A 144179-nucleotide genomic window follows, 5' to 3' on the forward strand; every position below is an offset into this window, starting at 1 on the left:
GAAAGGATAAACACAATGAAGAATAAACATAATGTTTCATGTCCATTACCTAATTTAAATAATGGTAGAGCCGATAAAAGTCAAGATGAAAATGCATGTGAAATTTTAAGTCCAAAATATTCTATTCAAGTCAATTCCAGAAAAGTAATTTTACTCAAGTTTTTCTTCAAATACACCTATAATTTTCAGACAGCCTAATGTTATCCTATTTCAGTGTTTTCAGGGTAACTGAAGAAAAATATAACTGAAGAAAAAATGCAGGATTAAAAAAGAATAATGATCATTTAGGGGAAATTTATTTTTCTCTCCCTTAGAAATAGAAGGTTCAGCCCAACAGACCATCGAGCTGAGGATCATACAGGCTCCTACAGCTCACTGGAGCATTAACAGCAGCAGCTTCAAACAGTCTGGCACTAATACAGCATTTTTAAGATGACACAGTTTAGGGAGGGAAGACAACTTTGTAAATGTGCTATATTTTGAGAAAAATGCCATTGTTTTCCAGAGATATCAATGTTTGCAAGTTGTCAAAATACAGTTTTTATGAGAAAATTATTTTTTTGATGCTTTTCCAGCCAGGTTCCCACAAGTTGGTTTGAACTGGTCATTTCCAGAAAGCCACTATAGACTTTGCCCCTGCAGTCACAAACACAGGCTTTTAATTCAGTAGGCACACAGAGAAAAAAAAGAAATACAGTGTGAAAAGATTTCTTTCAGACACCTTGCATTTTTTCCTTTTATTGTGCATTAATATTATCATTAAATATCAATCACTTGGGTTGACCTGTACAGTGCAGGAGGTTAACCTGTACTTGAAATGTCAGTCAGCAAATCACAGGGACAAAGCCCCCAAAACATTGCCAACAGCTCACTGCAAAGCTCCTTCTTTCATTTGCTCTTAAGTGATGCATTTCCACAACCCCCAAGCGCTCCAAGGTTACCAGATCTGAATTAAGGGAATCCACACATTTCACCTTCCCAACAGGAGCAGCCCTGGCGTGTGGATGAGGATGAGCAGCCCCAGAAACACCCAGCACAGACACAGACCATGAACCCCATCTCTGCTACCAGCTCAGGATAATCCTGACTAAATGTATTCCCTCTCTTCCCTATCTGCACCAGGACTGAAGATGACTCCTGAGGGAAGCTTGGCAGCTGAAGGACCAGGTGCTCACTGCTCAGATAATTATTTTGTAGCTGTCACAACTGGCTGTTAACACTTCTCTCCTGGCCTTCCAGCCCTGTGCACAGTTGACTGCACTGTTTTATTCTCTTAGATGTAATTTTTCTCTCTTTTTCTTTTTTTTTTATTTTATTTTCAGTTGATTCCTGGTGTACAGCTCTCCATGGTGGGAAATACCAGCTCTTGGAGGGCTGTATATACGATGCTCTTTTAAGATTCAGAAAGCCTTCCCTGATGGCTGCATGATATTTGAAGATTGTATGAAAATACATATAAGATGAAAAACAGAATACATCTTTTCTGTGCATTCAGTTTACCTCAAGGTCAGGGAAATTTTGCAGGAGAATCTTTTCATCAGCTCACATGTCTAAACAGGAGACCTAAACCATTTGGCCCCACAACATCCAACTTTATTCTCTGTGCCATCAGGACCATTGGTAATACCAAAGCAATCATTGTGTGTTTAATACTGTACTCAGGGTTAATTTTTTGTGAGGTAGCAGACTGAAATTAAGTGGTAGTTATCAGCCAGTTGAAAAAATGAAACATGGATGTGGGGAAAAAAAAAAGGAAAAGACCAGATACAAAAAGAATATTTAGACAACTTGTGATTCTGAACAAAATTAATTCCACCCAATCCTTAAAATATAGAATATTTTCTTTGCTCTTTTTTCCAGAGTTTTCCACATAGACTTGCATGAATAAGTCAAACTGGTAGCTGCAATGTGTATTGCAGAAAGGAGGTCATCAGCTTCTGATAGATCCACTTGTAATCAACAGGTTTTTTTATATATATATTTTTTTTATATGAAGAAATATTGGCTCAATTTACTTTTCAATATAACTCAAGTTTCCTCCAGTTTGGTAGCATAAAAAGGTTTAGCAAATTCAACACTCAGGCAGTGATGGTTTCTCCAATGCCCCAACATAATGTCATTAAGTGCTCAACAATGACTTTAAATAAGTAGCTTTTGGAAGTTATATGTCTTTGAAGTTTCATTAATTAGTCATATCATCGGGAATGTATGGCTAAAGTAAATTACACTGTTTAAAATATCTACTCTTTCAATGTGAAAAATGAAAGGATCCAGCTACCTTGTCTTTATACTAATGAAGATATTATTAATTGGTTTAGCAAAAACATAGATCTAACCATAATGTGCAACAGTTATTAAAGATAATTAACTACAGATCATTGGTTTGAAACATCTAGTCCAAAATGATTTCTGAAGGGCACATTATTCTATGAGATAAAATAATTAAATTTCTAACAGCTGCATAAGACAACTGTGGCATATCTAGTGTTTTAATTTCTTTTGTTCTATCCTCATGGTATTCCTCTGTTTTAGATTTTGAAAATGCTACGAGTGTTTCACCGTGAGCAGCCTGTGCAGCGTGGTAGACTGAAATATTTCATGTCTGAGGAAAAATGATGATTGAAAGAAAAGGATTAAAAATGACAGCGCAGCTAATAATACACACCCGCACGTGTGCACGTGCACACACAGAAAGGCAGCTACTCCTCCTCGAAGGAGAAAAGGAGATGATGGGAAAAACGATGAAACAGAGGGTTAAAAATGTTTCCATTCTAACATTAGCTACACAAGTCCTGCTCAAACTAAAACAGCACATTTGCAAATTAAAGAAAACCTCGACGATGAAGCAATGCCAAATACTTGTAGATTAATTAATAATGGAAGCGTACACAGGCACATAAAATTAAGCAAGAACAGTTTAAAAAAAAAAAAAAAAGGGAAAAAAAAGCAACTGAGGAGCTGGAACAGAAGTCTGTTTATTAAAACCCATATGTTCCAGGTCCAGAATTTCTGAGCTCACATCTGCTCCGGTACCATTCCCAAAAATGTTTGCGGTCAGTATTTATCCTACATGCCAGTAGTGGGTTCAGAATCAGTCTCTTGATCTCTATTTTTGATAACCGTAACCTACAGATGCTTTCAATAGCCTGGATCTGCATTAATTAGAGTGCTGTTTGCTTACAGCATTAGATCTCTCCCCATGTTTTGTAAGAAAATTCGTGTCCCAAAATATTCCTCATTTGCAGCAAATTTAGCTGCTTCAGCAGAGAGTGAGATTTAGACAGGAAAGGCAGGGAGGCAGGAAATAACATAGTTCAGTCAAGATTAGGTGCATTGCTAGCTAATGTTGATTTAGCAAAAGAAAGACTGAAAAAAGGCATTACCCAGTGCCCCAGAATCCAAAAAGTGCAAACAACAGTATGACTTTGTTTTGATGTTCCATATTTGACTTTTATTGTAAGAATTTTATTTATTGGGACCAGCTAGTTCCTCTGTGGATTGAGAGGGTGGGGAAAAAAGTTAAGAGGACCTTGTAGGCTTTAAAAATATTTTTAAAGCCTCTAAAAGAGTGGACAAACAGTGGTGTCATTTACTTCAGCTCCTGTACATTACCCTAATCAGGCATAGGAGCTGCAATACATCTATAAATATAATTCGGGGTAAAAGAGGCTTAGAAAGGTCACCAGTGACACAAAAATAATCAGTGTTGCATTTTTAAATAGCGAAATTTGGAGTCATTTTGGGTGTTCACTGCCATGAGGAAAAATTCTATCCTGCAAATGCTTAAGGAGGAATGAAACACATGCAATTTTTAGCAATTTTGGGGGTTTCTACCAGGTACTATCCACACTGCAGAAATAAGAAACAAGGGAATGATGTCTGGAGCCAGTGCCCTCCTGCCTTCCATCCCTTGTCAGCGCTAGGACCATGCAGATGCTGCAAAGTGCTCCCAAATCAGCACGGCAGCAAAGGTGAAAGGGAAAACACAGGAAAATGGGGGGGGAAGCCCCTCTTCTCATGATGGTTAGACCAGGTACACTGCAAGTGGGGAACACAGGATGCAGGAGAGCAGAAAACCCTCGAGTGGAAGAAACCTGTCCACGCTGCCCATGGTTGCATGGTTGCATGGTTCCTGCTTCCACCCCAGAAATACACTTTCCCTGAATATCTTTCTTTTTTTTTCTTTTTTTTTTTTAATTAAAGATTCCCAGGCTAACACATTTTCCAGTGATCTTAGTCAAAAAGCCTGCAGAGGATTTTAGAAGAAAATGTTACTGTGAAAAGGAAGACTTTCCTTGGCAGAGTCGCCCTCACTCTCCTCACGGCGCTGTTGTGCGAGGCGTGCGTTTGCAATCTTAGCTGACCTATTTGTTGATGTATTTCAGGTAGCCAGATGTCCTGGTACTTTAGGAATTCAGGAGAAAATGATATTCAACTGTTTGTCCTGGTTTCGATGCGCTCAGCCAGCTGGCTATCCGCTGCTCCCTTTCAGTCCTCCCTCCCCCACCCAAAGCCTCCAGGTCACTTGCTGACCCTCAGCACATCCCTCCCTACCTTCCAAGATGAACCTGGGGTCCAGCTACATCTGTGCTGAGGCCTCTCGTTGTGTGTCTGGCACACAAAGAATGTGAGGCTCTCCAAATGTCAGAGCATGCCAGCTGATGCACATTGAGATTTAGAGCATCACAGATTTCATTGCACAAACAAATGCTCAAGAACTTGACAGGGGAGTTGCTGTCTTTGCAAGGGAAGGAAAACTTGCCAAGGGTGATTTAGCTACAGGTTAGGAAAGCACTGAGGAGAGGAGTAATGAGGAAGGCTGGCTGTGGGTGTTGGGGAAACAGAAACACTATCAATCAGCCTCCAGCCAGGTGGATCTCTTGTTTTACCCTCCAGGGGCTCTAGCTTGCTTGAATTTGTGCTCCCAGAGGAAGAAATGTCCCAGTCCTGCTGCCAGAATGTTCTTCCACCAATGCAAGTTCACCTAGCCAGTGATGCACTGTGCCTTGCAAGCACAAGTGTTTCCTCTGAACCTGAGTGTGATGGCAAAACTCAAAGGATCTTCCTTGAGAATTATTTCCTTCACCAGGGAAAACATTTGCTCAGGCTGAATGATTCACATGCCCAAGTAAGCCACCAGCACGACCCATCCCAACTAAATTCATGCTCCTCTCTGCTCCCTCTACACCCTCCAGCCTACTGTCCTTCATACTGTCCTTCATACTGTCCTGTTCATCACTGTCCTTCATACCACTACTCCCAGTCCACACATCCCCTGCCCCTCACACATGGTTTGGCTGTTGACACCTGGAATTTCAGGCAGCAATATCATCCCAGAGCCTCTGCTTGCCATGGGAGCATCTCTGGATGTCTGGGGTGGAACAAAGAGGGGAACACAGCCATGGCTTTCTCGAAGGCTTGTGGCCTCCCAGCTCCTGTTCCTGTGAGCAGAGCACAGGATTTGGCAGCCCCATTCTGCTGCAAGACACCACTTTTGGAGACCAGAGGGAAGCAGCAACAAGGATGGGAGGATGCTTGGTGAAACAGTCTGGGCTTCAAGCAGGGATTAGCCCCTCTTGGCCCTCACAGCTTCCTCTGTCAGGGGTTAAATTAAAGAAAGTATGGCCTGGGAAGAGCAAAGTCTTGTTTTCTACAAAGGAAAGGAACAGCTGCTGGATACCTGGGACAGCAAATGTCAACGGGGCTCCATTAGTGTTCATTCTGCTAAAGGGCTGGATTTCCCTTCCCCTCAGTTTTATAACTCTAATTTCACTGACTACAGTGATTCCACCAGTCTAATTAGGCCCCCAGATAATAGTCAAAGTACTTATTATGTTATCTTTTCACTGATTTTATATTATACACATTTGTCTGTTAAATATAATGATTCGATTTTGCAGATTTACAAACTTCATTCAGCAACCCACTTAAACATCACAAGCTACCTGCCACTGGTCTGGTATGTTCTCTATTTACTGCAGGCCCAAATGTTTGCTTTATGCTGTCAACGAAGAGAAACTGTTTGGGGGAGGAAAAAAAAAAATAATTGAACATCAGCCACTGAACCAGCAGGAACGCAAAATATTTCCATGAAAGGGAATCCAACAGGACCAGCGATCTGTAGGGTAACTATTCTCAGTGTGAGGAGGAAGAGTGAGCCAAGTGCAGAAGCCAGGCTTATTTCCTCCTTCTCCATAACGTGTCCTATCCCAGCACTTTCTGGAAGCAGGGTACACCAAGTTCCTAGGAACGGCCACACTATTCCACCCCCTGCCGGGAAGCTATTTATTTTAACAGCCGCAGAATCTTTTCATTGTGTTTCTGCTCTAAACAGTGGGCTGTGCAGGCAGAGAGGTACAGCTGCTCCTTTGCTGGGAGAGGAGGTGTCAGGAAGGAGCAGAGTGCCCTGGCTCTGCCCTCCTCCCCTCCGCCAACCACGCATAAACAAAGTCACTAAAACAAAGGAACAACAGCGAGTTCCTAGGTTGAAAATAGCCCTACACTCATTCAGGAAAAATTCCCGCTGGGATTGCTGATGGATGGCACTGCTGTTGCTGGGGAGGTTGTTCCTCCCCAGGGCAGCTGAGCATCTCCCCCTGACCTGGAGCCCCATGGCTCTCCCACATTTGGTGCCTAAACCTTCTCTCCAGTCAGTTTCTGATGTCCATGGTCTCTGCACTGTTGCTGGAGGATTGTCCAGCAATACACTGTGTTATAGGGTGTCTAAGTTGCAGTGTTTTGAGAATTTAGGAGAAAAATTAACAAAAATAGCAGCAGTGAAAATGGGAAAATCGACACTTCCTCTCTCCTTATCCAGGAGTTCTGCCTTGCCTGCCAACAGACTTACAGGTATCATTACACCTTCCAGATTAAAGAAAGGATACCACTGTCCTGTTGTCCAAAATTTAAATTTAGTTTGTGAGTTTTACACTGGCTGGGGCTGAAGAAAAAAATACATTGCCTTACTAATATTTCAAATATGCTGTTTTTTCCCTTGGACTTGAAACAGGTCAGGTGGATAAGCTCTCTTTTGCCCATATCTGTCTTTCAGAGGCTTATTGTCAGGTGGAATTTTAATAAATGTTTGTCATTTATTCAGAGTCACAGTGACACCCTTGTTTCTAAAACTGCACCCTACGCCTCTTATTGGGCGCTTTTCCTAATTCAGGTGGGTTTAGTTCCCAGAAATAAACAGGGCTTGGAGAGCCCAGTTACAAGGAGTGTCTGCTTCCCATGGCATCAGCCTGTCCCCAAGGCCATCCCTGTCCCCTCTGAGCACAACCCCAGGGATAAAGAGTGAGCTCAGGGACCTAATTCAGCCAAGGAGTCTCCCACTGGTCAGAGGAGAGGAGAAAGAGATGTTTGCATCTGTGTTGCATGAGCTCAGACTGCCATAAAAGATGTTACTTAAAAACCTGAGAGATATTATTTATTTTAAATTGAAAGCAAACAAAGCAAACATTACTTAACTGTGCTGTTTTCCCAGTATCCCCCTAGACTCGCTGAAGGACTCTGGAACTATGGCAGGCATTTTATCTTTCCCTCTTCTAAATAGCAAGTTAAAAATTAACTGCTTCATCTTCACATTGCTCACTCCTTGAGTAGTTTAAACTTACTTTTAACTGTTACATGCCAACAAAACAGGTTGCTTAATTGATTTGACCTTTCACAGTATTTTTTAATTTTCAATCTTAGTTTCATTGTTCCATCTGGCACTTTAAAACGGCATCTGGTTAACTGTACTTAACCAGCTGATCACTGTACAGTTATTTTTAAATGTAATGTATGCTTAAACAGATGTTATTTTTATAGATGTAGATCTAAACTGCACTTGTATACGTGCTATGTCTGCATAAGCTCTTTCTGCAATTCAAATGTTGACACCAAAAATTACAAGCCAGAATGCTTATGAACTTCACTATTATGTTACTGCACTTTTTTGCAGCTTGTTAGGTAAACATCAATTCAGTTCTTTTTTCTCTGTTCATTGCACATAAATAAAACATTAGCGTTTAGTTTATAAAGTGATGAACATTTTGCTGTGTTGGATTTAGCTTTATAAATACAACTGCTGTCAGCAAGAAAAAAAAAAGGATTTATTGAATAAATAATAAGAAAGCTAGAGGAAAATAAAAGTATATGTATTACGCAAAACACCGTGTCTGTCCACAGGTCATATAAGGGTCTTACAGAATCATAGACATCCCATGTGAGAATATTTAATAATGGTGCATTTTTGCAAGATACACTGTTTCCTGAAGCAAGAGCAGATTGGTGAAACACAGTCCAACACTGATGGCTGTAATTGTCAGCAACAATTGGGGGCTCCATTTTTATGTTTTTATTATCATGGAAAGCCCAAATTCAAAGGCCCTCTGAAGTCAGGAGTTTTACAGAAGTGATAAAAATGAAGAGTGAGATATGGCTAGTCTAATCAAACTAGCACTGGCAATCTATTAAATAAATACAGCTATGTAAAAATTACTAAATTTTACTGAATATTGCCTGATTTTGTATTTGCAAGTAAATTCATCATTATTCACTAAGTTTAAGACCTCATTTTTCCAAACACCCTACTGAAATCAGTGTTAATTACCAGGGCTTGAACATAGGTTAGCCAGAATACATATTTTTTCCATTCATTTAACATTTATAATTTGCTTACTAAATGCCAGTTTTTGAATCCACGAATTCCTTAGACATGTCTGAGAAGCACAAAACAGAGTATACAAGCACCCAGTCTTGAAAACTCAGCTTGATTTTAAGATCAGCAAAAAGTTTTTCAGTCAGGCCACCGATTTTTTTTTCCAGGGAATAATTAGTTCTACACTATCTAATATATTTCCTCGGAAAGAACTTAAAATGCAATATCAAAAAGAATTTGGGCAATAGGCAAGGGCGTGAGTTACTGTGCACAAAGGAAGTGGTCGTGGCACTGAGTGTTTCACAGAGAACTTTTAAGTATCATTCTCAAGGTTAAAAATTGCTGTTATACATAATACCTCAGTAATTGATAGACATTTTCTCTCTCCAGAGCCCATTTTCTGTGAAAAACACCACATAACATCTGTTCATAAACAGTCCTTCTGTGAGAACACTGACACAGGTCTTGAGCTTCTACTGGCTCAATTCCCCTGCCATACACAGATGGCACGAGGTATTTATACAGCTGAATTCTTTGTAATACAAGCTCAACTATATCTTCAGGTAAGACTATGGGCAAACATGTGCTTATACTATGCTGCTGACTTACCTCTAGTCATTTAAACATTTCCCTCTGACACAAAGACAAATTGTATCGTACCGTTCTGCGAGTGTTTTGTCTCAAAATCACCTTCAGCAATCAGCACAGAGCTCTGCAGAGATAAGGACATTTTGGGACGTAGAAAACCCGCTGAGTTTCGTGTTAATGAGCTAACAGTTATATTAAGATTCAAGACTCAGGGCTATTCTCCTTGATTTTGATGTATCTGTTCTCCTTCCATAGAAAATATTTGTTTTGATGGTATAATACCTTGTTCTTTCGCATGCAAAATGTTAAATAAAGAGACAAACTCTGGCATTCAACTTTCACATACACAGCAAGGCAGCGTGCAGGTTACCCACAGCTTTTTATCTGCTGTGCTAGTCATTCCTTCTAAGCAGTTCTTAGTGAATAACACTTTATAATGCATTCAGAAATTGCTTTCCTATTTATCTCCATGAAATGATGGAAGGCTTCAGTTGACTTCTGAAGAAATCTAGGTGCCATGGCACCATCTGCCAGACGACATCCTAGTCCTACGCACACATATGCCCAAGCTTTGGCTGTGGTCTGTGTACACTTGAGAAATAAAGCACATACGTAGAGATTTGCAAGGTGAGAGCCTTGAGAACGAGACGCTCCAAAAGCAAGGACAGCCTGTTGGTGTTTTGAAACGGGAGGGGAGGAGGGGTAAAGTAAACTTTGCCCAAAATTTCAAACGTACGTTGAAATCTCCTTCAATTGTTCTTTTCATACCTTGACCTTTATCACTGAAGTTACTGAAGCCCATGGTGTTTAAAGAGATGATCATCTACATAAAGGCATGGGGAAAAAAACCTGAATTCTTGACAAGAGAACCTTTCAATGAGGATACATCCTGATAAAACTTTGGGGGCAAAAAAGATATTTCAGGTCATTCTTTCAAGCAGGAGTAGTATATACCTGCAGGGGTCTAGCAACCAACAGCTTCAACCATACATGAATTCTGATTTTACCTATGGAGCATTTAATAAAAAGGTTTTTCTGGAGCTAGTCATCCTACAGCATAAATTAGAAGGTACTTTCCAGGGTCAGGGGAAGTATGGGATGTGTTTCAAGACCCCTGTGTCCCTGCTGGCTGGGTGACCCCACCATGGTGTGATCCATCACGCTCAAGAAGGGTAAAGCAACAGTCCTAGTGGAGAAGAGCAAAATTCCTGTTATGTGCAGTGGGACTGGGGAACCCTCAACAGGAACAGCTCAACTCTGCTATTCTCCACTCACATCTCCCTCAGCATTTTCAAATATGAAGGAGTTTGGATTTGTCTATTGGCACTCACAGCTGCAGCGACTCGATGGATAGATGGGTTTAACAGGGCAAGTGGCGTCCCTTAGCAGGGGACCAAAACCAGTTAAAAAATTTAAGAGTGGCAGTTAAAACAGTAAAAGAAATGTGGTTCTGTTTTCAGACCCCCCGCAGGGTGCAGGCATGTCGCTGCATTGCTTTGGTCTCTGCAAATGAGAATATTACTGATGCCTCCTGGTCTCAGGAAGATGTGAAATAAGCCCATTTCTGTTTGTGATGTGCTTAAACACTATAGCCATCAAAAAGCCAATAAATAGCATGTCCTCACTAAATGTCTTTGTAATACCCTTTTTAAATTTGGTGGCTTCTCGGTTATATTTGCTTTTTTTAAGCTGACGGGGAAAATACAGTCAAATACAGATAAGTTTGAAGAGAGATTATGTGGAAATGGATGCTACTTGCTTTTTTTATACTTTATTATATAAGAATTAACTCGGAACGATATTGGTATCATTCAATTTAAATATAGTGCTTGCTTATGGCCTGTAAGATGATCCGACACATTGTAAGCAATGCCTTGACACAGCGTATGTGATGAATACAACTCAGTGTATCAAACACCAACTGCACTAAATCCACAGTAATGCTGCCTTTTTGTAAGTTCTTTATGCTCCAGTAGTTTTCATTTTTATGATAAGTATGAACCAGACCAGCTCAGAATACGTTCCACCAAGCGCTTGCTCTTTTGCAAGAATCAGTCACCTAATATTTATCAATTAAGGCTTGTAGAATAAATAATGCAGGGAATAATTTTATAACAGAGATGTTAAGAAAACATAATTCTTCAAATATAATTTGGTCTGCTTCTCTTAACACTGAATGATTTTAATTTTTCCTTCTCTATGATTTCTCCTCCCCGTTACCCAGCATTATTTTACTCAAATGGTGTTTCAACTGCACTTAATGCACATTATAATGATCATGTCTTTAGCTTTTTTCTTTTGAAGTTCTGTTTAATTACAAAATAATATCCTGTTTGAAGAACACTGCTTTGATATGTCCCTCTGCATTTAGTAATTATAAACTTGTTCTCATTATCAATACGTTTTGCATGTTGTTATTTTGTTGTGTTTGCCTATTTTTTGTTTTTAAAACCAGGAAATATAACTTGGGTGACACGAGGTTTTGATTGTGGATTACATGGGAAGTAGAAGTCCATTTCAGAGTCCTGATGTCCACAGCCAGGACTCAGTAGTCCATGACTGTCATCAGGATAAAATTCCTGGATCAGAAAAGTGAGAAACGGATCAGTGGCTGGGATGTGACTGTGGGGGTCAAGAAATCCAGCAGGGTCCATCAGCCCCACTGCATCGATCTGTTGATGGAACTACATTATAGCTAGCAGGATAAAAACCCAGCAAGAGGCATATCCAAAGCTACACCAAAAAATAATCTGAAAGAGGGATTTACATTCCTCTCTCATCAGCATCTGAAAAGGGATTGGCAATCTCTAAGATTCACGTGTCCAAAATGGAGAGATTTGAGTTATTCACATTTGTTAGCATTTTTGAGACTTCTGAAAAAAGATGTTTCACAAATGAGAGCTATTACAACATCCAACACCACAGAACAAAACCATACATTTATAGGCAATGCAAGATTAACAGAGCTGCCACACTCGTAATGAAATCTGCTGAATAATTTTGCTGGGAAGTGAAGCTATCTGCTGATATCTCTGGATGATTTTACTGCAGAGAACAAGATGCCAGCTCCTGCCCTGATATATCTCAGCAGCACAGCCAGAAATGCTGGGGATGCTCTGCAAGACCTCCTTGATATATTAGAAGCAAACACTCAAACACAGAAGGGTTAAACGAGTGAGGTCCTAGGGAGATCTGGGCAAAACTTTAGCTTGGATTTAGACCAGAATTTGCCATTTGAGTAACCCTAACATACACATGACAGAGTATAATGTATGTCCTTTTTCTGAGCTGGTTTACATAACTGCCTCTATAGACTCTGGTCCAACAGTGGTGCCTTTCGGGAATTTCACTGTGGTCAGTAAGATCTTTGTTTTAATAAAGCTGCATAACAAAATATAGCTTTTGCTGGCTGTAAAATATTAAGTGGGAAATACAGTGCAGGGAAATAAGAGGCACCTAGTGAAAAGGGGTGGTGTTTTTTTTTAATAAAACTTCCATACAATCATAAGGCACTGAAGGAGCTTGATCCTTTCCCCTTTATGCATTCACATTCTCTGTGATGCAGAGGGGAAACGTTAAGTTTAATTAGTGCTTCGGACCCTGCAGGAATGCCTTGTACATGAGAAAAAAAATTACCTAAATATGTGAGCTAGAAAGATTTCATGCACATATAGCTGGTCATATAGTTAAGTGATTGCAGGATCACCCTGGAGATTGAAGCCACTCCAGAACAAGGACCTCATCCTCCCCCTGTTGTCTAATGCACCTCCCTGCTGTTAGTGCTACAATAAATAATAATAATCTGTTAGCATTAGGTGAGCAGCTCTTGCATGATCAATTTCCTGCTGTTGCAGGAGGGTGAATGTTGGTGGACTTTGATCCTCCCAAGATTTTATGTTTCTATCATATGAGAATCATAGCACATAAGCACATTTTTTACTAATGCAGTAAGTAAGGTGACAATATATATTGCACTGACATTAAATGAATATTAAAAGGAATTGAAACCATTTCCACATCATGAGGGGGAAAAAACCTCCAAGAATTAGATATACAGTAGCTATTCAACAAAGATACCACTTTTAACCTTCTTCATAGACTAAAAAGTCAAATCCATTAGAAAAAGAAAACCTAGTGTTAAAGGTATCTTAAAATACCATTGCTGATTTTAAGTCTGTTTTGCCCACTGATAAACCTCCCCTTTGCCTCTCATACACAAACACCCTGCACACCACTCCCAGCACTTCCCTGCTCCCCACTCTCATCTCATTGTAACATCTCAATAATGCATTACAGTGCAAATCCTACATGCACAAGGACTTAGTTTGAAGAAAAAAGTGAGATACAGCACTTCTGTGTATAAATAATACAGGCAGATGTTTCAAAGAGGGATATGCATGGCAAAACATCTTATTTGTTGGAGGGTATCAATTCTGTGTACATTACACACTTGTAATTTACATTACTTTCTTATTTTTGTAACATCTCTGCACAGCCATATATTAAATTAGAGATTTCAAACCAGACTGAACAGTCCTCTTTTTACCCCTATTTTGTTGCATCTTGCCAATTCGATGTTTTATTATGTTTTCTGTCATAATATTACTCTTGTCCTTAGAAAACATGTATTTATTCCCACTTGGAATATAGTGTAACTACTGTGAAGCACTGCTCAAAAGATGACTACAAATTCTGTCTGAGAATAGAAAGCTTGAACTCTTCTATTATCCAAATATTTTTCAAAGATTTCGCCTTTGTATGCACGTCTGTTGCTGACACACATAATGAGATCATGGGAAAAACCACACAGCTGACCTGAACTTCTGGGTATAGAAGTATAAAACTATGAGATCTAATAAACCCAGAGCATGACCCCGTGCAGCTTTTGGACTTAAAGAACTAAATGCTATTGTGAGAGGAATGAGAGCCTACATATTTTTTCCTGTAGCATGGCAGAGTTCAGCTGTATCATATTTACAGTTGTCAATAAATGTAACGACATAACATGAAGCATATAGACATCTCTGGTCTCCAGCCTCACCAAGAGAATATCCCGACACCTTCTTGTCACACACAAGGCAGATATTATTTTTATGCACCAAACAGTAGGCAGGATGCAGCAACAGACTGACTCTGTGCTACCACAGTGTGTCTGAGAGGCTGTCAGCACATACTTTGCCTACTTAACGTTGCTCTTTCAAATAATATAAAAATACTTTGGGCTCCGAGTTTCAACCTCGCTTTTGCTATGCCTGACTAGTAAACAGGGAGCCAAAGTTTGGTGCAGCAGCTGAGAAATACCTTTATATATAGAAAGGGTGCTCTAGGAGATGGAGGTTACATATCTCAGCTGTTGAGCTCTGCATACAAGAGTGGTTATTAAATTTAAGGGAAAATTTAAGATCTCCTAAAGATTATAAACTACCCTTAATTAACCCCCACGGATCCCATCGACTCTGGAATGAACATGGCTAAGTGAAAGGCATCACTGTATATAATCTGGAAGCTGTGGAAACCAGAACTTTAGCATATAAGTATATAGGACTAACTCTGTCCTCTGAGACCCAAGGATTATTTTGGTTTTTAGGATTTAGGTGAGCACTTCAGAAGAGCACTAAATTCTGATGGAAATGCAGAAGTCTGATACTGCTGGAAAACTAGATTCTTTCAAACACACATAGACAGAAAAATCCTTTTCCCCAATGGTACAAGTGCTATTAACTCAGAAAGAAAGCATTCTCAGTGTAAGAATAAAATCAAGCACCAAAACTTAGTATAAAGGGCAACAATCTAAAGCATGACTGTTCCAGTAAGACTAAAAAAGATTTTTTTTTATGTTAGCTCTTGAAGATGTTAAAATGTTTTTGTTCATCGTTCACTTTTTATATTCCATTAGCTTCCCATTTAACTATAAATAAAGGATGAGTGAATGGTTGGTAACACAAACATTTTACAGTATAATCAAAGTGTTTATTTCTTTTAAAGTCTTACCCCTGTATACCTGGCTTTGGTTAAATAAACGTCAGGGTGTGAAATAACAAAACATAAATACCTGCCTAAATTACAAGTTATATATCCATTTTAAATAATGGAAAATTCTCCTCAGCCCTGTGTTAGCTGGTAGCTGCACTCAGTGTTGGAACATTGTTTATTCTTTACTAACTAATCATCCTTCATGGTCTTTCAAAAGTTCCTGGCATTTCACTAGTTTACACATTGATTGAATACTGTTCCCAGAACTGCTTGTGGCACTGTGCCAAATGCTGTGATAATCAGCTGGAAGATTTATTCCAGTTGAGGAGTGTTATAAACATAAGGATTCATAAGGCTCAGCATCAAAAATGAATACTGATGCTTTCTTTGAGAAGGCTGAAAACTTTCTGTGAGCCTTCAGTGAGACACACTAATAGTCTTTGCAGTCTCCTTCAATATACAGGCTTTGATTTCAAAAACATAGTCATTTAACTTGATTTGATTCAAATATTAATAACTATCAGAGGTTTTAACAAATTAAAATATAATTTTACAGTGGCATGTGCAGAGCAAATTGTACATGAAAAAACCTAAAGGAAATTCACGGATTAACTACTGTGCAGAGGATCAGACACATTTGCTGCAACAGGATATATTATTATACTGGGAGATGGGTGGAGAAAGAATACAAAGGAAACTGAAAAAATTCAAAGGGAAGCAGCTGGCAGGTAAATGCACTGAGCTAGAAAGAAATAATGAGAGAGGCAGTGAGTGGAAACGGAAAGGATAGTAATTTCTTAAATAAAGCAACAAGAAGTAGAGAGAAATGTAAGCTACAGATGAGAACCCTGAATAAAATACAGAATAGCAAACATTCCCAGTTAGAAAGATGGAATTACAGTTTGATTTCTGGCCTAACTGTAACAGTAAATTAATATTACAGAGACTGAAAAGGTGATACTGAGAGGCTATCAGCTTAATTAGGAGCCAGTGAAACCACAGAGCATGGCTGACTGGCATGTCCAATGTCTACAAGGCTAAGAAGTGCTTACACAGAAATTAAAAGTAGTAAAATGGATGAAGCAACTTCATTGCTTCGTATGGCTGCTGCAGCAGTGAAATGATGATGGTATCAGCTTAGGGCACTGTAAATACCAAAGCCATGATATTCAAAACTTGCAATTGTGGGTGTGGAGCTTGATGGATCTGATAGGTGCCTTATGGTCTTCTATATTTCTTTGTCAAATATAGAAATTACATTTTTTAGTGCATGCAGTCCTGGTAAACAACCTCTTGCTGAGCAGTTCCTCAACACCACCTTCAAAACTCATTTGAGAAGCTCAGTCTTGAGCACTGAGGTGTCCCCCTGCACCTTATGGAAACACTCCTGCTGCACTTGTGCTCTCAGTCCCCCACACACCCCACACTCAAATCACAGTGTTTAAACCTCAAATCACTGAATAAAACCTCCAAGCAGCCATCATGCCTGCTGCACTACAGGCATCTGTGTGAAATATGGCAAATGCAATAGATGAAACTCCACAAATATTACGCTTCATTAAAAAAAAAAAAAAAAAACACAGAGTTTTCTGAAACTTTTTTGTGCCTTGTCTTTTTCACAGGCAACAATTAAGTGTTTCATAGATTGGCAGAATGCAGATGTCACTAATATCTGAAACTACCAAAAGCACTACCACAACACAATCTTGACTTCCAAAACTCTCCATATATTGTACATCTCCCCCTGGATGAGAGCAAGGTGCAATATTAATGATGAAAGGGAGCAAGGGAACTTGTGGTTCCCTCTTTGTTGCACGAGAGATGTTTACTCAACAAGGCAATTTTGGGGAGCCAGTGACTCTTTATAGCAATGCCTGAGCAGGGATCAGACGTTAAGTGCTTGTTCCTGTGGATAAAGATGATGTTTTTTCACAATAACAGAAGAAAACATTTTAAGAGCTGCCAAAATATCACACAGCTCTAGGAAAAAACAGTAAATACTCAATAAAGGATCTCAGTATTTTAATGAGCGCACATTTTGAATCATTTGAAGAAATAAGACATAAGCAAAGACTTGCATGTTCTGACAAGGAATGTCTAGATGTTTGCAGCAAGAAGAGAAATTGAAGAGGGAATGAAGAGATGTGAATTACGATGTTTATAAGAAAATAGTTTCTTGGCAATGTTTCATCTTCTTCTAACATGATTGCTGCAAGAATGAATTAGTGTTTTGCTATTCAAAGAAGAAAAAAACCCCATATTTAACAACAAAAACAAAGCCTCCTCAGTCCATTTTTCAAAAGAGCTTTGATTCAGACCTCTTACTGACCAGTTCTGAGCCATGAGATTCTTATGACAAAGGTTCTGATGAGAGCAGGAAATGCCAATCAACAATCCACTCATTAACAATGACTCAAAGGGTAAAGAAATAGTGATAACATTGCTGATTTTCCTAAGAGCCTAAAACTGTGATTTTGTGGATTTTGTCCAATGTCAAAGGAAGGTTTCTTGGTATTGGTAGAATTCAAGAGTGAGAATGTGAGCCAAGCATCATTTCTCATGCCTCTGCCTGGAACCTCATGGGCATTCCCCATCCTCTTTGAGGTGTGGATCCCAGAATAGAGTGTGCTGCTCAGTTTGTGGACTTGACCTTGCACATGAAGCAAGACCTCTACCTTTCTACCATTTCTTATACCTCTTTTTCTAATTTGCATTGCTGCTTTTTTCTCCCCCATTGTCTTTGGAGCCCTTTGTGGAAAATACTACCGAAGACCTGCTCCTGGATTGGTAATATATGTGCTAAAATAGAGGTGTGCATCTGATTTCTGTTCTTTCAGAACACAAATGAGGTACTCTGGATGTGGGTCTGGCTGGGGAGGAAATGTCTACAACGCCCAGTTTGCATTTAGTTTCATATTTAAAATATTGATCATACCAAGGAGAGAGGAGCTGTCAATGTCAACAAGAGTGTTCAGCAAATGAGATAACCAGAAGGGAACAATACAAACAGATTTATGACTTTTGATGCCAGGAAGGGGTTATCAGATTCTATTTGCTTTGCTCATACTGCTTATGAAGCTAATTCTGCTGGACTACTGCACTTTGCATTTATTATTGTTATTCAGTGCTTTATTAGGAAACAGATCAGAAACTATTTGAAGATTCTTAGGAAACATTATAGGTCATTATACTTGAAGATGACAAATATTTTTAAAATACTCTTTACTTGCAGCGTGGTAAACTCCACATGCCAAGGTTACCAAAATGCCTTTAGTTTAAAAGGTAAGGTGGGATAAAGTTCCCTGTGAAGAATGTGCCACAGATTAAATAAAATAAAAAAAAAAATACTCCTGATCTTCCTCTGCAATTGGACTTGAAGGCAGATGAAATACTTATCAGCTTCGTAAAATCCAATTTTCCCCCATTATCAAATTGTTTAATACAGATTATAGAAAAGCTTTCTTGCTATCATTTACAAATTCATGAAATACAACATTCTAAATTAAAGACTAAGACTGGCCTGTTTCTGAATGAGAGATTGCAAATAGCCATCAGGATGGCTCCCAGCCCATAGGTAAAGCTGTAGGGGGTGGCTCCTTGACCCTTATTCCATCAGACAGCACATTGTGACCTCAGAACTTCATTTTGCCTCTTCTGCAGCTGGAAAGGTCAATTTTTTTACTTCTCAACCCTCCCCTCTTCTCCACATTTATGCAGAGATTGCCACACGAGGGGAACATTCTGATTTCTGTGGTTTTTTCAGTCTTTTGCCCAATTTATATTTTGGGAAAAATAGCATGTATATGCTAAAATGGAGTTGGATGAGAAAAGACAAGTTCATATTTAGATAAAAGTGGAGGGAATTTTTGGTTTTGTTTTAAGCAAACCAAGGCTATTTGGCAGGTACTCTTGATGTCTGAACAGTAACTGTTCCTGTTCCAAAAGCATCCCTGACAGGATGAAATAGGCTGTTATTTAGCTATCTATAGTCAAAGTACAGATTAGTGAAAATTTTTGCTTGGCAGCATTTTGAAAGAGAAGAGCTGGGACTTCCATCAAAACTAAATCCACAGCGATGCAGAGGACAATGCTGGTCATATCCAAAAGGTGCTGTCCTTCCCCTCTGCTAATACTCCTGTATTTTCCAAGCTGACATTTATCTAAATAATCCTGCCCATGCACTGAGAGCAGCAGTTTCCACAGGAGGTGAAGGACATGTATTGCTGAGAGCAATCATGAGTTGCTCCCCTACAAGGGCTGTGCATCTGACAATCAATCCATAAACATGGCAAAGCGAGAGCAAAAGAGACCCTTTAAGTTATTTCCCCACATTTCAAATCTACTTGACAACAAATCTGAAAGTCAACTGTAATTTTAATCATCCAGTAATGTTTTATGTTAGCCAATTACAGGGCTCCAAGAGATTAGCTGAATGTTTCATGTCTGAAAAATATGTGACTGGGACTAATTCACTGGACCCTTCTCTAACCTGAGGTAGGTATAAATGAGTAGAGCTTCACTAAAATCAATCGAGCTCTATCCAGTTATACTGTCACAGAAATTGGTGCTTTAGACTTAGGATAATTTTCCTAATAAAAATAAATTTTAACCAGTGGATTTTTTTGACTCATACTTGTAATCTAATATTTCAGGCAATATACAGACCTACTAAATCATCCGCTTTCCCTGCATGCATTCCAGATGAGCTTTGCTTTTTACATGCCTACCTACTAGAAAGAATGCTCATGAAACAACCCATAATTCAATTATAAGTACCTCCAGGAACCTTCTAATTATATGTTAGGCAGGTCAGAAATGAAATAGCCATGCTACCCTTTAGTCTTGGATAACAGACTTGAAACGGTGAAAAGAAAAGTTCATCTGTTCATTAAGAGGCCAATTGTAATACAGTTAAGGGCTCCGGCGAGCTGTTTTGTTGAGATCTGAATATCCGTGAAACAAGCCCCTCCAAAGCTGGAAGTTCAGCCAGCCTTTGCCTTTCAGCAAAGAATGGGGAGCTGCTCTGGAGAGGAGGTGCTGTTCATTAGTCATTTGCTTTCTCTTACGCTAAATTCGGTTGTAGGAGCTCACGGGACCGGAATGAAAAACAACCACAGGTACTTAAAGGTGCTATTATTTTCGTGGAGATTTCCTCACTTGGTCTTAATTAAAATCTCCCATAGGATTGCAGGGCTTTAAAAAAAAAAATTAGTACAAAACAAGAACGTGTCCATCAGGCAGGTTTTTCTAAGCTCTGACAGCTCTAAATGCAGGCAGCTGCAATACAAGCTTGTCCTCAAATCCTTGACAATGACCTCAACCTCAGGGTGAAAGATAATGTAGTTGCTATACTCATTCTGTGTGGAGTGTCTACTGATCAGAGGCTTGTGGCAAAATATGTATATTTTTTTTCTTATGATATAGACTATTGTTCACTGGCAACTCAAGTGATACCACAACATTATCTCTCTGACAGTTTATTTTTTTATTTTTAAATGGGGAGGAATGGCACAAATTCAGGCAGACTTCAACTTCAACAGTTATAGAAAAATGACTTTGTAATGCCTTCCAAATTAACCCCTCCACAGCCACAAGGCTGAAGGTGAAAAGCAAAATTAAGCAAACAAACAATCGAATCCTAGGTACTTTATAAGGGACTTCACACAGACACCTATACCAGTAACAGGGAGATTTCCCAGTAGGGAGGTTCCTGTTACATTTAGCAGGGCATTATTTAGGAGCAGTATCCTCCAGTGGTGGAAATTGTCACTTAACTGATTTCCTTGGAGTAATGACAATCTACATCCTAAGGATCTTCCTCTAAGTGAGCACTGCCCCTCAGTATTTAAGGGCAGATAAATTTTGGGCTCAGAAGAGAGCCAGCCATGTAGGAACACTGTAAGAACCCTAAACGACAAAGGAAAATTCCTATAATAAGACTTCAATATCAACATTTTTTTAAAATAGTTCTTAATTTGTCATTGATATTTCAATAATAAATTAAATAAATTTAGGAGCAGCTATGGGAATATATTCTGATTTAATTTTGGGGTGCAGCTGCCCCAGAGCTGGGAGGGGATGGATGGGTTCAGCTCGGTGCCTGTGCTCCACAAGGACAGAACATATGGAAATCTGAGCTGCTAAATATCAAAGTCTTCGTCGCTCAAGTGCAAACTGCAATTTCTGTCAGTGTCTAACCTGGCTGGATTTTGAAGGTTTTCACAATAAAAGGCATGTTATGACACAAAGGCTGTCCCCTCACCAACCTTCAAGTCCCTGTTCTGAAGCCTGGGCAGAGCAGACCTGTTCAAAAAGAGCAGCACGATTGCACCACTTGCAAATATTTCTCACAGGAGCATACAAAAATAGTAATTTCAAGTGACACTTGTTAAGCACGGTATTTCTCACAAAGAGGAAAATCTTTCTTTCAAAGGCATTCTGAACAAAAATAGGAAGAGACATGGATAGGGCAGAATGCACTTACACTACACATACCTTTTGGTGGGTGTGCACTCTGTGAACATGTCTCTTCTTATTCAAAGAGCTGGGATTTTTTTACATTACATTAGTCAGCTAAGAAGTTAAGGGGGAAAAAAAATTCGTTTTCATGTGGGAGCCAAAACTAAATAATTTAATGCTTGAATGAAAGTGAAAAAAAAAGTTTCTTCTGGATTTATTCAAATATTTTACCAGAAAAAGGTTTGATTTGAACATGAAAGTCTTTAAAAATATTAATTTGAAAGTAAGCTAAATTTGACCTTGAAAAAATATGTAATTTTTAAAATGAAATATTCAAGAAATACTTTTTGTATGTCAAAAACTAGGATATTATTAAAATGGCCAAAAATCACGTAACAATTTTGACCCAGATAAGCATAGACATTTAATTGCTTTGTTACAGCTGAATACTTTTTCCAACATCAGTCCAACCTGCCTTTAGTACTGGTGAGATTGAGACAAACAATCATGATTTCACAATTTGATGCTAGCCTAGAAAATATTTGATCATAATCACTAACTCGAGCTTTATTTTACATATATTAAGTATTCAAAGATGTGGTAGTTTCTTTTCTTATGAGAAGACAGAGGTAGAGACACAGTTTGTGTGTGCGCAGGGAAACTTTGTGTAAAAGCATTAAGTTTTTTTAAAAATTGATCCAAAACCAATTTTTTTATGCACAGCTACAAGTGCTAATGTGTAATATTAACTGTTTTTATTTGTTCCCTTCTCTTGGTAACCAGTGCTACTGAAAAAAAGACTGTCCTTCCGACACAAATGGAAAAATTTGGAGATAAAGTCCTGGTCTTCATTCATTTTCTGCCCATGTTTATTTCAGGTGAAATGCATCAGACAGATCCATAATCCTCATCTGTGGGATGTCACCTGTAGATTAAAATAATCCTGCAGAAATCTACAGCTCCTCTTTTGTCAAGTGCTTCATGCTTTTTCATGCCATTTTTCCACTTCAAGTATGTGTTTCTGCTTTTTTCCAAAATGCTATTTACTTGTGATTGCTATTTGGTCCATTTTTAATGATGTTTTCAGAATATGTCTCACTAGATCCTGCCAAAATATTTCACTGCTCCATTAAACTCTCTTCCAAATATTCCAAGATTTTACTTTTTAGTTTTATGATTTTTTTTTCTATTAACTTTAAATCCCACAGTAAAATAGGAGGGAAAATAGAACAGAAAAACTACCAACTAAAAAGGTATATGAAGAACGTGTTAACATGATATTGTCAGACATTTATAAACTTCTTCCAATGAACTTTGAATTACCCTGATCCTTTCATATTTCCCAGTTAACATACATACATCTGCTCTGCCATGTAATCAACTGATTGTTACACAAGCATTTGCTGAAGCTATGACAAACCCAGATTTATGAGGTCAAGCAGTTCAAACTTAATCCATTCAATAGCTGCAATTTATCGTCTGATGATAATTGTATACACAAACATTGTAATGATTTAGATGACAAAGTGTAAAGATGAAATCCGTTTATTTTAAAAGGGTTTCTAACCCCTAAAATACGTTGCCATGAACACCTTTCTGGGTCCCCTTTTAACAACATCGTTATTATTGTTTTATTGATCAGGATTTTATTACTGATTTGACACTTATATTTCACACTAATCGAAAAAGGTGTAATTTTTCTGCACGTGTAAGACCGTAATTAATTATATCATTATTGTGTTTTCAATTCCTTCCATTTTAAGGGGCCCAGAAAAGAGTGCTTAATTTATCATACATGTATTATAAGGAATGTGTAAACCTCTTAAACAGACAGAGAGCATGATCCTTTTGGAGATGATGGGATATGACACAGGCACTATATTTATAGATTCTTACCTCTATAGTGACCTGATTTTAGAGTGACAACCATTGCGGAATGGGAGAGTAAATTAACAGCTTCGAAAGCTTGAGTATCTAAAACTATTGCTATTCATTACTTTTATAACACTTATTAGTGACCATTCTCTAATGCTTTCAACAGACAAGGAAATGACCACCAGGGAATGATATGGCAGAACAACAGTGTTACATATATTATATCACGTGTAATTTTGTATGTGCATTTATATATTTTCAGCTCACAGATTTAGCAAACAATTGCTACAAATGGGCAGCAGCTGTATTCATCTATTTCTTCTAAACATAAAACATGTTAGTGACTGTAAATTTCAGGGAAACTCTAAAACAAGTAGCTAAATGTGAAATTTAAATTGATCTTTGGTTTACTGCCATTGATTTTGTCAATTTTCTAAATGTAACAGTGTTCACCACTGGGAACAGAAACCTGTATATATATCAGCAAAATTTATGCTTTCAACCAACATAAACTTCACAGGAGGAATGACAGTCCTTGCAGCATAAAATAAAATGCATGTGAAGTGAAGGATTTTCTTCTCTAATTAGATACTGTATATTTTTTCACCATCATGTTAGTAAATTTGCCACATAAATTTAAATGCTATTAGCAATATTGCCTGCCCATATTCAGTTCAGTTTCCTTACCAGAGATTTCCACAAGTAATTTGTGATAATGGTACTAACCCATATGATTAATTCACACATACAAAAACCATTATGGGTACTCACAGAAAAATACCTCCAAAGTGTTTCATAAAAATGTCAACATAAGCACAGCCTACACTAGCTGATACTTGCACAACTCCAATATTACTTATTGTTTTCACAATTAAAGTACAGTGGATTTATATTTCATACTGTAGACTACAAGTCCCCAAACACTATTCCAGTGTGCAAAATTCCACTTGCAAGTGGGGGTTGTTAAAACTGATGTAAGAGAAGATATCCCACATTTTTCTGGCTGCTCCTCTGAGTGACAAGTGTGGGATTTTGCTCACTGATGAAGCTGAAATGCTGTTTCAGTTAGCATTAGGAACAAACCCAGCATGATCACTTGGGGAGAGCATCACAACTGTCTCAGAATGGGATCTCCAGTGTGTTTATTTCCTCAGGATTCAAACCAAACCACTTGCAAACTTGCATCACGGACATCAAATATGTGCTGCGGGAAGAAAACATACAACCTACTTTAAAATGCTAAGTGAAATAAAATCAATGGCTGAGCTCATTTGGTGCTAATAGTCTTCAAATGCCTTCATTGTTTCACTGTTCTTAAGCAACGCTCAAGACAGGCTCATGTGTAAGGTTTTGTATTATCAGTCTCAGAAAAGGAACTTTTTTTTTTGCTGGTATAATGTCTGATAAGGTATTAGTACACAAAAACATTTGCCTTAAAAGATAACATCACTTATCTTAGTATTGTAATTCACTGGGTGGTGAAAAGATCCCCCTCATATTAATCTAGCTGCTACATAAACACGTGCAGTCAGTTCACAGAAAGCACATTTGTTTCCTTGAAAAGTGGTTTTTAAATAGCATTACGAGGATAACCTGCAAAAGGAACTCAAGGGAGCAAAGCACCAGCCACACTTTCTGTTGTCCACGGGCACAATGAGCCCCCAGGGGTGGGCAGCAGCCAGGGACCCTGCTTGTCATTGCTGCACCTCCAAACTGCTCTGGGGACACTGACCCAGCACCTCACCTGGGGACACAGCAGTGCTCCCCTCCGGACCTTCACCTGGAGCAACACCAGCTCCTCCTGAGGATGGAGCAGAATTCATTCCCTAAAAATGTGAGACAAGGTGAAGGGATGCTGGTGGTGCCTCCCTGCACCGGAGGTGACACTCGGGAAGGACGTCCCAGCACTGCCCAGGTGTGACTTTTCCCACATGTCCCTTGGCTCTCCCAGCCAGCACACCAAGGACCTGACAAGCTGCAGGAGAGGATGGCTGGGGTGCAGTTCCCCCAGGCAAAGGAGACATTTCCTGGGTGTAGCTCATTAGCACAGAGGGGTTTTGCCAGTGCCAGCTTGTGCTGTGACTCACTGCTCTGCTCTCCTGCTAACCGAAGCACTGACGCTGTAAAATGATTTGCAAACAAATGCTCACAGGTAGGATGATAAATACGATAAATGAAGTGCAATTCTAAACTATCCCTAGCAAAGAAAGACTTTTCTGGCTGTGCCACAGACAGTGCTTGTCCTGTCCTTGTGGCATTCACCCAGGAGCACACATGGGAATTGTTGGGTGCACCAAGGTTAGGTCAGCTCTTGGTATCTGCAGAGGCAAAACTGGCTCTTCAGAGCACCCAGCTCTCTGTGCCTCCTGCATTAGGCAGAAGGGGAGTATTATTTTTAGGTTATAAGGCTTTACACTCCTGCTTCCATTGCCTGTAAGTACTCTAGTCCATTACTGGATGCAACTCGTAGATTTCCCTGATTATGCTGCTTTCCCCACCTGTGGCTATGCAAGGGCAAACAGCTCAGCTCCCTCCAGCCCAGCCTTTGGGTGAGGGCTGCTTTGAAAACAGAATTTTGTTTTCATTGCTTTCAAAATTCTCCAAGTAGGACCTGCCTCGTGGTGCTGCTGGGTACAAAATGTTCCTCTGGTCCTTCAAAGGGGCAGGGAAGAATCTCCCAGATAAAGACACTTGTGCTTGGACAGACGAACAGACAACACCATTAGCTCTGACTCCTCCTGGGTGGGCCACTGCCACCTCTCCTACACTTCTGGGTGCACACATTTCCCTGGAACACAAACCCAGCCCCTCCTGGGTGTTCCAGGGCAGCTGCAAAGCCCGTCTGGCTGAGGTCTGTGTTTCAGAAGGGACGGTTACAAGGCAGCCAGAAAATAAACAACCTCTAATATCTTGTTTTTGCCACTGAACTCCCGTTATCAGCCCTGACTGACATTTGGTGGGAGCTCTCATTTTTGTACACTCAAGTGCTATTGTGCATTTTCTGATAAGAAACCTCAGTAACAGAAATGTACATCTGAGAGTGACAGAAAAGCCTCCTACTTTCATGGCAGTCTGACTGCATTTCCACTTCCACCAGTACTGCAGCAGTTTAGGAGTTCCTTCCAGTTTGCACTGGAAAATGGGAGGATCAGAGTCACACAGTATCTAAAAAAAAATTCAGTTGAGGAATCTGGCAGAAACATTAGTGATAAAGTTTTCATTTTGCTAGAGCAAAATGATTTTTTTTTACTTATTTTCTAAATATAAGTGTATCTGTTTGGATACAATCTCTTCTCACCTGCTCTGCAGCACACGTGGTCACCTTTGGCTTCCAAAGCACCACACTCATCCTAACAGCAAAATTCTGATTTCCAGTTTTAAATATATATGACAAATCCCTCTGCTCTGAGTAAGCATGAGGCCATGGGACCATGGTCCTGATTTTACAGCAGCAGAACCAAGGTGGGAATCAAACCTTCCATGGAGCCTGCACCCCTTCTGTTTCCTTTTATTTCACTCTCCAACATTTTCAGGATCTTGTTTTGTAAAGTTTTTCCTGTCTAAGTACTGTCTCACTACCCAGATGCCACATTGCTGTGGGTATTTTCACCTCTCCTACTGTGGAAAGTTTAGGGTCTTAGGAAGAGCATCAGCCATCTACCACCAAAATACCAGCCCAGATAATGCCATGAGGCATCCTGGAGCTTCATCAGCCTGGAGAAAGCAGTAAAGAGGTCAGGACAGAATGGATGAGGGATTTGAGATGGCAGCAAGGCTGAGTCATTCCTGATACATGCCAGGGCAGGCAGGGTGCTGAGCTCAGCTCTCTGTTGTTCTCAGGTACAAATCACAGCTGCTTGGCCCTTTTTTCCATCCTCTCCTCCCTACAGGATGGAGGGAGGGAGTTTAAGCTGTGCTTACTTGGAACTCAGGTCAGCAGAAGGGAAAATGCCAATTACTTATATTTCAAAATAGGCTGAGAGAACACCCTTTCCCTGGTTTGGTTTGGTTTTGTTTTTTTTCTTTTCATTGCTGATTGCCTGGTGGTACTGGCTGAGAGAAAAAATCTAAACACCATCACTGATTCATCCAACATTCTAGGCTTGTTTGTGTTTGGTATTGATCTGGAGGTGGACTGAGATGCTACCTGGTGACAAAGGGATTGCACACCCTACCACACCCCAGGCACTGGGCACGCTGCTCCCTCCCAACAGCAGGAATTACAAAAGCACCAGGTGCAGTTTAACAAATGTTACCACTTTACTAGAAAGTTCCATATGCTCTGCACACAGATTTCCCATGTCAATGAGGATTGGAGCCCTTAGTGCAGAGAACAGGAATGAAAAGGAGCCCACAGCAGCACAGCTGCATATTGCACAGCTCTGCATGGTGAGGTGACCTTCACTTTGCACAGAGACCAAAACGCCCTAAAGCTGCTTCACACAACACACAAGTGACCCTGCCATTGGCTACAGGTGAGCAAACAGGGAGAATTCAGAAACATCCAACAATTCACCTCAAAGTTTGGCTTTGATGAGAGAAGAATCCTTCGCTCACATGAAGGATGTCACATCTGCCTGGGGAACAGGAGCCCAGAGAACACCACTGAGCTCCTTGGCTCATAATCAATGGCAGCTCTTTGGACTTCAAACACTTCAGCCATTAGAAATGGGTGCCTCTGAGATAAATCTAGCTCCCTTTTCATTTTGTTTCATCTTTTGAAGCACATTTGAATAGCTCAGTTTCGCAGCAGTCGGGGAGGAGTGCTAGGACAGAGCCATGCTTGCCATCTCCATGCCTTCAGATATGTTTTAGGGGTAACAGGAGTTTTAGGAAGGAATTCATAAACTATATGAAAGAAGGACTTATGGGCTTTTCAGCCTCTGTGTGTAGGTTATTAAAATATGCTTTGTTATCTTCACACATGGTAGAAGCTTTATAAATTATTTTTATGGAGATGACTCCTTGTTTTAATGACTGGAAAGTCCTGAAGTTAGATGAAACTTTGATTGCTACTTTCACTAGGTAAGTAGCAGCAATACTTCTGCTTCCTAGGAAAATGAATATTCCCATTTTTTTCCCCAAACCAATCACTGCAGATATGTAGACAACACCAGAATTTCTCTTTGTTTCTCAAAAGGTCTTCAGAGAGTAACCCACCAAGTACACCAATACACCAAACTGCCAGAGAGCTACTGTTCAAAGATGGTGAATGGAACTGTACAGAAGACCCAAAATATAAGTTCTTTATGATATTAAAATACCTTCTGGATATGGTTGTGCCTGTACCCAGTCTGCTCAGGCTATAGAATAAGAGAAAGCGAAAATCAATGCATCTTCTGACTCAGGTCAAAGCTCTATTAATAAGGACTAAACTGGCATTTTGCAACATTTCTTGAGACTTAAGGACTATCTGCAGCGCTCCTGAGCCAGCCATGGAAGATAGAACAACTTGGTACCGAAAAGTAAAGCATTTGGAGAAAACTGGAAGTATCTCAGTATCTGTAGGAAATTCTGAAGGATATATTCTGCCAAAAATCAGGTGTAAGATTTTGAACATACAAACATGATGGTGCATTTTTAACGCACAGAAAATGTTTCCTTAACGTAACAGGAATGAATTACTGTGCAGTGCATAAAGTTATTAGTTAAAAAAGGGTTTGTAAAATGGCTTACATGGATGTCTTTTCATCAGCTCTCAACAGGACATTAGTAAAATCAAACTTATTTTTCCAGAAACTGGTAGGGCAAGAGTAAATTTAAACAAAAAGTTATTCTCAATGCACTATGGAGTGCCTCAGCACCGGACAGGGCTGGCAGATGCAAGTGTACACTGGATGATTTTAAGAGATAAAAGCACATATCTGGGGGTTTAGTTTGAGGCATACTTTCCACGGGATGAGATCTCTGATACCCATTATTTGTTTTGCTCTTGCCAAGTAAGGGAAGTTTCAAGCACAATAACAACTGCTTAATGTGTTAAAAACATTAACTTAATATTAGCAATACAGAGTGCCACTGAAGGCTGATTGTAATGCAAAAATACTATGATATTTCCTATAAGAATTATATAAGTTTCATTAGGCTCTATACACACAAAAATATATAATAAAGGAAGTTATTTAGCTGGTCATCTCTGCATCAATATCACTAATAAAGAATTTTATTGAAGTTCAATATACACCAGGACCACAGCAGGTTGGGTCTTAGCTGAATCCTATGGCTTTCCACTGCAAAATTGGTCACTGAAACCATACATGGACAGTTCAGTATCCACTGGAATCAACCTGATGTTGTCTGTCACAGCCTTTTCTGTCATGATATATAAGGATCCACTGAGCAACCTCAAATTACAGGATGGTGGGGCTGTTGTGTGGTGGTTTTTTGTGGTTTTGTTTGGTGGTTCACTGGGTTTTTATTCAGATTTTTATCAACTAGCTGCCTTTTAAAAAACTTATCTATAGATTTTATAGGGTATATTTATCCAAGTTGTTATGGCAATGGTACATTAGAAATCAAATGAAGTATTTGTTGGCATGACAAAATTAATTGTTGCCTAGGGTCTGGAACAAACAAGAGTAGAGATAACATTCCACTAATACAGCTTGTTTGAAGTGACAGTACTGTATCAATTAAATTGGGGCGATGGTACACAGCCTGCCTAAGCTATTTAGCTGATGCTTGGGGATGTGAAACTTATATTCTGTGTCAGGGAAAAAAGGATAGATTTACTGTGCTAATGAGGAGCTGGAATTTCCCATTTTCTGAAATACACACTTTCTTGTCCAGTGCTTTGTGCTCTTGTTTCCTTCCTCAAGTGGGAACAGGAACAATATTTCTGTTCCTCCCACAGAAACAACATTATGGAAGTCTATTTTTCTGTCAGGTGTATATTGGACTAAATTAAATTTTGGTTCAACTTAAGATAAGCTTAAGTCACAGTGTTCTAACACCCAGGCATCAAACTCACAGGAAAGGCTAGAGCTGCATGGTTTCAGACCATTGCCTAAAGCCCTTTAGGATTCCTGATCATGTCTCCAGTTTGGTAGTGCTTAGAATCAAAAATTTGTGGCAGGGTGATCTTCTGACTAAGGGATACAGAATCACTGAAGTTCTACTCTGGAAAGAGAAAACAAAGGCCAGGACAGCCCTCTTTTGGAGGGATTTAGTCTGTGTATTAGCACAGAGCTTCGGAGAAGAATTCATTTCATCTACAGAATGGGACATAAATCTCTCTGTAAGGAACATCACTAACACCACTTGTAGATGCTGTGGAAGCTTTTAACCCTTCACACCCAACACAGTCAATGGACAAACTTGAGTACCAAAGCCTGTGAGATGAATTGTGCTCATCAGGTGAAGCGTCCAGGGTCTGGCAGTATGAGCCACATCTGCAGGAGAGAACATTTCAGCCCCACTTTTCCTGAGTTTTAACCCTTGGTTCTTTGGAGTGAAGGCATATTTGTGACCCAGGTACTTGTTACAGGTTGCTGTCTTAGCTGACACTGACAGATGTTGACATGAGATGCATTTTGATATGAAAACGCCAAGGCTCTTATCTGCTGCCCAGAGAAAATACCTTTTACTTGTAAAATGCATTTTTTTCTTTTATTTGCCATACCAGGGTGCAGATGAGCCTTGGGAAGTAATGACCTTTCAAACCATATACATTCAAACCTAGAAATTGTCTGTTAGAAAGACCAGCACATAGAACACAATATAAAATATTTGGCCCACAAGCGGGGCCAAAAAAAACAATTACCAAAAAAAAGCAGAATTGCTGTACACAGTTCTATTTCATCCTGTCCTAGGAAAATGTAGGTTTCACCTTGATTCTGTTACATGCAGCCAATTTTCCATACAGCTGTACTTACAGCATAATGGAGTCACTGAATGCAGCTATGATACCTTATAGGAACCTTTAATAAGACATCCTAACTTTTGTGTCCATCCACCAGGAATGTGCTGCCAGGAGATATCATATTTACAATATAAAAGGGGACGTATTTTAGATTTGTCCCAATTAACCTTGTAACAAGATGTATTGGAGTGCTTATTAATGACAGTAATGAGATGCAGACAAGACAATGTATAAAACATCATTGGCATATAAATTGAATTCATATACACAGATACCTTTATGCACTGGACAAGGAGGGAAATTAAGAAGAGGAAATTTTGTAGGGAAAAAAGGCTAATTAGAAAAAAATTCAATACTTTTCCTAGCTTGTATCCATCAACGTTGGAAAACCTGTTTGCCCATCGACTGAGGAATTGTTTCCACTGCTTTTACTGTACAAGTCCCAAAGCTAATTTTGTGATGGTTCTCTTGGAAGTATTTACTACAAACAACAAATATCCATTAGCCTTGAACTATGTATTACTCTGTTTAATTTACTTTGGTATAGATACACGATTTAGAAATACAACATGTTCTCTCTCTTTGGAAAGCTACTCTAAATATAAGTTTATTTCTCATTGACAAAACTTTTAATGACTTCATTTACAAAAATCCCACAAGTCCAGATTTTGTAATGCAGCATAAGAGCCTTAGCTCCCTGCCTTAAAAACTAATATTTCCAAGGTATGTGGGAAATGTCCACTTAAAATACATGGATCTACTCATGTGAGTAAAGTTATTCACACACTCAAGTATCCTGTTCTACCATCACATATCTTCATTAAAGTTATGGCTAAATCCCATCCAGCTTGGAAAAAATCTAAGGTGTGCCATTAACAAAAAGGAGATTTAAGAATGATTGTCAGGGCCAGCAATAACAACAAACTGATTACCATGCTGAGCTTCATAATAGCATTTCACTTTCTTTTCATTACTGGAATTATAATAAACAGATAAATTACATCCACACACACACAAACAACTAGGTAAGCATGGCTGAAAAAGTCAGAAAATCACTTTATCAGGAGAGTGATTGGATCTCAAACGATACCAGAAATTATGTACAGTAAAAGTAATAGCTCATGCATGACTTATAGTGATCAGGAGAGGCAGGAGGCAACAGAATAAAGCTTCAGATACCTCAGAGTTGTTCATATTATTACAATCGTATCCTGCCGTGTTACTTATTGCTTCTTTAAAACACTAAATGAAGGGAAAGTATGTTTTTTTCAGTGTTGTTTAACTCTGAAAACCAGCACACCTCCCCAGTAACTTTAATCCCTCTTTTTTCTTTTTTAATTAGTCAGAAGAGGAGGAGGAATAAAGGAATGAAGAATAAGTGGGAAGAGGAAGGAAAGGCAGTAAGGGAAGGAACAAAGCTCTGCTGTCCAGGTGCCACCAATCCTGCCATCCCTCAGCCAGCACTGTGCAGGTCAGGCTTGCTCAGCACCCAAGAGTCAGACCCTAAAGGGGGTTTGCCCCAAGATCTGTACAATATTTAGCAGAATGGTCCCAGACATGGTGTGGAACAGCCCTTTCCCAAGGACAATATAATGCACATTGACAAACAATGGAAAAGGCCACCCTGGAGCCCCACAGAAGGGAAAAGGTCAACCCTTCTGGTCAGTGCACTATAATAAGCCAGCAATCTACACTTTCACCAGATGGATTTAAGCTAAACTCATGCAAAATCAGTGTTTTTTTCCCCTAATGCAACAGCTTCTGCTCAGCACAGGTTGGAAATCTGTGCTGTGAAGGCAGGGGAGTCCATTCCCAGGAACTCTTATCTCACACTGGTGCCTTTTTTCTAAACTGCCGTGGAGTTTTTAAAGTCTACAAAACTTAGCACGTGATCACGAAACGTTCAATATCACACCATGTGCTGCTTGTTTCAAGTTCATCCTCTGAGCTCCCACAGGCAGGTTTAGGGGAAGCTGTGTGGGTTTTACGCCCCTAGAAGATTTTACTGCTCCTTCACTTAGGGCTTTAAATATGAGCTGATGGCTACTGTGCACAGTGTCTTAACTTCTCCATTTTATTGTGCGATATTACACTGGTGAAGTGATAAAAGCAAAGCAAGGCATGACTGAGTGACCAAAGTAGTGGGTTGGGACTGCCCAAGCTGCCAGATCCAGGGGAGTGTATCAGCAGTGTCAAGCCAGCTCTTCTCCCCTAATTTAAATAAATTAAGCCCCATGTAAACTACTATATGGGGTCTTTCACACGTGTTTTTGGAAAGAACTTGTTCATATGGACAAATCTATTCCCCCACCCTTTTTTCCTTTTTTTTTTTTTTTGCAAGAGAAAAATTTATTTTAGTGCTCTTGCTTTGAGTGTCAGAGCCATATGTTATTTCATGGAAAGCTTTAGGTTTCCCTTTATCTGGTCTACTACAGACCTGGGCTTGGCACCTTGACATACAGCAGGCTCCATGCTGAGAATCAAGTGGGTACTAAGGTCTATTGATATTTTCTTAACTTTCTACTCAGGGTTTGTGGAAGTTTTGCTCAGTTTCTTCTCATTTAGCAGAACAGAAAGCTCTAACTAGCATCACTACCTCCCCTTAATATGCAGTTATGACTGCAAACAGGAGATCCAGAAAAACAATTAGCAAGCAGTCTAATTGCAATTGATACACTAAATGCCAGGAGATGAGTGGCATCAGGAATCAAAATATGTGTTTCATAAATTCTGGTTTTTAATTCAGGGATTTGTTTGTTCTTTGCTGATGAAAAAATCACAGCTGAGGGAACTAAGCACAAAAATCTTGCTACTGAACCACAAAAAAGCCAAATTAGCTATTGAGTACCCATTGCCAAGGGCAATACATTCAGCAGAGGATATGATAATGACAGATGAATCCTCACTAAACTCTCACTCTATAAAATAAATGTATAGTGTCTTAGATAGTTTCACTCCTGCTCGAGTCACCTTCCTTCCACAGCAGCTGCTTGCAGCTCTGTCAGTGAAAGCCAACAGAGGTATGGTTTCCTGTCATTGACAGAATCACTCCAGTTTTCAGCTGACAGCACTGGATTTTTATGGCTGTTCATGCCTTTTCCATCCCTGCTCCTCCTTTGTATTTATTTTTTTTCCCTGGGAACTTTATTCTCTTCCTTTCTCTGTTTCCTCTATTACTGTCCCTTGAGCCAACACAGATTCCTACACCTTCTACATCCCTTTTTCACCTTTCACAAAGCTTGTATTTTTTCCAGACAACAACAGAAACGAGGCAATGACAGCACAAGGTGACTTCATTCAGTCCAGCGTCTTTCAAACAGATCCAAAACACAATCTGGTGATGAGCAACACAATTTCAGCACTAAGTAACAAGAAAAGACTGGTCTGGTGTGGGTAAGACTCATTCCTGAGTATTCAAAAGACTAGCAGGAGGACAAGTTTGTGGGTTGTCCTGGAAGAGCTGATTTTCCACCAAGTGAGAAGCTCAGGTAATCCACAGCTGCCCCAACTGCACCCACCAGAAATGGACATTTCTGCTCTCAGTCCTTGTTGTCAGGGATCCAGCATCTATCAGCCACCGGCAGCCAAAAAATGTCATTCATTATGTACACTAAAAACCCATAAATTTAACCTGTCTCCATGTTTTTGCTGGGGATGTAAAAGCCCTGAAGCTGCTCATGGGCTTGGCATGGGGACTTGCTATAAAAACACAACATCAAGGTCACTTCTCACCCAGGCACAAACCTCGTTGCCTTTCTCACAAGCACAGCCCCAGCCATGCCTGCTTGGAACAATTAGTCACAATGCTCCAAGACTCAAAGCAAACTTCCCCTTTAAGCTAAGCAAGCACATTCTTAACAAAGCCATCAAACCCATCAACATGCTTGCTAATTATTAGGAAATAAACCATGGCCCATGCTCCCAGGATTCTGAAATTACCAGAGACCAGTAGGCAGTATCTAGCAGGAAGCACATGAAAGTACCTTTGTTAACGCTCTTTTTATTCCTTCATCAAATCCATTTTGTTTAGAAAGAATATTTCTCCTTATTTTCTTTTGCCAGATAAGCCCAGAACTGGGGAGCTTTTTTAACAAGGGCTAGCAAACAATGTAGAGCTTTGGAAAGAAACCATGTTTAGACAGGCAAACCACGGATAACAGCGATATTGTGTGTGTCAGGCAGGAGAAAGGAGGGACTACAAACCAATAATGACAGGGCTATTTATTACTGAATAACCAGCCTCTAATTTTAGAAACATAAGATCTCCTATTTTCTATTGTTCATTTTAATTAGTATTTTCCCTAAATAGTCTCCCTCTTCCTATATGCTATTTATACAATTGCAGAGAAAATATAAAGTACATGCAATGTTAGCAGAATGGCAACAAAACATGGTGTGAGTGGTATGGGAGCTGTGAATTGTCTGCAGTACGGACAATCTAGGGAATGATTTTGTCTTTTGCAGCAGGACATCCTTGTTCTCTTGTAGAAAAAATATTTGGCCTTTAGTACCCCACCATAGCACCCCATCCCACAGAGTTACAAGAAGCACTTGGAACACTGTAAATAGGGTAAAGTAGGTAAATATTGCTGTGAAGAACAGCCTGGAGCAGCTGGAGGAATCAGTCCTGAACTGGGCTCTCTCTCTTTAAAATTCTTTTAGTTTTTTTTTTCCTTACCAAGCTGACAAAATGCTTGGCAGTGGCTCAGAGGCTGGTGCACTGCAAGATATCCTGCCTTGCTGTTTCCTTGCGCTTCCCTCATCTGCTGTAACCACTTTTTTCTTGACATAAGTAGGTGAGAAACCTGTGATTTAATATGCAGGGGCCCTCAGCTTCGCCCTTCACTCACACAACAAAGGGCATTTGGGAAAGGGATATTTTCATCATGGGCAGACAGGTTTTGTTTACCCTCAGAGTACCTAAACACACTATTTGGAATGATGTTTGATTTCTTCTTCCTTTTCCTGTAAGATGGCACAAAATTTTCTTCCTGATGACAAAGTCAAACAACCACAAGGATGGCTGAATTGGGCAAAAGTCCTTCTCACCCTGGGTCTGCCTCCACCAAAACACAGAGACAGGTCAAGCTTAAGTAAAACTTCTTCCCTCAAATACTACTTAACTCTGTTTTTTACTTATGTGCAATTTCCTTGTTTTAATAGCAGCCTGCAGACTCCTCCTTCAAGAACTTGTCCAGTCTCCATCTGGACTCATGGAAGTCCTTTCTGCAAGGAGCTCCTCATATGCAAAAAAAACCTACAAAATTTTTGTGTTCTTGAGCTCAGCTCTGCTAAATTATTTTGATCTTCACCTACTATACACTTGCTTACAGGGACTTGAGAGCAGATTTTCTTTCGACTAGAGCACACATTTTCCAGGCACTCTCCAAAAGTTCCAATGCCCTCACTCTTAATAGCGCTAATTTAAAATCCAAAATAAAGGAAAGGAAAGGAAAGAGAAGTGGCAAATCTGAAGGTGAATACAAATAAATGCAAACTGGCTTCCTATGGGAAAGTGATGCTGCAGGGTTTAGGTGCCTCTTCTCATTTTTTCCATCTCCCCCCCACACACAGCATTTCCATAGGGAATGCATGTGTATTTGACATTATCAGCTCTTATGAATAGGTATGGGAAAGGTGCATTTGGTTCACAATGCAGGGGCTCTGAAAAAAAGGTTCCAGCTAGAACCAAATTATACAGAACAACGTAAAAAGCTACTTGTTTCTGAAAAGGATTCAAACTCAAATATTTAAATTTAGTGCATCTCCAAGTCTTATAAATGCATATCCCAGGAGAGGAAAACAAATAAATAAACAAAATCTCTAAAAGCAGTGTAGATCTCAGTACAAAAAACAGGGGGGAAAGGTTTTAAACTGAAAAAGGAAAAATTTAGATGGGATGTGGGAAGAGATTCCTCCCTGCAAGGGTGGTGAGGCCCTGGCACACATTGCCCAGAGAAGCTGTGGCTGCCCCTGGATCCCTGGCAGTGTCCAAGGCCAGGTTGGACAGGGCTTGGAGCACCCTGGGACACTGGAAGGTGTCTCTACCCATGGCAGGGGGTGGGATGAGACAATCTTTAAGGTCCCTTCCACCCCAAACCATTCTGTAGCTCTGTGATAGAATATTCTTCCCTGGGCTGCTGGACCCCCAGGACTCCCCAGCCTGCCTGCACTCCTGAGGGTTTCCAGGAGAGCATTTCCCTCCGCCAGGACCAACTGCAGTTGGCTGCTCCTGCTGCAGTGCCAGGAAAGCAGAGACAGGCAGTCCATGATGGGAAGTTTTGCCCTTGGGCAGCACTGAAGCTCTCAGGAGGACTCAGGCGTTTCCTTCATTGACAGACTCGCCTCAGCCGTCGCCAAAAGTGCAGTGCGAGAGCTGGCAAAAACCAGCTGAAATTCAGTTTCTCTTGTGTTGTGCCATGATCCTCCACGAACTGTTGGTGCCAAGTTTTAAGCAACTCCATGTGCAGCGTTTTGTAAATCACTTCCAGATATGCAAATAGCATCATTAAAACATTTGCATATAGCCGTAAGTTTCTGCTTCGGGTCCATATGCCCAGGCTGTAGGAGAGGGCAGAAAATAACACCTCATCATGGCATGAGGCAGGTATGTGTGGGGAGCAAAGGGAGCAGGGAGGTGCAGAACATCTCTGGCTGCCCTGTGAGAGCTGCTCCAGGAGCCCCAGGAGCTAAAATCTATTTTGCAAAGGAGAAAAATGCAAAACACACCCCCTCTTGCTCTAGGCAAGGAGCAACTGGCCCGAGTGAAGGGCTTTTTAACCACTCATCCCACTCACTTCGATATTGTCCCACTCTGCAAGACCTTGTAGCATCAAGGCTTCCTCAGCTAACAAAATGCAGCACTAAAACTTGAGAAATGTGTTTGGAAAAAGAAGCAAACCACCCATGTGCAATCTGGAGAGTCATTGCAGGGGTAGAGACCACAGGGACCTCCGAGGAAATGAGGGCTGGGGTGGCTTAGCTTTAAGGAGACAAGTCAGAAAGGGCATTGGAGGGCAGAGTCACACACATAAAAAGCTGCTGCAAAGAAGCAGGGAGGAATCTATTTGCCATGCCCATGGCAGAGAGGAGAGGCAGTAATAGGATTAAATTGAAGGAAGAAAGATTAAGGTTAAACATTAGGGAAAATTGCTGAACAATGAGACTAAGGAAGCACTAGAATAGATTGCTTGGGGAGGATGGAGAGGCTGACCCAGGAGGTCTTAAAAAATAGATTAGACAAGTGTCCATCAGATATGACAAGTACAGGTGGTCTTGCCTTAAGGTGGAGAGAGGGGGAAGGTGGGTCTGACACCCATCCTGCAGCCTGGAAAAACAGAAATCATATCTATCATACCCCAACCTGCAAAAAGATTTTAAATAACATTTAAAAACTACAGAAAACCAGTCAAAATTGTAGTCCTCCTGGGGAAAATAAAAAACCAACCCAAACATCAAGTGCATTTTTACTCATAATGCTCTTCTACTTGTATTACAGCCCTGATTTTAGTCTTTGCTGGTTTGGGTTTTTGTGTCATCAGTCATGCTCTGATGAAATCATCAGGATTTCTCAAAGCTATAAAAAGTTAATTTTGAAAGATTCCAGTTTATAAAGGGAATATTTTCATTAATATTTTTCCTGAAAGGAAAAGCATAGGAAAGAAATTGTTGCATTCACCAATTTTTTTTTCCATTTCATGTTTCCCCTTAATTATCTTCAATAAATGCCAATTACATACTTCATTCACTGAAGTAATAAAATAGAAAAACAAGCTGAAACTGCCAAATTATTTGTTGAAAAAACTATCTTTAAGCCCAGCTCTATAATGAAATGTATATACTCATCCTGTATACTCTTCAACACATGCCTGTGTCAAAATTACTACTATTATCTGGTCATAATGTCATATCCCCAAACTTTCTGTAACATGCATTTTTGACAAAATAAAGTGGGCAAACCCATTGTCCAGAAAAGGCAAACCAAACTGCACTTCATTTATTCACAGAAAAAAAATAAATAACTTTTTCAGCTTCTTATTCTTCCCAAATCCAGAGCTGTTGCAGAACTGAGTATTACTAGCCATATTTTTGAAGGATAAACCAAGCCTGTGCAGCTCACCCCGTCCCACACAAGGAAGCTGAGTCTGGAGAAGAAGCTGTCAGAGATTTTGGATGTGTTTAATTCAATGAGAATTTTCCATCCACTCCCATGAAGCCAAGTTTTCTCCCCAGATCTGCTGTTGCTCCAACAAGTGAGGCGTGCTGTCATGTGGCTTCCCTTACTCAGACATACAGACCTAACACAGAGGAGTCTATTTATGGATGATTAGAAATAAATCTACAGAACAGAGTCCTAGAAAAAAGTAGAGGAGAGATTTGCCAGTGCAAACAGGTGCAGAACGTCGTCTGGAGGAGACCTGTGCTGCAAAATGAAGCATTTTGCAGGATGGGATTTGAGATAAAAGTGTAAAACAGTTTACACTTGATGTGTAAATGACCAAAGAATCCTAAACACACTAGAGAGGCTAATTTGTGGCTTGGACATCCACATGGGAAAGACTATCAGGTTTAGTGCAATCCTCATTAAACAAGAGTAGTGACTGGTGTGGCTTCTGCAGAACACCACCCCTGCCTGTGCAGAAAGCACTGAGCATACATTGGTTTCTTTGCACAAAATCACATTTATTGTCCAGTTCTAACAACTGAACTAATAAGATAGAAAAAGACACAAAATTCCCACTGCCAATTTCATAAACAAATCTTTACCCTTGGCCACAAAACATCCCCAAAAGAAGCACTCCTGCCTGGCACCAACTCATTCACAGCAGCCTGGGGAAGAAAATCTTCCCACCACCTTGCAGTAAAGAACATCTGCTCCAAACCAAACCACTGCCTTCAGAATAATAAACCCACAACTGCCAAGGTGAAGATCCCAGCCCAGTGCCTCGTGGCAGGATTTCTGCCCAGGGGGCACATTCTGTAGACAGACACATTTTTCTTAAGAGTCCCAGACAATAGCAAGGTGCATAAGTGATAACATGCCAGGAAAGACAAGGCTGAATTCTGAAAGAGGGGATTTCAGGAAGCTGGGTGTCCTCCTTCTCTATCCCTGCAAGAACAGGGAAAAGTGCAGAGCCCCCCCAGCTGACCTGCCATATCTTTCCTCTTTAATCAGACCGAAATATTTAAATAAGGACAGAGCAAAAAGGCATCATTAAAAAAGCAGGGCACACTAATTCTTGAACAAAAATACATAATTCATAACGAAAGTTCCCAGTTTGTCAAAAACCTTAAATTCCTAATGCTCCAAATTCTTTGTGAGCCGTGTCCTATATGACAGGTTCAATATGACACATCCCTGCAGGCCAACACAACCTTCTGCCTGCACTAACAGGTCTGGTGGAGAGCAAAAGGGACTTAGGATTGGCCTTTTAAAAGAAAACACGACTCGGATTACTCATCTAAGAGCACTAGTTATGCAAGTTTCTGTGTCAAAAGAGTTTCTGGAGAAAGAGTGATCTGTGAAAACAACATTATAATTTGTTCTCCAATTAAAGTAACTGTAGGAGTAGGCATATTCTGTTAGAGCTTGGTTTTGGTAGGAAACATGGTCAAGCAGCAGAAGATTTGGCTGTGAAGTTCTGACCAAGAAATCCCAGAGCTGGTATAATGTGCAAATAGTCCAAGGGAAACTTTTAGACATATTCCTGACTGATAGCTTCACTGAGAAGTCAACATTCAGATCCTGAAGTCTTTGCTAGTGCTTGGCAGGGGGAAACATCAGTGTCATGCTGGTTTTTAAAAAATTGAGAGATTTTTGTTGTGTGCAGAACGGATCAACCACTGCTGCATCTCTGTGGTGTGACAGGGAGGGAGAAAAGCATGTGCCAGATATCCAATCAGGATATGGACCTTCTCGGGGGCTGAGCTTGCCTTTGACTGCAGAAAGAAACAACAAATGGGCCTTTGAGAGCAATAAAGTAAAAGGTGATAAAAATAAAACAAGATGAATCACTGAAGATCTCATAGAAAAAGAAACCAGAACAGGTGGCAATCCAAAGCAATGGAAAGATGATTTTCCAACATGGAAAAAAGTGCTAAAGGAAGCAAAACTACACCAGGAAAAACATTTTATTAGAAACAGATTTGTTTAAAAAAAAAAAACAAAAAACCAAGCTAATTTTAAAAAGCAGCTTTCAACACTGCTGCAAACATCTCAAAAGTTTAAAAGGATGATTCTTCTCATCCTCCATATATTATCATATCATTTAGCACAGAATAAAGACCCATCAGTTTAATTATACAGCTAAAGACAGGTGGTTGTTGTTGTTTGCTTTGATGGTGATGCACTGCAACAATAAACAGGTCTGTTATTTCTATATTAGCATATGGGTGCTTTCTTTGATGAGACAACACCTGTGGTTACAGTGTATGTTGAACCCGAGAAAATACCTCCTGGAAACATCTCCACAGACTTAAGATTTCAAATTTAGAACAACAAAAGCTCCGCTTGAGTCCCCCGTTGTTGGAAAGAACAGCAATTAATTATCAAAAAAGGAACCCAAACATTACCATCAATCCTGCTGACAAGAGGTGCTGGTGGCTGCAGTGGACAGGGACAATTATGCACATATCACAGGGCTACAGACAACTTCTGAATTGCAATTACACCAAGAAACTCACTGCAAATATCACAGATGAATACCACTGAGAAACATTATCAGGACTGGCTTGGAACATACGTTGCACTACTGCTGGGGGGAAATGAAATAAATGTGCACCAACTTTGGAAGGCATGCCTGTCCAGGCAAAATATATGTCTAAAAATTCCACATTTCTGCAGCCTGTGCAAAGAAAATAGCAAAAAAGTATTAAAAATAAAAATCTTGTGTGGCAATAACTATTTTTAGTTAAGATATTTAGTATCTATGTTACTAATATTACTAATATTTAGTAAGAAAAAGCTTCCAGTTAGAAATTTTCAACTTTAAGTAGGAGAAACACACCCTTGAAGGTTTTTCTGATGGAGGTAGTCATGACCATGCTGATGAATTCATCAAAAGAGGATGATCAAAGGGTCTTTGCAAGATGTGCTGCAACTTGAGCAGGCAGATGGACAGGCCAAGACAGCTCATCATCTACAGCAATCTCAGATTATCTCTTGCTGGCAACACCATTTGCAGAGGATTCTCTTCATAATAACTCCATTGCAAAAAATGGAGATGGAAGAAGAAGGAAAATGAATCAAAGAAGAGAAATTATAAACTAACTGGAAAAAAATAAAACCACCAGCATTCCTTTGAGGTGGACTCTGAAATAAAACACTGCATGATATTTTCATATCAGTATTTTAATACCAAGCAGAATAAATGTCCTAAATATTTGCTATAATGGGTTAAAGTGTCTTTAGGAAGAGGTAGAGGAGGTACCAAACTCCAACCAAGCACACCCTTAAGACCAACTGAAGTGACCTGGCCCTTCCTTGTGTGAAAAAACCTTGGGTGAACAGAAAAAATGACTAAAGCACAGTCTGTACACAGGAAATGGGGAAGAAATATAGAGGAATAAAATTGGAAGGCAATAATTAAAGAGATGTTAAGAAATCCTAAAAATATGGATTCCAAGATGGAAAATTCACCAAACCTCAATAGTTGGCATTTCTTATTCTCAGTCCAGGTTTCCTTCCATCAGTGGATCTCAAAGCAGTTTACAAATATTAGCTGATGAAATTTGTTCTTCTGCCAAGTTCCCATTGACAAAAATCACATCTGTTAATGCAACTAAGTGCTGGAATAGAGTTTTAGTCATGAAGATTTGAAAAGCTTTTGGATGTTCGGTTTCAAAACATCATCTCTAAAGTTTTTCAGAGTTGCTGACCTGAGAAAGGAAGGTTTGCAGGCTGCTCTTGAGATGTACAATGTCCATCAGCAGGGAGATTTTATCAATCCTCCAGTGTCCCAGAAAAAAATAAAAAGTACTGATCAGTGAGAATTACCACTTGAGATAGACCTAATGTGCCTTTAATTCAGTCCTTACTTGTTAGATATTAAATAGCTGAGCTTGGAATTACAGAATGCTTTAGGTTTGTTGCTCACATCCTCATCTGCTGTAAATTGGCATCCTCACTGATTTCAATAGTGTTCTAATACTTTATTCCTGTCAAATAACAGGACAAATACCACTTATGAATGTCCCCACTGTGGTCTCACAGCACACAAAATTTAAAAGTCACTCTATTTTAGATAGCCACTGTTAAAACAACAAAAAAAGACTCAAGATAGCCTAGAGTGGCATAATAGCATTCTGTGATTATGCTATCTTGACATCATTTACCACTTCTACTACAACCTCTCTTCTTTTTTTTTTTTTGCCATGTTCCCATTCTTCCAGAAAATAAAATCTATAATATGTAATAATTTAGAATTAATATCTTGATTCCCCAGATCCTTTAATGAATTCAAATGCACCTAGGGAATCCAACCAAAGACATCTGTTCATGAATAGTGAGAATTATTACCAGGTCCTGGTGGAGACGGCAAGATGCCATCTCTTCCTGAAGTACCTCCCAGCTGAGAAATCAACTGTCTCCTGGCTGAATTTCCTTGTGTCAAGGTTTTACCGTGTTATGTCTCTTGGGATTACTTACTAACAAGAGCTCCCTCCCAAACTTTCACAACCCCCAGAAAGAAGGAAGATGAGCCTGGCATTCTTTTTGTTGTCCAACTGCATGTGCATACTACCTTTACCATATAAAATAATGATGGCCTCAATTAATACTAATTACTACTCCAAAGTTTCACAAATCCCTTTTTAATCATCTTTGGGTTTAACTGATCTACCCTAAACCCCTCTGACTGCCAAAAAATTAACATTTCATTAGACAAATCATAACCTACTCCCTATTCTCCAAAATCCAACCCATCTGGAAATATTCTACCTCATCAAATGTCAGACTTGTACAGTATAATGGAAAGCTATTTTTATTTAAAAACCACACATTCATACACACAGCAAGTGTGATGCATCTATACTTATAGATGCAGCTCTAGAAATATCACCACACCCACTTCCCACCCACCACTCACTACATTCCAGAAGATGTCCACTGCCTTTACCAGTTACCATCTTACTTCTTCCTCACTCTTTGCAAATCTTCTCTCCCCCTTCCAAACATCCATCACAGATTAATTTACCTCCACTGTCAGAAATGTAAACCATCAGCAGCTTGTTATATTGAAGAGGTTAAATGAAACTTTTGACATGACTTGTGTTTAAAATCCATCTTTAGCTGATGGCATGTCATCAGCTAGAAAATGTGTAATCAGGAGAGCAGACCTGAAAGTCTGAAAAGTCAGAGAATGCAAAGTTCTGCTGGAGGCTTTTCTTTCCTCTCTCTCTCTCTTTTTTTTTTTCCCTTTAATTTAACAAGTTCTAAAATATATTTTCTATTTTTGGCTTCAAGTGTGGCTATGGTCTGAACAGTGACTGTGTAAAAATGGCACCTTCCTACTCAAAAGATCTGCTCCTTCTATGCATTCTGAGAAAAAAAAAAAATAAAGCAGCTTCAGAAAAACTATGGACCAAATCTCCAGATGGATAATCAAGGTGTGGGAATGCAACATCCCTTCAAGACCTGCCCTGTGGATTTCCTGCTTTGTAATTTGTTAGGCCCACATAAATAATATACATAGAGATGTATATGTTTTAATCTTTCTCTAAATTGCCATTTTGTCTTTTGTTGGTTTGTTTTTGTCTTTTTGCAAGTTCCTGTTTGCAGCTGTCTGATGGTGCAGGAAGGATGGGACAATCACAGCACGTTTTGTTCACACACTTCCAGCATTCCACAGCAGGCTGAGGAGCATCTCTCCTGCCTTCCAGCACCCAAGTGCTCAGACTCACACAACCATGGGGATTTCACCCAAATTCTGCTTGAAATCCTTCTATCTGACCATGCATTTATGTCCCAAACACCCGTCTCAGACAGTCTGATGGACAGCAGGTTGAGGAACAAATTGTAGTGAGCTTCTCCACCTTCAGGCCATGGTCCAGGCAGTGTATCTTCTCCCTCAGCATCAACGTCCCCCTGCATCCCTCATGCTCAGGAGATCAGGCATGAGGGAAGATGAACATCCAGGGCACTGCAGAGCCACAGAGCCACAGAGCCCAGGGTATCTGCTTTATGTGCAAAGTGTGCAAAGGCACTGATTTTAGCTCAGCCCACAGTGGGTGTTATGCAGACCCTGAGGCTCCTGTTGCACAGCCAGCAGTACGAGTCTGTGGGCTCACACAGGACACCAACTCTGCACATCTCCCCACTCCAGGAGCTCTCCCTGCATGATTTCTAATGAACCAGCGAGACACAGCAACCACAGAATCCCCAAAGATCTATTCCCATTGATTCCCAGACTACAGCCATCATTTAACTCCTGCACCAGCTCCTCCCTGACCCTGCTGGCTCACAGCCAAATCACCTCCAATTCATCCACTGACCTGTGAAGCACAAATTTGAGATGTTCAACCCCTGTTTGATATTATACATTTTCTGATCTGTTCAGTGGTTTTTTTTCATGCTTTCTGACTCACTTTTATCCATAGTACTTTCATTCCCCACTAAATTATCCCAATGCATTTCATTAAAATATCTCATCATCAGAGGTATTATTCTCCACTTTCTACCTCTTTTACCTCGTGTGGATTGATTAAATCAGCATGATGGTAGCTGAGTAGTGTTTAGGACTCAGTGTGACCACATCTGATTTGTTCATAAAGGATTTTCCTTTCTCTGGATGCCAGGGGGGTGCAACTTGATGTTCACTTATTAGTGCCTTTTCTATTTAGAAAATCAGTTACTGAAATTGGTCCAGGTTAGTTTGTTTAATCAAAAGAACCAGATAAAATTAACACAATATTGACAGGGAGAACTTTAAACTCTGCAACTGTGCCAGTATTAGCTGCTCCAAGGTAATTCTCACAGTCACGTTCTAACTTGTGGCAAACTTGGGATAATAACACCTTAATAATAATAATGCCTTAAATTTATACAGCAGTTGTTCTCCAGAACTATCCAAAGGCACTTTAGTGACTATATATAGTCATTACTTCACCTACCACCAAACTGCGGCTACCTTAGGGATGGAACAAAACACTCATTTCCAGCTCTCTGCATCTTTTAGAGTGGGATTGGAAAAGAAAAATAAATTCTCCATCATTTCAGGTAAGCAGTGAAGTACACAGAGGGCTGGTTTCCATGAGAACATTCACAGGAGAGCTCAAGCTGGGCCTGGGCAGTATTGCCACACTTGGTTAGATGTCCCAAGTGCCTGGGATATTTGTGTTTTCTATGTACATAAAATACCAGTGGTCTCTCTCAGTGGGGATGTCTCAACCTGCAGCAAACTCCTGAAGGCTAAATTACACCTAAAAGCCCTTAGAATGAATGTCTTTTCCATCTTGTCAGTCCACAAAGCCATAGCTTCCCGATATTTGAAATTCCAAATTTTCTGTTTGTTCAGTCATTTTCGTGGTAATTTGCACCAGAATTTGAGCCTTTCACCATGTGCTTGTCACTAACTGCCTTGCTGATAAAAGTGGGAAGATTTCATCTTGTTCCTAAGTCCCTGCTTGCAAAAATACCTCTTTCTCTGCATGCAAACAGCAGAATTTGTTGAGTGAGAAGCCTTATTTCTACATGTGCTCTTCTCCCTCTCTCTCTCCCGCCCGCCACAGTCCCTACATGGCTACTCGGTTTCTTGGCTACAGCAGCCACCAGCAAGTTAACAACATGTCCCCCTACATGCTTGGCGAGGCTCCACGACGTATCTGCTGGCCCATTCTCCTGCTTGAGAAATGCTAAAAAGCATTGCTGGCATTTACATGTCTCATTGCTGCTCTGCCATCGGCCCAAACACTCCTCCTTCCTTCCCTTCTCTTCCTTCCCACCGCGTACCCAAGCGGCGGGAGAGGCGAGGAGCATCCTGCCCTGGCTCCCTGTGGGAATTCCAGCCTCGAGATTGAAGGGCCAGGCTTGCTGGGAGAATGCTTGTGGATACAGGGATTTTCAGAGTAGAAGGGTGGCCTGTAGGGGAGAGACTCGTGGCAAAAATATGGGATGCACCCCTGATTTGCAGCGCCGGCAACTGGTGATCTGCCACGAGAAGCTGCTTCAGCCATATGGTCTCGCTCCAGAAATAAACTCATTACACCAGATAAATACTGTTTCTGGGCATAGTGGAAGCATTTATCCTCTCTGGAAAGATGCAACATGCCTCGGGACATGGCAGGAAGCCTGGGATCAGATGACCCTGCTGTTCCTACCAAGTGGTGTCACCCCGAGCTGGTTGGTCCTTGTAAAATCTCCAGTTCCTATTGTCTCCCCACAACCAGAAGGTCTTGCTGCCTAAGCCTTAATCCCATTTGGATGTGGGCAACCAATGGAGCTGGAGCAAGGCTGTATTTAGCCTTTTATGGTCAGGCTGAACCAGAGAACAGCCTACTTAAGGCATCTTTCCCCACAACTGAGGCACATGCAATTAGATGACGGCAACAGCATTACAGCATTGGGAAAATGCTCGATCAGAGCCCTCATACCTGTTGGAGCAAAGTCCCCATGGGATGTTTACAGATGGTTTGTCAAAGCAGAGCCCTAAGCACACACATGGTACCCTTTGGAGACACTGACAGCACCAGTTCAGGCGACGGCTGCATTTGTAATACACGATTTTCACACTTCATGTTGTGTGGAGTGTGTGAGGTGGCACCAGACACTGGTGGCATTCTGTCCCACGGAGGTGCTATGAACCTGTCGGGGCACCTGACGATGGCAGGGAGCTGTGAGTGTCACTGCAAGGCCAGCAGTGCCTCCAAACAGAGCGGGACCTGGATGATTAACTCTTAAAGGAAGGCTGCATTGTGCTCCAAGGTAATTTTACTCTGGCATTGATTTGAGGTGCAATTTGAAATTCATGACAATCTATGTAAATGTGCTTGTGACACTGAAGAGACACACAGTGCGGATTATGCGTGACATCTTAAGAGCACACAGATTTTATCATAAATACTTATACAGTGTCTGCCTTTTAGACATTCTGGACGTTCTCTGCTCTCGGGTTACATCCATCACATTTAAAATAACCCCCATGATTATATCAATACAAAAGAATTTAGTTTGGCTTCTAATTCTATCTGCAGATTTAATAATCTTCCCCGTGTAAATGTAGCAGAGAATAAGATATTTAAGGGTCACAGGTACTGATCGTCCATCTTTTAAAGTGGGAAATGTAAGAGGAAATGGAAATGGTGAGGAGGGGAGAGGAAATGCTGGAGAAAGGAAGAGAAAGCAGCATTCCTTCCCTCCCTTTATTTTTCCTACGCACTGACAAGCTTTCTTGACCACAAAGTGGACAGTGGTGATATTCTCCTGTTTCTTAACACAGGATGGCCTCCCAAATGTTAGTAAAACACCCATGAAGAGTTAGGGACAGACAGTGATGTCCTAAAGCAGACAGAGTGCTGACACTGTGGATAACCCTAAAGGGGTTAAATCCAAAACGAGTTACAGAAAGAGGCTCTTTCATGAGTGAGATAAATATGACTAACGCACTTTTACTAGAGACAGTTAAAAATAAAACCTTAAAGAAGAAAAACCCGCATTCATTTTACCCGACAGACACTATTATTTCTAGATATTTCAGATTCATTTGCAAGTTAGGAAAATTGCAGCTGGGGAAGAAAAAAAAAAACCTTAGCAATCCCATTTACAAGCAGAAATTCTACTGTGTTGAGTCATAAACTGCCCCCTTGCCTCAGCTGTATTCAGCTCCGGAGTTAAATCCATCCCTGCGCTCTTTCCTCACCTCATTTAGCAGTGGGGATATCTTTTGGATTAATTAGAGCAACCCTCTCACTCAATAGCAACCGATTGTTTTCCGTTCAACCATTCCTCGTAATTGTTTTCTTTGATCCACAGGGACGCGGGTTGTTTTTTACGCGCAATTACCGCGGGGCGCTGCGCGGGGCGCGGAGCATCTTCCCGGCTTTGCACCGATCGGCGACGCCGGCAGAGGGCAGCCAAGCAGGAATAATCCCAGCCGAGCAGGGATACTGGCTGCAGGTATTCCTCGGATCAAACAATTGGCCTCAAAACCCGTTTTTTCCTATCTCCCTCTCCGGTTTTTCCCTCCCGTGCCTCCCTTCCCGACGCGCGCATCCCTGGCTCGCTGCTTGCTCACTAAACTCTCTCCGCCTGAAGAAGAGGAACTGCACTGCCCAGATAAGTGGGGAGATTTTGGAGAGATATATTTATCTATCAGAGGAAAAAGAAACTTCTGTCTTGGAAAAATGACCACCAGAGTGGTAACTGGTGTTTGTGCAAATACAAAGCCTTACTGCCTGATCTCGTTCTAATGAACAGCAGGAATAAAGTCGTGCTTTTTATCTTCAGATTCTAGCAGCAAACAAAGGGAGATGTGGTTTTTTGCAGTGGAAGAACTGGTAGCTAAATCCTCGCTAAGGAGGGCTAAAGCCTAGGGCTCAATCTTGAAAACATTCGTTCATGGAAAGATTGAGCTTCTATGACTATCCTTCACGAAGTTACACATGGATATCTTCTATAGATATTTATTAATATCAACATGCATATAAAATATATGTAAACACAAAATTTCTCAAGCTTATTTCCTAAATAAAGATTACTAATGCCTTAAAATTTGTGTGTTCATAGATTTTTATAATTGCATTGATCCTTTTCAAGGAAATGTCTCCATTTTTAAGGAAAAATCATATTTGAAATAGGATTCCAGCCATCAGAAAAGAATGTGATGTACACAACAGCAAAATAACACTTAAACATCATCTACCACAGGGAAAAACATTCAGACAATTAGAAATTTACAGGGATTGAGCTGAAAGGCTCTCTCTAAACTACTGGGAATGTTCAGCATAGTTAGGAGTCAATGTGTATTCCAACCTATTTTGCTTTAGTGGGATGATTGCTTATGAAAATTTCTTACTCTTCCCTCCAGCTTGAAAAGAAAATAAGTAAAAAAGTATAAGAAAAACCTTGGTTTGAGCAACCAATTAATTAAGTGTGCAAACCTTGACCAATATGATCACTTTAAGTTGGATATTTTACTCTCTCCTGACCATGATTTCTTCCTGCTGACAAACCTGGAGAGCATGGGAATGACAGCAGGGATGCTGCTGGACCTCCTGTTCTCCAAGGCCAGATCCTGCTGCCCTTCCTCACCCTCACAGCCAGGGATGCAGAGCAGGGCCAGGATGTGTCCCATAAGGAGCTGTCCTGGCTCAGCTACAGCCTCAGCAAAAAAAATTCCACCTCTTCCGAAGCTTTCTCCTCCCCAGACTTCTGGCCCTGTGGTCCTGTCACATCCTTTTTCCTTTCATCAGTCAAGCCCAGTGCTTGGTCCTTCTTGGGCTGTGTTTGAAGGCACTGAGGGTTTTTTTGGGAGCAACAAGACAACATCACTTCTAACTGTGATTTAAAGTGTTACCCATAGGAATAGGTAAATTGAGGCACCCACAATCTCTCTGGGACCCAGTGGGCACAGGGAGAGACCCCCATACTGCTCCTGAATCCACAGGAGCAGAGATTGGCCATCATCACCCCTCAAACACCAGCCATGGATGTGGCCTTGGTCTTGCAACACCACAAAGTTATACCAAATCTTGGCTAATTTTGGAGAAAATATATACCTGTTTTAGATTATTTTACAGGGCCTTCACTAGGTGCATCCCTCTATGAACTCACAAAGAATGGTGGTTGTTTTCTCCTTTTTATAAGCAGCAGGCAAAGCTACTGTCAAAAGAATGTTTTTACAGTAGTGGAAATAATCAGTGCAAGGCTAGTTTTTAAAACCTGCTCCTAAAGTGCTTGGAACATTAAACAATTATTTATGAACACTTGAAACATTAGCAGTTCCACTTGAAACCATTGGCAGGGCTTTAATAACAGCCCAAGCAATGCTCTGGAAGCAACACCAAGGACTCTCGCTAGTCACAAACCCTTTATTTCATTTTTAAAGCCGCTGTTACTGCGCACCAAAATTAAAAGGTTTATCACTATGATTAAAACAAAATCTCATCACCAGCATGAGCATCTATTCCCTTCAATGCTCCGCTGAGACATTCCCTTCATTTTTTGATTGTTTGGCATGCCTTTGCTTTTCCTTTGCTTCTTCCTAAAACAGGTTATTCCTGGGGAAAGCTTGGCTGGGGCACTGCCTGCCCTCTCTCCCAGGATTTGGGTGTATTTTCACATCAAGGAGGCCAATTGACACCAGGTTAAATAGATTTTCTAATCAGGACTGCAAACTCTTTGATAATGCAAGTACCCTAAACTTTTACTAAAATAAAAACAAAACTCTTTCTGGTGAGGGAGGGAAAGGGGAATTCAATGACAGATTTCTCAATGACAGGAAAGACCACATTTACTGAAGTTTGCAGGTGTGCTTGTTCCTGCAGCCCATGTTGCCCAAGGAAACAAAAGCACTCAACCTTCTCAATTTAATTTATTAACATCAAGATGTTCCAACCCAAAGCAGAATCCCATTGCAGGGGATGCAGCACAAACCCATGGTCCCAGCCCTAGGATGGCACCTTTGAAGAGAACATAAAATAAGAGACTTTCCCATTTTGCAGTGAGGAAATCAAGGTGTAGAGACGCGAAACCCAGGTAGGGAGGTGGCTGCCTGTCCCCTGGAAGGGAAACCCAATCCTTCATCAGTCCATTTGTGCTACTGGATTTGGTACTTCCAAGCATTACACACCCCAAAATTAACCCTTTCAATATCCAGCATCCTAAACCTGCCCTACACAAAGACCCAAGGAGGGAGGCATTTCACAAGCCCCTTTCAAATTTAAACACATATGTCAGTTAAACAGTTTTTGCCCAGGATATGAGAAAGCTCTGGCCCTGCTCCTGGGAGAACACAACCTACATTACTCAGCTGTAGCCAGGTACCCAACAGGGCTCTTTTGTCATTCCTCATCTTGCGCTAATGATGTTGCTCACAATTAGATTAATTAATTATTTTTTTCACAGAGAAGGATGGGGGCAGAAAGGTGTTTCTCACCTTGGCAAAAAGCTGTTGGCTGTTCAGTGAAGGACTCAAGCAGTGGTCACTTGACCACGTGTGATAAACCCAAGCCTTACCAGAAAGGCCACATTCTACTGGATCAAAGGAAAAGCAGGCAGCATGGTGTTAAGAAATAACTGAGGCAGAAAAAGCAGCATAAAGAATCTGAAAGACATGAATGCCTGAGGAAATGCAGATTTTGGGGAATCTGTGAGTAAACAGGCATATGACTGACTGAGCCAAAATATATACAGGATTTCACAATATTTAAATCATGGATCTTTGTGTTCTTAAAAATAAATTAAAACTATACCAATGCTTGCACATGGGGATCTGACGCAGGCTGGGTGCTCCCAAACCTGCAGCCAAGGGCCTCATCCTGCAGCCTCACAGGAGCAGGGCTGGGAGCTGTGCACAGCCCCTGGGGAGCTCACACCAACACCATTGTGAGCACAGGCAAACCAGTGGTGAGTGGCTTTAATCTCCCACATGAGGAGCCCTAACAGCATTTGAGAGTCACACAACAGAACGTGCATTATCTGCCGTGGACCCTGTGCCCTCTTTTTAAGGTGGTTGTTAACTTGGGGAAGGTACTGTGCCAAAGGAGCGGAAAAACGATTTGATCACATTCAGTGATATTGCTGAGAGCAACAGGGAAAGACATTTGAAAAAGTGGCTTGCAGTCATTTATATACCTCTTTCCACATGTTAACCATTTTTACTTTCAATAACCATGCACCAGCGCTCTTGCTGCATTACCTTATAACTCCTTTTCTTCTTTATGGTCCTTTGTGGACACATTTTCACCTGTTTAAATCTCTGCATATCTACTAGGAAAAAAATGAGAGACATACACACAGGTACTCTGTCCTAAGTTATAAATATATTAGGGACATACAAATGTCATCACAGCCCTCAAATGCAGCTTCACTGGCTCCCACTACAGAGACACATCATTACTTGCTAGAAATGCACCAGCCAGAATCTGGGAATATTCCTAGGACTGGTGCTCTGCTCTCATCCAGGTAATTTCTTACTCAGAGTGTCTTGATCTTATTAAAAGAGCTATTCCTTCCTTTACAACTCTCTGCTGCTCTGCTAGTTTTCCCTAAAGAGATGTAAAGCCTGCTTTGCTCATATTGACAATGCAAGAGTAATTATAGTGCTGCAATTCCGGAGTGGAAATTTTGGACTTACACGACTGCTAACAGCTTCTGAAAATTTACCAGAAGTTTGGCCACCTAGATCAAGGACAGCATTCTCATAAACCATCAATTTGCAAACAAAAGACAGACATCTACCCATGTTTCTTCTCTCTTCTCAGCTTAGGTCCACTCACTCCTCTTCTCTAAACTCCTTTGTCATCTCCTGGAGTTGTTGGACTCAGCTCATCTTGCTCATCCCTGACACAATTATATAAATAACAGAAGTCTCTGCAAAAACCTCTCAGGCTGCCATTATTCTTGCTGATTTGGAAGAGGTTTTGGATCCTCCCTGAATTATATTTTCAGAAAGATGTTGACCCTTCTCTGGACACCTGTGATCACCATATGTTCAGGAGGGCTCAGCATCTGGAAATGCTGGCTCTTCAGGAGTGTGGCTGAAGCTGCCACTCCTGGAGATGCTGACTCTTGTGATGATCCCTACCCCAGCCTGAGACATGGAAAGGGAGGTGGATACATCTGAAAGAGATTCAGATTGAAAAGGCAGTTTGCAGCTTGTGCAGGACTCTTCCCAGGTGCCTCTGGGCTCCCTGGTGCTCATGTCTCACACAAGGTACCCCTGAGTTTAAAAATATTCCTTTTAGCATGGCAAACAGCACCACACTCCATTTTCATGATGTCTCCCTAGTCACACTCTCACATTAGGTAGAAGCATTGCTTCAGATTTCAGCAGGATTTTGGGGAAACACCCCTGTAAAAAGGGGATGGATTCTCTACCATTTTCTGTATCCTTTCTTATGCAACTCCTGCAAGCAGATGAAGCTGGGAAATCCTTGCACCTATGAGCAGTCCAGTAAGAAGAGCTGAGATCTATGCAGACATTGAAAATGCTGGGTAAAGCTTTGGTAAAGCATCTATAGCAGCCAGAACTACCTTCTGTCTACTCAAATTCCATGTCCTTAGCACTGCCTTCGGTAGAAGATTTTCCTAAAGGGATGGACTGAAAATGCATGGGAGTGGCTGTGCAGCAAAGAGCTTTATCAATGATTTCATTTGCAGTCCAGAAATACCAAAGAGCTTTGCAATTCAACGTGTTAACACACAATCTCAGACCCAGGGAATTTGCCTCTTAGAACTGAAAGTGTATGGCAAAGAAAAGGAATGAATAAGATGCTCAGGGTGAAGATGCAGAGAATAAATTTAAATTAATCTATCATATTTTAGGACCCTGAGCTCTAGCTATGGTTCATCTCTTTCCCAGTTATTGATCAAGTTGTAACTTACTAGTTCTTTATGAAGGAGACAAGACCATTATACTACTACGTATGTTTGAGAAATCAAAATATCACCAGCATATGAAGTAGTTGGATTTCCAGTTATGAAACACACGTTTGACTCCTAAGAATGCTGGAGGCTGAATAAAGGTTAAAAACTCAGAAATAATATTGTTCCTGCAACTTTTGCAAAAATCTTTGAGAGATGAATTTAGCAATATGTGGCTTTTAATGGTGTTACATTAAACAGCAGGATTTCCATATGGCGTGAATCTGCTGAATTGTATCGAAGATGGGGATTTTGTTCCAAATTTCTATGGCATTCTGTGATTGTGTCATTAGATACCCGCAAGCCTTTGCTACAATGAAGAGTACAGAATGTGCCAAGTAAAACAATCTTGAGTGTGCCTTCCAAGGGAAAATACTGAGACTAACGTTTAAAATTCCCCAGCCCCATTTTCTTTGAAACGCAGCGAGCTCTCTTTGTTAGAAAAGGGTTAAATGGAAATGTGTCATTTTCATAATAATAATGTGTTTTATATTGAAATTTGTTCTTTGCGTCTTTTCTTTTCAGTATAAGTGTTGGTGTGTATGAGTGATATGAGGATAAGTTTGTGAGGGCAATTACCCATTATTGTTGAGTAGCTGAGTAGTCCCCTGAGCAAACTCATGCATAATTTGTTTGTTCATAAGATACTGTAGAGCTGAGGCTGCAGTATCTTCTATGCCCTAGCTTATGGGAAAATGGAAGCTTTTTCCCACTACTCTGCATTTCTTACCCTATTGTTTGAACTCTGATCATCCTTCTTGCCCCTCTATTATGGGCACCTTCGCTGAATAGGAATCGCATATCAAGCGGGTGAAGGTCAGAAATACATCATATAAAAGGGGAAACAGTAAATTCCTTTTACAAGATTCATTATGATAATCATGTCCAAATACATTATTAGAAGCATTAAAGAAATCCTTTTCTAATTTATTTTTGTGCCTCTTACTATCTGCATATCCCTGTTATCTAGGAGAAACAGTGTGGTCTGCAAAGTTGAGGTTACAAACCTGCAGTGGTCTTGGGATAGGCAGGACTGGCTCGAGATACAACTTCAATGTTAAACAATTTTCCACATTTTAAAAAATTCTAATCTTTCCTTACATGGTTTTCTCCTCTTACAGCTCTCTCTTCCCTTATCTGTGGGAGGACTTGCCCTCTTCCTCAGGTAGCAACATCCCTATTACCTCTTTCCCTTGCACACTCTACGGCAGTGATTTCTTGCTTTACTGATCAGCCCTTGTGCAGCTTCACCCTGGAGAAGCTCCACAATTTAAATGTTGCTGTTTGCAGCCCTTCTTCTCTAAAGAGCTGCACACATTTAACATCAGGCTGTCTGGGCAATGTGTTTTGTTATTAAAATTGCTGTAATAGGAATGTGAGCTTTTCAAAGTGATTCATAAGTGCACTAAGACAACTGTGTGCCTTCATTTGCAAGGGTTCTCCACCCACCTTTTTTGTTTTTAAGCCAAGGCAGTTCTATCCTGTACCACAAGGAGTAAGGCAGGCTGATAAACAAGACATCTTAGTAGGAGATACAGGTATTTTTGTCAAGACATCACTTTCTTACAGGAGTTAACATTTACCCAAACCCCACTTATTTTTCCCCTGGGGTCACAAATTTTTTATCAGTAGTGGTTCAGAAATTGTAGACAGCACCAGAAGAAGAAACAGGGATGTACCAAAATGTGTGTCTATTTGGCATTGCTGCCATGTCATGTTTTGGAAACTTTTGGTTTAGGATATAGGCATTTAAAGGGTTTCTATCAATGCTGCTAAGACATGACATATAACAACCATACCTACAATTCTTTGAGTACATTTCACTAACTCTGTAACTGATTTGGGGGGAGATTTTCATGAGACTCGATTTACAGAACCAGCAGAAAAACCAACCTTATCTTTATCCTTCTTTAGGAAGAGTATTAGGCCAACACAAAGCACTAGAAAATCCCAGTGTTACATTTTCCTGTTTGGACAAAACATCATCATATACAATGAATTATATTAATGTTCCACCTGTACCAAGCACTTTTTTACCACGACAAAATGCTTCTTTCTGAAAGTAATGGTACAAATGGGAGAATTAATCATCAGTATCCAGATGTCAAAATTCTATATTTTGCAAATTATTTTAAATAAGACAACTGTTTGGAGAACCTCATTTCTTCTTCAGATGCTTTATGTACATTCCCTCCTGTTGGTAAAGAATCTAGTTGAAGCATAATCTCAGGATCTCTAATATAATTTGTATCAAAATGCTGGACCAACAATGTGCATCTCTCCCTTTGTAGCTCTCCTCGGGGAATTCCAGCAAAAGGCATTTGTCAAAGCAGCTCCCAAACCCACTCACACCTGAACAGAATGCACTGAAAATTGAACAACATAATTCCAAATAAGAAAAAAAAAACCAAAAAAACCCACAAAGTGCCTGAATTCAGTTATCAGCCTCTGCTTGTAACTTACAAAGATACACTAAGTATCCTCATTCTAGCTCCAGAGAAATTAAATACTCCAAGAAGTTCCAATGCAAGCCTCTCAGACTTTTTCCTGATGCAATTTCTGAATAAATACTTTGGGGTTCTGTAGTGATTTAAATGACAAAGCCAGTCATTCATTTTGGTACAAACTTTGGATGAGCCCTCCAAGACTTTATGACACCTTCCTTCACACATGGAACTCTGCCACCAGAGCTTTTATCTCCTCTTTTGCTCTGGCTGGTGTTATTAGCATCAGAAATGCTGTTTGGATGGAAAGAGGAAATGGAGGTATAGCTAATTTCTTGAAAGGTGGGGCCATTAATCCTATTAGAGGAAAATTTGGATTCCAAGGATGCAGATCCTCTCAGGCTGTTGGGTCTCAGTTATAGATGAGCCTGAGCACAGTCTCTGAAGCCACTTCCATCCCTGCACAGTCCTCAGGTGCAAGGCAAAAACACAGTCTTTGTGAAAAGGATTTAAAAAAAGATAAAATAGATTAAAAAAAAAAAAATCCTGGGAATACATGGCCCAGCCAGTACTGCTGTGAGAGCAGCCTAGACTAGACAAGACTTATCACCACAAATGGGGAGGGAAGTAGTTAAGAAAGCAGCAGATTGTAGAACCTGATATATTTGAAAAGAGGGTTCAGAGCTGTGATCCTCTGGGGTCAGTACAGCCTGTCTGTGGTCCAGAAAGAGCTGCCCCTCCTCAAGGTTTGCATCAGCCAACCATGAGCTGCCAATGTCAAATGTCAAAGTAGCTTTGGGCAGGAAAAGACTAATAAAACAAATTGGTTACAGATAACAAAGCAAGATAACAAGCTTTTGTGCTAAGAACTGAGAGATCCATTCAGATCATGAGCAAAGAACAGGGAAGAGGCCTTAAACAGAAAATTAACTACTGAGAAAATGTACATTTTTGTTCCCACCATCCTCTGGTGACCCTAAAAATGATTCTACAAAGGGACCTGATGTTTTCTTAAAAGGAGAGTCAGTCAAAGAGCTGTCTGCACTTTGTGTTTCCTACATCCAAGGCTCTCTAAGGGTTTGTGTTACTTGGGACAGCAAATTTACTGACAGAAGAACAGATCCTGAAGTTCATAAGACCTCCCCTGTCCATTCTCCTGTCAGCTTTTCTTTACACTCTCACAGAGTTTTAATTTAAATAAATTAAATACTCAACAGCCTGAAAACAGACATAGTACTAATTATGACCATCCTAAGGTCTCTGTAGGTGCTTTACACAGATCCCTCACCATGCAAATGGTTAAACAAGGGAGTGACTGTCTTTTCAAGGTCCTTAGCTGGTAGCTAGTACTTGCAATACCATATCTCAGCTCTAAATCATTATTAGTTACTTGAATTTTTTGTATATTTTAGTGTAATCTTTATCACCACAAGTCTCGAAAAGTGAAAAGAATGTGCTCCAAAAGATATGCTGTGAAGAACTGCTACTGGGCAAAAGAAAAATATTTTGATCACATCACTCAAAGCTATATCTGAGGACTGGAAATTTCTGTGCAAGGACTCTGGGGGCTGAACAGCAACCAGAACATCCTGACGTAGAGGATGTAGTGTCTGAAAACTTGAAAGTAGTTCTTGGTGTCCAAGACAGTTCTATTCCTCAGCAAGAACTCATAAGAGCTGAGAAGACACTGGGGAATCACTTGGAAAATATGACTTGCAGTTAAGCCCTTGATCAATCAGGGTAGTGAAAGGAGCAGTATCACTCTTCGGAAGTTAATTAGACACTAAGAGTAATACTCTAGAAAGCTTTGAGAGCAGATTGTGTAAAGACAGCTCCCCATATAAATCATTACTATACCTCAACTCTGAATTCCCATTAATTATTAAAGCTTTCTAGGCAAGCTAAGCAGATATTTCAAGCTGCATATCTCAGAAATTTCCACATGTTAAAAATTAAGTACTTCCAACCAAGCTGGGCCAGGCAATGAGAGCCTTTGGAGCTCCCCATCCCAATGTGGTCATGTCACTCATCCCATCTCTGAGGGATGGGTCAGGTCCACTGTGCCACTGTCCCATCCAAACAATGCCTTTGGGTTTCTTTTCTCTGTTATTTGTGCATATTTGAGGACGTTCAGAAGTGTTCCTGGGTTCTTCAGTGTGCTGTGGGTCAGTGGGGTTTTATATCATGGCACAAACTGAAGGGAACAAGGGTGAGGAATGAAGGATGAGGCAGAGAGTGACTGTGGAGAGCAGCTTGTGTGAAGAACCAAAGCCTGGATGGATGCTAGGAATGAGTATCATTCTTCATTCTTCAAATTTCACTGTGATATTTTCCTTGCTTTTGTGATCAGACAAGAAAAGAAAAGATCTGACCAAAGAAGTAATTTGAACAAACCCTCCTGGCATCCTCAAATATCGAGAGAACTCAGACTAAGCTGATCCTTGGCTTTATTTGGGAGTTTAAGTAGAAACAAAAGTCCACTAAAATGCTCTCATTGGGGATGATGACATTAAGTCCTCCCAAAGTCCAACATTCCAGAAAAATATTGGGAGCAGGGGTCTTCATGCTGTTTTTACTTAGATTTCCAGTATTTACAGCAAAGACTGAAAAATACAGCTTAACATATTCTGAAATAGATCTGCATCCTATGTAGGTATCTCTCTCACTCCTGAAGTTAAATAAATGAAGAAAATCAAGGGATTTTTAGTCATTGCAAATATGTGGGAATACAATCCCCCTATTCTATTTGGTGGCTAATTTTTTTTACATTAAATACAAGTTAATGCTATTTATAAATAAAAAGAAGGCTTGTCCTTTTCTTTTTTGAACAAACAAAATAGAAAAAGATTGGCAATGAAAATGTTCCAAGGATTTGGAGGGAATGGCAGGGTTTGGATTTGCATGCAAAGCTTTCAATGTGATGAAATGTACCCAAATAGAGTGTCGCAATTTTCGATTATTCAAATCAAGATACTGCAATATTTTTGGACACTCAAGGCTTTGAGCTGTTTATTTATTCATTTTCTTTCTTTACTGCCTTTTTCCCCTGAGAAACCTAACAACTGAAATACAGCAACAGTGCAGAATATTTATCGGAGAATATAGGCACTTAACAGGATTGCAAAATTCCAGGTTCTCAAGAAGGAAAAGCAGGAGGCATTAAAACAAAAGATGCTGATACTGTACAAGCTTTCACTCCTACAGATAAAAGACATCTTCTGCTTTCAAGAAGAAGACTAAGCATAGTTGGAAAAGTGTTAGAGTGCTTTTCATCCAAACTGCACAGCAGAAGGCAACCTTTGCAAAAATGTACAAATCCTATGTTTTACCACCCAGGTAATATTTGAAAATAGAGTCACTGCTGGATTAGCTAAGAACTGATGACTACTGGGGTAGCAAACCAGTTGTGAAAATAGAACAGCCATGGCGAGTGGTTTGATACACTGCAGGCAGTGACATCAACAGCATTTTCAATTGCAGTTTTGGCAAGAATAGATGGTGCTTTACAACAGATAAAGAGCTGCCTGGTCCCCAGAAGTCCATGGATACCTGTCTGGGCAGAAAGATGCTGCTTAATGTGAGAACCACAACTTAAAGAAATGTGGGGCTGTGGATACAGAGGCTGAGCTGCCTGGGCTACCCTTGGGTAAGACAGCAGAGGGTGAAGTGTTGTCCCCAAGAAGGGAGAGGATCTCCATGCCAGGACCTTACAGATAAGCAGTTCTCCTCAAAGATTTTATTCCCATTTGACAGATTTTTTTCAGAATGGCCACAGACCTCCTGCTTGCTCCTCACTCTTTCAGCCAAGCATGTGAAATATATTTGAAAAACTCTGAGAGTTCCTACAGCAGAACAAGTTGTCTTGCACAAATCCTTGTCTGAACCCAAGATATGACATGAAATAAGAATTAGCAACTTCAGTTACACGATCATCTTGTATATTAATGAATGAGGGAGTAGAAATAAGGTTGCCTGAGCAACCTCAGCTCTGGCATTGCTTAATATCAGAGTATTTGGCTAAGCAACAGGAATAATTTCCTTTTACTACCGAATGGGTTTCTTGGACAAATCTAGAGAGCACATTGCCTACTTACACTGCTGGGAGTAAGGATACAAACATAAACATCTCACTCCCACTACCTCAGCAGAAATGGGAAAGATCATCCCAGTTTAGGGTCTGAGGTTGTCCAGAGGGTAAAGCAGCACATCCAAGTGTTGCCTGAACTTTCACCCGGGCAAGCTGATCCCCAAAATAAAACACATTTCCACTCTTCTCTGCCCTTCCATGGCTTCTCTCACCAGGAGCCAACTAAACCTCCAACAACTAAGAAATTATTTTCAAGCTCAGAACGGAAAGCAATGCCATCCTCAAAAAAAAAAAAAAAAAAACCAACCAGGGAAAAAAGTGCCGGTTTCAAATACAAACATTAATTTAATACTACTTCCCCTGTTGCACACCTTCCTCCACCTTATTCAGCCACGTGGAACGTTGGAAAGATTTTGATACTTAAAAATACAATACCACAAATACAATACAACAAACACAGTACAATACAACCAATAACTAAAGTTTATGATTGTGTTTGAAGTATCATGGTACATTGAATCAGACAATTCTCCCCTTTCATCTACAGTCCAGGGATTTGCACTTCTTTCCTGAAATTCTGTAGGATTTGAAAAGAAATGGTCCCAGTTTAGAATGACAGTGCTCCAAACAGTTCTTGTGTTTTCCATTAATTTTCGGTTGTATTGGTATTCTGTTCCAATTAGCCTCTGTTAGTGCTTCAAAGCTCTATCTTATCTGCAGATAACATCAAAGATGAGAGCTTCCAGTTTTAAATTTGGTTTGTAGTTATTTTAAAGATACAAAGGCATCATTTGTGAATAGCTGATCAAATAGAATAAATATGTCTTTGTTTTGGCTCCAAAAGGGCCAGAAAACTACTTTTCTTTTTGAAGTTCAATTTCATTTAGACATCAGGGCTTATTTTCAGGGTGCTGAACCCCTGTAGCTCACGTTTTCTTCAGTTGCAGTTGCATGTGTTCAGGCAGGAAACATATTTCCTCTCACACAAAACTTTGACACTTCACAATTTTCAACATTCCATAAAATCATAGAATGGTTTGGGTCAAAAGGAATCTTAAAGTTCATCTGTTTCCAACCCCTCTTCCATGGCCAGGGACACCTTCTCCTAGACCAGGTTGCTCAGAACCTCTTCCAACTTGGCCTTGGACACCTCCAGGCCAACATTTCATTAGTCCAAATCACAGATTTTTACAGAATATCTCATAGAAACATTAGCAGAAGGGATCCCAGGTAACTCCCTTGACTACCAATTGGCTCCTTTAGAACAAGTTCTTAATCTCTCCTGCCAAACCTGTTTCCATCCAGCTGGAAGGAAACAATCACACAGAAGGAGCTTTACCTGGCGTTTCTTATATTCCAGGGAGAGCCTACCTAGGAGTTCATCAAGTTTCTGATTTTTCATTACTGCTGCCTTCTATCTAGCCTGATCGAGATTTAAATAACCCAAACAAACTTAGCAAAACCCAAAAAAATTCATTTCAGTAGTGGTTAGCTAAGAAATAATAGTGCTGACTTCGAGACAACTTCAATTTCCTTTGACACCTTCCTGAAATAATGTAGAGATCTAATTTTGTCTTTTTCTTATAAGAGCAATTCAGACAAAACCCCTCCTTCTGAGCTCTACTCAGCATCTCCGAGAAACGACCACATTTCAACCACTGTTGGGAAGCAGCTTATTTAAAAGCATGAGGGGAAAACACTCCAGTCAGTTTTCTCTCTGTTTAAAAAGCACAGTGATTTCACTGACATCTTTTCTGGGATAGTGCTGTTTAGGGAGCTGCTGTCGAGCTTTGCCAGTCAGCAAAGGAGTCCATAAGTGCTCAGGTTCCTCTTCATTAGCAAATACTTGCCACTAGCTTTTTACATTTGATGGAAGCTGTAACAAATCACTCTTGTGCCTACCTGGCTCACAAATAATGTTAAAGACAGTGTGATCTGCCTGTCAGTGCTCCCAGTGTGCACTTGCTGAAAACATGGGGGATTTTTCTCTATGTCCCACATGGGTCATACTGATGATCAAGAAGATGCCTCTGGGCTTTATCAGACCATGAAGAGCCTGAGATTAAAGATATTCATGGATTCCTGACAGGGAATAAAGTGTTGGGGCATGTGTGCAGTTTGGGAAGAATAGAGCTTCATTTCTGACCTACTCCAAGCATCTATATTGCAGAGGCAAGGGATTTCCACAGCAATTCTGCAAATGTCCACCAGATGATGGTGGGACAACAACAGGTCAGGGCTAACAAGGACTTTAGAAGGCAGGAGGAGAGTTCAAAATGACCTTCACAAACCACACTCATCCTCAACTTTATTTCAGGCTGGAGCTCCATCCTGTTTTCCTAGCAGTGTCCCAATCATCATTTTGTCACACAGGCACCAAGTAATATCCCTGCCCTTCTAGACAATGAAAGATGTGCAGTCTCTCTCTCTTTTTTCTTTACTGCTCAGTGGAAATATGGAACATTCTTAATCTCACAGGTTTGGGTTTTCTCCACGTTGTTAATGACCTCTGTGCTAACCTAACCTAAACATATTCCCAGACTTTCACTGACCTACAGTGGCACCGAGTGGAAAAGTGAAATAAAGCCTTGTGTCTCCTCTTGCAGGACACAGAATTACTGCAAAATTATCTGGAGTGTCTACAAGGCAGGGTGACAAGGAGTAAAATCCTGTCTTTGTACTGCTCTGGGTCTCTGCAGCATATAGATCATTTGTCAGTGCCAGTTTGAGGTAGTCTCTCCAAACAGCCTGTTTTGCATTTGAAGCACTCACAGGACATGATGGTTCGGCTAAAAAACCATGCATTTTACATGAAATCACCAGGATAATTTGGCTGTATATCGTGTTCCCACAACTTAATATTCTACCTACAGATGCATGATCAAGAAGAGATTCCTTAACTTTGACAGGGCACATCACATTATACTCACTTTATTATTGGAAATGATCACCCCAGGGTGCAAAAGGGAGAAAAGACATAGTTTCATCATACCTTTTTTTTTCTTTTATAAACCACATTTACTGCAGTGTGGGGTATTCCAAAGCTACAGAGCGCCACTTGCCAGTGGCCAAGTGGCTATATTTTACCTGGATTGTGCAAGAAAGAAGGAACTGCTTAATTTAATGCTGAGCTGCGTAAAATTCGCACCGGAAAATTCAACTTTTAGGCACACAGTTCATATCCTCCTGTAAAAAGTCATTTTAGGACATGAAATTTAATATTTTAAATGCTGTACCCATAAATGGGACCAAAATCTCTCCCCATTATGGATACACATCCTCCCTTTCACTCAGGACAAAATCCTGTACTGGAATTCTGACCTTAACATTAGAGAAACTTTAACAGTTTTGATGCTTGTTAGGACCAACAATGAGTTTTTTCCTCTGCTTTGATGATTATTACAATGAATTAAAGTTTCCTATTATCCAGCTCTGCAAAGACTTAACTGCACTCCCAGTTGAGCAGACCAAAAAAATATACTCTTGAATCTCAAAAAGCACTTGATACAGTACATTTATCTGGGAACTGATTGATACCACAGCTATTTTGGCATTACGATTTTTATTTTTAATCCTCCATTTAAATACCCTATTTCACAATCTAGAAGGAAAAGGAACAAGGGATGGCCCATAGATATTTAGTAGCTATAAAATAAAACCTATAAAATGAAAGTGAAATGAATTATCAAACCATAAACTAAAGTTCGGTGTTTAAAATGGGCCAGGGCTTTAAAAATTCAATTACGGCTTTAGCAGAAACAAGTTTACTCAATATTTTAATAACCTTCTCTCATAATGTTTTTTTTCTTCCATTGCAAAGCCTGGCATTACTGAGGATGTATGGCAAGGTTGCCTTTCCTCTAACTACTTTAAGATTGATTAGGAAACAGAAATATTGATGCATTTATCCAAAATAACTTAATTAAATGAAGCAAAAAATAGCACACAGGAACATGTCTCAGTAGAAAACTGGAGCTGATCAAGATTATGAAAGGTTACATTTAATATTCCTGGACTGAAAACATTAGGACCATTAATTGAATGTCAGTAATGGAGAATACAAAGAGCAGGAAAGTTATTCAGTGTTTTCTTAACTCACTGGTGGGTTATTTCACATTCAGTAACTTCTGTAGGTTTACAAGCTACCTTGGGATTCCTGCAGGGCATCTCAGGACAGCAGGTGAAGAGAACATCTGAAAGCACTAACCTGCATTGGTTGGAGCTCAATGTCAGCTGTATGGTCAAATACAAAGATATAAAACCCGATATAAAGGCAGGTTTGTGTTTGCTTGGTGTTAAATCAGCACTGCCATGATTTGGGGATACATTCAGCCCTGAGCTGCCTCTGTGCACCCCTGGCTGCTCACAGGCTCAACCTGGCTGAGTCCACGCTCACTCCTGGCTTCAAGGAGAGCTTAAGTGACAAAACCCCTGAAATACAAGATTTCAAGGGATGTTATCTCAGGCAACAGCAGCTTTCAGTGCTGTGGTTTTAGAAGGGCTTTCTCCTCATCTGTTTTACTTTCCTTGGGAGACATTAGGATTTTTACAAAACCTCGTGAAAACCAGTGAGGATGTGCCAGATGAACTAGAGAATTTTCACTCTAGCTTAGTTTGGAAATCACTCATATCTTCATTTTAAACAGTGGCTTCAGAAATGCAGAGCAGCACCAGGTCCAAGTTACAGAGAGGTTCAGACAGCTCTGTGTGGAGCACAGATGATTTTATTAGGACCCAGATGATTTTATTGGGACCCACCAGGAGCTCCATAGGCTGACAAATCCAGCTGAAGAACCAACACCACTGATAAATTCAAAACATTTCAGATGCAACAACATGGAAAAGTAGGTGTTTCTGGGAGAAAGAGGAACTGCAATTGAAAATACATCATTCTCAAAGCTGCATTCAAGGAGAATGGAGCAAAGATCTTAGAATGCTAGCCCTAGAGTTTTCCCCCCTGTGGTTGCAATTGTTTCCCAAGTACCCTGCTTAAAATAGGTTTTCAAACTATGCAAGACTAATCATTGCAATTTGGAGAGGTAAGTAGGCACTTAGAATGCAATTCACAATTAGCTAAAGATGGTAGAAGAATCTCAGTCATGTTGGCACAGGGGATTTTAAAAAAAAAGAAAGAAAACATTTTTTTTTTCTAGCAGGAATGACATATGATGAGAGAATAGAGGAAGATAATTGTCATAACAAAGGGAATGTGTTATTATTTATTGGCCACACTTAAGCACTGGAATCCTGGATTATAGTATCTGGTGACAAATGCTGCTTGAAATTTTGTAAATATCACTTAAAAAGTATGATGAGTAATATTGCATCTACTCCACAACCAACACTTTCAAAATTCAGTTCTGGGAAGCAGAGTGATTTTTTTTGTCCTCTGTAAGAAGATGAAATGTCTGAGGGCCCTAAAATCTTGTTCTCTTTAGGCTTCACCTTACTCCTATTACCATTAGAGCAATATTGCTGGTAACTATGGCAAGAGAACTTTCAAAACCAACTGACAATTTTGCAGTGCCTCCAAGGTGTGGCAGAGCCCAGGCTGTCTGTTGCCCACTGTGCTGCTGCCAAGCTGTCCCCAGCAGGGACCCTTCAGCCCCATGGCACTGGAGGTGAGTGAGGATGGATTTCACCCTCCCAAGCTGGGAAGGGTCACAGCACTCAGCTCCCCACAGCCTGAGACCTTTTCTGTGCCAAAGCGCCAGCTGTAAATAGATATTTCGTATATTAACTTATATTTAGCCAAAACCATGACACATTTATCTGATTTGTTGCTATTAATTTCCTGGTTCCCTTTCTATTTTCTTCCTCCTCTCACAGATTCAGTGGGTTATGAACTGCAGTAATAACATTTCCAAACCAATTTTTGCTGTTTGAAAAGCTTCTGATTTTTAAATTTTTTTTTATCATCACTCTACTAGTGCTGGGATGCTGCTCACCCTCCCCAGCTCTAGAATTGCACGCAAACAACAACGAGGGGGGGAAAGGAAAAAAAAAAAACCCCAAACCCTCAGCAGTAAGTTGGCTGATGCTGGCAGCAAGACAAATCTGGCACCACACAGCAGGCAGGCAGAGAGTGCACTGCTCATCCTTTCGCTTTGGCGGAGTGTGGGAATGCTGGACACCAGCAGCCAGCGAGGGATTCGGCCGAAAGCTGCTCTCCTCAACGCCTGAACCCTGCTGCTCTCTGCCCGGGTGGGAGATACAGGTAAAAACAGGGAAATGCTTGAGCTAGCTGCGTTCAGTGGCAATGTGAAGCAGTTAGGAGAAGCCCAGGCTGCCTGATGTTATTGCTAGCAGGCAGTGGATGTGAACCCCAGTGCAGGGGCTGTGCACAGAATGCCCTCAGGTACTGGGATTGTTTGGGATTCTTCGCATTACAGAGAATAAATTGGTGCAAGTGGCAGTGAAGATTTTTTTTTTTTTGGGTACACTTTGTTCAAGTTGCCTTTATAAATATTTATTGCTATTTATATAATTATACCTCTCTGACAGCAGGCTTTGCAGCAACCTTGAGCCACAATAAACAGGCAGCCTGGACGCCTCCTTCTCAGCCTGACCATATCTACTCTATGTGTTATATGTTTATCTATTACCACCATGCTTTGAGCTTATAATTCATTTCATTATGTAATTTATAGTTACATTACAAAAGCATCCCTCTACAAACAGCAACCATGTAATATTGATAAAGCATTTTAGGGACAGAACATAAATTCAGCTGCTCAGGTATTATATAGTATCAATAATCTGCAGGAAAAAAGAGTGTCTGTGTAAGTATGTTCAATTTATTATGGCAGGAGCCTAAACAGAGAACATCTTTCTCTGTCAAACTTTCTTTAAGAGAACTTGACATTCCAAATTCTTTTCTCTCCCACAGATGTCAGAGGACAAGACAGACAAGGTAAAAATCAAACCAGCTGAAAGTTTTGAACATGAGAAGCAAAATATTTCTTGGCTGAAAAAAGGTAAGTTGCATTGACTTATTAGTTACGGGTTTGTGTTCAGACATTTCTAATTTTTTACATTTTTTTCTAAAGAAAAATGCAGCAAAATACCTTATGGGCTAGAATATGGCCTAAAATTTCTTCCATGAAAATTCCATAGCTTGACTTCTCCGTAAAATGCAGATACAATTTCTTTTGGTACAGAAAGGCCTAAATCACTAAATTCTAAAGAAACCTGAAAGCTCAGTTTTCTATTGTCCTTGTATTCCTGCGAAAATTTTATTTGACCTGAACTGTAAGAAGTATGGAGGATCATCTTCATTCTGATGAAAAGCTTTTATTAACTGAAACTGTTACTGAATTGGATTCATATTAATTTTGTTTTCTCAAACATGAGTAAAGATCAGGCCTGAACCTTTGGATTTGGCAGTGTCTTGTCTTAGAATAAAGTAAAACCAGTTATCAGCGGTTTGTATGTACAGAAACATGGACTCTGAAAAGTAGAGAAGTCCTAAAAGACAAGGGGGACCTTTCAGGTTTTAAAAGCTAAAAAATAATAGGCATTAAATAACTCTAGTACTGGTATTTTAAATACCAGAATTTAAAATTCCACAGTCCATTAGTTAAAATACTTCTATTAAAAAAAAAAAGAAAATTGGAAAGATTTCCTTATTGTTTATACACATAAAGAGGGAACGTTCTTAGGATATATTTCTTGCTGAAAAAATTGATTTGCCAAGTTCGAACAGAGCTTTTTAAATGTTTATGTTTTTTGGTCATATAAGAACTGCTTTTTTTGCATTGCATACAGACAAATAGGATTTGACTTAAGCAGAATTTCCAAGAAGAGGCTTTCAATATGCGCAAAATAGAAATCAAATTTCCACGGTTAGGTGCAAATTATGATTTTTAATGGGAACGGTTTTATTCTAATCCTACAAAAAGTATTTTGGGAGGACCCAACAAGTGACCTCATATTTTGAAAATACCAACTATGGGGGTATCAGGGCAAAAGGCTCATTTATAGCTACTATTATTTCACTTCTAAGATGTGTGTCACTGTTTTAAGCTCGTGTGGTTAATTTCATATTAGATCTTTTAGTTGCAAAGGAGTTTGCAGCAAAATAGGCCTGAATTCATGTCCCTGCCTTACAGCCTTCCATGTTTATGTAGATTTGCACAGAATGGAAAACTCCCACTGGAGCAGTGCTCACTGACCAGCAGGGCTCACTGGCCAAAATGCAGACTTGACTTGGCTGGACACCCAAAATCCTCTCTTGCAAAGGGTCAGTTAACTTGAATAACAACTTCAAAAACTCTGCAAGCAGATTTTTTTTAGTTTGAGTGTCCAAGAGGGAGATGCAGCTGAATGAGCAAACAGCTAACACATAACTGAATTGAGTATTTATTCCATCAGGAGAGAGTAGAACACAAGCGATTTGCAACTTTACAAAGGGATGTAAAAGTTGAGAGGACTTGACCAAGTCTCTGAACAGGGTAAGACTGATGGTAGTACCCTCAGAGTCTCATATTGTTATTTATTCTCTGCTCCAAAGCTCCTCCAGGTACATCCCTCACAGCTGTACATTACCTGAACTCATTTCTCTTAGAGATTGTACTTCACAAGGTTTTATTTCTCCAGTTCCTGAGGAAAGACACCATGCAGAATTTCGGGATCGTTAACAACATTTTGATTGTTTTTCACTTGGAAGAGTGACAATCTCTCAGAAAGAGCCAAGTGTTGACTATTGGCATTTCCTCTTTCCAAAGTGCCACAGAGCAGAATTAGGCCTTGAAGATCTTCTACAGCAGTTGAGGCAATAACTGAATGTGTCTCATGAGAAAAGCAAATTTTCCTTGAAATAAGAATATGGAAATTATTTTATCTTAAATTGAAGTTTGTTTTTTAAAAAAAATATTGTTGTTGTTTCTTTGCTTTAAGCACTTCTGTGGTATGCACTGGGATTTTAGAATATGGTGAAACAAATTGTCTGGAGCAGAAGCTTAACTTCTATGTTTAAATGTTTTAAAAATACCTCATGTATAGATTTCAGGCATTCCAATAAACAAAGAATTGTGGAGAACAGACTTGTACTGTTTCCATCAGGCACAGTAAGAAGACTATATGTTCTTTTAGCATCCAGTGTTAAAGAATAGTTATTTTTATTCATGGTTTTGTATTGATTATTTGTTCCTTCTAAAAGAAACAATCATGAACCACATAGTATCAGAAATAAACAACTAGGCTGTGGTTTTAGTGTCTTTCCTAGACTTCATTTTTTCCTAATGCTTTGCAAAGTGAAAGCTCATGGACTGGTAGTACAGTGGGTCACCAGCAAAATAAGGTATCTATAGGTTTTTGTTGTATTTCAGCATTAGAAATTGTTTAATCAGAGCAATGGGGATTTTGATCTGTCTGTTAGTTATTTATCTTCTACTTTTCTTGGAAGAAGATAATTTACCACTGTCTTGAGCCCTCTAAGAGCAGAAATCAAAGCATTGTTCTGGGGAAAACTTTCCCAAAGCAAAACAGAAACCAAACCAACCTTGTTAAAAGTATTACAGAAAAACAGTAGGCTGGGCATTCTAGGGTTGAATCTTATCAGCAGGAAGAGCATAAACAGTTCAGCTCATGCCTCTGCCTCTCATTTTTACTCCCTGATATGTCCTCACAACCCTGCCATGAATGCAAGAGGACACTGATGATAGTTAAAGATGACACAGGAAAAAATGTTGCACAAGTCAGCACAGTCTGGGACAGAAATGTACATAATCATGGCCTTGGTCTGTATTTTTTTTAAAGGACAATGACACATTTATCCTTTCCTTTTATTTCTTGGTTGTACTACAAGCCTTTTTTTGGTGAAAAGTCCTCTACAGCACCTGCATATTGTGGAGCCATAGTGAAATAATAATCAAAATGTAAACAGGGAAGAAAAGTGTTAAATGTGTGCTCTAGGTTTGCTTAGACTTTCAAAAAGTCCTAAAACACCTCCATCTCTTGAGGCATTTAGCAATGATGTCTAGATGTGGGTAATATGAGAGACTACCAGGGTTGAAAGCGAGAACAAGGATGGTGAAATGATTGTAGTTCTATTCCAAGATGTCTCAGAGTAAAGAATATATACAACAGCCATGTTTGCTGATAGTATGGAATGTTCTTCAGGTCTATTATTTCTAAAGATCACACAACAGATGAGAAACCCTGCACCTGGAGGGTGTGCACCAGACCATCACACGAAAATCAACGAGAATCATTATGAATGAGCATGGAGAAAAGGCAGTTCTGCTTGTCTGGCGTTAGTGAACCAACCCAAGGAAAGCCTGGGATATAGCAGCAAAACCAGGCAGTGACTCCTATTTTGTGTAGGAGTGGAGACAGTTATTGGTGCTTTCTTCCTCCCTTGGGAAGAAGATGGGAGCTGCTGGAGATGGGAGTCAGTTTTGGATGGAGATATAGAGATCCCAATGTCAGGGCTTACAAAACCTCAGGGCAGAGTGAAACACAGGTTCATTAGCTAAGAAGCACTTGAAAAGTTATCTGCCAAGAAAAAATGGAGCAGGAATCCTGAGTGCATGTGTTATCCCCACTCATACACATTTTCCCCTGACATGCACAAAATAACATAAATGACAGTGCCTAGAATATGAATGTACATGTATAAATAAAGAACAGCCAATATAACTTGAAGAAATATTAGAGAAATGTCCTCTGCAAGGCCTTGCGTCCCCACCTGCTCCATGAATTCAAAAGAGAGTGACAGGAAAAGTGGGAAGTGTTTTAAAGTTTAAAAAAATGAGATAGTTAAATTTGGTGTTAGGAAGAAATTGCTCCCTGTGAGGGTGGTGAGGCACTGGCACAGGTTGCCCAGAGAAGCTGTGGCTGCCCCTGGATCCCTGGAAGTGTCCAAGGCCAGGCTGGACAGGGCTTGGAGCAGCCTGGGATGGTGGAAGGTGTCCCTGCTCATGGCAGGGGGTGGCACTGGATGACCTTGGAGGTCCCTTACAACCCAAACCACTTTATGATTCTATGAGTAACAAGCAGATCATCACATCCCAGACAAGCATCATCTCTGAGCCCCTAAACAAACAGTCATTAGAGGGTCCTGTAAAACCTGGAAGCTCCACAAGACACACCTTTAGAAAGGCAGTGCTCAAGGATGAGCAGCTCTCCCAGGAGCTGATTTTGGGATGGTCCCACCTTGCACAGCACAGCCATAGCCACTTTCCCCTGGGCCAGGGGCTCTTTGCACCATGGCAGTGATTTAGTGCCAGATTAGCAGCCATCTGGTGGGAAGGAGGGAGGTCAAAGCAGAGCTAAATTCACACCAGCCTCAGCATGTGGCTTTTGGAGCTCCTTACAAACAAATCTCTTGGTATCACCCGATGATTACAGCCATATGGATACGTGGGAGCAGGCGGGAGCTTATCTGACGGACATAAAGCTATAAAAGGTGACACTGATTTTGCACAGGGACAGCAGTGGTCTGTTCACTATTTCTGCATCCATTGCAAGGGGAAAAAATGTGTGAGGGCCTCACACTGCCCTCCCATGGTTTCATCCCAAACTGGCCACGGCAGCCCAGGAACGCAGATCCAAGTCGCACAGAAATGAAATTTCATTTCAGGATATTTTCACACAAAGCCCTCCTGTTTTATGCTGCCCAGCTGTGTACACAAATGCCCTCCATATATAACTTCCAGTGAAAAGTTAATGAAATGGCTTCCTTGCTCTCCTGCCAAAAATATAACTGAAAATCTAATCTCAAGACTTTCTCCAAAATAGCCCCTTTTTGCACTACAATTCCCATAAATCAGAAACATTTTTGACTAAAATAAGCCTGTTTTCATTGTCTTGCAAATAGTAAAATGTCTAGCCCAAATTTCTTTAATCCACTGCTCCAGCCAGCAGATTTTCGCTGTAGGGTGAAATTCAGCCCTGAACTGAGGGTCAGTGCAAGGTCAGCACTTAAACCATAAAATAGGGCTTAAGTGGTAAATAGAGCCTCTGTTCAGGATTATATTTCACCCCTTAAAAGGACTACATTTCATATGAAAAGAGAGATTTACTTATATCATAGACCTGGCTGTAGTGACATTATTCATTATTATTCCAGTATTAATCCCATTGGGTGAGACTGGACCACATTTCTTTGTGGTACATCCCAGAAATCCAACACGGGAGCAGACTATTCCTGACTTCACCAAAACTTCCCACAGCCTGGTCCTGGGATAAGAGGGAAACCTTTCTCTATGACAGCACCCAAAAATGCCTTTTTCCCAGAACACTACTCTCTCATTTACCTAGGGGCTTCAAGAGACTTTTACAAGCCTTAATAAAGTGGGAAGGACATAACACCAGACTGGTTTTGCAGAAAGAGAGTTGTCCTGGAGACACTCAGGGAATTTCCCAGTTTTTACAATCTTCTAGTTTTATCCCTGGTTTGGGAGGACTGGAGTAAAAGACTTGTGCATTTGCTGAGACTATTCTCAGCAGAGTGTTTTGATTTGACTTGCATCCCTTCATTCAGGGAGTTAAATGACGTTTTTAGAATTTCTTCCTAAAAATCTCACAAGTCAGTGAATGCAATTTTACATACAAGCTTGGACACTTGCTTCCTGAATTTTGCTGACTTGGGTCCAGAAGCTTTTTTCACTCTCTTCTTTCAGCCTGAATTAAGTCATTGCATTGAAAAGCTTTATAGAAGACTGATAGCAAAGAAAGACTTCTCAGTTTCATGTAACAGAAAATGCCAAATGCTTCTTAGATGAATGTTCTAATCCAAGCAGACTGTTTCCAGATAAGAACACCACACACACAGAAAAAGACTGCATTTAAAAACTGATGACAAGGATCCCAGGGGGCTCAAATTCCTGGAAGATGCCTTGTCAGCTTCAGGACTATGACCAAATGAATTAATGAAGACAACCCTTCCTTTAAGTTGTAAAGCAGCAGATTTAAAGACTCTTCCAATGGAGAGGGAGTACATGAAATCTGCAATGGCCCCAGCTCACCACTCCTAATTACAATGTTATAAACTGAGGGGTCCTTGATCTTTGAGCTGGAAGATCCTTGAAGATGGAAGACTTTGGATGTACAGTAAGGACAGGGGTTCTTTGGGTGATAAAGTTTTAAAGGTTCAAAGTCACACTCCTTTGTGTGGATATCCAGGATATTTAGTATAAAAATATATGTGAATGTTTATTTAGGTTTGATTGCCTTAAGTAAATTTGTTCTAAAAAGGAAAAGTTTATTTCATTCAATTACCAATTCTGGGGAAGACCTGAATGTATTATTTCATTCACTACTGGAAGTTTTCCAGACCAAGTCTATTCTTTGCTGTACTTGGGCAAAATATTCAGAATTTTGCCCGTAGTTGTGTCAGTAGAACAAAACATGAAATAACACTACAGACACTCATTAGTTGCTGAGTTTCTCAGGAACATAAACATTAAAGCAGAACCCACATGTCCAAAGGCCTCCACAGCACTTCCTACTTGAGATGGCAAACTGGTGCATGGAAAATCTTAGCCTAAGGGTCAGTGTCAAAGCTGTGAGTAATTCCATTAAACCAACAGAGCTGCACAGGCTTGAAAAAGATCTGATTTGTCCCAGTTTGTTTAAGAATAGACACCACTACCCACCTCAGGAACAAAGCCATGGCTCATTTTACCACCCCAGCTCATAGAGGGAAGGGTAAAATGCCAGACTGGTCTCCTAGATCTGAGGCAGTACAAGCCCATCACAATAAAAACTATACAGGCCTGATTTAGTCTGAGTTAGAAGGCAGAATAATCATGGATTATTCAGAGTCAATTTTCAGTAGGTGTTTTATTGGCCTGGGAGTTTACACACTGAGTAGAGCCAAACTGACAGTCACAGTCATACAGAGGTGTAGCAAAATCCTTATTATTGGAGCTGTTCAATGAAATATTTAGATTAAATATAATTAGATTATGAAAAAAAAATAGACCTCTCCTCATCTCATTGAAGATTTGCAATCATTCTCTAAAATAAAACTGCCTCCAAGTACTGAAGACAAAATGCTGTGGAAATGGGCTAAATGCTAGGCAGGCTGGTGGTCTATTGATTTTGAAAGATATTATAGGAAAAAAACCAGAAGTGAAATTAGTTTAAATATTTCTTGTTAACTGAGATTCAACAGAATTATTTTCCATCTATTTTTTAAATAAGTATGTAGAACTAAGTCCAAATGGAAAGAGACATTAAGAGTGACTGCTCTAAATGACCAGTAATAAAATCCTGGACACAAACCCCTCTCAGAACAGCTTGGAGATTAGATCTGTGACTTCAGATCTGGGCTCAGAGCACAAGAACATATGAGAGTACTCAAATTCACTCCTTCCACAACAAAACTCTCACCCCCAGCTATCAGATACTCTATGTAATACTGTAGTTGGGAGATTCCCAAGTGGCTCTGTCTGGACTGACCACTTAAAGCTCATTGCTCCAGAGAGAGAGGAGGACAGGAAGGGCAGGAGATGGGTTCAACTCCTGCCAGGGAGAGGATTCAGATCCAGTAAAAAGTGGAAAATCCTTGAGATGTGGTCTCAACACCCCATCCAAATTGAATTCCTTCTCTCCTCAGTTTGTTGGTGCCTGTTCCCTGACCCTCTCTGCATGCACTGGATAGAAGGTTGAACCTGGGGGTCTGTTGCCTGCTGGATAGAAAGAAGAGCACCTGCAAAAAAGAGGTGCTGAAGCCCTCAGTGTCAGCTGAGTTCCTTAATAATTCTTACTATTGCTGAGATTCATCTCTTTGAAGAGAATTGCACAAGGCCTCTTTACCACCTAAGCAATATTTCACGTTGCAGAGATCTTTGTTATCCCCCTAAACTAAATTAATTTTTATTTTATAGGAGTCAAACAGTCTCTTAGGGTCTCTTGATTATATAGTCTCTTTCTAATTTCAGTCTTTAATCTGAATAAACACATTAGAAAAACACAGACACAATTAACTTAATCATAAATTCAGATGGATTGTTTATTATCTGTCTGCTTAATGTGCTTATGATTGCAGCAGTTAAACATGATAATGTTGTCTTCTCTCACATATAAATGAATACACACAGCACAGAAATACACCCAGGAAGAAAAACTTCTGCTTGAATATGTCAGTGAGCTCCAGAGATAGAGAAGTAGGTGCACCACTCACTGCTGTGCTCTGCAGAAGAAAAAATATTGCCATGATATTGTTGAGACAGGAGAGAACTGATTACTGACAGATTATGTTCTTCTTGCTGAAATATGTCTATAAATGGCTTCGAAAGAAAGAAGATGCTGCTGCAACAGAGATGCAACTAGGAACACTCTGCTTATACCACTGCACCTGTAATTTAAAGGAAGTGTAGATTTTGGGTAAATAAGACCACTTGAGCTCTTCAGAGTAAAAGACAGGTCAAATCAGTATCTTCCAATGGAAGGAAACTCAGATATCAGATTTAGAGAAATTTCCTCTTTGTGATCTTTGTAAAGAGGGCTGTCTTAAAAAGAAGTCAAACCCTTTTAGCACCAAAAATTGTGTTTAGTTACACACCCATGGCAACTAAAACTTGAGCCAAAATGCTTTCATTTACCCACAAATGCTTGGATGCCAAAATTTAAGTTGGAATATGATTTTTCCTGTTCCTACAGCATATTGAATATGAATAACGATTTCAAGCATGCATCCAAGTTAAATTGGCGATTATTAGTCAGATAGGCTTCTCTGTAACTAGACTCATTTTTAATAACCACACAGTATATGATGAAGTTATATTTGCCTTCAGAACATTCTAATTTTAATTAAATTTAAAACACACTGCATTTTTTCCCCTCAAACAAGAACCACTGAAAAGTGTCCGCTATGAAAGTTCATGGGCAAAGGGGAAGAAAGGGGAAGATAAAATAATGGAAACTCAAAAGTCAATTCCAGTCTTTTCAGTTTCACTTCCTCAACAGTTTACCTCAGCTATAAATACTAAAACCCCAAATTTCCGTATTAAAAGAAAAATAAGTTGTAGGTTAATATAATTTGAAATCTCTGAAGTCCATGTTTATATTCCAGGAGTGGGCAAAACAATAGAAGAGATGATGAGATTAGGGGAAGAAAGCCAAGAAAATCATAGGAAAAAGCAATTATGGCACCTGGTAGTCATTCTGGCTAGATGACGTGGTGACCAAATTTATTGTCAGCAGATATTTTAAGTGCTTACTATTTAAAAAAATACTATTGCTATTATAAAACAAGACACATAAAATCTAGCATAAAATATTTGAAATAGATCCAATTCAGCTTCCAGCTAAGCAATTTTTTTTTCTTCCCTAGTTTATTTATGATTTAAATAAATAAATAACCCAGGAGCTTCAGCAAGATTATTCACTTCACTCACACTCCTGGTCCCCAGCTTTATGATCAACCCTGTTCCATCAGATGTGGTAATCACTGAGCAAAGAAATTCCAAACAACAGTGGAAGCTTCCCCAGCTCTGGCTTGGAGGGAATCACCAACATTTGTAGAAGGATAGTACAGTCCCCATGCCTTGAAATTTTTTCATGAAAAATAAATAAAATATAAAAACTAAGCAGTGGTTTTTACAGTATGACACAGCAGTATTACTTGCATTAGGCCAATTTACCACTTATGATAGCAGTAATAGCACTAAAAGCCAATAAAAGCGGTCTGTTCGTTCAGAGATTGGCTTTTATGGCTTATTCTAAATATTATCAAGTGAATCAAAAGCTGTCATTATAGTGTCTAAAAAGCCTTCGTACCTTGTAAGCAAACAGTGTGACTTTGACAAATAATCATTAATATGCCTGTGTGAGACCAGGGCTAAAAGAGAAAGAAACAGGAAAACCCAATATTTCACTTTACATAAATCATTAAGATCATTTCAGTTAAATTTCACACAGAATAAAACAGATTTATACGTAAAATGCCATAGTTTTCCCAAGTTGTGGGGTTTTTTAATCTCTGCACATTTTCATGAAACAAAAACTTGTCAGAACATTGAGCAATGGATGATTGGAGTATAATGATACATCCTCATCAGCTCTGGGAAAACAAATGGTGCACGTGCTTAGGTAGTGTTTTTTGGGCCACATCTAACCTCGTCTTCCCTTGACTCTCATCCTGCCTGCCAAAAATTTCTTCTCCATGTTCTCCTGCTGCACATCCTGACAATTTTTAAGGTGTGGTACTCAAGGTCACACCTCCCACAGCCTCATAGCCCTCCTGGCTGGCTCTGTAGTGCCCTCATTTCATAATGGATCCCCTCAGGTAGGCATTACCTGGGCTGGCTGGAGACAGGGAGGGAGATGGACAAGGTGGGAACACAGCAGGAGCTTCAGGACACCACATGGGATGGAACATGAGAACAACACCATGTAAGAGCACAGGCGCTGGAAGGGCTAGCCATGCATTATACAAGGGTTTGGCTATATTGTCAGGACTATTCTCAATTAAAGACTGTTAATACACCAACTAAAACAACAGTAAAACCTTAGCTGCACACACACCATGTGCCCTTTCTGCCCACAGGATGATTTGTCAGTGCAGTGTCAGCAGAGCATGTGGGGGCCCCAGTGGTTCTGAGCCCCTTCCAGGGAGCCTGGCCTCAGGTCTGCAGGGCACAGCACTTCCTAACCACTCCCCAGCCTCCAAGCCACCTCCAGTGACCTCTGAGCCACTCTGGCTGACATCCAGCCTCCAGGCACCTGACTGTGGCCAAACTAAGTGCTCAGGGCTAGGCATGGCCACCTGTCAAGTGGCCTTGACTACAGGGCTTGGGCAGCTGGCTCCAGCATTCCTGCTCCCCCAGGCAGTGCTGTGCCTCTGGGAGGCTTTTTTGTCCACTCTATTCAGAGTTTTGGGGGTCCCCAGGGATGGCCAGCTGGCATTGGCAGTGTTATGTGATCCACTGTCCAGCTGCACGGAGCACATGGACAGGCAGGAACATGTGGTGCTGCTCTGCCAGGGGAATTTCCCCCCAGCGTGGCCCTCCAACAGCCACGTGTGTTCCACAGGCAATTTATGGGAGCAGAAAACGAACAGACCTCCCTTTCCAAGCTTCTAATTTCTTTGGCTGGTTTGGTTTTTTTTCATAAAGAACTTTCCAGAAAGACTACATTAACAGTGAGTTAGAAAGATCCCAGGTAAAAGCTGATACACACTAAGGTCTCCTAAACCATGGTAGGAAACCTGTTAGGATTTACTACATGCTTGTGTTTATCCAAGAAGTTGTGTATTATATCTTTGAATCTACACCAAGTAGAGCTGCTTCACCAAAAAAACCCACCCACTGAATTATGGGGTTGATTATTTCAACCCAAAAAGCAAAAAAGGCAGGTAAGAGCTGCTGATCTGCTTAGAATCATAGAATACTTTGGGATGGAAGGGACCTTAAAAGACCATCTTGGATGAAAGGACTTTGGTCCATTTGAATCTCTTCTTTCAGGCAGAGTCCAGCAATTGCCAAGGTCCCTCTGAGACACAGAACACAAATTAAACATTTGCTTTCCTGTGCCCAGGCTTAGGTGGTTTAACAGAGAGTAAGCCATGAAGACCAAGAGAACAGAAGCTGCTCACTGAACTTAATAATGCCAATGCTCCTCTCCCATTCCCACCAACAGGATTTTGCAGTGCTGATTTTAGTCTCCAGCATTCCTATAAAAGGGGACAAAAAGATTTTGCCACTCAAGGATTTGCATGGTTTGGTCTGTTTCATTTTCAGGCCATGGGTCTGCAATGCATGATTCATCACAGAATTTTCCTGTATTATTTTCCCCAAGGATTCAATCCCCTCATACTTTAGCCCCACCTTCATTTCTGTCACACTCAAGTTCTCTATTACTGTTGAAGAGAATCAGAGCACAGGACACTGTGGGTTGCTGTGCAACCCAAAACAACCCATGCACATGCTGACTAAAGGAAAACATCAGATATGATCCTTCAGGCCAAGATTTCAAGAGCAAAGTCACCCAAATTCTTCATATGCCTGAAGTTAGGCTTGTGCTTAGGCCTGTTGCTGATAGAAGATGAAGAATGCCTTGGTTTTGATTAGAGGCCACATCTTGGCTGTACTGTTGCCCTGTTTCTAATTGTTGTTGTAGTCAAGAAACTCTATCCTTCCACTTGAGACCACCTGGAGAAACACATTCCCCACCCCACCCCTGTGAACTTCTCCCAAGAGCCCAAAACTTGGCTTTAATATAATACATATTTTCCATTTCTCCCCCCTCTAATGAGATGCATTGATATTTTTACCTGCTTGTACTGTATTTTGTTAATGGGAAAGGTTTCAAGCACTGTGTGGTAACGGGATATGGGATTATATATTTATTAATCTCAAGAGCACTGTGTAGACCCTACCAATAAGTTACAAGCAAACTGGCAGCACAGGGCTTGAGTTCTGGCAGGGGATTTCTTCCAAGCCTTGCCTTTTAGGCTGCATTTGGCTCTGCTTTAAAACTCTGTGCTGAGCTGGAGCTGCTTGGGTCAACTGTGCTACAAAGAGGCTGCACTGAGCCCTGGTCTGGGTCAGTTGTGTCACAGCCAGAGTGACCTGGTGGCCAAGGAGATTTGCTTTGAGCAGCTGATCCTTATGGTTTGTTGCAAGATATAGAAAATCTTCTTATATGCAGAGAAAACAGAAAATATGTTAATCGTGGTGTGTTTCCATTGACAGAAAAAAGCCCTTTCCAGCCATGGATATTGTTTATCTATGCAGTGATGTCTAAATCTGAGTGTCTGTGAGTTTACACCAGATGCTGCAGTCAGATCCACCCTCCACCTTCTCTCCTGCCCCAGTAGGTCAGCCCAGAGTTCTCAGTTTGGTGGCTTTTACGGAATTAAAGACATTTTTTGCACAACTGAAAGACAGTCACTTGAAGATGAAGCCTGATTCACCCCCCAAGGGAATATTGGAGAAAATTTCATGGACTTGCCCTTTGTAATATTCAAGTTTGTGTGCAGCATGAGGAGGAAATAAAAACTAATGGAAAGAGACATTTCCTCTAGGATCAAAGCTGAATTCTTCCAAGAATGCATTCCCAGACTTTACTCCAGAGAAACAGTTGTGAGGTCAAATGATTCACAAAGTCCAGCTCTGCTCAGGCACCTTATTTTCCCTTATCAGGTAAAAAAACCTGAAAATTTTTTACTTTTCATTTGAGGGTCTCAAATCTTTTGCAGCCATTAACCACAAAAGCAGCCTATTTGCTCCATGAAGGTGATTAATAGGAGTGGAGGTGAAGCAATTACTTAGAAGTGTGATTACTTTAGGTATGTATAATACTTAGATATTCTAAATATCCAGTTTTATGGGTAGCTGAGACCCTTGACTGCAGTTTCCAGTGCCCAGCACTTCTTAATGAAGATGAACTCTGAAGATGAACTCTGCATATAGCCAAGAAATAAACAGAAATAATTTGAGCACCCAAAATTAATAGCTCTAGAGGAGGTAAAAATCACAAAGGACTGACATTGATTTTAATGAGAGAAATGAGCCTTTAATAAAAATGCCAGCACTGAATTGTTAGAATCTGTGGGTTTCCCTGATTCTCAGTCTCATTTTCTCGTATTGGTTTCATCACTCTTAAAAAAAAAAACCAAAACAAAAAAAACAAAAACAAACAAAACCACCTGCTTTTCTGGCCTGTGATGACCTTGTTTGCACAAAGAATTGGTTTTAAAACTAAACTTTCCCTCCAGAAAATAAATATTTTTGAGGCAGATGCTCTCAGCCTTGTACATAAATTTTAAGAGGTCTCTCTCCAGGGCTGATCACTGTGACATCTTTCTCCCATCAGTGTCCCTACTGGAATGCAGGTTTTGTGCAAAATTAAATCCTGTGAGGTCTTCCAAAGCCTGGATTCCCTTGGACTGCCAGGGAAGAGACAGCAGTCACCATTAGCCACATGCAACAGCGTTGGCATGGATCTTGCCTTGGAATGAATGTAAATTTACACTACAGTTATTTAAGCAGCTGATTTTCAACTGTTTCCTTCACGTACATTGTCCATAAGGTACATTGTAAAATCCTTATTTTCACCATGGGGAAGACTGCCTAAACTCCAGCTGGATGAAGACTCTATTTGCTTTGTCTAAACAGTGCAAACTCTCCCATATTCAATGACTACTGGAATTATTGTGTGATCTTTTCAGCTTCTAATGCATATTAATTTGTAATATACAAAACCCTTCAATAAATAATTGTGCAGACTGAATAAAAAAGCAATTTAAACTTTTTCCCCCCCCGTAACTGGAGACACTTTTTACAAATAGTTCTTTTAAGTAGTCTTAATAGTATCTCTTTAATATTGCCATTAAAATTCACCAGAGTTCAAGAGCAGAGCAAATTTACATCTGTTAAAATAATGGAATTGACACTGATATTACATCATTGCTATTTTAAATAATCATTCTTCATAATTCTAACCTACTTGCTTTAAGTTGCAAATAAAGGGCTTGTTCCTACTTTCATCAAAGTCGATGGCAAAACTCCCTTTGGCTTTCAGGGAGCAGCACCTAGAGAGAGACAGGGTGATGTGTTGGGGTTTGACTGCATTCACTAATGCAGCAAAGAATAAATCCCTCTGCAAGAAAAATTACTGAGGAAGGTTCTGGGGGCTCCAGACAGGGAGGATAATTGTACTGGGCTAGCCTGTTCCCAAAAAAATCACAGAACTCTATAGACGACTCTGAATTCCAAAGTAATTACAGATCATTTGCTTATTTTCACAAGAAAGCAACATTGTATAGAGGTGTTTTTTGCCATTTTAGTGCAATTTTGTGGTTTTCCTTCCTTGAAATTTTTGGGGGGGATTGTTTGAAAAGAAGCATAATGACAACCCTCACAAATTCACCTTCTCTTGGGAGAACATTGGAACTTGCATTGAAATTACGTAAGTGTTCTATGAACAATTCAAACTGAACCCAAAGGAATTAAAAATATACACCATACACAGCTGGAAAGCCACCTAGAAGGTGGATCAACATAGTCCTTTCCCTGATGACAGCAGAAAATGAAGCAAGAATTTTTCAGGAATAAAGAGAAAAAAGGCTATAAGTGAGATTATTTAAAACTGGAGAAAAAAATAGACTTTTCATTATCCATTTAGCACTCAAATGAACACCGTTTTGTACCTGACTTTACCTGGGCTGCTTTTGTGGTCCTCAGAAAAAATAAATCCGTGTCCACATTGCAGCTTATCATCTGTGAAATCACCATAATTCAGCTGTCCACACAGACCTCAAGTTTTCAGGGACAGAAACGTTTCACCTGTATCTGCACTGAGCATTTAGTGTGACAGATTTCTGGCCATGGCAGAAATCACCAGTCACTCCAGCGACTTTGGGCTAATGCACCACTGAAATATGTTGAACATTCACAGGACAATAACCACCAGCTGAGTCTTAACCATAATTTTGCACTGCAGTAAAGGGCCTGTTACATGTTATCTGGGAAACAGAGAACTTTATTAGCACTGTCATAAAAGCTAAAGCAGAATCAACCCCTTGTCCTAGCACCACTGACGCTGCCCATTATAAATAAGATATCCATCAAGCATGCTTAGATCCTAACTGAAATGGCAATTGCCTTGGGTGTCTTTAAAGGTAATTTCATTTAAAAGGAAACCACATGAGAGAGCAAAATGTGACCCTTTACTGTGAAGAAAAGCATAAGTAAGCAGCACCACCATGACCAGGAGGAAACAAATTATTCCAGAAATATCAAGTTTTGAAGAATCTGCAATGCTGACTTCTTTAGTCCACTCGGAATTACTCACCCATTATATAACTTTCCACTCTCACAGTGGGACACCTGCCCTTATGCTTATTTGGGGAAAAGAATGAGACACAGCTTAAATGTTAGGGAAATATTTCCCAAGCAAGGATGATTAGGCAATGCTCTACCTTAGGAAGTGTTTCAGGCACTGTCACTTAATGATGTTAATGAGAAATGAGAGAGAAAACACCTAGGGGTTTAGCCCACAGAGATTTTCATGTCTTGCAAACTGGGACTAGCTGAACTAAGAGGTCCTTTGCAGCTGCATCACCTCTAATTCTTTCTGGTACCACTCCTCAGCTTTAAAATTTTCCATCTTCTCCCATGCCAGTGGCCCTAACACAACAGGATGTCTGGTGCAACCCAGCCTTCAGGATAGCCCTGAGTCAAACAGCAAACCATGAAAGGGCAAACTAAATATGTTACAGATATGGTTTTTGGAGTAAACTTACTTATTTTGTGGCTTTCCAACCAAACTAATAGGAGGAAACATATACCTGACATGGAAGACCAGCTGTTGCCACAATTCTTCATCACTAGAAGGAGAAAAATCCAAATATCCCTATCTAATTAAGCATATATTATACAGAATATTTTTGTATTATAAATGTACAGTCTAGATTCTTCGTTCCAACACTATTCTCTTCCAACACTAAAACCTGCTTATCTGAAGACTTCACGTAGCTGCAAAAATTTTCATTGGAAGAAATTTGTTCTCATGTCATCTATTTTTGGCTCTCCATGCTGTGACAACAGAGGCTGGCCTAGTGTTTCTATATCTGAACATTTCTCAGGTAGCAGAAGAGCTGCCACAGATTGCCTGGCACCTGCTCGGGGATGAGGTGAACAGAAAGCAAAGCAAAAGTATTTTTATTTCATCAAGAACGTTTTGGCCAAGCCACATTTGTAGAAGATAAAAACTGAGGAAAGTGTAAACCGATGAGGAATGTAATCTTTTAATATTTTGGGAGCATGAAATGGTGAAATCAGAGTTCAGAAGTAGAGCAGGTTTAAGATGGAGTGGAACAAAAGTGGCAGGTGCTGGGGAGAAATATCTTTTTCAAGATAAGTGTTTTCAAGACCTGGTAGTTACATTTTGGTAATTCTAATCCTCTCTAGACAAAATAATTCAGAAAAGACAATATAAAAATTATGGAACATGAATGCCAATACCTCTTGCAAGTATGAAACACCAGCAACAAACCTATGGCTGCTGAGTTAGGAAAAAAAACCCCAAATGTACTTAGATGCATTGTCTTTTACTAATACATTTCTTGAAGATCTGACTTTTTTTAATAGAGCAGCTATTAAGAGAAACTAATTATGATTTTATTTTTAAGGGCCTGGATTTTCTCTTACATGTATCATTCTAACTCAGGAGAAAGGCCATTCAAGCAAATGAGATGAGGTTGGTGTGAAGGAGTTTAAATGATCACACAAAGGCCCCAAGATATTTATGGATGGAATGAGTCATTCCTGTTCTGGTTGGATGATTGCATCAGTGGAGAATTAGTCTATCATCACGCAGGGCCTGAGCCTCCTTTCTCTTACATCACCATACATCAGGAAACTCTGTGAAGTTAATCAGTATTTTAGTAGCCTAAAACCAATGAGTTGGTAGAACTGAGCCCACAGCCCCAATTCACATAGTAGTTGTGCATTGACTCTAAATAACATCTAAATCAGCAGATCATCTGGTCTTTCTTCCTCATTCTATTTACCTAAAGTAACTTAAAGTTTAGTAAGACCTGTCTCTCATTTAAAATATGAAATAACTGTGGTCAAAAAACATTTTTTTTCTAGCAACACATTCAAAAAAGTAGCTTTTCTTCCATCAGTCTCCAGCAACATGCCTACAAACATTAAATAGATAACACAAGTTAGACTAGTCCAACTCCCTCTATACCAAATGCAGATCCGTATGAAACCTTCAGCAATCCAAGTATTGGAGTATTTTGCAATGATTTCTGGGTCAAAATAAAACAACTATGCCAGAACCAACAGGATTATTGCCTTTTTAGGCACACACCAGGTTTGGTGGTGCTAGAACAACATGTGATCCATCCATCCTAGCTCTAAGAATAAGCAATGCCAGCTATTCAAGAAGCCAGCTCAGGAAGTGTTGTGGTGGGCTGCTGTGACTATCTAGCATAGATTATGAGAGAAAGAAATGGCTGGAACACCTCCAGCAACTGTTGGAGTTCTCAAGAAGTTTTTTTCCTCACGGCAATGACTTCAAGGCTAATTAGAGGCAGAAAACCAAAATGGCAAAATCCCCAGACACCAGGTGTTTACCAGAAAAATCTGTTCCCAAGCCAGACACTGTTCTTGTTCTCAATGGTTTCCATGAGCCTCTCCCCTACCAGACAGGAGGTGTTCTGCCTCCCCAGTACGTCTGTGCACTTCTCACTTTGGAGAATTGGGAAGGCTTAAAATCACCTTCAAGGTGAAGAAAACCAAGTGTGGCTGTTTCTTGGATCCATCTCAGCAACCCCAGGAACTGTCTGAGAACCAGAGTGAGGTTTTTCATGCTGTAGGCAACCAGAGCATCGTGTCTTGCTGCTCTCCTGTGCCTGCCCAGCCAGTGAACATGAACCTGGAGAACACTGGATTTAAATCGTTCCCAAAGCTGTTTAACTTCCTACTATTCCACCTTTTTCTCAAGATATTTAAGCACCAAGCATTGCAAGTATCATGGTTTCATATTCACATTGTATCTTGCTAATACCATGTAGTGTTTATCTTCATTGTGCTGTTTTTTTTCTCTTTTCCCACAAGTAAGATGTCTGCACCATAACATATCCTATGGGCAGCTCTATTCATATCTCATATCGAGGATTTTTGGGAGAAAAAAAAAAGATTATGTATTTATTCAGAAATTAAATGAGATTAATAATTTTGAAAGCAATTTACAAATAGCAATCATCCACTGCAATGAAGGTCAAAAGAAAAAGGACACATTAGCAATTGAATCTCTTCCCTTCCTTTAAAGTTTTAATACCGCATACCTGTTAATAATGGGAAATATCCTTCTTCAAGAGTAGCATTTTCAAAAATGGGTAGGATCCTTTTGCTAATTCTAATCTTCTTTTAATAAAATAATTTGCTAAAAAGGATTATAAAAAAGCATGAAAATGAAATGCCAATAGAAATGTACTGCCTATACAATAAATAGTTAATGTATTTTCTAAATGAATGATTTAAAATAGCTATTAAAGTAAAGAGAATGAGCTTATGTTTCTAGTAATGACTTCTCTGCCTCAGAATGAAATCTGTAAATCCCTGATTGCAATTTCACATCCCAAAAGAACAAGCAGTCCTGGGACCGATGCTTATTGCCTTTATCATTAATACTAGCACACCACATACGTGATTTTTATATCGCTGGTTTGAATATTTAGATTTATGCTTGTGTATCTTTATATTTTAAATCCCACACAACCATTCTGTCACAAAAATAAAGCTCTCCTTCAACGAGGCTTTTTTGTACGTACATGCATACATGTATACACAGACTTCCAGTATAACTACAATTTTATTCATAAGAGTGCATAATGATTCAGGCTGTGATTGTTAATAAAAATGCATTTCTAACCATCAAATTTGAGTCTATTATTCTAAGTTAATTGCATTTGCCCTAAAGAGGCTTGCGACTGGCTGTCAGCCTATTTGTGTCAGTTCCATTTTATTCATCAGTCAATCTTGTCTCCTCTTTTTTCACATCCCATATATTGATCAAATAGATTTGTTAGCATGCCTCTGCAGCTTTAAAAAAGTTTTTGTTATTTGTCAGGTTTATTTGATTACTATATTAGTTGAGTGTTATCTTAATTGTTATTTCAATAGAAAATAAATGCCCCTTGATAGTCCCACAAGATTCCCATTAAATATAATCCATATAACAAGTTAGTGGATGGAGTGAATGTGGTAAGAAAATAAACACATTAAGGCTATTTTAAAAGGTGGTATTAATCTGCAGCTGTATTGTACTTGATCCAAAAGACAGGAATAGAAATAAGTACACTGTAAAACAATTTTGATAAACATCAGTGCCGTATCATTGCATATTATGCTGTGTATAAAATACCTTAAGAAAAAGATGTGTGATATAAAATAAACTGAGGTCATATCTGGAAGAGTGGGGTTTGTGGTTATGTGTGAAATTGAACTGTATTAAATATGGCTTTCGACAGTAAAAATTAGGATAGAGGCAGTAAGCAAAGGCAGATGGAAGCTCTGTGTTATGGGGCAAATTTTTGGTAGGGAGAGCAAAAAAGGAAACAAGCTTCCAGGAAAGAATTTATTGCAGGAAAAAATAAGCATGAATGCAGATAGCTCCTTCCTCCACAAAGCTATGATACACTGTTTAGTGAAATAAATAGTTTAGCTAGATTAATATTTTTAAACAGCATCTTGTCCATATCAGCCACTCACAATGAAGTCACAATACCAAAATTTTTACCTCAAGCTTATCAAAGGGGAAGGTGATGCAACCAGTTTTTCCATGTGAATGTCTCAGAAACCTGTCTCTCATATCTTCATTATCAGCAAGGCTACATAACCCTGGCACCTTGCCTAACCTTAAATCTGGGATCTGCCCAGCTGCTACCTGAACTTACATAGTGTCAGAAATACCATCTCGTTTTAAAAAAATATGAGAAGTCCATATGTTTTAAGATAGTTACTCAAGATATGAAGCATTGACATAATAAAAATTTTAGGAAACAAAATCTACTGCTTTACCTGTTTTGAAGTACATTGACTGAGCCCATTACTGCCTGAAACTGAGATGAAGAAACTTATGATAAGCTAAGTTCTCTCAATTCTTTGGCCAGGATAAGTCAACCATCTGAGCTCAGAGAAGTTTGGTTTCTGGTCTGGATAATTATCTGTAGCCAACTGCAGGGAGGAGGGATGGGAGTGTGGACAAAACCAGACTTCCAAAAAGCAACTTTTTCCTGGCTTAATATTCTCAGTCAAGGTGGAATGACTTGCCAGCAGGATGAGCTTGTCTTTCACTGATTTCTGTGGGAGTTTAGGCTGGGCTGAACACCTATCATACCTATCAGGTAGAGCTGGAAGGATGGACACACCCTAAGCTGGACATCTCTCATTAGAACAGGAGCATTTTTAAGTGCCTCTACCTGGCTGTGGATGCTTGAAAAGTCCAACTCCCAGACTGCTTTTCATCTGAAACCTCTTTATCAGTATTTCATACTAAACTACCATGCCAAATCTTTAGATGCCCTAAAAAAAAAACCCCTCAAATCTGCAGTCGTCCTAGAGCAGTTAGCAACACTCCTGTGATTCAGAAGCACACGGTGTGATGATAGTTTCAAGCTAAACTGTTATGACCAGCTAGTATGGAATATAAACAGGAACAGATGAGAAGAATACAGCCTCAACATTTGAGACAACAAAGAAAGAGTGAAATGATTGCTACATAAAAGACATTTCAAAGACCTCCCAGAAAAGCAGGCATAAAAATCCCCAATAAAAAGGCTCAGCAAGAAAACTGTCACACCCCCTAATCCTCAGCAGACTCTAACAAGATGTTCGCATGAGCCAGAGATTGTCTCCTTCCCCAGAAGACAAAAGACACAGAAATCAATACTGTCTAGCATAGGATTAGGAGGCAAGAGATAGATAAAAAGGATTCCTTAACCTTACAATTAGAAACCCCAACTCTCCAGCCAAAAAGATAATCAGAAACAGACTGCAAACCTGTGTCACAATAATTGCTGCATCTTTTACTCTTTGAAAACTGATATTTTCAGAAGATTTCTTTATAATTTATTGCCACCCCAAGAAAGGTTTTGATGGCCACTTAGCTACAGACAACTGCTGCTACCAAACCACAATTCAGCCCACATGGAAATAGAATTATTTTCCATTCTTTATGTTTTAACCACCTCCAACCAAGCAAAAATTATATTACCAATGCTTGCACCAACCTCCCAGTAAATTTTACCCCTAAAAGCAAAATGATATGCAATGCACTACTTCTAACAAATGATCAGCTTACTGTGCCCTGAACCAAACACTTACACAGATTCTTCATGCCAAACCTGGCATAAGCATGTGCTCTGATTAAAAAGGAAACAACTTAGTTGTTATAACAAGCGTCTTTAGCTTTATTTGGTATTACTAATGCTTTTAAACAGAAGGCAGGGTACTGGCAAGAGAGAAAAACAGACTTGAAGGGGGAGGAAACCTGCAGGCTGGAAAGAAGCTGCAGTCTCTGAGTCTGACCCTCCTGCTGTAGATAACGAGTGACCATAAACTGTGACAGCTGGAGAAGTTTGCTGCACAGAATTTTCAGACTCTTCCTGAAGCTCAGCAAGGCAACCACAAGACATTGACAATGACATTTACAAAGACTGTATTAACTTACAGCAATGGCTTCAGCACCAAAGCATATATGCTGAGGTACTATGTATTCCCACTTTATGGGGGTTAAATAGCACAAGCACTCCTTGAGGGACAGAATTTAGGCAGTCAGCACATCCAAAGTTATGAGCCTTTCCTGGTCTTCCTGGTGCCATCAGGAGAGGAAAAAATCAAATTATTTCCTTTTTCTCCAAGTGCAACACTTGTGATCCTACTGTCTACTGAACCTTAAATTTCCTGCCTTAAGCTAACTTTCCATGGTCTTGTTCTGTGCAAGTTAGACACTACCTCAGAGCTGCCTCATGTTCTGTGAGATGGCAGATGAAATAATCCCTGTAAGTAAACTACTTGAAACCACTTAGAAAGAGGTTGGCAGAGATGCAACTTAAACCATTGTCATTTGTCATGGAAAGACAAACAAATCACCCTTCCTAGAAGAATCATGGCTTGAAATAAACACATGGGAAAAGGCATGAATTTCTGTTCCCTTTTTAGCAAGCTCAAAGACAGCCTGAAGCTTGTCTTACACATTCTTGGAGAAAAAAAAGGAGAAATTTTATCTACAGATTTCCAAGCAAATTTTCTGGACCTGAGTCCAGACTGGGATAAGTAATTGCCTCAGTCCACCCCCAAAGGCTGTACCCAGCAGTTTACCAGACAGAGTAACCCAGGATGTGACTCAAACAGTGTGGGAGCAGAGGGCAGTGTGGTCTGCACGGTGGCAAAAGCAAATTAATCCCTTCCCAGACACACAGCTCCCCAGGGACTCCTCGACTTGCTTGTGGCAAAGTGTCAGAGGCTCACAAGCCTTTGCCTCCAAGCACACTTGTCCCCAGCCCACAGGAAGCTTCAGTGCTCTCCTGCTGGAATTGAGAGTTTGGGAATAGGACCCTACCTGTTATCTGATCATATTTTCCTCATTTTATAATGAGACAAGGTATTGGTTGGAATTATTACAAGCACAGTTTGAGAGTTACAAAGTAGGCTAGTATTTTCCACAATTTGCATTCAGATCAGGATTTACAAAACAAACTGAAAAACATTATTTTAGCGACACCTGTGTGGCACAAAATCCCACATCTATTGGGATTACAGTGCCACCCCAAAATTCAGTCATTTAGCTAAAACCTACATCTTCCCCTCCAAGCAGAGGAGAAAGGCACAGTGCTACAAATACCATCAAGTTTTCAGCTTTGCCATTGCTAGTGATTTTGAGATTCTCAGATGTCATGGTGGTGAAAGGCAGTGCAAAACCCATATATACCTAAAAAGGTGGGAAGCATTGCTATGCTGAAACAGAGAAATAAAGATGGGTGACCTAAACTTGAACTTTCAACATATCCTAAACACATGGTTTAGAAAACTAGACTAGGGTTATATTTGATAACTTAATCTGCTGGGTTCAAAAAGTCCAGCATCTTCATCTGTGCCGTTGGTAGGAGCAGGGATGTGATGAAGAATACAGTTCATTACCTGTGGTTACCTCAGTTGTGATCATTTTAATGAAGGTTTTGCATAACTAAGATTTTCATTTCCTTCTGGGAATCAGATTCAACACTTGATATGGTTTGCCCTGCACCCAAACATTTCCATCACCTTTAGAGGGCATTAGGATTGTCCCTCACAGACCAAGGCAGAGTCATTTCACTGGTCAGACACATGAAGACAACCCAGACATGAGCTACCAAAAAAAAGACAGCAAAAGACAAATTTTACTCACTCAGAAGCTCGGGGTTCAATGCTGTGTCAGTGAGTGAGGATCCTCAAGCAGTCTCTGCCCTTCTGGGTAACAAGTTGTGTCAGCTGTATGAAAATTGCTGTGTCCCCTGGGAAAACACAGAATTATAGAATCATTTAAGTTGAAAAGCACCTCCAAGATGGTCTCATTGAGAGGCCACAGGACACTAGATATTTAAAGGGTATCTCCCAACTTCTATTAAATTATTTTTAACATACTTGTGAAGTCAATCAGGGGACACAGCCCTGGAGAACTGCCATGATGTTGTTTGCCCCCTTTCCTCTATTTATCTGCTCAAGGAGAAGCAGGGCTCATGACCCTCTCCCCTCCCAGCTGAGGATTCTCATACCAATTAACACCATCTGAAAGCCATTAGAATGGGGAGATATGCCAATTTCTGTGCTTTCTACCCAGCTACTCCAGAAGTGGGTAATGCTTATCTGCTCCAATTACTTCTGAAAATGGCATTTGGAGAGTCCCAGCTGGAGCCAACCTGAGAGACCTTTCAGATTTTGGCAATGGCCCTCGGCAGTCCTCACCATGACCATTAATTGGGGTGTTGCTGATTAAAGGATGAATACACCAGGCTGGGCAGCACCCACAGGCTGGGCTCTTCCAGTAATCATGATCTGGCTGTGTTAGAAACCACATCCTCCCAAAATTTTAGAAAGCACAATGACCCCATTAAGACCTTTCTTAATGGGGCACACAAGAACCCATTGTTGCGATCAAAAACCCATGGATTCAGTACCTGATGGGGGCCTACAAGAGAGCTGGAAAGGGGCTTTTGACAGAGGCATGTAGTGATAGACAAGGGGGAATGGCTTAAATCTGAAACAGAGCAGGTTTAGACTAGATATTAGGAAGAAATTCTTTACTGTGAAGACAGCAAAGATATCTAGGTTTAGACTAGATATTAGGAAGAAATTCTTTACTGTGAAGACAGCAAGACATAGGCACTGGTTACCCAGAGTGGTAGTGGATGATCCATCCCTGGAAATATTCAAGACCAGGCTGGATGGAGATCTGAGCAACCTAGTCAGGTGGAAGGTGTTCCTGCCCATGGCAGAGGACTTGGAACAGGATGGTCTTTAAGGTCCCCTCCAACCCAAACCCTTCTGTGATTCTAATTGCACCACAAACACACATGATGCAAACTTCTATGCTGCTTAGAGGACACTGATGAGGTTTAGGTAGGCAAGGTCAAGATGTTAGCCTGCTCTGATAAAGCATGAGGAGGTAAATCATCCTGTGCAACTCAAGTCATTCAGATGGTACTTTTGGCATTTCCCCCCCCTCCCGCTTTTGTTCTGTCAGTCTGAAGAGAACAGCTCGTGTGATGTAATTTAGAATGGAGCTTTTTTAAAGCTTTCACTCAGGAAAAGCTTTGGGAGCTCTGGGGGTATAGCTTAGCTCCGAGAAATAGAAAGAAAGCAAGTTTGCATTGACAGCTTGATCCCAGAGAGAGGTGGCTGCCTGCTTGTCTAACAGGTCCTCTGGGTCTGGATGAGGCAGAGACAGAGGAGCAGTCATATTAAGTGAACGCGCACTGCCAGTGTTAAAGGAACAATTACCATTATTCTGCATAGTTCACTGTTTGCTACTGCTATTTCCTTCAATAAAACCTCTTTTCACTTGCCAATTGGAGCTTGTCATGTAACAATATTTCTTATGCACAATACACATACTAAAATGCCCCTGTGTTTTTAATACATTTATAGTTGTTAACAATAGCGGTACAGTGACAGAAAAAAACCCATACTTGCTTTGAATACAGAACAGATGGAAAAAAAGAACAAACCAGTGGTCCTGCTCTGAAGGATTAATGGGGGTTAGATTTTACCTAATCTGTGTTAAAACAGTGACACCTCTTCCATTTCTTTGGCCAGTTCTTCCTCTCAGGGCCTGGGCTGTGACCTCCTCGCTTGGAAGGGATTGTACAGCTGAGCCTTGTGCAAAATTTCAGTGATTGTTTTGATGTCAGGGAGTGTTGAGGAGAGGGTTGGGCTCACACCTGCCCCTGTGCCACTCCTGGGCCCTTGGCAAGCCCAGCCTGCTGAAGGTTGCCCAACAATCCTTGTTCATGGTGGGAGCTGTGCTACCATCCAGCAACACCTGAAACTCTGGTGTTCACTGCCCACCTCAGGCTAACAAAACTCCTTGTGAATACAGCTCGTGGTGAAGCAGGGCAAACAGACAGCTTTGGGGAGAATGGCATTTCCCCAGGGCTGTGGAGCCCTACAGCTCTCCTCCAAAAGCTCACACAATGAAGACATTGTGCTACTGCTGTGCCTGCCAGCTTCACAAAGCCAGGTGGAAATGACCGCAGCCAAAGTGCCACGGTGAGAAGGAATTACGTGTTTGCACTTCTGAGCAGGCTGAACCTCATATTTCATGCACCCAAAGGAACAAGCAGCTGTTCGGAAACCTTTGTAGCACAACCATGAAGGAAACTTTCTTCTGCCGTAAGATTCGTGTTTTCTAAGAATACTATTTTATTCAGAACAAGTTAATATACACAGGAAAAGACATCTTGAGTGTTCCTGACTCTCCTACACTATCCAGGAATAGTGATAGACTGTGAGTTTAAACACATTCTTCCACTGCACAGCGAGAGAAGTGTGTTTAATGCTGTGAGCAGAACACTTACCATGTTTGCCTTTGCCAGAGCAGGCAAGACTACACTGTTTTAAGAGTACTTATTACATACATAAGTAACAGTGGATGTCATCTGTCTGCCCCCAGAATAGACGTTCTGCATTTTCGGTGCAGGCAAAAAAAAAGGATTTGTGAAAAGATGTGCATAATGATACATCTTTTACTTCAGATATTGCTAATTGCTTTGTCTATGGCTTTTTTTGAGGAAAAGAGCAAAAAACCCAGAGAAGGCCACCATACTGGAGGCTGGTTTGGAGCCTGATCTGAGCTCCCTGGAATTCCTTTCGCTGACATCTGGTGATACAGGATCAAGCCCTTGCAAAGCTAAATAAATGTTTTTCTGCCATGGTCCAGCACAGGCTGTTCTGGAACACCTGGGGAGATGCTCAGATGGCAATAAGATTAATAATGGTTATTAGAGTGTGCAAGTCCAGCTCCCAGTTGTGTTCCAGCATGGCATGCAGGCAAGAGAGAAACAAATGGAAGTGTTTGCTAGGAGAGTCTTATAGAAGACCCGAGAATCTCAAAGATTGCCACTCACCATTGGGTTCAAATCAAAGAAAAGCTTTTATACCTTATTAGAAGACACAGGTGGTTGTAGCCATTTATTATCATGTGTCAATTTACCACCTGTAGAGCTCCAAGGACTATCTGTGAGAAATGCTGCATCTTCTGTGATTTGCAGCTCTATTTCACAGGGTTTAAAATGTTTGGATGTATTTTGGTTTTGATGGTGTTAATATATGTGGTTTTGTTGGTGTTTCCCGCATCCCAAATGAAAACGCTGACAGTCTCAGAGCTGCTCTGACATTATGCTGTGCAAGGATATCTGTGTGACCATAACTCTGTGTAATGCCTGCTTTGGGAATAAACCCTTGGCTCATAACTTTGGTGTCATTCAGAAAGCGGCACAGTTGTCAAGGACCTTGGGACATGACAAGGAAGACACTGTGCTGTCTTTTCATTGGAAAGTTCACAAATTCTGCCTAGAGATCCCTCTCATATTTTCACTTTTCAATATATAGTGCTTACCAAAAATAAAACTGAGAATTTTAAGTGCTTTCCAAATTTAATGACACAGTTTTACATGGAAAAAAAAATCTTTTGTAATAGACTCAGCATTTTCTGTTTTACATTACATATAAATTTCCCCAACTAAAAAGTGAATAATTATACAAGGATGTCCATGGGTGAGACCTACCTTTAGTTACTGTGCCAACATATTAAATAAAGCCCCGTCCACTTCTGGCGACTCTGCTCTGGTTAGGATTTTGTTCCTGAAACTTGATTATATTGGCAGTCAATCTTAACCTCATTGTGGGCTCTGTCATTAACCATGAGAGGAAGGAAGGAAGAACGAATTAATGCAGCAGTGACTTCGAGGCAACAACAACAATAACAATAATAATGTTTGTTTTTTCCATACTTTGAAAACAACAAAATTAATTCAGATGAGACAATACATCAAAACCTCCAGTTTCACACTGTGCAGTGAGGAATAAAGGGAATTTGAGAGGTTTGAGTTAATCCTGCAAAACAACAAGCAGCTGCCCACGAGCTCTGGGATGGACCTGCCCCAGCACCCATTATGGGGTGTGCAGGCAGCCCCATCAGAGGGTGGCCTCTGGGGCTCTGTGAGGTGCTGTGCATCCCAAATCCCAGCCCTGGGAAGAGGACAGGAACTGGCATAGCCATATGATGGCTGTGGTGACCTACTGACATTAATAAAAACTAACATTGCCAAGCACTTCTCTTGGAGGGGGAAGGACAGGGCTCTGTGGTTTCAGTTCAGTTTGTGACTTACCTGCTCTGAGTTTTTTTAATTATTCCTTTTAGCAAATGTCACCAGAGTGCAGTCTTGAAACAGAAGGAAGGGAAGAAAAGAATATGGGAAGCAGACTTTAGCTTCCTTTACAACCCTTTTTAAGGCTGTTGCATATAATAGGGCCACCATGAACCTACATGGTCCTCCCCATCCCTGGAGTGCTCAGGTTCAATGGGCATTGGAGCAACCTGGTCTAGTGGAAAATGTCCCTGGCCACGGTGGGTGGGTGGAACTGGATGGCCTTTCAGTCCCTTCCAACCCAAACCACTCTATAATTCCATAAGACAAAAAAAAAAAAAAAATCCAGTCTGGGGTTTAAATACAACTTCAGGTATTGCCATTCCATCTCAGAGACTCCCAGAGAGGATGATCTCTTTCAAGACCTGCTGGAATAGCAACAGGGTGCCAGGATGCTCTGATCATAAAATTCAAAACAGGCAAAATATTTAAAAAATAAAACCTAACAGCAAGAAGCGTGTGAAATACCACGAGATTCTGCTGCTCCCTGGACTAACCCCAATTCCTGTGATGGATTTATTTCATGGAAGTAATTTCATACAGTCACAACAGCCAGGACAGAAATACAGACCTAAAGAAAAACCTGATAGGGAAAGAAAACAGTGGCTGAAGGGGAGTTTGGGAGATCCAATCTACAAACAAGTCCTGGGGGCTCTCATAAGGCTCTCCTGAGGGACACACAGCTATATCCCACATCCAGCCCCACAGGTTTCAGGGATTGCCTTGCCTGTTGGCCAGCTGAGGTTGTGTTTCTGCTGCAGTCAACACTTGATACCACAGCTGTGAGGTCCCTGTGAAAATACAGTGATTTATCTCGGTGCTTATCAGCCAAAGGCTCCCAAGGAACTCACACCAAGCTCTGACAGGGAGAGCTCTGGGCAAACCCCTGCAAACCCCCAGGGAACACACTGTGAATTTTGCTATTGTGGTCATTTAGGGTGTGAATGATGTCCAGCCTTTCATGTAGATGATGATGTCTGATGCAACAGGGACTTTGGACTTTGCACATAAAAACCTTTTCATGAAGTGTTTGGTCCCCCCTCTTGCAAAGTCAATACAACCCGAAGGTGTAAGAGAACAGCATAAAATTCACACTGATCCCTTCAATTCTTTTTTAAGCATCCTTAAATCCAGCTTTCTTTTTTCCTGCTATACATCTTACTTTTTATAGTTAAAGGTAATTTTAAAGCAAAAAAGAACATAAACAATATACACTGACTCTTGACACTCCATTGCTTTCTTAAACTAGAATAATAAAAATTTGCAAATGAACAAAAGAGTGGGAGGAAGATATCTGATTTACAATGTTTTTGAGATAAAGAACACTATAAAAAAAGATCAATGTGAATAATAAAGCATTGTTAACTGAGTCATGACATTTCTATTCTCAGTGAAGATTTGAACAGTAGAGCTCTGCAAATGAGCACCTTGTGCCATTTTCAAAGTGGGAGGAAGACATATAATTATAATTTTTAAAGTGAAGAGAATTAAAAAAAAATCTCTGTGCAAAAGTTTATTGAAAAACATATCGACATATCAATATGACATAAATTACTTTAATTTTATTAAACTGGGTGGGGGGAAAACCTCTTTTTGAAGACTGGCTGCAGAAAGCATTCCTTGAAAAGAATTTTCTTTATTAAAAACTCTTTTGCTAAGATGAAACAGCACTGAATGTCAGCACTACCGTATATTTATTCTGTAACTCTTCCAACAGCCGAGATCTATAAAAGAAACATATTTTCAAAACAGTTTTAACCTCCATTGTCTTGATCATTCGTATTAACATTTTTCATGTCACCTATTGAAATCCCTTAAAGGAACCTTTTATTCAGTCAAAATTAATGAAGCCGTTTTCTTCAACAGCCTCCAAAAAGTAAAAAGGACATAATGTTGTGCATTTTATTTGACATACGTTTTCTGCCATTTCACTTATTTGTGTGATGAGAGCAATACTTCATATTTATGCTATCAAATCTGCAGAGAAAAGTGATTTTGAGAGAGAAGGAAACCAACTCTGCTCTTGCTGTGTGTGCAATTTAAATCCACAGCAAAAATACAGCATTGATCAGATTACTCCAATTGAGTCATTTAGTGCTTTGGCATTCCTGAAGTTAAGGCCCAGCTGTGAAATCATAGTTGGGGCCAAACATTGCTGTTAGGTGAGTGCACATGGCTCCCATTTTCTTCAAAGGGAATGACACACATGGCCAATATTTAGCTTTCACCTCTTCCATTCTTCAGCTAGCAAAGCCAGAACCAATGGAGTATATGCAGGCAATTTAACAGAATTAAGAATACAATCAAGATTTTCCAGGACTTACTGGTGATTTGGGATATATAACTCAATACACCTCAAAACGCAGATGCTCAGCATATTCTGAAAATCAGGCCATCTCGAATGTCTTGCTTTAAGCAGGTAAAATCATAAATTACTCTGAGTATTTTGGCCATTGGATCCTAACAAACTGGGTGTAGTGCACCTCTTCAAAATCATAAGCTCCAGTTTCTGGCTTGGCTGGGATGCCTGGGAGAATTAAAACATCCCAACACATTTTTGGTCTTGTGTTTGAACACAATTCTCCCCTGCCATTACCATTGTGGGATTTGAACACAGTGCAGGTGCCCCTCTGCAGCAGGTGACCCCTAGGGAAAATCCAAGTCCTGGCTCTGCTGGTCCCCTGGGATGGACTTGGATGCTGGAAGAGTTTGCAGCCTAAGTGCCACAGAGAGAGAGAAAGGATTAATCCCAAAACCTAGCTGCCCCATGCTGCATGCAGATCTTCATTTCAACTCAAGGTCAAGTGGAAAACTTTTCTACCATCCTTGCTGACTCTCCTCTTCACTTTCTCCTGACTCCATCTGTTCCTCACCCATCTCCTTCGTTCCGCACTCGCCTCCCTCTTCTTCCTGTGTCCATCTGTTCCCTCCTTCCTCAACACAAGTTGGGGAAGGGAAGTAAATTCAGTCATTCACTGAACAGATTTCAAGATGAACCCCCTCCCTCTCCAGTTCTAACTTCATTCATCATGGTAAAAATCATAATGAATAGAAATGTTGAAGGTGAAAATTTATTAGGGATTGTGTTGCTTTCTTATATGAAAAGCAGTTAAAGCGGCATATAAACATTGGCTTCATTCATTTTTTCTTAATATATGGTATAATTAGTGAGAAATATTAGTGGAAGTGCTTGCTATGCAGTCCATCAACACATGCCTGTCAGAGCTTAGGATCTGGGCCAAAAGTTTTTGCCAGTCCTGTGATAGATTTATAATAAGCCTATAGAAGGCTTTACAGTTAGCTGGGTCACTAATTCATGAAGTTAAAACGTATGCAATGAGGTCAAAAATTCACTATTGATAAAATACCCCCTCCCGGGATTGCACCATTAGCTTTGTTACTGCAACAGCAAAATAAAGTAAACCCAAAGCTCCTGTGAATTACCAGTCCATCATCGTAAATCAGTAACGAAGCACTTGCGCGAGTTCATGATGTCATCCGAAGCCCGAGATATTTATAGCCTTGTGTACTATTTCCTGTTTCCTTACGACAAAAATAAACAGTCTCCAAATCCCCTGCATCCTTATGCCTGAGCTCAGCAGAATGCAATGGGCACGAAAGTCGGAAAGCCTTGGTGATATATCGGTCTGGAGCAGCTCCCTCTGATGCGCTGCGGCGCCTGTGTTCCCTCCTGCCTCTCCCATGTGGGCCACAGCAGCTCCCATGGAATTTGCTCCATCTGCTGCACTCCCTGCCCGGATAGTCCCACACCCCCTCCTGCTCTGCCTCCCCGACACTTGGAGAGAGGAGGAAAGAAGATTTAAGCCTCCGAGCTTTAGGCACGGAGTGAACGGTCTGGCGAGCACAGCCGAGGTGGAGGAGATTGGCATTGCTCCATGGGAACCTTGGGCATCTTGTCCACCAAGACTGCCAAGCCATGGAGGCTGGGGCTTGGGCTTAAATTTCCTCTCTTCTCCTTTGCTGATGATTTGGGAACCTCATCTAAGGTTTCTGGGATGTTTGGGCATGGATGATGCCCCACATTTCATCGCAGATCTCCCAGCCCTCACATTTTCTATACCTACATGAATTGCTGTGTATGCTGGTGATCTTCCTCTCTTCTCAAGTGAAACTTTCTCTCTTAGCAATTTGTTTTATATTTGGCCTCCTTTCCTGCAATGAGACAGAGGGTAACACACAGCACACCATCCCATGTAACCTCCCTCTGCAAGGAAGTTCAGTTGCTTCTGTTTGACCTCAGAGCAGCAACTCCTGAAGTCAATGACTGTCACTAAGTGGCTCAAGGTGATAACTGTGCCAAACCACATTTATTTGACATTTATCCCTCTTCAATTTTGTTTTTTTATTTTTCTCCACCAAGACCGTCGCACCAGCTCCCTGCCTCTCCTGGCCCTCCCTGGGGTGACACCGAGCAGTGAGGACCATCCAGGTAAGCTGCTGGCCCTGTGCATGTGTCACTCCCACCCTGGCAGACAATTACATCCTTTAAATTAGCAAGAAAAAGTGTTTTGTTTTTCTTTTCACTTTTTCTTTTCACTTTTTCTTTTTTGAACCATTGCCATCAAACCCCGAGGTTTGGGTTTCTCTCTCCTGTGAGCCTTTTCAAACCAAGTGAGCTCAGATCAAGCCTTCATCCATACAAGTTTTCATCCATCGGGTCTGATGTAGCTCTGCCTGTGTCACCTCAGGACTGAACAGACATGGCACACAGCTCTCCCAGTGATGAGCATGTGATACATTAACCAGACAGGTAGTGACAGCAGCGCTGGGGATAACGAATGGCAGGGAGAGAAGCCGGGCGTTCCTTCGGCTCTTTCGCTGCACTGATACACCCAGATGCCTCCAGGGGAAATTAAAAAGTTACAGGTCCTAAACTGCTAGTTTTCCACACAGTTTAGCATTAACCCTTGGGACTCCTTGCCAGAGGGGTGTGAGGCAAAGGGCCACTGCCAGGACAGATTGGGAACAAATGCCAGCGTTGAGTAGAGCCACAGGATGCCTCATCCTTTGCTTGTAAGGCATGGATGAGCCCTTGGAGGGTCAGAGATCAATTCTCCTTCTCTTCAGTGGAATCTCTCCTTGAGCAGTTGCTCCAAGAGCTGCTTTGGATTTCCTGCATTGCTGCAGTCCTTGTCCAGCAGAACAAAGCACCTCTTAAACCCACTGTCCCTTATCAAAAATGGGCTCAGAGCCCTTGTATGCCTCTGTATAAAATCTAATTTCAGAAGCATGTAGGGAAACTGCAGACTACAGTTCTCCAGGACAGCAAGACTGGTTTATGCCTAAAGCCAATGAAGAGAAATAAAGGTCAGGGGACAAACTGCAAATGCCAGTCTTGGTATCACTGCTCCTCCCTATTAACTAGCGGGATCTGGGGCTGGCATCAGTGGAAAGTAAGAGATTTACTTCGTGGTTTCATGAATTTAGACACTGTACTAAGCCATCTGAATCGCCCAGCTCCAAAAAGAAAAAGGAGAAAGAAATTCCATGTGAGTATTGAGACTATCTTTAATACAAACATGGGTGAACGATCCCAGTCTTCTACTGCAACAGCCGAGGCAAGTCCCAGCTTCCCCGTGTGAGGAAGAAAGTTGCTACTTCATACTATTTAAAAATGGCACATTGTGGGGGTGTACCTTTAGCAGCCTCTGCCTAACAGTCTAACACTGAATAATCTGAGATTTCTTCATCATGATACACTTATTTTTCCCTATAAGTTCACTTCAGTGGTTGATTTCTACATGTTAAAAACACAGACATATGTGGACATCTGAAGTTCAACACAGGCTCTTAAAAGAGAGTCGCAAAATTTGACCCTCTACATCTCTAATTGTAATTTAATTTTTTTTAAATATTCTCCTTTAACGGTAACCATAAATACTATCAGTGGTATGTAATATATTTTTGAAGCTTGGCTCCATCTATTTGTTCCAAACTCTCAACATACTACTGTTCCATCCAGCAACAAACTATAACAGAAAGAAAAAAAAGCGCCAACCACCTTTTTTTTTTCCTGCTGGCCTAGCACAATCTTTATTTCTTCAGACACTTTGTGCAAACATTAAATTGATAAAAGACATAATGTAGATGGACCCACAGCTGAACTGAAGGTAATTGCATAAAAATGAAATGGAGACCTATAATTGTACACTGCTTTAGCCTCTCCCGCAGTGTTTTCTGGAAGCAAGGATCTCGCTTGTCATAGCAAGTTGCTTGTTACAGTGATTGCATGAAGACTTGATCTAGCTGTGCAAGACAAGTATAACATTACTGAAAGGGAGCTTTTCAAACTAAGAGTCTGACACTAAAATGTACTGTATTTTCCAAGATGTAGTGTGCTTTAACAAACAGAAGAGTCCTTGAGTGACAGCTTTTGTTACCCTTTTGTTTGATGGTGCTGTATTGAAAAATTCAGGTTATGTCTATGCCTTTCTATTTCTGGTTTTGATTTCTCTTCAACAGCACTTCAAGAATAAAAATTGACTCAAAGTATGAATAGTAGAAGTCGGTGGATACAGTAAATGTTAGTCTGGCATTTACTGATTACTTCTGTCTGACTTTTTTTTCAGTCTGGCTTCTTGAATGCTTAAATGCACTCCGTGGGCCATTGTATTGTTGCAGAATTGGGGAACTCAACAGATACACTGTGAATTAAAACATATCAAGTTTAGATTTTTGGGCAAATGTTGAAAGTGGAAAATTATAGTTATTCTTGCCTAAGCCTTTCGATCTGATCCATCTGTATCCAAAAGCTCAGCCTGTGTGTAGCTCTCAGTGTGGACAAACAGGATCCATTTGTAATATTGGCACCTGAATAACAGGTGGGGCTTGTGTCTTTTGGACTCACAAATCAATTATCATCCAATAAATCCAATGCATAAGTGGGACATTGCTTCCTCTTGAGCTCTGCTGCTTCAACTAGCACAACTTTTCCTGGAGATGGTTCATTATTGAATGAAAGTGCTGGAAAACTTATGGAATGTCATTGATTTATAAACACTGGAAAACAGTCATTACTGTACATGTAAGGACATCCAAAACACATGAGTTTTCCCATTTTGGGCTGAAGAAGCTGGCCAAGAAGTCAGAGAGGAAAAAAAAATAAAGCTATATTTGCTAACTCTGGGGAGAAAACCATCAACAAATCATTACAGATGGGCAAACCCAGACATGCACAGTCCAGGATGCTGATTTCCTATGACCAGGGCTACAACCTCAGGGGAGAACTGCTGTGCTTTGCACTTCTGGGTCACACCCAGCAGAGCCACTGCCTGTCCTGCCCTTCCCATCTTGCCTGTGGCTTTCCTGCATCACAATGCTCACAAAACCTGACAGTTTTAGGTTTCTGAGGCTCCTCTCTGTGCCACTGCTCTCTTACTGCCTCCATCCCATCATTCCCTCCCTGCCCGAGGCCAACCTGTAAACTCTTCAGGACAGGCAATTCCACATTTCCATCACAATAGACTTTGTTGTCATTATGACTTCAAAATCAAGACAAACCTCTGCCAACACACAATTTTAAAGCAGTGATTTAAAGTTAAAATGAAAATTATAGCCTAGTTCTTATGCTTATCTTATCCCAAGGTCTCACTCTAATAACCTCTACTCAGCTTTTCTGTTTCTACATATTTCACCAGATAAAAATGATCTGAAATGGCATGAAACCCGACTATGAGCAGAAATTTAAATGAATTGTTCATTCATCCTGTAAGTGAATGGAATTACAGAAATCATAGAAAAATTAGCTTGGAATGGACTTCAAGAATCACCTTGTTTGGCCTCTGTCACAAACCCACAGTAAGATCAGGTTGCTGGGGTCCATGTCCAGCTGAGCTCTTCACACAACCACAGCCTTGCTGGGGTCTGCTCTGGTGCTTTACACCTCCCACGATGAGGAATTCATTCCCTAGGCAATTCCAATTGCCCTCACTTCAGCTTCTGGCAGTGACTTCTCATCCTTTTGCCTCTGAGCACTACTGGGAGGAGTTGGGAGCATGAGCTTCTCCATTGCCCTGGCTCTGAAGGGGAACACAGCATCCAGCACCATTCTTTGCCTTCTCCTCCAGGCCAGCCAAGCCCAGCTCCCTCAGCTTCTGCTCATGCACAAGGTCTTCCAGACCCCTCACTGCTTCAGAACCCTTCACTGGACTTGCTCCAGATACCACTTAGCCCTCAAATCCTTGCTTGTCCCCTCTTCAAGCCTTATGGTCCCAGTAGTTTTTCACTTACCCTGCAATGCATCCATTCCATCCACATTTCCTCCTCTTGGCTGTGAGGATTCTGAGGGGGACAACTTCAGTCTCATCAAGGTTTCACTCTCTGTCAGCCTTTCTTTGGCTTTTCTTTAGTATATGTCAGAAGCCAAAGGTACCTAAAAACCAAGAGATATGCAGGGTGTCTCTTTAGGCTCCTTGCAGCCAAGTGCAGATGAACCACTTTAGAGCACTTAGTGTTCCTCTCAGAAAGTAGCATTTGCAAAACTGAGGTGTTTGTAAAGATTGATTTTCTGTATATAGCTCAAGAGCAAGCATATCACAAGATTTAAGTAAGATAAAAAGTGAGGCTGTTCTTGATGTGAGGTGCAGGAGTTAATCAGCTGTAGATAAGAACTGATAAGGTTTTATCATCCCCACCATGGAGAGAATGACTGTGTTTCTTTGCCTCTTGATCTCTTTAGAGAGTGAGTGAAACTATATATCAACCCGTGTTTATCTGTGCCTGAGAAGTTCTTCAAGAATAAATTGAACTCAGAACTATTCTTAACCTTTCCCCTAGTTGGGGCTTAAAATTAAGCTCTCTCTCTGGTTTTTGAGCTGCCTCTCTGGCACGCTGACAGCATGTGAAGTATCCCATCTCCTAGTTGACTTCCAGGCCAACAACGCAAGTGGGGATGAAGTTATGAAATAAGGAATCTGGATGTTAAACAGACACCATCTGGCTTTCTTTGCTACAAGATTATGAGCCATGGTGAGCTGGCACATCTGCATCCAGGTACCACCTACATGCACATTGTTGGCTTGTAAATTTAGGGAAACAAAGCTGCAGCTGAAAAATAACAAGGTAATTGTTTTGCCTTCTTTTATGTCACAAATTGAAGTTAGGATATCACACTCGAAATAGATGTCAACTGAGGCAATAGCTCTGTTTTCTCTCCAAACCTGATCCCACCCACTGGAAGTGAATTATTACTTAGTCTCTAAGTCCTTTGGGTTTAAGAGAAAACCTTAGAAGGCAAGTTCACAAATACCTTTACTATGAATAAACCTCTGTAAAGAGACTGAAATCATTAGGTAGGAAGGGTTAGGGCTTGGAAGTAAACAACTGTAGGTTTGAAAATTCTGCATATGTTATTCTTTCAGATCTCTGCCTTGGTATCACAGTCTTTTTTTCCCTAATCCCACCAGATAACCAGCTTACAAATGAAAAACACACAGATGAAAAGCCTATGAAAGGTATTGTTATGAGTTCTGTCGCAGAATTCAGCATCACAGACGCTTCATCAAAGGGTACCAAAAATGAGAAGAAATTGTCAGATGCGAGCAGATCATCCATTGCTTCCCTGGAGAAATGCAGAGAATTCACTTATATTGAAGATGATGCATCAGTACATCAGAGAGACAGTGACGGTATGTTTTATAAAACAGATCACATTTGAGCTGATTTCTAAATAATGCCCACTGTAAAAGAACTATGTATATCCAACTTGAAATAAAATGTTGAACAGGAGGTTCAAGAACATCGCCAACAGCAATGTTAAGTTGCCCTGCAGACATTTGTGTGATAGATGAGAATTTCTAGAAGATGATCTTAAATTGTCAGTGATATTAAAGTCATAGAAGAGGAGCTTAGATCCTATTGTGCCACAGAGCATTTGTACTTTAGCAATGAGTGTTTGCACAGAGGCACCAGTGTCAGTATCAGATAAATGCTATTCCTGGTTATTCCAGTGGATGTTGAAAAAAAGCTCTGTGAAGTATTTTAGAAGTTTCTTATGAGTGCCTTTTGCAATAATGGATTAGTGTGTTATATCCAATGGAGCTGGGATCTATTGTGCATATCATTTAACAATTCCTAAATTAAGCATTTCTAAATACAGACCATCACGATAAAGTGCCATGTTCTCCAGGAATCATTAACATCTCTATTGTGTCACTGATCTTTATAAAAGGGATGTCTCTGATACATCTGTTGGAATACACTCAATTTCAAGGAAGAAGCTGAAGAATTTATTTTATTTAGAGGACTTGTCCTCTTGTCCAGACTCTCTATATTTGTGAGTTTGAGGACTATCTCAACCATTACTGGCACACAGGTGTGTACCATGTGATGCAAACAACAGATTTCATACTCCTTAGAAAAGCTAAACGTGAAGGAAATTAACAACAAAAAAGAAAAAACCCAATCTGTGCTCAATTAATAATGTTAAGGGCTGGATAGAAGCCAAGAAAACCAAAGGAAGCCAGATTTGTGGTTGTCACTGCATACTCAGCTCCCTCCTCTCTGACAACTTACTGCTTATTCCACATGCAAGAGGCCAAATCCTGTTTGCTGGTGCTTGGAGAACCTCTGAAGGCAGATCAATAGGTGAGGATATTGGTGATTATTTTGTTCCCTGTGCTCAGAGAAGAGAAATCCAAAGCTCTTGGGGCTCACCAAGGATGACCAATGCAGCTTCAGCAACTTGGACCAGGGTTGTTCAGAGCATCATCTGTGTGAGCAGATGCCACCAAACAAGAGCAGGAAAACTTAGAGATGAGGCATGCTAGAAGGAATTATTATAAATTCTTCTTTTGTGCTAATTAATCTAGTAATGTAGAGAACGAGAGCTGAGGTCATTGTTCTCACTGAGATAAATGCAGTAATGCCGTTTGGCAAACAGCAGGGAAAACAGAGGGGAAAACAAGAGATTGCATCTTCTTTTATGCAGTTTGTGGCTAATTTATTTTCAAATATATAAATGAATGCATAGGAATGGATGTCTAATTGCTAATATCTATTATTTATATACATTACCCCACTTAAAACAGGACCAAAAAGCCTCACACATGCAGATTTTTTGAAATGTGTTACATCCATTATCACAGTTCATGGTGTGTGCTCTGATGGGAATTTAAAAGCATCTTTACTGCACATCACAGAGTCTGTGCTGAAACATTACTTTATTATTAAAATCTTGTGCTTTTTGTGTGCTCTCTTTCCTGGATGAAGCCCTAAGAATTGTATCTATTCTCTCCAGATTACATAAGCACCATTATGGTTAACACATTCGGGGAAAAAAACTGTTATTAAAAAAATGGATCTTTGGAGAGGGAGAAAAAAAAATTGCCAAATCCTTAATTAAGACATAATTTTGAATTCTGTCTCTCACATCTATGTATAGGAAGGAAATTTCATAAACATAAGAGATCTAAAAAGAATAGTCTTAATTACACCAAGGACTGCTGGATAAAACGATTACATTTTCTACAGTGTAAATTTCATACAATTAAATGCAGTGGTGTCACCTTATTAAATGTTTCAATTTTATAATTATTTCAGTTCATTTAGTTAGAAAAAAATATATGCATGAATTTACTAAGTATCACCAAAATCTAGTCATTCTTATTCGACAGCACTGACTTAGAAGTTAGTTGTGCTTGTCTGAACCTAAATAGATCTTGACATATTTAAATAAGTATTAAAATTGATAACATTGGTGATGATATGCCACTTAGAAAGAAGTTCAATCATGTGCTATTTGTTCTTGCTACCTGCTTTAACTGCCTTTTTTTTTTTTAATAAAGGAGCTGGAATGATTTTTTCAAATTTTGTTTTTCATCAAGAAAGCTTTCTAAAAAAAAAACAAAAAAAATGCATAATTCTGGAAACTTCCTGGCAGTGAACTCAATGCTACGTGAGATAGAAAATGCCACAACAGAACCAATGCAGTTGAATGAGTTCACAGTTAGTCATCCTAGGGCAAGAAATGTGGTTATAACCATATGCTTTCCTGAAAGAACCAATGAAAAGACATTCATATTGTTGAAGGCATTTTTCCTTTCCAAAAACAAAAAGGGGAAAAAAAAAAAAGGAAAGGTCTGGGTCTGTGCTCCAACTGGATTCACACAGTTGGAATCTCACACTTGCTGCACCCAAGCAGCCTCCCCAGATGCTGGAGGCTGAGGGGTGGGGAGTAAATTAGTTGATTTTTGGAGGGAACAAACACAGCAGAGTTTTAGTCACAGTGACCAAGTTTTCAGGAATATTCACTGGCTCCAGGCACACATCCTACATGATCTATTTTCCAAACTTTTGACTCCTTTGAAAAATTGACATTTGTGAACGAAAAGGTGAGAACCCCATTTGGTGGGGAATTTGCAGGACTCTGGGCTGAGACTTGACCAGCACTTTGCCCTCTCTGAAGGCTTTTCTCCAGACCTGCTCTCCCTCCCTGTCCTTGGTAGTCATTAAAGATTATTAAACTCTTGTGAAAATGAAAATAAACTCCAGTGTCACCTGTCCTGGTGTCATGGTTTAATCCCAGGCAGCAACTCAACCCCACACATCCCCTCACTCACTGCCCCTCTGCAGAATGGGGGAATCAGAAGGGAGAAAGGAAGAAAACTCATGGACAGAAAAGGAATATAAGAATAATTATTATAATAATATTTATAGTGATAAAATAATTAGAATATACAAAACAAGGGATACACATTGAAATTGCTCACCACTCACCATCTGATGTCCAGGCAATTATCTGAGCAGAAAATTATCATTTTCTCCCTAATTTATATTGATGCCATGTGGTCAGGAATATCCTTCTAGCCAGTTGGGGTCAGCTGTCCTGGCTGTGTCCCCTCCCAGCTTCTTGTGCCTCTCCAGCCTCCTTGCTGTCTGTGCATGAGAAGTTAAAATTTGATTTAAAGGTCTTATTCTTCTGGATTTCACTACCACAGAATATTTCCATTCAAATGTTTTCCATGCAGCTGTTGTTTTTTTCCAGAACAAACATAGAAAATAAACTTTTCATTTGTCTCTATGGAAGCAGTCACCATCAATGTATTTTTAGCCCACCCCTCTCCCTTCTGTGTAGCCACACTGCCCTAAACCTGAGTAATCCCAGCTCAGCCTTGTTCTTACATCTCCCTGCTTTTCCTTTCTCTTAGATGAATGCGCAACACTTATCCTGGCCTGCTTGTTCTGCCAGTTTTGGGACTTTCTTATAATGCTGCCTGATACCTGTGAACACTGGCTGATAGATACCTGTTGTCCATCCAATAGATATTACCAGACCTCTGATGAAGACCACGGCAACAACGACTGCAACTGTGACTGTGACATTGATTGCAGCCTCTTTGAGTCCTGCCATGAGACTGGGGAGTGCCTGGAGCTCGCCATGGAGATTTCAGAAGTCTGCTATCGCTAATAGGAAAATTATTGGCAAAATTCCTCAAATCTGCCTGACAGATTACAAAGGAGATTTTTTTTTTTTTTAATAATAATCATTGCCAGAAGTTTTGCCAATGAGGACTATGTGCATCTCGCTGCTCCCTGGCTGGAGGTCTCTATATCTGTACCGTTCTGGTGGTGTGATTTCACAAGCTGCTGAAACCAATAAAGGACAAAAAAGGGTCGTCTCTGCCATAGGTGACAACAGAATTCCTAAGTGCCAAGCCTGCTCGATGCTTTTCCCACTGTCAATCCAAGGCTTTTATAAACCCTTAATTGCTTTAAACATGGATTTCCCCATTCATAAACACAGAACCAATTAGGACATTATTTTAGGACTGATATATATGTTAGTTCATCTTCATAATGGACCCATATCTAAACATGTATTACACATTGTTGGCTCTTCTTAATAATTTATGATATAGCATCATTTTATAATTAAAAATTTATTTATTCAATCTCTTAAAACACTCTTATAAGCCCAGTATAGGTAGAAAAAAAATTAAATTAATTAGAAACCATGCTAGTGGTAATTACAGCAAATGTCACTAAAAATCTCCAGTGAATTTTGTGGAGGAAGCATTTTCACAGGGTAAGGCAATTCGACAGTGTATTAACGTGCTGGCCCATGGTTATGTAATAACAGGTTATGCCTATTGTTCATTAGTTATAGGAAAGGGCTCCTCGAGTGTAATTAGCCTAAATGGGAATTGACTGCACACTTCCAGGGGAGAATAACCCCTTTGGTAGCCAGTAACTCCTTTGCTTGATTTTCATTTGTAAGACTTCTGCAAGAAACAGAATTTTGCCACGTATTCTAGTACAAACAGGCATCTCCACCTGTACACAAAAGATTACAAAATGACAGTATCTATCCTGGTGGTGCTTTCAAACTCCCTCTATCTCTTTACTGATGGCAGGTCTGATTAATAAAAAGGAAATACATGTTGCACGTTGCACATATGACAACAAAAGCATGTAAATTCAGCTGCCTGAGGGTGCAGAACACAGGTATTAAGCACAGAGGAAAATACAGAGTTGCTTGCTCACATTAGATATTTACAGACTAACACCAATGTCAGTGTTTGCTTTGTATAAGCATAAAAATTTCTCCCCAAACCCCCACTGATCTCAGTGCAGAAGCTCCTGTGGAACCCCAAACAAGGATCCTGGGCAAGATACTGGGATATTAAGCATTTCTAAAGTCATTGAAGCCACTTGTTTATAAGTCAGAGTAGTCCTGATGCACAAATATTTAACAGGGGGGAAAAATCATGCTAATTTCCTTTCCTTACCACCCTTCTGGAAAAATCATGTTTTCAAAAAAAACAGAAAGTAAGAATCAGAACCACTAACAACCTTCATACAGGTGTCTTACAAAGCCTAGTGACCAGGAGAAAACAAACCTCAGTAGTGCAGCCCAGAGCACCTCATTTCTCTGCTCTTTTCTGGACACAGGTGGGGAATAAAAGAGATTTGCTTATCTTACATTGTCACACTGTGACTGTAGCCACCTAAAGGAACAAAATCATTAGTCTTTCCTCACCACACCAATATCAGCCTTCTGGCTGGGTCTGGATCCAAACCCCAGAGCAGAACCCACTGCCATCCAGGGGGCACTGGTTTGGGACACCTGCCCTGGGCTGGGCAATGCTGAGTTTTAATGCTTCAATTTGCATTCTCCCACAGATTTTTGGTCTTAAATCTTCCAAAGCTGAGCTAAACTCTCACTGCAGCATATCAGGCCACAGAGGTTTGGATCATTCTATCCTTTCTACCACAGGTTGTCCTCGACAAAGTGGTATGTTGGTATTTATGAATAAAAACACTGACCTGAGGCATTTAGGAGTCAGAAAAAGGGAAAGCTTGTTCCACATACCATTTCCTAGAGAAGTGCCAATAAAGATGCACATTGGGAGTCCTTGCTCTTGCTACCACTCTCCAAAAGGGGAGATTTCATGTGCAGTGGCTGGAAGGAGCCCAAGAGGAAAAATCAGAGGGTGGCATATCCCAAAGTGTTGTCAGCGAAGGACTCAGAGATGGGGAAATTCCCTTTCAGGCCAGGATGTCTTGTTCCAGTTCTGAGTCTACAAGAAAAAACCCATTGACCACAGTGGGATCACTCATGGAAAGTGAGGTCTCCATCCAGCTGTGGAACTGGACTGAGGACTATTGGCACAAATGTAGAATTTTTTCCAACTCTTTTCCTAGGAATGATTATTCAAAAGATTTTTTTTCTTCATGTTTTAGTCCATAGGTTGGCACACTGAGGTCATGTCTGCTAGAGGGTAAGGTCAAAAACAGATTTACAGTGGTCACAGCCACAGCCATGATCAGACAGGATGTCCCAGCAACATGAATGGAATCACACTGAGATATATTAAGGGCTGCTGTTGTAGTGAACCGGGGTGTTTTAAATAGTGCAGCAATATCTCCTTACCTGAAGTGTACAGTGGCACTTTGCTCAGTTTCCTGCTTTAGGAAGTAGATTTTTGGAGACCTTCTGTATGAGCAATGAAACCTTGAAAAACATGTTATTGCATAAAACACAGTAGAATCAGCAGCTTATGATAACCTTTTTTCTCTCATAAAGATGTTAATTGCAACATTGTATTTTCATGACACATAGGAACACTTTCATATATTGACACCAGAGAAAGCCAGTCAGACTTTTCCACTAACTATTCCAGAAACTGGGCTTCCTCTTTGAAAAGCCATCCCATTCCCACACTAAACCGACTTCCTAGGGCAGAAAAATACCCATTTATCAGATCTGAACATGGGTAGACATTCCAGTGAAACCGAAACATTTGGAACAATTCGAGGCTGTCTCTGTATTTCTTATTTACTGGGAAGGAAGGTCTGGGTGCCTGAGTGGGAGGCGTTTGGGTGGATGGCTGTTGGGAACATGTTGGACTCAGCTGTGCTCCCGGGGAGATGTCAGCGTGTGAAACCAGCTCCTGAGAACAACAAATAGAAGTTCCCATTTTGCAAACGGGAACATCGCTCCGACACGACGCCTCTCCCCAGTGCCAGAAATGCGCTAACAGATTGCTTAGGGGAAGAGAGAGACAGGGAGAATAACGGAGAGCTGCACTGCTACCTTCCACAGGAAAGGACCACGGGATGCTCTCTAAGGATCTCCTCTTGGAAATGACCCAGCAGTCTCATCCTTGAGATGAAAATGTCTTTTCACCTCCTTCCACTCTGTTCTCGGCACACAATAAGGATTAGGATGTAAACTTTAGGGGAACTGATGGTTGCTAAATATTGGAAAAGCCTCAGGGGGCTTCCAGAAGTTTAAAGATCAGCTATCTCAAAGAAAATGAAATTCTCTGCCTTCCATAATGTCATTCTGGTGCCTTACTCTCCATGCACAATTTGAGTCCCTTCGATGTGGGGCTGGCAAAAATTATCCCATGTACACCCCCAAATATAGGGATGGAACATTACCTCATTTGACTTTCATCTGCTTCCTAAAGCACTTTGATCATTCATACTCTCTTGAGCAGCCATCAACTAGAACAACCAACATCTTCCAAATCTCAAGACAATGCACAACTCTGCCTTAACTCCAGCGCTGCTTAGGGATTCAGGTTGAGTGCTACAGCTGAGCTCTAGAAGATTTTGGTTCTCAGGAAGAAAGCAAAATACGGGAACAATTAAGATGTTTGCAATTGTATTTCTCCTATTATGCTTGTACAATATCAAAAAAAGTTCAATAGTGTTGGACTAAGAATGTATGCATCTATTAAATTTTTCTTTTAATTATATGAAATGGGTGGTTCAATTGCTTTCATCTTCATCTGTTTGGGTTCTCTGAAATGCAAGGTAAGTTTCCTATTATGCAAGAAAATGAGTTTACCAAGCAGACTGGGATTTCCAGGCACTGCTCCACTATAATTCACTGTAACTGAGCATTAATCATGATTAATAATCTATCATTCCTGTGGTTTAGGGAAAAAAAAAAAAAAAGGAGGACTTTATTGAGAAACTGCCCTTTCTCTCAGCATACTTCATATAATTGCACAATGGAACAATTCTATGGAATTCATTATTCTGCTGGTAATGATCTAGACTTCCTTAGCATTGCACACAAGTGGGAACCGTTGCCATCTGATGGATGTTCCATGGCCTGTGCAAAATGTGTTGGTGGGTGCAAGCCAATTCATAATGGATGTGTGCCCATATCACAAAAAACACCATTATAATTGGTACCCTTAGGAAACGTGCCAAGGGCTGAGAGTAAACAGAGCACTTTCTGTCCCAAGAGCTCGCACTTCCGTGGTCAGAGTTGAAGCACAACAGAATGAGCAATGCTGAACTGCATCTGCTGCCTCTGTAAAGGGCTTCACTCTCCTGAGGTAGCAGTTGGCGTCTGTAAAATAGGAAGAAAACTCACTCTGAAGGGTCACACTTGTGCCTCTTGCCCCCCACTATCACTAAAGTCATCGTGGGGGCTGTGCAAGTATAAAATGGAACACTCATTGCTACACTCCATAATTAGTTCTCTAAGTGTATGCAGAAAAAAATTAATTGTCACTAAATGAGAAGAGTTTTTTTCAGCAATTCTTGTTTGAAATCTGAGAAATCTTCCTATCAGAAAATGCTGAAAGTCACTGACTTACCATCTCCTAGTGCTGAGACATCATTTTCCTTGTGCTGAAGAGAAACCAGGGACTTCCAACAGACACAGGTCAGTGGACTACTTTGCTTATAAAATAAAGAGAGGAGAATGAAGGCATCTCATGGATGTTCTGTTGATAGACTGCATGAGCAGAGCAGTTTAAGCAACAAAGTAATTTTGGAAAAGTCTTCTTCCTTATTAGAGAATCTTGCAAATCAATCAGTCATTCACGTGCTCACACCACGGTATATTGAAATGACCATGGTACAAAGAGAGGAGAAAACCCCCCACCTTATCCAAATGCATGAAGAAATCACCATCAATGTCATTAAAATGCAGACTCAATTTATATTGCCAGGTTTGCCATGCTTCCTACAAAGTAAAAAACAATGCCAGAGAGCAGTGAAGAAAATATTATTAGATCAACTGTATAAAAAGCATGAATGATTCCATTAGCAAGCACAGCTGAGAAAGGACAGGATTTAAATCAAATCTAAATATGATAAGATTATACTGCCAAAGTGACATGTCCATTTTAGAAAACATACAGAAGAAGCAAAACAAAAGCAGAATTTTGGTTTTATGCTGTAAAACATGTTCCATCTCACGCAGCATTTAAAAACCTGATGGAAGCATCTTGTCAGCTCCTCAATTTTATACTGTATTTGTTCTAGGTGAGTCACAAATGTGCAGATAATTTAGAAGAACATTCTTTGCTCATCTCTATTGCAGTATTATTTGCATCATTCTTCCCTTCAGAGAGTCACTGTTCTGTATCAGTAGATATAGTCATCACACAAACCCTTCTAATGGAAAAGCAAAACTGCCCACAGAACCACAATTCCACTTCCTAAAAACTTTTGGGGTATTGTAAGCTGGTGCTGCTCCACATGGAGGGTGAAGAAAAATGTACCAAATTTTGCTGTTAAATGGGACAGTCAAGAGTTTAAAATAAAAGGGTCAGGTCTTGAAATGTGTTCTCTTTTGGAATGGGAGAGTTCAGCTTCATGAGGCTTTTCGTCAAAAATACAGCTGGAAAAATCTTTCTCCGAGAAGCATTTTTTGGGCACTACTGCATCCAACATAGTCTCCTATATATGTATATGGAGGGGAGAGGGAGAGAGAAGGATAAAGGATAAAGAAGCAGAAAGAGATGGGGTAGCTTTGGGTGATGTAACTGACAGCAGTTGTTCCTCACTTGTGATCTCCAATTGTTCCGTGAAGAGTTTTCTCCAGTCAGGGTAATTCTTGTGATTTCTGCTGCACCAGAGGCAAATGAGTCATGGGATAAAAGCAGGATGAGCCTTTGCCCCAAAACCCAGGGATTTCTGCTTCCTCCTGTGCTGCCCACTCCTGTCCTTGTTTGCATCCAGGTGGTCTCTCTGATATAAGTTTTATTTGCAAGGGGTTTCGCCACAGTTCAAAATCAGGAGTGGAGAAGGACCCACATCAGTATTCATCTTCTCAAAGATATAATCAAATATTAATCCATTTTAAACCCCTTGATTTTACTATGCATTTCAATTTTTCCTGTAATCTATAACCCGTACACACCATAAAGTCATCACTGAGAGGGGAAGCTGGAAAAATCCAGCTACCTTTCCAAATGGAAATCAGAATATATATTTTTAGCTACATTAAGCCAACTGCATGCAGCTCTGCACACTTATGTAATTCCCACATAAAAATAATCCATAATATTCCAGAGGAACAAATCCAATTCTTAGTCATATAAATTTTCATATAAGTCCATCAAAACCTATTCCAAAAATGTCTCAGTCTTTTTGAGTGCTAGAGTTGGAACAAAAGAGCGAGTCCTTTAAAATGCCTTTGGAGCTTCTAGGGATGTTAAATCTAATTGCCCTTAGCACAGCACCGATCCACAAAGGTTTAAGTCATGGAAAATGTATTTTACCTTTATACAAGGTATACTATGCAAAGTTTATCGTGGCACAGTAAAGTCGTGTCTAACTCGCTTCGTGCAAAATTCAAACAGAAAGAAATTAACCTTTGATGCTTCACTTTGGCTAACCAGGACAGAAAAATGTGTCTTCTCACTGCAGACACACAATATTGTATTAAATAATATGACACAGCGTGGTATGATATGATAAAATGTCCATTTGTGCACTTGGGTCTATATGTGTATGCAGAAATCCATATTTAGGCTCGCAGATATTTATAGCAATATCTCTATGTTCCAAGAAACAAGAAAGGACGGAGAGTAGGCAAAGATTAATTGTGATAGAAACCTTCTTAAGACAAAGCCAGAACCAACACTATTTGTTAAAACCCTTAGAAGCTGTATAATTATCCCAGCTAAGTCTTAGGATAAATTTTCCTGTGAAAGGGTTGTTCATGACAGAGGGATCACTTGCTAAAGCAGACCTTGCAGCACCATGGGTGTTGGGAATTGCTCATTTCCCTGGAGAGTTCCACAGGGCTTTGGCAGCCCACAGAAAGAAGAATTAACCAGACCCTTGCCTGGAAGCCTGGAAAGTTCTGGAGATTCAAGTCAACCCTCTGTTCCATTTCATTAAAGTATTAAATAAAAACTAGTAGAAAAACCTTCTTTTTTTATTCCAGAAAGAGTTTTCTTTGACAATCCTTCTACATGAGGTCTTTAATTTTCTAACATCTATCTGAACAAATATTTTGCCCTAGACTCCAGAATCCTTGTTGGAATAAATCCCTCTGGTTTTGCCCATAATGGCTCTGTCACAACCCCTGTTTATAGGCATGGGACAGACTGTCTGAGCCAGAGAGCTCCACATTTTACAGACAAAAGAGGGAACACTACAAGACTGCACAGTCTGCCACAGGAAAGCAGAACAAAGGGACCAAGGATGGATTTTTTCCCTCAGAGAACTTTATTTCCCAGCTAGAAATCCGATCTGCAGCGAGGGGAGCCAAGGGACAAGCCGTGTTTATAACACAGCCAAGGATGCTGTTCCCTCAGTTCAGTCCCCCAGCGCACTCAACACTCCTAAGCTACATCTGCTCTATAAAGGCCCCAAGAAAACTTAAGCAGCCTTAAAAAAAAAGAAAAAAAAAAAATTTGCAATGGCACGTCTTCTTAACCAGCACCATGGAAAAGTCATGCTGCTCTGCATATAGCCTTCAGGATTGTGTCTGTAACACTTGAAATGCTGCCCAAGTCTGGCTCCGCTCGCGCTAACAGGTACTCTGTGTGCTTCTGCATCTTTTCCTACAAGCAAATGTTGCAACTTTCCCATTGCGACAGCTGTAAGAGGCATTCACTTTACTCTGTTTTTCCTTAACACTCCCGATTCCTTTTATATCTAGTTGGGAATACACTCAAGCGCTAATGGCACTTGTTCAGCCATCCAGGGAAGGCGCAGCCTCGCCTTCCCAGCTATTTGTATTTCTTCATTTTGGCAATCTGAACTTTGCCAAGATCCAAATGCCTGATATTTAACTTAGATTCCTCCCTCTTAAGGTCAGAAGGCACCAATAATATTGTCTGGCAGCACAAAATCGGCATCTACGTGGAGAAAGGAGGTTTTAAATCAGTCATTCCTCCCTCTTACTCCTGTAAGTAGGAGAATTCCAGGTGCCAGGTAATTAAGTCAGCACTGACAGATGAGACAGGTGATAGACCTGCATCCCTGGGCTCTCACTGCTGGTTTGGTAACCTCTAGGGATGTGGCTCCTGCTGCTCAATAGGGATCTACAGCTGCTGGTGTTTGCTAATCGCTCAGCATGGGCTCCTTCTGCCACCACCTGATGGAAAAGTCCCAAGGGGCTGAGCAGAAATGTAGCTTTTAAGGTTCCAAAGACACCTGTTAGTGGAAAAGGACCTGCTCTGGGGTTTCAGGCCATCAACACATTCAGGTGCCAGCCCTATGGGGTGGATCAAAGAGTAGGGAACAGCACCAGTGCAGCCCTGCACAATGGAAAATAGCCCAAACCACCTTGCAAGCCACCTCCAAATCTGTGAATCCACGTGGAGAAAGCGGCTTGAGCGGGATAAGAGGAAATGGCATTAAAAGCCCTGCGAAAGCCATGGGTAAGGCAAAGCCAGCAGAGCTCCAGGGGAGCTAAAGGAGCGTGGCGACAGCCAAAAAATTCAGCAACTCCTTCAGCAACCAGGAGAGAGACAAACCACCACCCAGGCGGGTCTGACATCAGGGTTTTGAACAGGAGCCTTCAAAGTTTTATTATGAGGCTCCTTTTTTTGCGAGGCAGGGCACAGCAAATACTCCATTTAAGGCTTCCGTGGAGTAGAACCAGAAATATCCAGCCTTGCAAATATCCTCCCCAGCCAAGCGCGGAGCCGAGACATGCAAAATGAGCGCCCGTCAGCTCCGTGCCAGCGCAACAGAAGGCAGAAGTGCTTCAAGGAACTTGTGACAGGTTCTCTGGATGCACCAATTCGAGATGGGCCAATCCCTGCTTGAAATGTGCAAACTCTCACACTCCTTGGCATGACCGCACAGCCAAAATGCACATTTTTTAAAGGATTCAAAGAAAACACGACCAAAGGGACAGGAACGCAGAGGAATTTGGCAATGGGGAGCAGATGCTTCCTAGGGAGGAGACAGGACTTAGTTCGAAAAAGGTTTGAGGGAAACTTTATATATAGAAGTTGAATGAAGTTGCTGAAATCTGTTTTATGGCAGAATAGCTAACTTACAGGGAGGACTGTACCCTAAACAGCCACACCTAGGGGAGCAACTCAGTGGAGATTCACTTAGGGGAGTGAGGCAACTTGAATGGTATAAATATCAGAGCTCTGGTTTACCTACAGCAGCTGCTGCTGGCAGCCACTGCCACCATCCATCACATCCCAGGTTAGCCAGGTTTTGTCATCACTGCTCTTTCACAACCCCTCTGGAACCCCAGGGGTGACGTATCAGGAATGGCTGTAGCCAGCGGGTGAGCTGGTGTGTGGGGCTGGAGCTGGAAAGAAAGAGAGATGGGATCAAAATGCATTTAAGGCACAAACAAAAAGTACAGAGACTCAAGATGAACTCCAAAGTTGCTGGCAAGGAAGAGAAGAAACATGACCAGCAGTCATGAGGAGGGAGGATGTACAGTCCAGGCGTGTTCCTGGCTAGTGGGATACAATTTTGGTTGAAATTTGCCTGAGAACTGTGATGGTACCAAGCACAAAATGGAAAGAAAAGGAAGGACAGGCTGACTTGGGAGGGATGGAATTTCCTACCTGAGACAAGCAGCAGGTTTGAGGGAAAATGTCCCAGGATAGAGTAGGAAGTCCAACAAGAGAAGGAAGAGAAAGAGCGTCACTATTCTCCTTTACTGCACTAAAAAGGGTTTGCATCCATAGGCAAGCATGAAATACTTCATTCCAAATGGACCTCAGTTACATCTTGAGCTGAGCCTTTGCATCCTTCTGTTAAAGAAATAAGACATCTTAGGTTCTCTGGGGTTCAGCCCTTTTCATACTGGCGCTAATTTTATTTTTCAGGCTGAACAAGATCGCTCCTCGTTCACATTTTAGGGCCTCCTCATAAAATTAGGCTGGGAAAGCAAGACAATTGGACTGAAAAGTTAAAGACTTGCCTTGGCTTTAGGACACACTAAAAAAAACTTATGTTTCCTTGGAAATACTCCCCATTTGACCAAACTAAACCTGTTCTATTTCCACTAAGTGTCACAAGACTGTACCTCCTTCCAGTGGGACCAGAAAATTTCCTTCCTATAAAGCTGGTTTTAAAGACCAGCTGCACTCTTGAGGCTCCAGCACAGCCTGCAGCCTCCAGCACACCCCATGCCAGAAACCAGCCTCTCTACAGACTCACAAAGGCTGTAAAATATCTTGTGCAGCTCGGAGAAAAAAACCTGAAAAATGCCAAGGAGCTTTGCCAAACGCTTTCTGCTTCCTCACAACTACGCCAAATGCTTTGCAGTCTTTTGGGGAGGACATCAGACCCTCACTGGTCAGCCCAGACCTATCCTTTGCAGAGAAGAGCTGGTTTTGAGTTAGCTGTGCTTCACCCTCAGTTCCTCCAAACTGCTCAGGCTGGAGGGAGGATTCCTGCTGGTCACTGCCAGGGAGGACAAGCATCCCAAAGGTTTGGGATGGATGGTCCCAACCACCCCACAACCAAAGGGTTATCCCTTCCCAGGTCCTGCCTTCATCCCTCACATCACCTCCCTCCCCTCGTGCAGGCATCAGTGCAGGATCTGCCCGGATGAAGAGATCCAGAATCGACACTTCTGACTTGGGCCTGACTTTTGTCAAAACCTCCCATTACAAACTGTGTTTCCCCACTGTTTTCAACCTTCTTACCTACAACATTGAAGCCTCAGCTTTGTCAAAACACGCAAAGGTGCTGCCAGAGGCTGAGCAACTCATTTTAGTCCCTTCACAAAGCCATTTTAACGAAAGAAACAACATGTCAGGGCAATGCCAACAACTGACTGTACCAACAAGGAGAGATTTGACGTACCTTTCTCTGCTGCAGTGACTGTTATAATAAAAGACAGCAGTGCATTAGTGAAAGATTTATGCTTGCATTTCAACAATGGAAAACATGAGCTTTGCTGTATTCTCATTCACACCGAGACAGGCAGCGAGGGCATGTCATGTAACACTATTTCCAGGAAAGATGTTACAATTGAAGAAATGCTGATTTGCTGGTGCAGTAAGACAATTCCTGGAAGCAGGACAGGCTCTTGTGTTATTATCATTGCAGAGGGAGGATTTGAGTGTACAGCCTCTTCTCCTGAGCTGCTTTGGGAGGGTGGGGAGAAAAGGTGAGCCAGGAAAGCTGGGAGAGCTGCCGTGGTCCCCTCTGTGCAGCACCAGCCTCCCTGGCACCATCAGAGCCCTCCATGCCAGCAGGCACAAGTGCCAGCTAATTGAATTTGCTAATGATACATTCTCTCGAAACCCTTCGCGCTGATCCCACCATTTTGCACTTGCAATTAAATTACAAGCACAGGGGGAAAAAAAAAAAAAGAGGAAAAAAAGGAAAAAGGAAAAAAAAATGCCATGTGGTGTCATTTGACATTTAGATGTCAAAGTAACTGATTGACAGGGGAAAAAAATCAACAGCAAAAGGCCCGTTCCTGCCAAAGCCAGCGGGGAGGTTGCCAGAGGCGTTGGGAAGAGCAGGATTGGGGCTCTTGCAGACCAAGGGGATGAGGCAAAGCACCGGGTGAGCAGACAAGCCCTGTGCCAGGTTATCCTGGCCCTGAGAGATGCAGGAGGAAGGAATCAGCCACCTCCTGGAGCATCCTGGAGCATCCCCTGCCTCCAGCACAGGGCATTGGGACATCCAGGGGAGCAAACCCCAACACCTTCATGGAGGGTTGGTGTGCAGAGCCTGGGGAGTTGGGGTTCTTTCACCTTGTCAGAGGTTTTGACCTCAAAATGTTTTTTTTTTTTCCATGTCCCTGTTCAGGATGAAGAGAGGAGGGATTGTTTAAAAAAAAAAATACCAATTCTGAGCTGACCGCTGGGAAAAAAAAAGAGTTAAACAAATCACTGATTTTGGTAATTTTGAAACCTTTTCTTAATTTTTTTTTGCCTTAAAATTTTTTACTGGTTTTAGCCTGAAGAGGAGAGTAATAGCCATTTCAAAGAAAAAAAAATTAGCATTCAAAATGTGGACAGGTTCCATATTGTAAAAAAAGCTTTTTTTCACCACAAACATTTTCAAATTGAAGAAATTCATCAAAATAGGCCCCATCCTGCAAAAAGCCTCAGCAATGTTAAATATAACATTTTTCCAATGGGATTAAACATTTAGACAGTGGGACTCCTGGTGAACTGAAGGAGAGAGACCTGCCTTGGGGTCAGTGAGGTGGAAAGGGAATGCATGCGTACCCCAACAGCCTTCACAGCATCTGGATGGGGTCCAGGAGTGCAAAGGAGAATTTGGGTTGGGAAAGGGAAAAACAGAAAAAAGAAAAGGGAGTTGCAGGTGCATCTTTTCTCGTTCAGAGCTCTCACATGGATGTTGGGTAAGTAAATAAGATTTTGGGTCAAGCACTGCAAGCAGCCCCAGCTCTGCCCGCATGGTGCTCCATTGCTGGAGGTGTGTAAGCTCCTAAAAGAGAATAAGAAAATAAAAAATTAATTCGACAAATAGAAGCTCTCTCCCCCTCAGGCTCATTTTCACACTGTCCACAGCAAACACAGCACATCCATGAGGCTCCCTGCCTGTAGCCTGGATATCCCACAGATATCCCACAGATCCCATGGGATGTGGGTTTGCTGTGCTCTAACTCCCCCACCCCGAGCAGCACTGGGCAGGCAGAGGTTGCTGACATTTGTGTGTTTTAATGGAATGGACAAGGTATGTACATGGAGTTAAAAATAAAGCTTTGGGGCTTTTTTCCTGCTTTAGATGCAGGTGGGGCTATAAAACCCTGTTAGCATGAGTCAGAGAGCCAGACTTGGCAAAGCTTGGCTTGCCACTTTAAAAACAGAGCAGTAATTAAATCAAGTAACAACAAGGAAAAAAAATATCTCTTTTTTTCCAATAACTAATCCAGCCTGAAATGAATTAAAAATATTTTACCTGGACGCTATTCATGTACAGAATAAAGCAAAAAAACATGCCTGAAAAAAAACCTTCTTGGCAAAAACCTAATGCAAATTGATCTAGCATGAAAGTGCAGACTCTTTTCTAAGCAGTTTAAATAGATTTAATCATGAATCTAAAAGCCTCCTCCTTCTCTAAGGAGAGGCCAGACAAATAGCCCTCATTTGGGTATTCTTTTTAGGGAAGAGAGGATGGGACTGTCAGACTCATTCCAAATATCCCATTACAATCCACCACTAACAGGCAAAAATGTATCCTTTATCTTCCAATGTACAGTTTACACCCCAACACTGCTGTGAGTGGTTGAACTGAAGTGATATTATGGCAAACATTTAGAATTTGGGCTGGTTCTGTATCCCCTGTGCAGAGGTCAGCCTTCACTAGGTGATGCTGTTCTGCCCCAGAATCATCCCTGACACGGAGATGCTGAGCTGTCCCTTGCAGCACATTGTACAGAAATGACCAGCCTGGGAGATTTTAATAACCATTACAGTGATTTCTTTCACCAAGTATTTCAGATTCACTCAGACTTCAGGAAAATTAGATCCATTTTGAACCCACATCAAGGCAGAAAAACATTCATTCTTCCAGTACTTCACAGCTCCTTGGCGCTATGCTTACAGATTTTTTCCAGGGTTGTTTTTTTCCCCCTAATAGTATGCTGTTTATAAAAAAAAAATACCTTCAGAAATGTCAGTATCAGTGAGACACAGAAAATTAGTGCGAAAAACACTCAGTAAAAATACAGGGATGTGACAGGAAGTAATCTATTTTTAAAACCAGCTAATTCCTCCTGAGCACACCACACTTGCAAAATTAGATAGCAACAGCCAGCCTTCACTCAGGAGTCATGGGACAAAGCTGTACAGTTGTGCAGGACATCTGATCAGCTCGTCATGGGGTGCACTTGCCTATAAAATGACTTGGGGCAAAACCCTGTGCAAATGCAGCTCAGTGCCATTAACTCCAATAGAAACCTTCTCGCCTGAATAAAGCACCAAAGACTTGCTGGGGAATTTCTCTCAGCGCAGCGAGCAGTAATAGGTACAGAGCACACAGCCTGCAGTTATTCACTCTGGAAATTTACTTTTATTGGGAGCTATTTACAGAGATATCTGAAGCTGCACATTTGTGATGCTCAGGCCAGCCTGGACTGTGATCCTGAGTGACACAGAGTCACACTGGCTCCTCTCCCAGGGGTTTGCTGCTGCAGAATGTGCTCTGCTTTGGCTCATACCTACACCCAAATCTGCCAGGAACCTCAGGGACAAATCTGGCTGCCAAGGAAAGTGATGTCAGGTCCAGCTGACTGGGTGGGTGGAGGCCACACCATGGACTGCATCACCCATGAAGGCTGAGCATCAGTCCTATTAATGGCCACCAAAATTCCCAGCTGGCTGGGAGGAAAACAGACATTGGTTGGTCTGCAGGGGAGTTCAGGGAGGGAGGAGGCACCTTTCCCATATCTCTACAGGTTAAAGCTGCTTTGGATACAGGTCACCAAAACATGGGGACACAAAACCACAGCAGCTCAGTGACCACTGTGCCAAGCCCTCTCACAACTTGTCCCCTCACTGTCCCAAGCACCTCATGTCAACCTGGCTCTGCAATATTTCTGCAAGGAAAAGCAAACTCAAGGGCCATACCTGAAATTACATAGGAAAAGTAATGTCACCTGAGACTTTCCAAGTCCCATCCTCGAGTCTTTTCACTGAAGGCTTCTTTGGTTTGTTTTTTTTTCCGAGCGCTCATCTAAATTACATTTAATAAGATAGGCACGTCACATTTTGTTTATAGAAGTTTACTCTTCAAGTCAGTAGGGAAAATAAAAATCTATCGACTGTGGGTTTTAAACAATAAGAACACAGATTTTTTTTATTAGCACTTCATTTCAGTGCAGACAGAAACATCTCTGACTATCACTGTTGTTTACTGTTAAAGGCACAGCTCCTACCGCCTTTCCACACATAGAATATTCCCATGGCAATCAATGGAAGTTTAGCATAAAGAGCAAAATATACTCCATCATGTTGTCTCTCTATATAGTAAATGCTAATTTCTTGCCAACTACAAACTTGAAAATTTCTTGCAGTGCATTGCAACACAAACCTATTCTCAGTGTGTAATTTAGATTTTCAGGATGTGTACATTCCCAGAGGAGAGTCATTTGTGTGTGTGTGTGTGTGTGTGAGCACATGTTAGAAGAAATGAAATGTTAATGATTTCTCCAACTCCATTTCTTTACTTTTTAGCTTTTCCTATGAGTTTTCTTCTGCCCTTCAGAGCGCTAATTGTGCCTGTAAAAGTCCAGGAAATTTGTGTCATAAATAGTTTCTGCTTATTATAGCCAATGAAACACATACTGAGACAAATATATGGGACTGAATCACAAGTTATTTCACTGAAGTCAGTGGGGTTACTCTGCATTTTGATTTCGATTTGGCAAGGCATGTGGTCTAAAGTTGGTCTTGGAGACGGGAATAAAATTAAGCACATGCATACATTCTTGTCTGGGGCTTTTTTTAAAAATTGATTCCTTACAGGGAGCAGAATTTAGCTAAATATATTGAATATAGCTTCCTTCTGATTTTCATCACTACAGATAATAGCTTGTATTAGGAAAACTGTGCCATAAATATCCCACATTTGCCAGAGTGTGGGCAAATAGGAAATAGTGATGCTGCTCTTGAATCAGTAGTAGTGCTGATTTTGATGGCCAGGTTATTGCCATCTGACCATTAATTTTTCTGCTGTGTTGGAAAAAATTATGCTTTTCTGTGTTAACTAATTAATTTTTTATTCAAGAACAACGACAAAAAAAATCCTTTGGATTCTAAGGAGTTCAGAAGTGTTACTATTTCTTTGCCTGTTCCCTGGTTTTCAGGGTGTGTCACTCTCTCTGGTGGGTCTGCTCAGCTCTTAAAAGTTGTTTTTTTTTTTTCATGTGGTACAGAACTGTGTGCATGTGTGTTTTTAAACAAGGGCACCTGCATAAAAAATGTCTATCCTCATTAGATCCATTTTCTCAATTAAATTCAAGTTTCTATGTCCAAAAGGCATAAATCTGGGTATCGATTTAGCCATAAAATAATGAAACTCCCAGCAGTCTTCTAAACCCATTTTACTTGGATGAGCGTATAAGCTTTTAAAATATCGAGTTATTCCAGTATTTAATACACATAACTGCTTCCAGAGGTCTGAAGGCAATAAGGCATATCTTCCCCACTCCATTTGAAGCACTGCACTCAGAGCCAGCCAGTCCCTCACTACTGGTTTTAAGGCTTTTGACAATTTTACTCAGTGTGAGTTTGATACTTTCTCAACAGGGGCTATATCCCTCCAAGCCAAAATCAATAACCTATCAAATCAAATCTCTATAAAATACCAATGGGCTCTTGGTGGTTTGCTCCCATAAATACAATTCAGCTTAACTCTACACTTTCAAAACAGGCTGATTCTACATTTTCTGGCCTCTTCCAAAAAGTTAACCGTATCGGCAACAGGCACTTCCAAAAATTTCTTTCTAGGCAGCAAATAATGATCTGTTCCTTGTAAAGTAAAGAATTAAAACCAATTCCACTTATATTCAGGGATAACTCTGTACCTGGGATTTTTTTTTCCAAATGGGACAGAACTTTGCTCCTCCAGTGCCTTCTTTGCCTTGTTCAAAGGACATCCACAGCTGAGCAAGTGTCACCTCTGCATGGGAATAGCAGGAGCCTGGTAAAGCATTTAAGTTCCTTGTAGTCCTGTTTTGGGTTAAACTGGATTTCACAGTGCATAGATAAATGTTGCTAAACAAGCTGTAAAGGTACATTGGCCTCTTACTCAGCCCTGTCTATGCTCAGGGCAGTTTGAAAATATAGAAAGAGCAGTAAATTGAAGCAATTTTTTTTTTAAATGCCGCTTTGTTTTATTTGAGTCTTTTCCACTCCTCACACACATGTTGAGGTTGCTGCTTGATAAAGCAAAATCTCACAGAGATGAGCATTTTATGAGCAAAGAAACCTTTTCTTCTGCTGCAAAATGTGGCAGTGCAAGGAGTAACTTACCTTGCTAAATGAAAGCAAATTCCCATGCAGTATTTTTCCTCAGCTGACAGAGTTTAGCAAACAAACCTGCCCTACATAATACAACAAATATTCTTCTAATAACTGGGAGCAACATTTCAAATTCAATGGGGTTGGAAGATGTTTGCTCTGTTGGTGCAATTTGTGGCTCCTCTGCTTTCCTCACCTTTAGCACCATAAATTCAGTTCACTGCCATGTTATTCCAGGATTTGCAGTGATACACAACTGGGGCAAAGCACCTGTCCTGGAGGTTTTCTGGATGTTTCAAAAGAATTGAACTCTCAAGTTGCACTGAAATTGCACACACCCAGAACTGAATTAATATAGTGATGAATTAACCTCCAAATACAAGTGTTTTGATTATTAATGAAAATGAAATACACTTATTCCTAGAAGTTCCTTGTATACCACCTTGAGTCCTGCTCAGCAGCAAGATTGGCTTCTAAATATAGTCTTGAGGTCAGCATGTAAAAACTGTAAAGTGTGGCCACATTTCAAATGTGGTTGTATGTCATAAATCAAAATTAATGCCAACAACTTTCATTCAAATTAGTGTCTTTTGGCTCTGCCTCTCCTCTCTTCTCTCTGATTAATGATTTTCACATAAATATAGCGAGGTATTTGCTATTTTTTTCTCTGAATGGCATTTACACAGTTCCCTTACAGCGAGCATCACAGGAACTTATTTATGTGTTGCTCTCTGCTGTCCTCCAAACAAACAGTTCCCTAATGCAGCATTATTCCAGACGGGTTCTTATATCCTTGACTCAGTTCTGCAAAATTAATAAGCATGTTTTCTTTCATGCTAATAATAAAAAAAAAGGGTTTTTTAATATTTTTTCATGTTCAGATTGACTGATATTATGTTCAGATTGACTGATATTATCTGGAATATTTCCTTCCACTATGAATTCCATCTCCGCAGCTAGCAAGGACGATGGCCAGATTTAGAGGGCTGAACAGCTGCCGAGCAGGACCACAACCTTTGTTTGATGCCACCTCTTGTTCTGACCCCTGCTTTCTGGTCACCGGAGAGATGATTGACTAAGTGCACAGCAAAGTCCATTTTTAGTGTTGTGGACTGGAGCACGGCATGACAAACTGTGATGTCTGAGTTTTGTGTTACACCATCTGGCCTGCCACTTCCAGAGCCTCACATCAGAGTCCTGATGATGTATGCTTAAGCCTGGCACTATCATTTATCTCGGATCTTGTGTTTAAACAGATGCAAGCTGAATGTAACAGAAAAGGAGACCTTGGTGCAGGAGCTGCTGAAGAAAGCGATGCTGCTGAGCTGTCTACAGACTCCAAGATTAAGTGTAAAATCTGACAGGGAGGATATGTATTAAAAAATATGTGTTGACAGAATGATTTAGCTAATATTTTAAAGGCAAAACATCAACTGAATTTCCATATCACTTATAATGTTAGTGAACAAGGTACTACAAAGCAGGCTATCCCCTTCTGTCACCAGCATCTTATTCGCAACTTTATTTTACAGATCAAGAATGTTTTAATAAAAGGAAGCTCTGGGGCCTGATTTTCAGCTGTTGTACATCAACCCAGCTACATTGATAGCACCAGAGTAGCCACATCAATGAAGTGATACAATTTACATCAGCTGACGATCTGCTTCCTAATTCTAATACAAATTCTTGTACGCAGAGATAACCCTCTGCATTGCCAGGAATAAAATGCAGACCTGAATGAGCCCTTAAAATGCTGTGGGTGGGAATGCATGGTCTAATCCAGATGTGTTCATCAGCCCAGGAAGAGGAGAGGAAAGGAGAAGGATCTGCCCTGTGCCACGAGGCCATGTGGTGGTGCTGGGTGTAAGGTTCCTGCTGTCACAGTTGTGCTCAGCTCTTTCTTTCCTTCATTCCAAATTAAAATAGAGCTATAGAATGTTTTGGGTTGGAAGGGACCCTAAAGATCATCTCATTCCAACCCCCTGCCATGGGCAGGGACACTTTTCACTATCCCAGGTTTCTCCAAGCCCTGTTCACCTCGGCTTTGGACACTTCCAGGGATGGAGCAGCCACAGCTTCTCTGGGCACCCTGTGCCAGGGTCTCACCACTAAATATTTCTCCTCCTGGATCTAGCTTACACAAATCAGAAAATCCAACAGAGAAATGGCATTTCCCAGCAGCTTCAGGTTCAGCCCCTGAAGCCTACATGAAGTTCAACAAACTATAGAAATTCAACTAATGGCAATGCTTAAATAAACAGTCCGGGTCTGCACTCCTAACCCATAGGATGAGGAAGGCACAACCAGATGGGGGCAGCCCGTTTTAAGATATGAAACTTTAATTGAGGGGTGAAAACCTCAATTCTCTGGCAGCAAAAAAAGTGCTGAGCAACTGTTGTGTCTTTGACGGCCGTGTCCCAACATCCAAAAAGAAAATATCTCAGGACAAACAAGCTCTTTGATGCAGGAAAATTGGAACTCCGAAGGAGAAACTGGGAATTGGAAGGGGAAGAAAATGTGATAAACTGAATAAATGTAGATAATTGAGATGTGAACAGTTTGGGAAGACTGAACTGTACAAAACCTGGATATCCTTATTTCCCCAACACTGCTGTGACAGCAGCACTTCCATGATGTCCAAGGCACATGCTGGTGCTGAAACTGGACAAGGAGCAGCCCTGGTGCTTGGGGAAGGAGGCAGCAGCCCCTGAGTGACACACACCCTGCAGCAGCTCCTGAGCAGACAATTTTCAGCCCTTATTAAAACGTTAGCACTTTATTTTGTGAATGGAGCAGTACTTTCATTGCATGCACAATTAGCCTTTTCGTATTAGCAACTTCCTAGCAACTCTGTTTCTTAAAATAGGGACTTACAGTGCAAGCTTTTATCTTATATAATCCCTTAGAAAAAGATAGCTCAGACACCTTTTGGGGGTTTTATACATCAAACCTTCAGCTTGAGACCTGTCTTTATCAAAGGAACTAGCAGCTCTATCTAGGGTTTATGTTCTTTAGAGGAATTCCAAATTGCCTGTTTTTTATAGACTACCTACATAACAACCTCCTACAGTATTTAAATTTTTGTAATTTTCTACTCTTAATGTGATCTTCACATTTAAATGCACACAGATTATTTTACATTTATCTATTTAATATCATAGTTATGCCTTTCTTTAAATGCCTGTTATTCAACAACTTATTAATAGCGAGCTGTTTTTTTTGAACAGAAGCCATTTAAATTTAGTTAGTTTATGGTGATTTCTTGTATCTTTTCAGCCAGGAGAAAAGCCTTAATAGCCTTGAAGACTATATTTATAAAACATATTTGTCTATTTAACCTCAGCTATATCATCATTATGAGAGAACTAAAGTATTTTTCCTGACTTTTCTCTATACAGATATTTCATGGCTGTGCATTAATAATTGTGTCTCCTCTGAAACAGACTTGCTGGCTATCACCAATCCTTACAAAGCTTTTTGTCATTAAAAAAGTCCCTCACAGAGTGTTTAAAACCCTTCTCAGGAAGCTGTCCCAGAGACAAAGGTCACAGCAGAGCTGTGCTTACCTTGGTTGTCACATTATGGGGTCCAAGTGAAACATATGTCAGCTGCCAGATGTGACCCCAACCCATGGTGGCACAAAGCACCGAGGCCTGGGCTGTGCATGGGGCTGAGCAGGCTGGATGTGGCTCAGAAAAACCACCACATTGTCAGTGGAGGGTATCTCCCATCTCCTGGGCAGGAAAAGATAGGGGAGAAGAAGCAATGTAGGGTCATTCAACACTACACTCACCCCTGCAGCCTTCTGACTTGTGTGGGCTTAATTTTGATGCACAAAAGCCTTGTCATGGGCCAAGAAAAGAAAAGTCTGGAGAAAAGTCTTGGCTTGGGCTGTTTTGTGGATGTTCTTGGCCACTCCAAGGCAGGAGTGAAATGTTTTTCTGGCTCTGCAACACGTGGAGAGGAAGAGAGGAGGAGATGAGAGAGAGATGGAATGAAATGGTGTTTGTAATGACTTACACAGGACCATCAATGGCAGCTCCTTCTGACAGTGTCGTTGACTTCAGACACACTGCTGACTCCTGAGCATCTCCCAGGCAGGAGGGAGGTGACCTCCTCACTTCTGGTGGGTGTCTGACCATCATTGCTCTGGAACAGGAGGAAATTAACAGGAGGAAATGAAGGGTTTGACAAGGATGGGGACAGCCCAGCTCCCTGCATTCCCACCAGATGATCATGAGGAAGGTTTGGCTGCAGAGGTGGCCCTGAGTGCTGGCAGAGCCTTGGACCCAAATCACATCCCCCACCTCTTTGGGTTGTCCTCCCTGCAGGACCTGATCTCTTGCAGGTTGTGCAACTCCAAGGAGTCCTTTTTCTCCTTTTTATTTATCCACTGAGGATACTTCACTAGGGCTAATTTATATTTGGGCAGCAGTGTATATGGAGGTCCATGCAAGGCAGCTGAGCTACCAGAAAAGTTAATATGTGCTTTGTATTTGCTGTCTCTAATTACAGAAGGGAAGGAGGGGAGGTAGAGCCATGGCTCTGCACGAGCCACTTTGCCTATTTGAGAGCTAATTAAATATGTCTCCTGTATATAAAATATATCATCTCCAGATAACAGCATACTGTTAAATTCTTCATCTTATTAAAAGCTTGCATTAATGCTTTTCCAACATAAATTTTAACAGTGGACAGGTACTATTTGAGGAGCCTGACAATAGGACTGACCTAGATTAGGCTGACAGTGCCAAAAGATATATCACCTCTAGCTGTCTGGGGGAGAAGAAGGATGAGGAATACATTCTCCATTATTGCCTAATGCTGATGTGCCAGCATTATCTCCAGAAATCCAGTGCTGCTTCTCCTTCTGCTCCCTTGGTGGGGTAGGTGGCTATACCATGCTGAGGAATGATATTCTCTGCTTGCTGTCTCTTATTTCCCCTCTTGTAACTCAGCTGTGGGGAGATTAAACGGGGCATTGGGTAATGATTTTAAAGCCATTGATCAGTCCCCCTAAAAGTTTCAGAATTACAGGAGGTGTCAGATAATTCCAGGTGGCTGGGTTTGTGCAGTGAGCTCTTGCAGGCATTTAAGTCAGGGCTATCTGTAGAGGAGCAGAAAGAAGCCTGACTCTACCCACACTCAAGCCTTCACAATTTAAATTCTTCTCTAAGGTTGCTTGGACTCTTTTTTGCAAGGGGCAGTGATGGCAAATTTAGAGACCTCAGGGTGTTTCACCACATAGGGAACATTTTTTTTCTTTTAGCATATGTGCACAGAGCTGAGCAGAGATCTTTTCAAGGCATCCTTGTGAAAAAAGGAGACAGCAAGTGGGCTCATCAAAAACCCTTTACTGTCACACAACTTCTAATGCAGAAAACAAGACTGCTGAAGAGCAGCAATATTTCTCACATGCATTACTGAATATTCAAGAGATATGAAAATAGCTTTAAGAGTCTAAGAAAATAGAAATTCCAAATATTAATAGGAACTCTGCCATGATTTTAGCACAGAGCTTGCAGTGACACTGTGAGATTGCTCTGTGTTAGACATTTGATTGACACAGTGATGGCTCATTCAAAGTGTATGCAAAGTCAGTGCAACTGTATTAGGCTTTTTTCTTGACTTTGGATTTTTTAACTTTTACCACTGACATCCCAAGGGCCATTGTATTGACAGAATAATACTTCTTTTGCAAAGCTGCTGTATGAGGCACTTTCCATTTTGGGAAGGGGGGAGGGAAGATTTTCACTGCTGTCCTCCTGTATGAAGAGCTGGAGATGCAGTGAACAAGGTGCAGCCTCAAAGTCTTCAGCCCATTAAATCCTGTCTGGACTAATTGGTGGGCTGCACATGCAAAAATTCAGTGAAACCTAGTGTGAGCTCCCTCTACAAACCAGCACCTCTGAACATGACACTTTATACCTATTCTGCTGTGTGGACAGTAAGGACAGGAATCAATTTTGGAGCCACACCTCTGTAAGGTGACTGGGCTGTTTCCCAGAGCTGTCTCCAACCTCCTCAGCAGGAGGGAAGAAAACTGGCACTGTCACATTCCAAAAAAAGGACAAAACTGCTGCCCAGAACAGGACAAGAATGCCATTTGGCATGCTCTTCCCCACTTCCCCACCAGTCAGTTGCTGTAACAAGGATCCATCCTTTTCCCAGACCAAGAGCACACAGTCCCTCAGTCATTGACCAAGACACCAGTGCAGGCAAAAGGGGACAATTCCAGAGGGGAAAAAAAATCTCATTGCCATCCACTTTTGGTGTATGAATGAGTGAAATATAAAAGAAAAGAAGGAAAATGGATGGAGGAAAGACCTCTCTGGGGGAAAAGTTATTCCTCAAGCATAAGGACAATAAAGTAAAATTTGTTATATCAGACAGAATCTGTCTGATAAAAATAAAATTCAGTGCAAAGCAAAACAGGATTGGAAACACAAGAAGTGGAGGGTCTCAGGATCACTTCCTCAGCAGTAGTAAATGGCTATAAATGCACTGGATTTAATACCAAACAAGAATATTTTGGGGACCTATCAAAAATGTCCTACAGAAGCAGATGTTTCCACCTACTCAGAGATATGGACAAGAGTCTCAGTTACCCTAAATCCCTCTCATGCTCTTCTAAATATACACCCATCATATGCCCCTTAAAGTGTGAGAATGATGCAAGACAGACTTCACGTGTATGAAAATCTTATCCTGGATTTTTACAGGGAAAAGCATAATTTATCATTAAACTTTTTCCTAACAGTTCCAGTGGCTGTGGAAATTCACCTCCTCATTTTGGAAGTTACATACAAAAATCTGTCTATCTCAAGGTAGAAAAATGAAAAGCAGCAATGAACCATTATTATCTGCTTGATCAGCTGGAGCACAGAAATAAAAAATGCTACCTCTTAAAAGAGTAGTTGGAATTATCTTGATTTGTACATAGAAATAAGTGACAACAACCTCCAGAAAACACCACTTCCCACCCGCATATTCAAACTTAAAAGTCAAGGTTGAGTGAAAAAATATTGCTGCCTTGAAAGATAAATATATTACTTATATTAGCTATATCAGGAATATGTGCTAGAGTATAAATATTTAAATTCAGATTTGGAAACCATATATTTTGAAGAAACCTAGGCCAATAAATATTGGATTACAAATTCATATTTACAATTTCCTTTAAAAAAAAAAACCTTATGATTCCTGTTTGAGTGAAATGGGGTGATAATAATTTATCTGTGTTGTACAAATGCTTTATTTGCACTCTATTCTCCAAGCCAACATTTCCTAATGCCTTTTAACTACCAGAAAGTGTGAGAACATTGCCCTAAAGTGTTTCCATTCAAATTTCCTAGATTAAATCATATGCTTTTAAAGCTCACTCTATGATCAAGACTGTTCCTGCAGCACCCCAACCCAGCTAGTTGAGAGGCATGAAAAGCAATAGAGTTGTTTTAATAGAGCAATGCTAGTTTGGAAGAGGTAAAACAGGAAGGTTTCACAGTTGGCAGCTTACAAAGCCCACTGCCAAAAGAAAGATCCTCTTGAAAGCAGGATCTTTGCAAATTTTTAAAAATAAAGAGGTGGGAGGAAGAGACCATTGCACATAATTAGAGCAGAAAGGGCTTGAAATGTCTTAAAATATAAGAGGAGCACCAGCCTGTAAAGAACAGGAGCAAGGAGGAGGCATTTCCTTTGGCCTGCTCTTTCATTCTGACCTACTGTAAAGATTACTGCATTTAGCTCCAGGGCAGCTCTTATGGGTCATTTTTACCTACAAAATTATGCCTCCATAGCCTGGGGTCTCATATGATCTGCTGGTTCCTGCATTAATTACCTCAGAGCAGGTTCTTTCCTTCTTGCTGGGATAAGCTGCTGTTGGTCTCTGATGGTGCAGGTTTTGAATCAGAGGATTTGCAGCTGTGTCATGGCAGGAGCTGAGAAACGATAAACCAGGAGTTACAAAGAAATTAACATGTCTAAAAGCACTGAAAGTTTAAAGCGTGCACTAAAAAGTTTAAAGGATGTTTTTATAAAGTTTAGGAAGAACATAGGCTGCAGTCACTTGGATTGCATAGGAAGAAATGTTTAAGTGGTGCTAACAGTAAAACAGTGAAGGAAGAAATAATCTGGTTGTTGCATCCTGCAAATCAACAGCTGCAGTTGTTCATGCTGGGTCAGATCCCAGGGGGGTGAAATATGTTACTGAACTTAGACTCCTGTCCCTGGTGCTGAACCCCATGTCAGCTCAGGAGGGAAGGCAACACCTCCAGGTGCATCCCAGGAAAGCTGAAATCCTCCCCAGCACAGCTGATGGTACAAAGAACAGCACATCACTCTGGATTTCAGAACGAGATTGCTGCATTCAGTTGCTCTTTTTGGGTGGCTGCCCAAGAGAATTGATTGCCAGAGAGCAAAGGCTTGGGCTGACTGTGAATCAGGAGCTAATAAAGCGTCCCGAGGGACAGGTGAAGGCATGTCAATAGTTTTTGAAAGCACAGGCTTTTAAAAATGACATGACTACCAAAAAAAACCCAAAAAACCAACCCAAGAAAAAAGAGAAAAAAACCCTAGTTTTTGTCAAAACCAGCACAATGAGAAATCTGATTTCAATGGAAAAAAGAAAATAAGGGCTTATTTTCCTGCAAAATTTGACTAGAAAACCATCCAGTATTTGAGCATCCACAATGCTGACTCAAATAGGTAAAACTCTTTTCACTTTGGAAAAACCTTATTTTACCTTTCCCTCCTTTTCTTTCTAGAATTGACTGTTGTGACAATGCAGTGTAACTCTTGCCCATTACAGGACCTATGACTGTACCAAAGAAAATGCTATGTACAGTTAGTGCCTTGATCCAAAGGGAAACACTCCTGACAAAGGAGTTTAGAGAAGCCTTGGGATAAATTCAGCTCCACTGATTTAAGTTACTTTACCACTCTTTCCACCAGGTTTACCTCAGCACTGACCACCCACTGCACTCACATGGAGTGTGGCCATTATGTAGAATGAATTTGGACAATTCATCTGTCTCTCTGGGGCACAGCAGGCTGACCACTGAACTTCCAAATCCTCCCTTTTTGGGAAGTTTTAACACTTGTTCATTAATACTTGGCTTAAAGGGCAATTTGCTGCCCACTACTGTGTGGCCAGCATTTTTTATAAATAATGCATACTGTGTAATGAGGACAATAAAAGCCATGGTAAAAAGTATAAAACATGTTAATGGGATGTCTTGATGAAACCTTCCCATCACCTTCTCTAAATACTTTACTAATGATCTTCTAGCTTGGGGAGGTTTTTCTTTCCTTAGGAAAAAGTTCATAATGCACTAATAATATGCTGTTAATTGTTGAAGTAGCAAAGCTCAGATGTGTTACTCCAGCTTTTCTCACTGAGTAAAAGTGCTTGTGTTGCACACCAAAAGGTTCAGGAGAGTGTAAGAGTTACATGTTTGGAATCTTCTGCTTCTCTGCACTGTCTGGCACAACTTCAGCCTCTCTGCACCAGGGTGGATTCCAGTTTTCAGTGGTGGAATATGGAATAATGAAGTGAAATAATAGCATTAACCAATACCTAATTAACACACCATCTATTTAATTTCCAGCTCCGCCATTAGGTTACTATTAAAGTATATTTAGTCGGCCTGTGTAAAACCACATTATGGCAGCTTTTCAGAGTCAGGCTATTCACAGGCCATTTGCAATGTTCATTTCTCTTCTCTTTAATGTCATAGATTTCACTTCATGAAGGTCTAGTGCAGGTTAGTGCAGAAGATGGACGATTACAGTCTAATAGGTTTTTTTCTTGGCCCCTCCAGAGGATGTATTAGAAACCTGCACAGATTCAGAGCAGCAATGTGTCTGTCTCCTCCTGGCCTTCCAAGCTGAGGGGGAGCTGCATTTTTAGGTAAGAGGAGCTGGAATTTTGGACAGAGCTGTGTGTTTCTCTGCTAGGCACCAAATCATTTAATATTTTTGGATACTCAGACAGGTAAACAAGGCCAGTGCCTGAAAGAAGACTCTTCATCCAATGAAATGCACAAGGTGTAAGGTCCACACATTCACAATTAAGCTATTCCATCTGCCCCAAGCCTGAGTGTGGTCACAAATATTAGGGTCAGCAGCTGAGACCTTGGGGAGTCACAGTCCTGTGTGCTTCCCTGCCAAGACACCCTGCAGTGATGGTCCATATCCTCAGCTGGTAACTTTAATAAATCATTCAAAACCCTGCCTAGCCCACAACATAAAGGACAGCTGTGATTTAGTAAGGCTGCAGAGCAGAGCTGTCTGTGTTACCTCAACCTAGAAAAGGATGAGTTTTCAACGGACCTCCTCAGGATATTTTAATTTGTGTAAGTGCATTCAAAGCATGAAAGCAGACGGACAATATGTGAATTATGAACTAATTGGGGGAAGATGGAAATGAGAAGGTAAATTTCATTTACATTATCTCCCTTTTTATGCTTGCTAAGGTCTAAGGTAAAGGCTTGGTCTCTTTCTGGTCCATAAAATATGGATTGCTATTTTCAAACTACATCAACACTGCTAATAGCCATTCCCATTAGTCAGCCGTATAATAGCATTATGATGCTATGAAATATTGACATGATAAAACAATGTAGCCAGAGGTTACTGACAGTGCACACTCTGATATTGACAAATAAATGCTGATTTTTAATGCACTCCTTTTGCCACCTTTCTACCTGGCTGACAGTGTATAAAAAACATTTTTCCAGATCCTTCACTCACTACTGTTAATAACGCCAGCTGATGGCAGAGGACCACTGAAATTAATGGTGCTATTCCCACTGATGTTTTTCAGGGTGGGAAAAGGATGCAGGAGTTTGGTTGAAATGGAGCCAGCACTGCAGATTTTATATCCCAGTGGAGTGAGAAAAAAAATCCTGTTTGTGGAGGCAAAATGGAGATGGAGGTTCAAGGAACCAACAAAGGAGCTGCAAATTTTGTGGACAATGCCCAGCTTTTGGGAAATGTGAGCACACAGAAATGATGAAGGAAGGATGCAGTGGCAGACCTGGCTGCTCCAGCACCTCTTTCTTGCACCCACATGTCCTGTCTGGAAGGGAACTGCCCTGTGCTCTGTCTCCTTCAGCTACTCCTCAGATAAACCTTCAGCTACCTGCAAAGTCATCTTTGTGCAAAGCAAATATACATAAACACATAGCCAGCTACCCCAAGGGAGTCTTCTGTTGGACATTTTTAAATATTAAAATCAATTATACCATCCGTTCAGTGCCTAATTTTATACGCTAAATCACATCTGCAGTAGTTATTATTTTGTTGGGTTTAGGCAAATTTCATGTAACATTTGATAATATATTTAGAAGAGAGGGAGAAGCCTAGCTTCCAGAAATAATGATTACTACTAGAATGTATTCCAGAAACATTGAGCTTGAAATTATATCTTTGATGGAAAACGTATCCTCTGTACCAGAGGCTCTGTACCATTCATCAGTGTTTTCTTCACCTCTTGTCTTTAATTATCACAGTTTCACTGTGTTGACTCTTCCTTTGTAACCAAAACATGTCCACATTAAATTTCAGATGTGGCCATCTTTATCTTTCATAGTGTTGTCTCCTCTTTCTCAGCTCTGTGTCCCATCAGAATCTGGGATAAACACTCTTGCTAGGCAATGGTGTTTCACTCACTGATGTTTGTAGAGAAACTGGATGTACCCAGGTGCTAAGGTCCAGAGAACATCTTCTGCATATATTTCTGCTTCCTTTGCACCCAAGAGGAGTCCAGAACTGTTTTTTGTGTCTCCTGGAGGAGTGAGTCTGCTGGACTCACTCCCCTCCTCCCAGGACTCCACCCTCTCATTCCTCCAACCCATCTGGTTTAATGATGACTAATTTCCACCACACATAAATCACCAGCTCCCCCTTGTTTTCCTGGAAGAATCCTTACTCTGTGGTACATACCTCCTTATCTGTTCCTGTAACCAGCTGTCCTTCCTTTGATGGTTTCTTCCAGAACTGCTACACAAATCCCCAGACTATATAAATCCCATCCTGTGGAAATGTGGTGGTTTTGCCACCGGGGTGTCCAGCCCACTCCTGAGATGACAGGACCCGAGGAAGGGTCTGTAACAAGCACTGGCTTTGATGTTGTGTTCCCACACGCTCTGTCACCTCGTGTCTGAGGCTGTTTGTCCCGCAGGAGGGGACAACAAGGGCAGCCTGAGGAGAGCTTGTCTGGTGGGGCTCATTCCAGGAGGATTCATGTTTCTGGTCTCCATTATCTGCAGGAGTCAAACAGAGGACATGTCAGAGTGAGCTGCTGGGGAGTGCTGAGCTAGGGAGAGCACAGCTGCCTCTGAACAAACACAGCTCCTGTGTGCCTTGAACAACTTACACTTCACAGGCAAGCTCTGGCTAAGACAGGAAATTTCCCACCAGATGCTGCAGCCTCTACCTGCATCACAGACCACACAAGGGAGCAGAGCAGTGCTGGGTGAGGAGCTGAGGGAGGGGAGGATGGGGTCACTGCTCACCTCCTGCCTCCTGGCACTGCTGCGACAGAGACATCTCCTCTTGCTTCCCACCAACATCCTCTTGCTGAAGACACAAAGAGTAGATTTAGGTACAAAGGCACAAGGATGCTACTAACTATTGCACAGTAAAAACAAGGATGAAACAGAGAAATAGGAGCCATTAAGAGTTGCAGCTGTGGCTGTTGTAGTGCCACAGGGCTGACAGAAATGCTGGAGGAATCCAAACTACTTTCCCTGGTCTTATTCAGGAGACAGCTCATGAGAACAGTCACTCAAAACCAGACTTTTCTGCAAGATTTACCATTAGCAGATTTTAGCATAGGTTTGAAACCTTGCTCAGACTGGGACAGGGTGCTTGGAATATGCTCTCCTGAGTTAGCACTTTCTCTGCTGCTCTGGCTCCTTACCTGAGCAGTGCTAAATAACCATGAAGGAGCAGGAAGCATCCCAAGTGGTGTGCTACACTGCTGAGCTGCTGGGTGAAGCGTGGGCAATTAAAAATGCAGTCAGAAATAAGTTTTCAGTCACAATAGATAAGTGATATGCAAAGCAGTTGCTTGTCCTTACTATTTACCTTGGTTTAGAAGCTGATGGCAACCCTCCAAAGAAATAAGTTTAAACTGAACACTGAACTCAGTTTAATTAATTTTAAGGTATTGACACCACAGCAAGAACCATCAGACAAAACTTCAGTGCTGGATCAAACATACAGCTTTATCTGTGTCCGATGTGAGGCTTTTGCTGCCTAAACCTGAAAACTTCTTATCACTTAATGGCTTGGCTCAAAAGAAAGCTGATTTGGGACGGTAAGTGGATTGACTGACCAGTTTGTGTTTTAAGACTAATCCACATGTGCTGTACTTCACAGTGCTCCTTGGTGAACTACTCACCTTGTTCTGAAGCTTTCAGTATAAGCTATCTTCTGTGACAAGTGCAGGGAGATGCAGTGAAGAGTTAAAAGTGAATCTCCTGCCTCTTTGAACTGTTTTCTCAGTACTTCATGTACACAGATACACTTTTGATGTGTTAACTAGAAAATCTGACTGAAAAAGAACAAAGCAGCTGTCACTGAAAGGAAGACACTGACGAAGAACCACACAGCCTTTTATTGAAGAACTGTCAAGATTGATCCTACAGCACTCAGTTTGTCTGTAGTATTTATCAAAGACCTAGATCAGATGAAGGAAATTAAAAAAAATAATAAAATTCTATCCACTGGACATTTATAAATGGTATCTGAAAATGCATTACATTTAAAACACCTATGAGAATGTTTATTTTAACAGTTCAGGGACTGGAATAGAAGCACACTGGAATTTTTCACAGGTCTTGGAAAATAATAATTTGCCATTGTGAGCAAACGCCCTTAACTGCTTGCAAAGTTTTAAGTAGAAAACTTGATTAAAAATCATTCTGTGCTAGTAAATAAATAAACTCATAGAAAGGTCAAAATCTCTTGAAAAGAGAAGCCAATCATGCAATGCTCTCTTCTAAGCACCGATATTCAAGTCATAGTTGCACTGCAAGAGCTGAAAACAAGATCAAGGCACAAGAGTGCCAGAACCTCCCCAGACATCTGGGCAGGGTGCAGATGGCCACATGAGCAGAGGGATTGAGGTGTTTGCCCAAGGTCACACCAGGAGGCCTTTGGACAGCCAAACCTTCATCCCTGAGGGTTTCAATCCAATACTCCACCACAAGGCCAGCTGCTAATTGAACATCCTCGCTGGCCTAGGGATGAAGCATGTGATGCATTTCTCACAGGACTGTCAATGAATGGCATTGAAAGGATATTGAAAGCCAAAACCCTCCCTGGATCAATACCACGAGTCCTGATCCTGAGCTCCTGGAGAAACCAGCACTCCGTGGTGGGTAGCACAGCAAAACCTGCGGTTACTGCACGGTGTCTCTTGGCAAATGCTGACAGTTTAATGATGTCAGCTCTGGAGTTATCTCCAACAGAGAGACAGTAAGACCTCTACTTAAAAGGAACAAAAATACCTTCCTTTCTTTCAGAAAAACAGCTGCTGCACAAAGGTGCTCAGAAGTCTTATGTAAATGTTAATTAACATTTAGATTCTACTCATCTACACAGACACTTTTTGGGAGAGGAGGACAGATTAGGGTTTCTGTCAACTGTGGGCAGAAGTTGCACTAAATGGAAGTTGCACTGAGGAGGCATGGAAACCTTCATGAAAAAATGTGCTTTGTGCCATTGCCCTTTGTGAAAAAGTACCAGCGACTCCTGGAAATGCTGGTTTGGAATTCTGCTTCCTGGGCTTCCTCTGGCACGGTTTCACATGGACTACAAGAGGGGTTGCTGGCCTTTTTTAGCCAAGGCTCACCTGAAGAAGTCAGAAGAAATCTGCACCTCAGTGAGTCCAGCTCCTTGCACCACCCTCACAGATTTTCACTCATGATGGTTAACACCTCCTAGCTCCCGAGGCTGCCAGCGTTCCCACCTCTCCTCCAGAACAGTAAACCCACATCCCTGAGCAGGGTAGGGCGTATGGCCAAGAGAGGCAGATAAATGGCACATCTGAGAGCTGTCCATAGCAGGTCAGGCACTCTCCTTGCGCCGCCAAGCAAGATGTTTGCTAATGAGCTAGTCAAGCCTTCATCATTAATTCATGTGCCTACGGATGAGCAGAGCTCTGGCCTGCCTCTCCCATGAGAAAGGGCCCTGGGAGCTGTGGCAGTGGGTTAGGCAAAGCAGGGGTTAAGGAGTTGGATTGGGAATAGACGTGTGTCTCAGTTTGACAGTCATACGCTAACTGGGGATGGGTGAACAGATGCTCTCCGAATGCTAATGTCACTCATGGTGTTCTACTTTGGGCAGACTTTCTCCACCAGCACAAGTCATTTGGGAAGCAGCTGAGCTTGGAGGAGCTGGTGGCCATTCTCCTGGGGCACTGGGGCTCTGCCCAGCCACAGTTCAGCCCAGCACTCGTGGCCAGGCTAAAACACTTTGCTCAAATATTACTTCAGTGCCTTAAGCCAGCATTGCCCCTTTTTGCCAGCCCTTGGCAAGGGTGGGGGTAATTTCTCTAAATCACCAGGGAAAGGGGCCTTAGCCACTCAGACACTCTTGGAGGAATTAAAAAAGTACATTGGACTTGCCATGCACACTGTAAAAGACATTTACAAGTCCTTAGCCAGCACAGATTCATCGATTTAGACACCAGTTCTGCATTCAGAACGGCTCCTACTCAGCCTCTACTTCTGAAGCACCTTTTGAAGCTGAAGTGTCTGTGCTATCAAAGCCAGTGCACGGTCAAGACCTCGAATAACAAGCTGCTTAGATCCAGGATGTACCAGGGGGACCTGTGACATTGCACAGTGATCATTAACAGGGTTGACTTAAACTGCGCTGGGAGAAAACAGATATTTATATAAACGTGGAGCAGAAGACCCCAAAATTTTAAAATCACATTAGAGCTGTCCATAATAAACAAAATAGAACTCTTCCCTAGCTCTACCCATGTAAGAAGTAGGCAGAGGCTTGCTCACATATGATGCTGTCAGTGCAGTAACACTGATTTACACCACTGAGAATCTGTCCCAGAGATTTGACTTTTTCTGAAAAACACTTCCCGCTGTGGCAGACATAACGCCATATCAAAGGCATGTGCTGTAATACACAATAAAGATATAGCTTTCATAATTTTCAATTACACTTCCTCTGCAATGATGTTAGTGAATCTCACCCAAAAGTAAATTATTCAGTGCAGATGATATAGAAATCGTTTGATGAGTGTCACTTTTCCATTTAAAGTTTTACCAAGATCTTCTTGGATAAGGGTCTCTTTTTTTTTTTTCACATGACACATTTTATATTTTGTTTCTCTCCCTCACCTTCATTCAGCAGGCTTTTTCAACTTTTTAATATACTTTTCTGACAAAACATTGAGTAGCCATTCAAATAAGTCTATTCAGGAGAAGTGCTCTTTCATTCTGCCAGTAATACTAATATATATGTTTTATTTAGTTTTAAGAATACTATTTTTTTTCATTTTGAGAACTTTGAAAGCTGGAGCCAAATATAAAAAGGCAACCTTCTTTCAAGGCAGGCTTGGAGGGAGAAGTATTGTGGGCTGCACTGGAAATCCTTTTCTTTCA

The 144179-nt window shown here is 40.8% G+C and overlaps 1 protein-coding gene and 1 long non-coding RNA gene across 3 annotated transcripts; one reads left to right on the forward strand and one right to left on the reverse strand.

The window, feature by feature from the left end:
* Window positions 1–23118: 23118 nt before the first annotated feature.
* LOC146431550 (uncharacterized) lies at window positions 23119–92710 on the reverse strand. Its single transcript, XR_014854623.1, has 3 exons — window positions 92604–92710; window positions 92368–92473; window positions 23119–24743 (listed from the first exon to the last, which is right to left on the reverse strand). It is a non-coding gene; the product is annotated as an uncharacterized LOC146431550 (long non-coding RNA).
* On the forward strand, window positions 67564–110678 carry MDFIC2 (MyoD family inhibitor domain containing 2). Of its 2 annotated transcripts, XM_085072154.1 has the most exons (5): window positions 67564–67726; window positions 68399–68486; window positions 101268–101336; window positions 106312–106533; window positions 110053–110678. In XM_085072154.1, the coding sequence occupies exons 2-5, from the start codon at window positions 68399–68401 to the stop codon at window positions 110310–110312; spliced, it is 639 nt and encodes a 212-aa protein (XP_084928280.1). In that variant the 5' UTR covers window positions 67564–67726; the 3' UTR covers window positions 110313–110678. The 2 variants fall into 2 exon arrangements, with proteins under 2 accessions (XP_084928280.1, XP_084928279.1); XM_085072153.1 differs by lacking the exons at window positions 67564–67726; window positions 68399–68486 and having other exon boundaries at window positions 101143–101336.
* The last annotated feature ends 33501 nt before the right edge of the window (window positions 110679–144179 follow it).

Source organism: Lichenostomus cassidix, chromosome 12 (assembly GCF_008360975.1).
Source record: "Lichenostomus cassidix isolate B80296 chromosome 12, HeHo_3.0, whole genome shotgun sequence".
NCBI lineage: Eukaryota > Metazoa > Chordata > Aves > Passeriformes > Meliphagidae > Lichenostomus > Lichenostomus cassidix.

Coding starts and splice junctions, on each gene's coding strand:
- MDFIC2 (XM_085072153.1), top strand. CDS start 101,168: ATGACTGTCACTAAGTGGCTCAAGGTGATAACTGTGCCAAACCACATT. Junction 101,337..106,311: donor GAGCAGTGAGGACCATCCAG/GTAAGCTGCTGG, acceptor TAATCCCACCAG/ATAACCAGCTTACAAATGAA. Junction 106,534..110,052: donor ACATCAGAGAGACAGTGACG/GTATGTTTTATA, acceptor CCTTTCTCTTAG/ATGAATGCGCAACACTTATC.